The sequence below is a fragment of the Thunnus albacares genome, chromosome 10 (genome assembly GCF_914725855.1).
Source record: "Thunnus albacares chromosome 10, fThuAlb1.1, whole genome shotgun sequence".
Taxonomy (NCBI): Eukaryota; Metazoa; Chordata; class Actinopteri; order Scombriformes; family Scombridae; genus Thunnus; species Thunnus albacares.
In genome coordinates, this window is record NC_058115.1 from 12,703,734 (window position 1) to 12,847,912 (window position 144,179).

The 144,179-nt window shown below is 39.6% G+C and overlaps 1 protein-coding gene across 4 annotated transcripts; it reads right to left on the minus strand.

The window, feature by feature from the left end:
* Positions 1–2,977: 2,977 nt before the first annotated feature.
* LOC122990438 (glutamate receptor 3) lies at positions 2,978–93,345 on the minus strand. 4 transcript variants are annotated; one of them, XM_044363801.1, is made up of 16 exons: positions 93,114–93,345; positions 92,491–92,649; positions 69,003–69,242; positions 43,499–43,686; positions 31,411–31,464; positions 30,233–30,394; positions 29,271–29,438; positions 28,741–28,845; positions 26,553–26,657; positions 24,493–24,699; positions 21,797–22,170; positions 21,060–21,258; positions 12,400–12,647; positions 8,453–8,567; positions 6,752–6,999; positions 2,978–4,778 (listed from the first exon to the last, which is right to left on the minus strand). In XM_044363801.1, the coding sequence occupies exons 1-15, from the start codon at positions 93,196–93,198 to the stop codon at positions 6,754–6,756; spliced, it is 2,655 nt and encodes an 884-aa protein (XP_044219736.1). In that variant the 5' UTR covers positions 93,199–93,345; the 3' UTR covers positions 2,978–4,778; positions 6,752–6,753. The 4 variants fall into 4 exon arrangements, with proteins under 4 accessions (XP_044219736.1, XP_044219735.1, XP_044219737.1 ...); XM_044363800.1 differs by lacking the exon at positions 8,453–8,567 and adding an exon at positions 11,500–11,614; XM_044363804.1 differs by lacking the exons at positions 2,978–4,778; positions 6,752–6,999 and adding an exon at positions 11,500–11,614 and having other exon boundaries at positions 8,434–8,567.
* Between the last annotated feature and the right edge of the window lie 50,834 nt (positions 93,346–144,179).

Consider the following 144,179-nt stretch of genomic DNA (forward strand, 5'->3'; position numbering starts at 1 on the left):
AACCCGGAGAGTGCTTACTCTGACTTCTACTGTTACTCACTTACATTTAGACTGCCTGTCAGCCTAAGCGACCTTTGCCATTCTCACCTGACCTCTCAATTAGAGCTGTTTTTGTCATTAGAGCTGCAGTTGACTGTATGTGTTTTATGTATAGCTGCATTCATTTTATATTAACTCTAGACCCTGAGTCTGTTGTGCAAAAAAAAAAAAAAAATCTCACGAGGGCAGCTGTCTCTGAGAGGCTAAAACTGGCACATCTATCGGCAGGGATCACACTGTGTTCAAAGTCACATCATGCATCTTGCCCCTTCAGGTTAAGTCAAACCGTAACAGGATCTTCTCTTGCTATCTGACATGGTATCCATGAGTCACACCAGCATTACTCATCGTCTGGAGAGGTGAAGTTTTACATAAATGAGAGACATGGCTGCAAAACATGGTAAATCTTTTATGTAACTGTTGATGTTCTTGTTCAAGTTTAAAGAACAAGTTGTGGGCCAGAGTTCATGTAAATTGTCATCTCTTATTCAGTACAGAATGCTAATGGTGTTTCTGTGCTAATATTTGTTTTGTATTTTCATATCTCATTCTTTAAACTTTGCCCCAGAGGCTTCACATATGATCTCCATGTGTCTTCTCGCTACATCTTTATTGTCTTTGTAGTCATTAAAATGTGCTTTAAAGAGCTGAAAGAGCAGCAAGCCAGAAATTGGAAATGTTCAAAAAAGCAAATAATGAAAGTATGAAAAACAGCGCATAGAACAAATCACAGCGGGGCTGCAATTCACGATTATTTTCATTATCAATTAATCTGCAGATGATTCTCAATCAGTTTGTCAATGTCAGTGTGCTTGTATTAATTTCTTAGAGCTCATGATGATGTCTTCAAATGTCTTGTTTTGTCTGAGCAGCAGTCTCAAATCCAAAAATATTCAGTTTTTCTATCATGTACGATATATCATGTATGATATATATGTGTGTGCCTCAAATCCTCACATATGAGCAGCTGCAACCAGCAAATGTTTGTCATTTTTACTTAAAAAATGGTTAAAATGATTAATGATGATTATCAAAATACTTGCAGTGTGTAATTTTCTGTCAATTCAGTGATTGATTAATCTACTAATCGTTGCAGCTCTAACTGTAAGAAACTTATGTCAAAAGTCAATGCATAAAAATGCTCTGTTTATCATACATTTGAGCTGGGTTTTTTTGAATAGCACCCAAGTGTTTGGGAAGCTGATCAATGTCACCTGAACTTAAATGTCAAGTGCAGTTTTGAATTGCCTGGACAATCTTTTTCAGGTGCACTTGAAGATAGCTGAAGAGTTAAAGTGTAGAAAGGAGGGAAATGGAACAACTGAGGTAGAATCTGATTTATTCATCGTGTCCTTGGAGAGAGAGATAGGGTGAAAGACTGCAGTACGCTGCAAAGTGAGGGAGCTAGTGAACCAGAAAGCTTTTTTTTTTTTTTTTTCTGTGGCGGTAATCAAAGTAACCTGCCCATGACACGTCCTCGTTCAGCCTTTAGAGTTTTTCCTCTCGCCTCTTTTCTTTCTCACGCACCCTCTCTTTCTCTTCTTTTTCCACCACGCACACACATATACAACCATCCTTCCCTTAGTGGTAGAGCCAATGTTAGATCAGATTAACTTTCACAGCCACAGGCCCGAAGAGGCAGCGAGCACGAGAAGCCAGCCTAGTCTTGCAGTTGCACACATGCAAGAAGTGTGCAGCGACACATACGCAGTGGGGGATGATTAGTTGTCCTCTGGTGGAAGGAAATGTACTCTCCTGGTCTCGTGATTAGATTAACAACAGTCCCTTTCCCCATGTCACTCTCTGAATGAAAGGCCTCACCCTAATTGCTTGTTGCCTCTTGTTTTTCCTCCTATTCTTGCAGGACAAAAGCTGCCACTGTGCTGCCCTCTTTGATAGGTGAGTAAACCTATTCCACAGAATAGTCTCATGAGCATCATATACTGCAGTGCAGTGCCATCCTCGCGCATCACTCCCCCACGTTGTCTTGTTCCTGTTTGAAAGCAGTCCAGGCATAACAATGAAAAAAAAAAAGAGAGGCACTGAAGCAAAGGAAGAACAAAAAGCAATATCCTTTCATGCTTTGTCAGAAATGGGTTGTTTGGATTGTACAGTAGCATTTCTACAGCCTGAGTCTGTTCCACAGGACTGGTGCAGTGAATAAATCCTGAATCATAGTGTCTGCATCCAGAAATGTAAGAAAAAAAAAAGCAAAAATGTTGGTCTTTTGCCATGTTTGTTGGATTTGTTATTTGAGCTGTGGCAGGCTGGATCTCTGGAAGAAGGAATTAATTTTTACCACACAATGCAGACCCAGAGACCAGTAAAATGACACAGACAGTCTGGGCAATCTATTGTGTTGATTTACTATACAGTATATGTGAGAATTTACACTGTGGGGATAAGCAGGGTTTAAATGATTAACCGTCCCTTTGCTTTATTTATTTAAGTAAATCCTGATGAAAACGCCTTCCCTAAAATATAGCTTTCATAGCTGGAAACTTGTGCTGGAATTATAAGCTATACAGCGTCCGTGTGCAGTATGCTTTGTAAGCAGTTGGTGGTTATAATAATACATTATTGATCGTGTCACAAAGCATCTTATAAAGACAGAGTGAGAGAGAAAGATCACATGCCAGATGAAGCTGTCAATGGAGCCCTCAATCAGTGGATGCAAGGCAGGAGAGCCAGAGTGAGGCAGATGGTGCTTTCTATTGATCCAAAACATGCACACCACACTTCCACTGACTAACGGCTCAATATTGGACCGTTACAGGAAAAACTCCTCTCTTTGTGTATATGTCTGCAAGGGGCTGGTCAGGCCACTGGCACTCCATCGGCAACACACTGGAGTCAAAATATGCAGCATGTTTAACTGGAGCTGAGATGTGCTCCGATAATCCCTTGCAAGCCATAAAAATTATCCACAGACACAGGACACTTTCTGTACATTTTATTTACAAAATGTATTAAAATTCTCTGTACAGCGCCTCACTAATGAGGTTCAGCAAATTATGCATGCATCTCTTGCTCTTTTGTACCCACTACTACGCCTGGTGATTTTATTTTTGCAGAAGGTGAGGCCTACAAAAAAGAAAAGGTGAAACTGACTTACAAAAAAATAACCAGGGCTGGATTTCTAACGTTAACCTAAGGTCAGTTTGTGAGTAGCAGAGCTCGTCAAGCATCACTGATTTCACATGCAATTTCTTAGAAAAGAATCAAGAAAAAAAGGGAAACCAATCTTTCATCATGTAATATAAATAATTCTGATTTATCTAAATTTACACATCTTTCTCAAGTCATTGTTTTTCTTCACATTATCAGTTTCATTTTTTTTTTATATAAAACTATCTGCCCATGGTTTCAGGTGATTAGATAATTATCTTCCTAAATCCTATGGAATCACAGTCTTTTTGAAAGAAAAGAAATTATTACAGCAATATGGAAATGTGCTAAGCTTCAGGACTCTCCCTGGTATAACCTTGTATAAATCTATTTTCCGTTGTATTCATATATTTTTCATTTTCATTTACTAAGTATAGTCACCAAACACTGTAATGCTCATTAAAGGAAATCAAATTAAAAGCAAACCACAGATCATTGTAAAATGTGCAATTGTTAAAGAAAACGGTAAGGTAATCCAAAATACTACAGTTTAAAAGCCATTACTGTTATCCTTTAATTGGATTGCAGTTAATCTACAATTGAATTACCCTTTTTGTTTGGTTTTACTTTCATGTACAGAAGACTTGAATGACTCTGGACTTCAGGGAAAGACTGTTTGGAGCGACAAACCTCTGTGAGTTAGTGCTCCTAACTGATATTTTACAAACTGTAAATCACAAACAGATTTCATAATCAAGCATGAACACTTTGCTTTACACACTCTTTGTCATACAAAACACACTCTTGGCAGTATTGGAAGTGCGAATTATGACCTGGTTCCGTAGTACGTAGAAGCCAAACCAGATCATCTTCTTATCTTCATGAGTCCCATCAAACGTTCAGAAGACAATGGCAGCAGCACCAGAGTTTAGAGTACAAACAACACACTCATAATTGTTTTTTGGGCTAAATGGCATTTCCACTCCAATGAGATCAATCTGTCTTTTAAAACAAGAACAAGGTCACTATGAGTGACTTACAGCAGTATAAAAGCTATTGTCTAATAACCAGTGTCTTACAGTGCACTGAAGAGATCTAATAAACTTATTTTAACACATATAACCAGTGAAAATCTGGCAGCAGAAGGATGAAGAGTAATCTGATCATATTGATTACAAGAAACCAATTAGACCCTTGTCATATAAGATCCGTCTTCTGTCTGGCACTTCAAAATGTGCTTAGGGTTGCAAATGATGGCTTTAGTTCTCTCATTCATTGTAACACGTCAAACGTATTATATACTATAAATATATGTATACATATATATATACATATATATATATGTATACATATATATTATCACTGCACCAGTCTTCTGTTTTGTATGAGTTTCAAGCAAAAAGCAATATCATTGTGAGTGAGTTGCATTGATTGGACTCGGAGTTCCATAAGGCACTAAGGGGAGGGAACCACGTCGGTTCTTCCCATGACCAGTCCAGTCGTGTCGTCATTGCAGATTATCATGCCGTGTCCGCCCGAGAGGATTTGGCTCTAAGCTCAATCCCTGTGATCCTGTCCTTTCATATATGTTTAGTCACAGTTGTAAGGGACAATGGAAATGTTTCCTAAACCTGTGTCAACATACAGAGCAAAAGCAAACATGGCAAGAGTTGAGATTTATATGATTGTCAGGAAAACCTACATCTGCATATGACTCATGTTGGGTAAATACGGACCCCTCAAAGTCCTGAAAGATTATATGTGTGTACAAGACAATATATTACACGCAGAAGTTATTATCTTGTTCGCACAAGTTATTATCTTGTGCGAATTAGATCTGTTGTGCCCACAAGATGGGGATAACTTGTGCAAACAAGATAGATCAAATATCTTGTGCATAAGAGATAATACACTGTGTGCACAAGATAATATCTTGTTAACTTGTGCACGCAATATATTAAGTAAATGACATCTTGTGCACGCAGGATAAAATATGTTATGTTTTGGGACTTTGGGGGATCTGTACGTAAATATCTGTGACGAATTAAACATTTCAACTAAAAATTCAAGAATAAATCAGTAAAAGTACATAAGTTGAAACAAACAAGGTGTTTTTTTTCTCAAACTGTCTTTTAAGCCCCTGAAAACTTGGTGCAATATCTTATGGTTTTTTTCATTAACATCAAACATTCATGATTAAACAAGTAACAAAAAGTTAAATTTAAGAAAATAACATCTTGAAGTATTCCTTGTTAGGAATTTAACACTCAAAAACATCATCTGGACAGTGGGTGTGGATGGATCAAATTTGTAATAAGTATGAAGCTGATTGAGAAAATATGTTTTCAGATTTAAATTCTGCTGTACATACAGCTGTATTTCTGTAAACAGACATGTTGCACATTTAACAAGACACAATAGAACACACATCCAATCAAACACAAGACTATTTATTTATTTAACAATGTTCTGAACAGTATATACTCCCCTCTGGCTAGTGCAATGCTTCAGAATTGCTGTAGTTATTTTACTGTTAGTGGTATCAGAGTAAGTGAGCTTTCAGAGGAACTTCTTATGAAATTTCTGCAGAAGAAATAGTCCCTGTTCACAGTGTATTCTGTGGATTATTCAGAGGAATGGGGAGTCCAGTTTTCAAAGCTGCACTTACAAATATTTTAAATTAACGATGTGTTGAATAACTATGTGTGAAAGTGATCGCTCATAGTGACAGTCCCACAGAGAATTATCACCCATGTCAGATCTTCCCCTCAGCTTTACAGAATGTGTTAGTGTCATTAAATTTATTGTTTTGGATTTCCAGCCCCTAACTTTACTGTTTTGGTTGAGTCTCACAGCTGTCGTCAATGTTTCCAGCTGAAGCAGGCAGCTGTCTTCAGGGGAAAAAAACCTCTGATAAACTATACGCTGCCTACCCAGCATCAAAGAAAGATCAAGTCGACGACTAGCCAGTGCATATTGGACTGACATTTGTCGAGCCAGAAAATTACTCCAAATGAATGCAATGTTGCTCTGTGTCTGCTGGATGTTTAATTAGGAACTGCCACATTCACCATATCAGCTTTATAAGGTGATAATATGTCAATGTTGTGTGTACAGGTTCTTCCTCTGCACCCAAGTGGCAAAAAATCAATACATGCTGCTTTAAATGTCATTTTTAATGACGTGAGCACCACAAATGAATTTTTTGTTGTAATTTTGAAGAATTTACCCTTTAAAAGGTAATATTACAACCACAGGATATTGTAGTAACATACTAAACTCTTATACAAATAACTGCATTTTTATAAAACAGCACAAAACAAGAGTCTTTTAATATCTGGTAACATCTGGTTTTAGCCTTCATACAGCCTGAGGCACTATCCATGAAGCTATACGTTACAAGGTGCAAAAAAGTATCTCAGAGTTTTGTATTTTAGCAGGCATGTGTGTTCCGTTGTGTCCAACATGACAGCCAAACAATTTCACAAACAGCAGCCTCACACAAACACATACAAATGAATAATTTACTCTGACTGATATGACAGGAAGCTAAATGATTCATCTCTCGCAGCACTCGGGGGGGCAGTAAGGAGAGGCGACGTACCTCTAGATCTTAACGCTCTCGGTTCCGTATACGTTGTAGCCTTCTCTGTATGTGGCAAAGTTCTGGGTGTTGGTCGGGGGAGCCGGCTTAAAATTCTGGGCATTCTTGGCCAATTTCAGCCGTTTGGTTTCTTGTCGTGATTTATAACAGAACTCTATCAGAGCCACCATCATGGCCAGCCCCAGCCCTCCAACCAGAATATAGAAGACACCAGCCACATTGCTTAGGCTGAGAGCACTTGTCTTGTCCTGGGGGAAAGTGAACAACATAGTTAAGAGTTTTGCAGTGGAGCAAGGGCAGCAGAATAAAATGCAGCCTGTATCCTTCAAACTGAGCCTCACATAGCCTCGACTGCTTTAGTAAATCATCATACTCTATGTTACTGGTGCTACTGATAGCAGATTATGGATACTAACAGCTACAAGCAACAAAATTGAAGATATAATGAGGTCGCTATGGTTAGCTCATATATAATTTCGACTGAACTGATTTTCCTATGGTTGTCACAAAGTTAAGAGGAACTTCAGACTGCCATAGTCAAACCATTCTCCACTAAGGAGAAAGAAGCCAACTCTTAAATGCGCTATCTGTTGGTGAATGTAGAGCTTTCCCTTCCTTACACTACATGTATGTAAAATGGCTTCTGCTCTTGACCATGTTAGGAAGCTGGTCAGTATCGCATAGGTCGACAGCTCTGTAAATCCCTGTCTTTTCAATCCTCTAAGCGACATGTACGTATAACTCTCATGGCAACATTGTCATACAGTACAGTCAAATTCATAGTAGATGAAGGATATCTCCATTAAAGTTAAAAAAAAACACTAGAGATCAAACCATTTTGCTGCTGCTTACCTACCAAACATATTCATTAAAAATTTGTTCATTAGAGTTTTACTATTTGCAGTTTAACCCTATGAGCATGGACATGTGTTAACGCTATCTGATGATCCAAACCTATAATCTGAGGCCTTGGCTGTATCTCAGAGGGTTAAATAGTGGGTTTATTACATTCCTCAACTTCTTGTAATGTGCAAACAGAGCCTCTAACCTCAACTCCGAGCAGCCGCAAGATTTAGAGGACACCCTACGGCACTCACGCTGCTTAGAGAAGTTGAATTTGACTAACTCATCACAATGAGAGGCTTTGCTTGTGCATCACACCACAGGAGGCCAAAGAATCTAATAGACACATCTCTATGCAAACTAGTAACAACACAAATAAATCAAATTTTCATTAACAGTTTGGTAAATAGGAACAGCAGCATAATGGTCAAAGTATCATGAATGTCAAGAGTGAAAATGAGCAAAAATAGCATTTATCAACAACTGGTAACTGCTGTGATTCAATTGAAATTGTGTATCTTGAAGGCACTTTAACAATTTCCCCACAGCATTATCATTACAGTTCTTACAAAAAAAAGAGAGTTATTGAGTATTGCATAAAAAAGTGTCTAATTTCTATTGCATAAAAGAAAAAAATGGATTTGGGGAAGCAGTGCCTTGTATTAAAGCCACATATACACTGTATTACAGTTTGTGGCAGGACAAAAACTAAAACACTAAAAAAAGAAAAAAAAGAAAAATTATGTGTAGCAAATGAACAAAATGTATACTATAGATGTTAGAGAAGTCTTGTCTTGCATATGAACAGTACGTCAAAATGCAATTTGGAATCAGTACAAAAGACCTGCAGCGACTGACCTTACTTCCAGAGTCCTTGGTTCCACATTCACCCTTATCGTACCACCATTTGTTTTTCAGCTTGTCTAAGATGCCTTGTTCACTGAGTTTCAATACTGCAAGGTTTACAGGAGTTCTTCACGTGGGAAATAACATAAATAACATTATATTATGTTATTTTATGTTATTCAACTTTAAACTACTACATACTTTACAAAGCGATAAAGCAGGGCTCCTGGCTATGTCAACATCACAGAGAGCAGGCATTCTACCTATTACCTTTATAACCCCTATTCTAAAGCCAGGACCTACCCATATCGCTTTGAGTAATCGGCAGACGCTGTTAGCAGGGCGACAAGCAGGTACTGAAAGTACGATCTGCAGGTCTATGAATATCAAAAAGCACTGGGGTACATTGGTTTGGGGGGCAGGTCATGAATTAAAAGGGGTTTCTGAACAGCATTTAACAAGTTCAGTCCAACAGGAGCTTTGTCTTAACAAACAAAATAGAACTTTTGCTTTTTTTTTTATTTCATAGACACTACCTTCACATACATTGTATCAACTAAATCCTGTGATGGCCAATATTACTGTCAATAGCATGTCGGCAATCAATTCTGCAGGTTCTACAACCAATTTCATATCCAAGCAACTATGCCCAAAAGTGAAAGCTTAATTAATTCTTACATATTTTATCCCAACATATCGCTAAGGAAACCTTATCTCAAAAATACGCCAGATTAGTGTCAGATGAGTGTGTCCCAACCAAACTGCACAGAGCTGCAGGACAAAGCTCAGAACTATCAGTGGAATAATGCCTCTTATATGTGCCTGTAGCTGCATAATGTATAACCCTGCTGTTTCTTGCTGTTTGACATCTGTAGCAATCATAACATGATGTTATATTGTACTGTATGTCAACATAAAAAATATTTTATTGAACTAAATTACTATAGGAAACAAAAAACAATTGTACATTGGAATAAAGATCACATTTTGTAGTCATAAACTAACCCTGGATCATTTACGGTTCAGGTCAATCTCGCTGGAAAGCAAATTGGAAGCAAAGAAAAATAGTCCATCGATAAATAGTGACCCGACTACTCCCTGGGAACAATGTCTCCCAAGGGGATCCATGCAATGCATAATGCACTGAGAGAAGATTACACCACTGTATATCCCTCATAGCCAATCTTGAGAAACGGATTGTGAAGACCGGACCATTGTCTTGGCTCAGAGAGACATTGATTAACAATGCAATTACACTGTAACATGCTCTGTGTCTGAAACTCAATCTAGGCTGCACTGTGTTGTGCCGGAGGGCAAGAAAGTGTTAACTGTGTGTGAGTGGGTGTGCATGCAGCTGTGTGTATGGTTATATGCATCTCCTGATGTCTGTTGGAGCATGGAACTGTGAACGGGACGGGGCCAAGTGATGTGCTGTTTGGAACAGAGCGCTCCAGGCCGCTTTTTTCCGCCTAATCGGGCCTTTCCACTGAGTCCTGGAGAGCCAAAACAAGCCAGGAAACAGGCAGACAGTACATACCTGTGCATCATAAAAGATCAATGACGGCACAAGAGACAGGTGCTTTCAAATGGCTCCTGAACACGCTCTCAGTAGCACAGGGAGGCTTCCTGAGCTCAGTCACTACATGACATAGCAATGTTAGCAGTGCAAACATTTAAAAGGGTGACTTTTGAACATTTAAAAAATATATATAAATCCTCTCTACAAATGAACCACAGTCATTTAGGAAGACATGCTTGTGGTGATACTATTTTAAATGTGATTTTCTGCTGTGTAGCTGTTCATTGTGGTCCAGGCCAATCCATGACAAATGACAGTAAGAGTGTAATGACACAATCTACAGTCCACAGGACACTGCGGCTTGTAGTCTAGCCAATTACCTGACCTGCTATCACATGTGTGATGACAGCATCATTTGTCATTAAATTGACCTGCATTGTAAAGAACATAATGCTGCTGGCTTGTATGTAATTTACTTCAGGGCACATAATCTACTGTAAGTAGCATACTTAATTGTCATAGTTGGGTGGGGTTTCACACTTTGCACCATTAGCTTACATAATGGAAAAATCATTTGTCATCTAACCACAAAAGAAGAGGGAGAGATCTGATGGTTAAAAGGGTCACAGCTGGGTTATAAATGAATTGGGGTAGGAACTGCATGGAGTGAAATCAAACCACAGGTAGATTATCAGATGACCCATTAAAGAGAAATCACAAGTCTATTGTTTAATTAGAATTCTCACGTTTTCCTGCAATGCTTAGTCCCCTCAAGACGCCGCTGTTCCCCTTGCTTTCCTGTCGGCCTCCGCTGAGCAGCCATTTTGAGGCTTTTGCCATTAAGAAGAATTTATCATGTTGGCTTTAGAGCTCACAGGTTCTGGGCCAGTGTCATGGATGTGAAGCAGCTGTATGATCAATTACTGCAAAGCCGTCTTTTACAGGATAAGAGAGCTTCAGCTTTGTGAGGGAAAGCTGGAGATTTTGTCTTTTTTGATGCAAAATAATCTAATATTCACTGGCAAAGGAAAAGATATCTTCTCGTTGATTGACATGCCTGCAAATTCATTAAATGCTCCATCTCAAACTATTAAAGCTACCTAAACAAAGTCCTGACATATGAGACCAGGTGATCTGCCCTACAGATGTGAAAGGATGATTAAACAAAGCTCAACCTTTCACAACTGTAGGGCAGCACGTTCACCTCGTAGTCTCATTTTATTAAGAATTTCCAGTAACTACAACATTGTCATACAGAAAGAAAACTCCTACCTTAAATCTTATTTTCACTATATTTAAGTCTCTGTATACTACAATCTCAATAACTGCCACATTGTAATGTTAGCTAAGCAAGGGCTCCTTAGTTTGATCTGAGCTGTTAAACAGTCTGGTCAGACTATCAGTTAATTTGGTAATCTGCCGTAGGGCAGCAGCAGGTTGATTGGAGTGGACAGTTGGTTTGGTTATGGTTGGGTTGTTGTAACAGCCTTGCCGATTACTCTGCACTATGGTACCCGATTGTGGTGACATCGAGGCTGACCTTGGAGTCACCTCCCCCGCTGCCGCACTCTCCCTTGTCGTACCACCATTTGTTTTTCAATTTGTCCAAGAGGCCTTGCTCATTCAGTTTTAAAACTGCCAGGTTAACAGCATTTCTTGAAACGATAAAACATAACTTGTAAGAAAATGCACAGGTCCGTGAGAAATCTAATGCAAAGTAATAATCGTATTAAGCATCATAATGATAGGTAATGGTAGTGAGACTACCACTGTCAATGCAGGGGCTTATGCACAGAATACTATCTGTTAATCAGAATGGTCTAGGAAAGGACAAATTGTTTAAGAATTTAAGGAATATGGAGAGATAAGAAAGGCTCATATAAGGTAAAGACAGTGTTAAATCTTGGAAAAGGTGGCATGAAGGGTTACGTAGTTTAGAACTGAAGTGTGCGGGATGGGGACACTTGTCATTGAGAAGAAAAGTAACAACAACAAACATCATGCAATTAACATTCGTCACAAGTGACAGCGCAGCTTTTAAAGGCTAAATTGAAAAACCATTGAACTGTTAAATTAAAAGTGACAACACAACAGTCAGGTAGGACAGCACACGGGACAGAAGGAGAGATTGAAGGAGAGAGAAAAGCAACAGTAAGAGAGACATAAATATGAAATGATTGTTAGCTTTAGCCTTATTATCTGGATTTGATTCCTCTACTGTAAAGTAACAACTCTTAACACATATATAAAAATCTTTAAAAAGACATTATTATCATTATTTAACTTTTGTATCCAAGTGCATTGAGGCATACTACCGTTACCGCCGTGTCCACAAAAAAGAAAACAAGAAGAGGAAGAGAAGAGAATGACAACAGGGGGACATCAGGGTAGGTGGAATACTATAACAACATGGATGATATTGTTATATTATTCCACCCACCTTAATGCTGAGCCTTTGGGCGTCGCCACACCGTAGCCTTTCGAGTCGAGGTTCCCGCCCACTTTCATGGTGTCGCACGGCTTCCGCTGCTCGATATACTCGTTCATGGTGGACTCGAGGAGAAAGGCGAACTTGCCCTTTGACTTTCGTACCCGGGCTACGCCATCGGGTGTGGTCTTAACAAACACTGAGGGCTCAGCAGATTTCATGTATGACCACATCTTCTCATACACTGCTATTTTGGATCGCTGTGCAGGGAGGAAAAAGAGAGGAGAAGTAGTTTAGAAACCCCAAAATCATAAGCGTTTAATGGATTTTGTAAGATTTTTTTGTGCTTAATGATCACTTGATTTAAACTGGCATCATGAAGTATTTATAGACATCTTTTAATATGGCTGTGTGATATCTTTAAATACTTCCAGAAAATATAGCTGGCGGACCTTTAAAGATCATGAGGTACAAAAATGTACAAAATCCATTTCTCTTCATCAGCATAAATGTACTATTTAAACATTATCTTGCCGCTTGAGGCTCAAATTCACTGAGTGTGAAGGAGGATCACACATTACCTGTACAGTAAGTGCACAATGGGTTGTAGCAGAAAATCTGACATACATATATATATATATATATATATATATATATATATATATATATATATATATATATATATATATATATATATATATATATATATATATTAGTGATTTGTTGACCTGTTCACACAAAAATATCCTCAATAATTAAACTTTTGTGACAGTGAATTGCGGGTTATGATCATTTATATGAAAAAAGCAAAAGTTGTGGATCAATATGCTGAAAATTCAGCTGAGTGAATTTGAGCCATGGTTTATAGACTCAGTTTAACTTATAGAAGTTATTACAGACATTCATTTCAACAACACTGCCACTGATGTTACATCCAAACTGTGACTCAGAGGCAATGTGCATAAGAAGCAAGAGAAGTGTACAAGAAAGCGGGTTACACAGATACAAGGCAACTCATCACAAAGTGACACAGATGAGCATTTTCCCAGTGCCTTGGGTCAGGCTTAGCGAGCCTGTAAAATCTGGGGGAGTTGAGCGCTATCTATAATAAGCATCAATTAAATTATTCAATGCCGCTGGATTTATTTTGGCATAGGCATTTCACACTTTGAACAGATCCTGGTCCAAGCAGTGATGAGCCAGTTCCCGAGTGGCACTGTGTGTACTGCAGACTAGATCCCACATAAATAAAAAAAATACTTTCTTTCAGTAAAGGCCAGAGAGAAACTGCTGGAGTTGGATAATTTTCAAGAACTGGCTGAATAAAAACACCCACTACTAACCAAAGGCTTTGAGGATGGAAGATGGACAAACTGTTGATACACCAACATCGGTCAGAGATACTTCCTAGTTAGTTAAGTATCTTAACTCAGACGGTCACAAGTCATTAGGTTACCAATGACATGATTAATAATCATCAGTAATAATCAACAAATAATCAACATTTCTGATAATCAAATTATCCTTTAAGTCATATATCAAAAAGTCTACAGCCATGCTAGTGGCTCTGAGAGGCTGTACTTAGGCACAGTGGTGCTTTGAGCTAAATGCCAAAATATTAGGATTCATCATCTGGGAACCATGACTGTACAAAACTGTATGCCAATCCATCCAGTTGATGTTGAGGGATTTATCCTCCATGGGGACCATGAATGTGTGTTCAAAATTCCAAGGAAACCCATTTCACAGTTGTTGAAATATTTCAGTCTAGACCAAAGTGGTGGACTGACCAACAGGCTGAGAAGGCCATGACTAAAGCCACGCTGCTAGCATGGCTGAAAACTGACCTGATGATGGTTCTTTTTAGCCATGCTACCGCTGTGTCCAGCTTCAATATAAGTATTTTTTATACCATTGTTAAATTTATATCTTCGGATTTTTGGACTGCTAGTTATACAAAACAAGCAGCTTGATGTCAACTTGGCCTCAGGAAACTTGTGATATTCATTTTTCACAACTTTCTGACATTTTACAGACTTAACATGTGACTGAAAAAACAAACCACAAGGTAATCAATAATGGTAATAATTGTTAGTCGCAGCCCTGTATTGTAAACCTCATCTACTGAAGTTGAAAATAAAGTACACTTAAATAACTGTCCATGCATACTGAGCTCTATGTCCACACATACGGATCAGTACACAGACTCATCAGTATACTGAATTGGTAAAAGCCCCTTTAACAAGAGCATATCCATCTCTAATGCATCTCTATTAATAAACAAAAGCATTAACCTTGACCTAATGGAAGTGCTTTACTGGCTTTATGTAATCACATTCAGTTTGTTTGTAGGCATCTGTCATGGTGCATCAGGCCAAGGGTGAGGATGAGATGAGACAGAAACATAACACAAATTAAAAAGTCTGCATGATGAATGTTCCCTGCTCAGATGGAAAAGCTTGAAGTTGGGACATTGGTTGTTGTATCTTCGTGCAAATACAAGGGATGGGGGGAAAACAGTCATAGTAAGATGTGATGTTTTTGTTGACAAGCCTGTTAAATGTGTTCAATTTGCATGTGTCAGACATTATGGAAAGGACACTAGTTTTGGAGGACAATTTCCCCAAAGACCTGGGGCTCATCTGCTCGGCAGTGGGAAAGCTCCAGACGCCTCCTCAAATGAAGAGAAAATTATGGATCTGGGCATTGATTACTGACGACAGAGTGTGCTGCCTCAGTGCTTTATGAAGTCAATTCATCAATATCAGAGTGGGAAACAAAGTGCAACCAAAACCTAAATAGGACCATTCCATTGCAACTAAAGTCACCACTGAGATGCTTTAAGGGGATTCTGACATAGAAAGAAAAAAACAAAGCCCAGCAGGGAAAGAGAGATGTTTGATTATTGACTGCTGGCACGCAATTGTGCATACTCACAGAAACACACACACACACACATATATTGTAGGTTCCACACATGAACACACCATAACTGCATTGAACGTCTACTCTTATCCCCTTTAAAATGTAATCATTCACACCCAGTCAATGGTGGTCATTTAAAATTCAATTAGGGAACAATGACTGCAAAAGTCCATCATCAATGAACAGACAATTTGTTGAGCAATTATATACTGCCATAAATACAGCTTTATTCATGTGGCTCTCTTTCAAAACCATATAATGGCCCTGTTGGAACATACTGCTGTCTTCAAAATGAGCTCCCAGACGATTAACAGGGAGTGGCTACATTTGATAGCTATTGTATAAATTGAAAAGAAACAGGAGTGTATGTTGGGTAACTTGCAAATGGCATTACCCTCCTGCTTTAAATATCTTTTTAGATTATACTAAAGCAGTCATAATGATGCTCTATTCATTATGAAGCACCTTAATAGTGGATCTTATCCAATCCTCCTACCTAGGCGACACAGTTACATAATCTGTGTAGGTGTTTCTCCTGCAAGTCTGTCTGAAGCACTGGATTTCCTACTGTTTTATAATAGTCAGATGACAAATTCAGGTCTCTTTTTCTTGGTGATGGCATAAGATGAGGCTATAGATGCAGATTCTCTTAATCAGGACACTGTAATTAGGTTCAACCATGGGCCATTAGCATTTTTCAATGGGGAAACAACATAGTTTTGCGGGTGCAGTGCAGATGTAGGCCTGTATGTTTGAAATATGTTTTGTTAAATGTTTTATTCTTAAATGAATTATTATTGTTAATTCACTTAAACCTGCAATAACATATTTATTTGGCAACTTGGGGGCAGCGGAAACTAGCTGTGAACAGAACACTGATATATCATTAGCTTTTAAGTTGATATGGCGAACTTGTTTGCAAACAGTTGTTAATTTACACATCCAGCATTCACCAACATTAGCATTAGAGTCAAGATGAAATGAAAAATGCCTTTTTAACCCTTTTAGATCATATACCCACTCATACTGTACACCTATATGCAAAAAAACAACAAAAAATCGATATCTTTGTATTCTTATATCAAAATCCATCCCATCATGTTTTCTTCCTGTAAAACAAAATATGACGTGTGCCTACGTAGGCTTGAACCAACCAATTTCAACCAATAATATCATGACATCCACCCATCAATCAATCTTCAACTTTTAGCGGCACAGAATGAAGATACATTGTAACACACCCACTTTTCAACGTTCAAATAAAAATCCTCCCAACATTATGTCCTGCCTGTCTATCCTGTTTCACTCAGAAATATGTCACGATATGGAATTTAGATACTCTCGAAATGCCGTTTCATCTGGACTTTAATTTGAAATCATGTCTCTGGCCACCAAGTCAAATACTTGCTATCCTTTTAGCTCTGTTTTGGTCTCCACCATCTCCTGAGGGAAATATCTGGCTCTTAAGCTGCTAAATACTGCACTATGTTCATCAGCTAGCCACTAATTGTTTACTGGTTTGGTGCTAGGCAGGAAGTGTACAGTGGTTTTGGTCAAAAAGTATGAGAGCAGTGAGAGCGCATTAAAGTTTGTGTCACAAACGTTAAAGGTGCAGGTGATGAAACCAAAACAATAAGCTGAAAAATGCTATAATGCTCTGTAGATCTGAGGGAAACTGCAGTTGGGTGATAATTCTCGGTGGGTTTGTCACTTTGAGTGACACCTTTCACATTACATGTGCTCATTTTATCCAGTGTTGTAAAAATATCGATTATAGCTGTTTTAAATTAATGATTATTCTAAATTATTTATGAATAACATTGATTTATAGAAATAGTTTAGGATTATATCGGAGGGCAACGTGTGTTCTGTGTTACACAACAAGAAAAGGAGATTTAATTGATACATTGTCCACACACAATAAAAAAAGTTATGGTTGAATGAAAGCACTTGTTGTTGTTGTTGCCTTAGAATTTCAATATATTAAAAGATCATTGGTAAATCTATAGTTTGCAGATTTTGTTGTTCCAGAATGTGTGATGAAAGGTCTGAAAAGGGACAAGTGATTAAAGTGTGAAGTCAAAGAAATTGCCCTCTCCATTCTAAATAACCACTTAATCTGTATTGATCCTGAGTTACGTCGCTTTTCGACACCTCTGTCCACAGCCCTCCAAACTGCGGCTTGTTTTTTATTCTTCCTTTAGCATGGCAGGCTGCTTTCATTACATCCTCTCCCCAATACGCTCCACTGCTTGCATATCTAAATGCCATCTCCAAATACCCACCAGTACATTTTCCTTCTACTTTACTTCCTCTCCATTTTGTTTGTGGACATCACCAGTTTCCCTCAATATCCTGTATGCCAGGACTACCTGTATCTCAAGTATGCAGAAATGAAAGTTGAGGCTCTGGGGGTGTACTTTGTCATTGAAGTGCCAAATGCTACGCCCTGAATACCAATTGCTCGTCTTTGATGCTTGTTCTTGGACTCCAACAGCTCCTTCCGCGCCTGCTGTTGCTGCTCATCTAAAGTTCCATGAGGCCCTCTGAGGACACTGCTTCCCCTTAGAGGTTACGCCTATCTCACACTAGTCTATCATCACTTTTGTCAGCTTTCTCTTTTATGCAAACAGCCTCTAATCTTTATAGGAGCCTCCCCTTCACTCAACACTGTTCTGAAACACAAAGTGACAAGAGCTCAGGGAGTTGTGTTACAATGTGCTGCATAAGATTGCAGGGCAACCTTAGGATTCCTTGTATAAATCTCCTCGCCGGCTCCTCTTCATGCAACCCTGGACTAATGCAGGTCTGCTATGCATAAAAAAGCTACTTACTAAACATTGTGTTGGACCATGCAAAAGCTATAGTGTCTGTGCCACAATAGTTGAGACGTGAAATTGATTTTCATGCTTTGTAAAATGCATTGGTGACTGCACTCAAGCTGTTGTTTCTATCCTCACCACATCTGCAGATCAGTAAGATGCATGATGTTTGCTGTTGAGACTTTGGATAATGTATAATCTTTTGAGGGGAAGAGAAAACAATGCTGCAGTCTCATTTCTCTGCGCAATTATCATTGTTTCATTGTTACACTGTTAAATGAGGTGCATGAAGGGACAGCAGCGTGGTTGTCTTTGATGGTCTCACCCCGGTCTTTACACGTAATTAAACAGCCACATCAGCCCATTTTATCATCTTAGCCATTATTACTATCCAGCTTCTCCTACAATGTACATTTCAAAATGTAACTGAGCCAAGGCTTTTTTGATGGAATAAAACCTCATCAAGAGGATAAACATGGCCTCACTGGTACAACTCATCATTTTCTAATCATCCAAAACACAAATATTCAGCTGACTGCATGAAAAGATCCATGACAGGAATTAAAATGATGAAACAAACCACAGCGGTGCAGCGGTGCATGACAGCTGCTATGTTGAAGAAGAGCAACACAAAGCTTGAAGCTATCCTGCATTGTCTCAAGGTAAAGCAACAGACAGGCTGGAGACAGAGGAGAGAGGGTCCCCAAACACGCAGGGTAGTCTGGGGAAGAGGAGCCAAGAGCGGGTAGAGACGCACTGCCAAGCGCCTAGAGCCATTCAGTCTTCCGCTGGGCACGTCAGCGGGCTCCCAGGCCAGCTGTCCTAGTTGGTTGTGAGCAGCAGAATCATGGTTTTTTGGGAGATCTACTCAAATGCTTCTCTTTTTGAAAATTCCTGCAGAGCTTCTCCTCATTCCCAGCAGCAAATGAAGACACAGACTGTTATGCGAATACTGTCACTGTCAGGTAATAAGCCGTATATTCAAACTGTCAATTTTTCAGGAGCTGAAAACAAATGCCTTGTGCATTTCATGAGCTTGGGGGTTGAAGAATTGTCTTAAATTACAGAAGACGATGGTTTTAATTTGCGTTTTATTAGGAGTTTATTAATATATGAACATATATATACTATATGTTCTATTTGTCTGTTTGGAAGCTCAGTATTTGTATTGCTGTGTCTTAATTTTTGTCTTCTCTGATTAGAAATAGAGGAAAATTTACAAGCGTATAACATTACTAAGTTTGCTCTACTTGTCAGGCAGCTTTGTAAAACAAACCAGGTGAAATCATCAAAAATTAAAGCCAGGGGTGTCAGTGAAGATGACATATGTCTTGTTTGAAACATCGGACTTGATTCAAAATTTCCAGCTGGCTGATGCCGTATGGGTCTAATTAAGCCTGAATGTATTTCCTGAAAAACAGATCTGAAATAGAACTTGAACTCCTATTAATCAGTGTGTTTTTTTCCTTGTCAGCCCTCTACAGCTTTAATTAAAAGTCCCTTGGAATAGCAGCTCACACATGTCATTTCTTATTTGAAGACTTGGGGATGTAACTAGGACACTCATTATACAGAACACAGAAAAACAGCGACTCCCCGACCACCTCTCGGATTGTTCTACCTGCAGACCTGCGGTGGCTCCATTGTCAGGCTGGAAACCTAATCTGTAATTGGCATCCATCATCTCAGTGACACAGAGACATATACTGTATGGTGTATACACCTGTGCAGCAACTCTGATGAAAGGGAAAGTGATGACAGGTTTTGTGAGTTGTTCCACGGAGAATAATGTCTTGCTGTCATCCAAGTCACATGCCATGTTTCCCAGGATATATTATCTTCACAGTCCCCCTTTACAACCGTCTCCTAAGAGTTTATAGACTTAAAACAAAAGTCTTTTACAAATCTAACACTGCAGACAGTATCTTGTCCTTCTTTGTCTAAATAAAAAAATGTGTATTTGATTGTGCATTTTGTTGTCCTGAGCAATTCAACCCAGGGGTAACACAAATGAATTGCTCTTTCTGCCAACAGGCTGCAGCTGTGAAACATATGAATTGTTTCTCTCCTGCTGATGAGTAATGAGGGAGCGTAAGATAAAAGACTGTAATATTGCCTTTTCGTCATCACCAGCAGAGTGCTGTTTCATTAATTCTTTTCAACTTATTGCTCTGCAAATGCAAAGGATTGGACTACCGATGTAGCCATGCCAAAAGCAAAGATATCTATGAATTTCACAGCAAAATATGCAGCGCTGTTAAACTCCTGCGTAGGGAGCATGTGCTCGACTTTCAGAGAGTAACACACTCTCGTTACAGATTTTAGTTAATTTATGCCTTAATTGCCGGGCTAGTCCCTCATGCCAATGGACATATTGCTTATTCTATCTGAACCGTCTTTCAGGCTGCTCTGTTTGACCTACAGGGCTCTTCTTCATCAGGTCCAATTTGCCAGCCATGGCCAGCTAGCTAATTATATTTCATGAGCTGACCCCTCCGAGTTTGAGCCTGATGTGGGTGCTTTGATTAGCCTCCTGTTTTTATCACCTCTGCGTCTTTCACGTTGTTATCACACTTTCTGCTGACAGCCCCAGTGCCTCAAGGTTGCACACTGCAGTACTGCCGCATAAATTTCACATTCATGTCATAAGAGTTCAAGAACTGCTTCGCTGTCAACATGCCTCATTTGGAGCAATCTTGTGCAGGTCAAGAATGCTGTATTAAAGGTACAAAATGGAAAAGCTGCAAGGAGGAGTTCATCAAGGACATTATACAAAGTGTTTTTTATGGTTCAACAGGCCTGATATTCAAAATGTTTAGGCCCATTTGAGATGAAAGCAAAAGAGCCACTTGCTGATTAGTCAGTTGCTGTGTGTGTGTGTGTGTGTGTGTGTGTGAAACCAGAACATTTTCTGGCATTACTCACCCTAAAAAACTCCTTTGTGGAGCCTGAGTCCAGAGTGCCATATGCTATCTCTGTCTGCTTGGCCAGATCTTCAGCACTTTCTATAGGAGAGACCATCCTCTCCACTGTCAAGAATGCAGCCAGGTTGGCTGTATAGGATGAGATGATGATGAGGGTGAAGAACCACCACACACCACCGACGATACGGCCCGACAGAGACCTGAAAGAGGGCGGTTGATGACAGGGAAACAAAGAATGTAATTACATGGTGACATGTGGTCCCTATCATCCACTAAGATCTACCAGTTGTGTTTAGTGTGACTAATCACATCGGTCATCAGAATTTCCTTGTAAATCATAAAAACAACCTGGCACTGCATCAGCACCCTAAAACAGCACACTACCAAGGAATGTAGTAAAAATGATAGAAAATACACTCTAATATAAGCCTTTAACTGGCTGTGAAACAATCAGGGTCAAAGTTCATTTCATAGCGTGAAGAGAGTATTGACAAAAGCATTTTGGTGATGATAATTTCAGTGCACAAACTGACAAAGTCAATTACACATACAATAGCAGCAATAAATGTGAAATGAGTTTAACTTCAAGTAACGAACACCTAAAGGAAAAAGACGTGAAATGGACACGCTTGAGTGACTCTGGGTACTTCTCATCACATGGAGTTAACATATCATGTAGTAGTCTATATTTTTCTATTCTGCTCTGCTGTCCACTAGTGACTATTGGAGCTGACCCACCTGGGAGAGATGTCACAGCCCTGCTGCATGAAGGCGCCCAGTGAGAACCAGAGGGAGTTGAAGATGCCAAAGTCATTGGGGGGATCGGGTGGTGTCTGTGGGTCTTTGGTCTCGTCCTGTTCCTCGAGGTTCCACTCATAAGGACTGAACCGACTGACCAGGAACAGAACCACGCTCACCCCAATATAGGCAAACACAATACACATCCAGATCTCATAGGCCAGCGGGTCCAGGAAGGAGAAAACGCCAGGCTTGGACTTTTGGGGCTTCTTTATCATAATGGAGATGCCCAAGCTCATAAACGGCTTGGAAAAGTCTATCACCTCCTCTCGAACCAGAGTAATGGTGAGAGGTGCAACAGCTATATCTGCTCTCTGGAAACAGGGACATGCACAGCAAGCATTAGTTACAACCTGCATAAAGACTCATTTTAAATGTGTGTGTGTGTGTGTGAATGACTGGAGCAGATGGTTAGCTAGAGGAGAGAAAGGGAGTATTAAACAATGTTGTTATCACACATTTTACATATGATTATAGCAAATAAGCCACCAACTGCGACAGTTGAAGGCAGGCTGAAAACACACACACAAACACACACACACACACACACACACACACACACACACACACACACACACACACACACACACACACACACACACACACATACACACAGAGGAAAGCAGAGTAGAATTTGCACAGTGTTATGACCTGGGATGGCAGCTAATACATCTGAGATTCATACTGTAAAATTAATCAAAGTTTTTTATTGAAATGTGGCCACATTGTGGGAGGTAGGAAGAAGGGAAAACTTATGAAGGCACTGCAAGACTTTCAGAGACAGCTTGGAAAAAATCCACCAAGGCAGATGGGTGTTTTGAATCATGTTTGACCAAATGCTTCCTTAATCAGGACCCAAGGAGATACAGAGGGGAAAAAATAAATAAGTTGAGCAATTTTGAAGAACAAGCAATTTCAGAGTATATCTTGCTGTTTCAATAACTTAACTGTTTGCTTTAAAATACAAAGAAAAAGTAAGTAGTGAGTGCCCTGATGTCCTTAAAACTCTGCAAACATTCAGAGTAACCTGCGTTAACAAATGGCAGTAATTTAAACTGCTGGGTGTAAAAAGGCTGCTGTACAGAAAACAGCAAGCTGTGGCTGCGTAGACTTCATCACATGCCATTCAGTAGGCTGGATTTCCCAAACACAGCTTATTCTGGCATTAGCCTTATTTTTTTTCCAAGCTGTTTCTCTTTATCTTCCTCCTTTGCTCTGCTGCTTCAATCACATTATATTATCTAAACACATCCACGGAGGTGGTGCTGCCTTTTTAGAAATCACAATGGGTTTCTTTGTAAAAGCAGAAGAAAATAATTAATCACATTAGACAGTGTTACTGCAGCGAGTGTGTATGTGATTAATTAAATAAATGCTCCTCTTCAAAGGAGCCGCACTGTGAAGGAAAATTATTTGCATTGTGCTGTATTGTCTTTTTTTATGTTGAAATTGAGAAAACATTGGATTGACGCAGGCACAAACAGAGAATGTTTTTTTTTTACAAGGTCAAACTAGGAGCAACACAAATAGACCCAATAAACATGACTGTTTTCTTTACCCTGTCAACACGACATTGTGAAGGGCTATAACCATTTAATCCTCGTGCAGGCGTAAGCAGCACTCAATCAATGCTGAAAGAAACAAAGCAATAAAGAGCAGCCTCGGGCCTAACCTTTAAAAGACAATTAAAATCAAATTAATTTAATGGTCAAAAGGTCAAAATGTACAAAAGTATTAGTCCCGGCCCACCTGCTGTAAACAGGCCTGGAAAGACTTGACAGCGATGTGATTGGGGATATTTTTTTTCCCCTTCCATCTGCAGGGAGTGGACTTTTCCCATTTGAAAGATAATTTGGTGGCGATAGCACATCAAACCAGGCAATCTCTCAGGCTGATAGTTGGGAAATTGAACAGATGAGGAAGCCTAACCCTCATGCATTTTGTATTTGGCCCCTGTTCAACTATTGTGGAGAAAGGTGGCGAGGGGGGTAATTTTGGAATGCTTGAGGTGTTGCGAGAAAGCCTGCGCGCTCTGTCAGATGTAAAACACGGCATGACCCTTTGCTAATGTGAGAGGTTGAACCTTTATGGAGCACAACACATATGGATCTTGTTGTTTCTAACCGCAAACCACCATTTAGCTGTTGATTCTAAAGCAGATTTTCTCAGCTGTGAATTTACAATGTGGCATATTCATCATACACATCAAACATTGAACATAATTACACAATCACTTCAAAGGCATACAATCTTTCATTCATCAAAGTGATTACAGTGTGTTTGCCATATGGACTCATTGTTTTCATGTACCTACCTCTGTTTTCGTCTGTAAGAGAGAGAGAGAGAGCTTTCTAGGCTAAGCAAGAAGGATTAATTGCAATGAACAGCACTGAGAAATGATTTCATTTTCTCCGTCTCAAGATGATCACCAACTCCCCAATGCTTGAGGCTGCATTTGACAAATTCACTCACAGCTGAGCTTCCTGAGACAGCATCAGACTTTGAACTGGGCAAGAGCTGATGAGTTCATAACGGGTTGGTGATAACCTTAAGACAGAAAAATGAGATCTCCTCTCATGTTGAAGTTCCTTGCAAACTGTCATGTAATCAGCGAAAACGAGGCTCCCAGTACTCACCCCATAGACCAGTTCACCCACCATCCCGTTCCACGTCTTGGTCTCGGGGTCTCGGGCTCCGTACTTCCCATCCATTACTATAGACAGTTTGTACTTAATTCCAACATGTTTGGCAATCTCAGATGCTAAATCGACGCAGTAGCCTTCATATCTGTCATTCCCCTCCAGATGCATATAATTTTTCTTGTACATCACATAAGGAGCTTCCTGTTGATTCAAACACACGCTGGTTTATTCACTCCCATGCCCTAGCACACATTCAGTTATACAGAAATATGCATACATGCACTCATTTGTGCCCGTGCACACACACTTGCACACACCCACACACACACACCCACACACACACATACACACACACAAACAAACAGAGAGTCAAGATATAATAAGCTGCTATGACCACATCCATGCAGTCATGCATACACGAGATGATGCCCCGCGAATGCACAAATATGCACTGATATCAGCAGCGTGATCATGTGGTCACACTGCTTTCATCAAGCCGTGGCAGCCAGCAGACACCAAGCCCAATGCACCCAACCCAATTTGAAGCCAAGGGGTGCAACTCGTAGTAAAGGAAGGATAAAGCAAGGGAGAGTAGAGTTTTGTATTTTTGTGGGAGAGAACAGAGGGCCAGAACCATTTTAATAGGGCTGGGAGTCATTGGTAGGCAAGGTGTGGGTCAGCTCAGAGGTGGGTGGGGATGGGAATGGGGATGGGTTTCATAAGTAAATGCCAGTGACAGGAGAGGGATCAGAGAGTGCCCATAGTATCTCAACATATTCAAGCACATTGCACCAATGCGCAGTTAAAGGCTGTTTCATTCCAAAAAAAAAAAGAAAGAAATAAAACAAAATGAGCTGTTATTTGCTATCCAGAAAAAATGCAAAAAATACTCCATAAATAAAATAATTACATCAGGAGAGCAGGAGCGTGCTAGTTTTCCTCTCCTTTTCAAAACGCTGGTGCAGCTTGTCTTTTCTCTTACTGAGCACATCATCATTATCAAACAATAGGACCGCTCAGGAGAGCAGGCATTGTCATTACAGCCACACACAATTAGAGTGCAAGTAGGAGAGCAATGGTTTGTTTGTTCTGTGCTGAACATATCCCCTCACCTTGGATTCATTGAGTGTTTTTCCTCCAGTTAACACATGTTTACCTCCTGACTGTATTTCTCATCTATAGACTTTAAATATTTCCTCTCGCTATTGAGTGACGTTGGCTCACGCATCGGAATACAAATAGAAATCTAACTGTGCGCAAACAACGGAGATCCTTATCATTTTTTTCTTTAGCGTTTAAAATGTTTGTTTGCAGAGAACAAGGGGCTGCGTCAGGTAATTATAATGCCATTATACAGTCAGTAAATCTATTTGCAATGGAAGCTATCCCATAGGCCTGAAACATTTAGTTGAGTAAATACGGTGTAAAATAAATAAATCTAAATATTTTGTTTGTTTGTCATAATCTGGGAAAATGCCCAGAAAATGATCCTTCCTAAAGTGCTGATTGGAGGTTATACTTCAACACAGAACACATGGAGGAGCAATACAAAATAGACTGGAGAGGCGATAACAAGGAAAATTACCACCCCCTCTTATCCCTCCTCCAATACTGATTATTTTGCTTTGCCCAGCTGGAGAAACCATTGCAGTATCATCCTCTAGTCATTCTTCGGCCAGTCTATCCCAAGTGTCATTGAACATTTACTTGATGAGGACAGACAGGTCTACTTACGTATGCGTTTATTATGCTTTTGTATGCTTTTGTAATTGATGGAGTCAACCATTATCATTTATACCATTATTGTGATGTCACTGCTACGACAGGCCACTGAAGTATGGAAAATCAAAATGCTTTGACACCCACACGGATACAGTTGAAACACTCCCCCGGTTTCGGATCGACTGTTTCAACATGTAGTGAGTGGATGGAAAGCAACACAAAAAAGATGTGGTTCTACCCGCCCAGGACAGAATGTATCACTCATTGGAATCAACACCATGACCTTGAGTGGCAGAATACGTGAAACATTTAAAACTGCATGGAAAGTGTACCATAATAGTAGTGACCACAATCGTTCGGTTTTCCACTGAGGAGTCGTTGGTGACCTGCGGGTCCATAATATTTACAAATCGCGTGTACTCGTTCCAGTACCCAATCTGCAAAGAGAAGACAGTGGTTAGTGATGCTGCAGTCTTTTGAACTAAGCATTCATACCCACAGATGATATATAAGTGAGCATACAGTATAACAGGGACACTTCTGGGATCTGCCACGATGCAGGGCTCATTAAAACAACACTGCATTTCCCAGAGGCCTGCTGAAGTTCGACCAAAATAGCAGCGAATGAGCAGAATACTAAAACAATAGAAGTGGCTCAGAAATCTAAGCGTGGAATAAACAGAGTTGATATTTCTACATTCAACATGCAGTTAACATCATGATCACAGCTATTATGAAAATATACTATTGTTTTTTTTTTTTTGTAATTTAGTAATCTACGTTTCAAACAGCCAACTGTGCAGAAACTAAATTGCTCCAGTGCAGCAGACGAGCATATGGCAGACAACTTCAATCCCTCCCACCTTCAGCTTCCCAGGTTTTACAGTAAATAATTGATATTCAGGCATGTGAACTGCATACACCTTTAATAATTTAGCATAATATTCCAGTGGCTCCACAGTTTCTTCGGCACAATCCTGCCATTGCAGTTGCTCTGTTTTCTGCTGTACAGATGCTTAAGTCAAACCAATGTCAAGTGTTTGTTTGCCCATCTGAAATAAGGGTTGGTCTGGCTCACGATGAAACGTGTTGCATATGTTGCTGCCAATAGTCTAACTGTTGCTGGCTAGGATTTTCCCCTTCACATCTGGTCTGCATTTTTTTCCCCCTTAGATCTTTAAATGTTTGAGCCAGACAGGTGTACAAGAGTGCAGAGTTTTTAAACACCAAGTGGAGGCGCTAGATAGCAGCATACTTCTCTAAACTTTGGGCTCCAAACTGTGGTTACAGTTGGGGATGTAGTTAGTGCACTTGCCAGACTGTAGAAAGCTCTAAATGTTTATTCCCCCGGTCTCTCCCGACAGTGATACAGCATTTGAGAAGCGCTGCTCGGGGGGACGAGGCTGTGAGGAGCTGTGTCATGGAGTGCTGCTCTAGAGGCAAAGTCCTGATGTCACCCTGAGCAGCTGGGACAGATATCAGCCCATACATCACTTGTGACAGTCACAGCTAAGAACCTTCATCCTCTAACTGTCACTGGGGTGACTGGGGCTCCAGTTCCTGACAAACTGCTGCCTGGTTTGTCTCATCTTCCCTTGCTCTCTCACTCTCTCCCCCTGACCTCCTTTCTCCCCTCTCTCCATCCCTCTCCCTGCTCCTCTCCTCTCTGTTTGGCTGCGCGGTGATGGCTGTGAGGGCTGTGTGATGCTAATTGAAGTGTGGGCTTCAGAGGCCTGGGAGGCAGGCAGCATAATCAAGCGTCATATCAGACTGAGCCTACACTTATCCAGCTAACGAGAAATTCACAGCTGTCTCTTGGAACTCTGTAAGGTTATGAAATAAAACCAGGGGTCATCATATGGTACCGGTTATAATGTGAATGTACCACTGGGAATTACCATTTTGAAGAGGAGCCAGATGAATTCTTGGATCCCCTTTATAGTAATTGGTTATTTGAATGGTAATTACTGTCAGGAAAGGACCAAAAATCATATCTGTGCTATCCCCCGGCACAGAAATAGTCTTATATCATTCTTTTGATAGGGCAGTTTTAGCTATCAGATTGCAGACTGTGTGTGATTTGTGGGGCTTGTAATGCTTGGCATAGCTCATCAACGCTGCTACCTAACAGAGGTAGAGAAAAGCAATCAGCATTACTCTACTCTGTCCTTTCAGCCCTGCTGGTCCCACATCACTGCAAAAGCCCTCTGTACTTTAATAAATTGAGGTACGGGCTTGTTTGAAAATGTCACACGATCATCCAACAGGATTCAGGGCAAAGTCTTGGCAAGTCTACACATGTGATCAACATTTGCCGAGCTCCATTCTTTGGTACAGACGATCAATAAATCATTCAATATTACATATTAGCCAAATTCCATGATTTTCACAGGTAATGAACCAAACCTTGTTGTGTGCCAGCTGTAAGCTGTGTTTTGATATGGACCAGGATTTTTGATCAGGTCTGGATTTGACATTTGATGGATGGAAAGCTGATGGAGGTCACTCGCTCCGTCTTACCTTCCTCGGCCCACCTGTTTTCATCTCATAAAAATCTATGGTGTAGTTGGTCCTGCGGCCATAGTTGTCAAACTGGATATTCCCAGTCATACCCTGCACTTGGACCTGCCATGTGACACAGACAGACAGACACACACAGACACGGGGAAATGTGTAATAGCATTCACTTTGCATACCGTATATAGCTGGTATTAAGGTGCTCATGTCCATGGAGCTACTGGAGTGCGCTCAGTCTGTTAATCAAATGATGAACTGGATACGCTTTAATAAAAGATGTAGTTTTATGGTAATGAGGGCCTGGATTTGAGTGAGCTCTGTGCAAAGATATCTGGAGGCAGAGGGAGGAGAACAGCTCTGCGCTCTCTTCGTTTCTCTCTGTCACTTTCCATCTTTATCACACTCTCACTCGCTATCTCTGCTTCACTTCTTCTAGCCTTTTCTTACTTATCAGCTTGCCACTCTCTCTCTCTCTCTCTCTCTCTCTCCCTCTCTCTCCCTCTCTCTTTCCATTCCCCTCCTCACACCCCTACCGTTTTGAGAGCTCTCTCGATGTCGATGCCTTGGCTCCAAGGTACAGCAGGATTGGCTAGACAGTCACCGGCGCTGCCCCGGCGAGAAACATCCACACGTTGGCGCCGCAGGTACCTGAAGGCCTCTGCTATCACCAGGATGGCATCGTGGGTCAGAGCTGAAGTGTACTGTATAACGTAAAAAAACCCAGAACACACAGTGAGACAAACATGTGGTGAGAGAGATAAAGAGATATGCAGGGATATTACTGTTTTCGTAGTAAAACCTTTACAGGTTCTTTAAGGCAAAATTTATTTATACTGTGTGATGACTGTATCATCTTTCAAATTATTCTGTTCATGCAAGTTTTTGTTCGCAGTACAAAAAGACAATCCCAGTGAAAATTTGGGCAGTTTCAGCTCATTATTCTCAGTGTCTCGGGGTCGGGTCAGTGTGGGTGGGATGGGTGCAATCTCTGTCACTTTGCTTGTGATAAAAATAGTTTGATTAGACAGATTTGATTAGAAAAGGCAGGACTTGTCTAATGGTCAGGACCTCTTTCAAAACTTTTAGTGCAGAGTTAGAAGCAGACCTAAGCATTAATGCGTGATTTTATCTCCCACGCACTTTCCCTCCAACTTAGCCTGACCTTTTCACCAGTGAGGGTTGGGCTGACTTGTTTGTTGACCACTGCACCATGACAAAATCTAATTAAATGCCATTCAAAATCCATTTCTTTCTTGATCATTGTTTAATTAGATGTAAATTGAAGCCACGATATAACCTTGCCTTGCACTGCCTATCAATATATTGATCGCTGGGATGGATGCAAAGCAAAGAGGAGGAAGCGAGGGGTGGGAGGATGAGAGAATGACAAAGGCAAACAGAGGATGAGAGGAGGGGAAGAACCGATAAAGAGCACTTCAGAGGGAGTGATCGTTGTATTCTGCATGCACAATGAAAGGCCTTGCAAGCAAAGTACCTTCAGCGGAGTGTTTCGGGCTTCTGGGAATTCTCTTTCATCTAGCCGCTCCCAGCGCTGCATAAACTGCTGCACAATCGGGTTCTCAGGGTTGACTATCTGAAACCCTGAAATGTTGGCTCCACCCGCGAAGACTTTGTCCAAGCTCACATTAGAAAATCCCTGAGATGAGACAAAGGGGAAGTGGGGGAGGAGAAGACTCATGTAACTTGTTTTTCTTTGAGGTTTTTTAGTATGACCTGGGGCTAAGCACCACAAAATATTAGCAGTATTTTGGCCGTGTGCAAGGTGCATTTTATTAAGAACTCTTTGCTGTATGAGAAAGCAACATGTGTTTGCTATTACACTGAGGCAACAATCTCTCTTCACACTTTGTGGTGTACTTCATTTACAGACAAACAACCTGCCAATTTATACTGAGGAATTTGTCAGATCATGCAGAAGACAAAATATTTTACTTGAACCAGCTGACCTACTTTCATCCTGATAGCTTTTCCATGTAAAAAAAAAAAAAATTCTAATGCATTTCACAAACCTCTGTTGCTCCAGCTGCATTTAAATTTCATTTTCATCAACCTAGAGCCATGCCATGGAGTTATTTCTTTTTATGGTCAAATTGCTGTTTTTTAAGCGCAGGATTGTGTCATGGCGTGCAAGGACATGTGTCTGCCTGCTGCATAATCACATCTTCTAAAGTCTGGGAAACAGCAGCGGGGGATCATCAAGTGAGAGCAGGGCCAGCCTCCACCTAAAAGCTCTCATGCTAATATCAAGGCTAAATGAACATTTCCCTCCCCAGAGTCAGGGTGGGGTGGAGGGAAAGATGGCTGTCCTCCAATAGTGATTAAAAAGGTTAAAAGCTATTTATTTATGACTTTAATTTATACTTTAATATGAGTAAATTCACAGGCATATATGCAATGTAGTCTGACAGATTGCCAGATTTTGATTGATAAGACATGAAATGCAAAACAAGCCCTATAGAGAGGGGAAATAAAAGACTTACATTTGCAAACAAAACACATATACAGGCCTGTTCTTTTCTGATTTCATACAAAAGCACATAATCAATTTATTGTGCATGCACATTTGTGTTCATGGCTGAGACTTAGTCCCATCACGTGCAGCCAAAAGCAGGTTCCACTCTCTCCCGGGGGAGCGGTTCGGTTATTACTCACAAGATTGGCCAGAATGTAGTGGTAACCACGACTGTTCTTCCCCAGGGTCACAACCTATGGGAGAAAAACATCGATACAGTAAACCAGCCATGAGATGAGAGCTAAGAGCTGCGGCTCGTATAAGTGGCTAAAACAATCTCTGTAAATGCAGCGGCGTCCTGCGAGTGCGCAGGATGCTACTGAAGTTGAAACAAAGTGAAGTCGCCTATGGAATAACAAAAGAGAGCGGGAGTGGTTAGAGGAAGTGTTCATTAAGGAAGACCTGATAATGAGAGAGAAACAGAAAACAATGTGGAACACCCCTGAATATTCTGCTCACTTTGAAGTCATTCACGGTGCAGGGATGTGAGTCCTCAGCAACTGTTGTACAGAAGGTAGACACAGGAAAAAAATATTTCAAAGAAATTTACAGTGAGACTGTAAGATGTAGATCTCGCTCTGCTTTGAAAATATCACACCTTTGGAGCATAACAGCATGTTTCAACCCACGCAGCCTGTCTGAAAATAGTAAGTGGTGTTCTAAGCCTTCCATCACTGAGGTACCAACCATATGCTGCCTTTTATTCTACATTTTCTTCTTCCTTTTGTTCTGGCCTGCAGATAAATCCAATAGTGAAACTCTAAATTGTCCTGGCTCTCTGTGCATTACATGCTGGACATGCTTTTCAATTTGGCCTTGTGAGGTCTGTTATTTATGAGTTTCCAGTCTGCTGTGGATGGACTTCTGAGTGGCTGCCATGCAGAAACCTGTCAACCATGTCTCGGTTTTCATCTGCGTTCTACAAACACAGCAACACAAGTTTACAGCAAAATCAGCATGTTTGCACATGTTCTGGCTTTGGCTCTATCACAAAAACAAACTGTCAGTTTATCATCTGTTTGTGTGTGCGTGTTAGGCTGGGGGACGTTAGATATTTGTTTCTGTGGATCATTTACGACATTCTCGCTGAGTAGTAGAGAGTGATGAAAAGCAAACTTGTATCTTCACATCTCAGAATGCAAAAAAGAAAAAATATATATCTTTGAAGGAAGTTTTCAGTTTCAACCTTTTCAGCTACAATTACAGTATCTCATTTAGCCATGTTGAACTTTAGCTGACCTGGGAGCACAAGTATACAGTAGCACTAAACAATTAGAGCTCTATCCTTGCTTGGATAGAGCTCCTTCACAAATTAAATAAACCACTTCTCTCCTTTTTTCAGGGACATCTGAAGGTTGTCCACGGAGGGGGAGAAAGTTGGTAGTGTTCTCTACAAAAGGATTGCGCATGATGGAGCACAAACACACAAAGCCTTTCACTCACACTATCAAGCTGCTCAGCATCCTCTGACAACTTCCACATCATTAAGGCTTTAAACTTCCAACACTGCAGGATGTCAGACAGAGGGAAGCAACCAAGAAAGTGAAACAGAAACAAAGAGAAAATGAGCTGATTATAATGCAGAAATAGCAGGAGTTGGCTTTTAGAATCCATCAATCTGTATCTAATGATTAAGTGACAGAAAGCTCTGTGAAGATCGCTACTGCAGTGATATAAGAGCTTGACAGATCATGGCTACTTCCACTGTAATTGTTCACAAGTCTGACTTGCGGACTATAAGCCCCGCTGCATTTTCTTGGACAAACCCCACAGCTCCACACTCCTTCACCATGTGCTAACCTTGACTCTGGCCGTAAGCCTCATCACACCTGCCCCGGAGCTGGGCAGAGAAAGGCCTCACCCCCCGTCTGCACCCTGCAGCTCACAGCCAGCCTGGCATCAGCTACAAGCAGCAACCTTGGGATGGAGCACAGCAAGACACTGATGACACAGAGATACACAGAACCTCCGGCCAGAACACACCAACCTCTCCCCTCAACCTCCTTAATTAGGCAGACGGCAAGACCCAGAGACAGGCAGATTTCATTGTTACTAGTGGTGATGCACCGCTGACTGCCCTGTCCATACAAACCCTTAGATACTGCAGGGAATGATAACTATCTTTTAATGGTGTTGATGAAAAATCATTCTCTTTTATTTCTTTTTATTTGAGCAATAAACATCCTATTATCAGAAACAACATTTAGTCAGATTAAAAATAGAAAAATATAAAGCATTCTAGCTTACTTATGTATATGAATGAGTCTAAAGTGCTTAAATATTATTTGCCTTTTTTGGGGGAGAGATTAGAAGATTAATGTAAAACTACAGAGCTTTGGGACGTGATGGGCTTAGCTTAGCACTGGAAGCATGGGGAACAGCAATGTTCTGTGTATAATACAAAAATACACCTACCAACACCTCTAAAGCTCAGTAATTAACAACATTGTACCTCATTTATTTGGTTCAATCTGCAAACAAACAGAAATATTAATATCAAGGCTAAACATTTGCCTCCAGTGGGAAATGATGGGTGCCCTCCAAAGGTGGTTAAAAAGGTTAAATGTTATTAATTTTCTGTCTAGGATATCAATTTATACTTATATATGAATATATTAATTCAAGCAAATATGCAATGTGGTCTGACTGCCAGATTGTGATTGATAAAGCTGGAGCTGAGTTGGGACATGATTAATGTTAGCTTACTTTAACGTAAAGACTGGAAGTGGGTGAAACAGCTAGCCTAGCACTATCCAATGTCTGAAAAATCTATGCACCATCACCCTTAAAGCTCACTAATTAACATGTTGTAACATGTTTTGACACACGACACACAAATAAAAACAACAACTTGTGATTTTAGGGGGAGTTAAAGGGAGCTGTTTCGTGAGGAAAAATGGTTTCAGTCTCCAGCTAGTGCAGGTTGCTAGATACGGTGGATAAATATTGGTTGAATCTGTACAGCTAGATGGTACTAGTTCAGTAGAGGTAATTCCCTCTTAAAACACAAATTGTTGTTTCTGTTTGTGAATGGATTAAACAAATGAGATAGAATGTGTTACTGAGTTTTAGAGATGTTGGTAGGGTTTTTTTTGTTTCACTTTGGACAGAGCTAATCTAGCTTTCCTCCCTTCATGCTAATCTGTCTATCTTCACCTTCATGCTGATCTATCTGCCTAGTCTAATTTTACACTAATCACACTCATATATGAGAGTGGTTTCAATCTTCTAATCTCACTCCAAGAAAGCAAATAAGTGAATTTTCCACCATCTTGAAGAATTCCTTTAACAATGCTAATATAATTTTGCTCATCATTTTTGGCTTAAAATGGATAGTTGTACCAAAAGCACAGACTGAAAGCTAATTTTGCATTAGCTTTCAACACATTGAATTTCCATCAACCTGTATTTTTGGCATCCCATTCTCCTTGAATTGATTCCTGTTGCTATAAATCCCTATTAGAGTACATACATACAAACACAAACACTAACCAATTATTCTGTTTCCCAATGACACTGAAGAGAAGAAATGTATTTAGTTTGTCTACCCCTTCAATAATATGATTCTTCTTTCTCATACAGTGTACCCTCATCGATCCATTAGCTGGCTCCACCACCTTTTGTTCTGCTGCTGAAGGAAAGCCTCTATTTTGCAGACTGGAGTTTTCTTTAAAGCCTGATGGGGACAGACAACCAGGATGACCTTGACTTCACCGTCATCCACACTGGTTGTGCCTCAGCCCGCCAGACAGACAGCCCTAAATGTAAATCTACAGCCACATTTTCAATGAACACCAGACCGTTTTCCTCCTAGTTTGACCTTTCCACTGCAGAGTTTGCCACAACACAGGGAGAGGCAGACTGAAAATGATAGGTTCCCTATAGTTTGTAAATATCATACCATTCACTGAGGCATATAAAAGACCAGCAAATAATGATGCAATTATTTTTAGCCTCTTCCTGAACTACTAAAAACCACGGAGTCCAAAACACACAAAATCCTAACTGAGGTGTGGTTTTTGGCATTAGGGCTACATGTAATGAATATTTTCATTATCAGTTTATTGGTTTGTTATTTTTGCAATTATTGGATTAATCCTATAGTGTATGAAATATCAAAGATTTGAAAAAACAAACAAACAAACAAACAAACAATAACCTTCATAATTTTGTCCAACAGACACTCCATACCCCAAAGATATTAAGTTTATTATGATGTAAAAAAGAAAGTCTTCACATTGAAGAGGCTGAAAATAGAGGAATAGAGGAAAAATGACTGAATTTTTCCTTGATAAATGATTTTAACAGTTAATCAATTTTTCAAAACTGTTTATGATAATTTCTGTCAATTGACTATTCCATTAGTCAACTAATTATTTCAGCACTAATTGATATTCAGTTTTTGGGCCATGATGGTCTAGGAAGGGATCTATTGGGCCCAGTGGTACTTTTCTGTAAGGGTTCATATCTTGAAAACTCCATCCAAGGGGGACAATAAACAAATTAAACAAATGAGAATTTTTAGCTAATTATAAAATCATATAGATAAAAAAATAGGGTGATTGGGTTAGCACACCCTTTGTACACCCAGGTATTACCTGTGCCACCGATGAATATTTTAATCAGTATTTTGCTTGAAATCAACAATAGAGAATTCTAGAAGAAACCTAGAAATTCTTATTCTAATCATTACATCATTACATTCAAAAGCAGAATTATAAGTGGTAGCTGCTATGTTGTTGTCAACATTGATGTAAATTGATCCTGCTGCTGAGCCAACGTTAGCTAACGTTATAGTTTCTTTTTGTTTTAGTTTCTTCTATTTTTCACAGACAAGACAAGCTGCTGCTCAGCTATGACTGTCAGTGATCCTGATTAAGGTGATTGGGATATCAACGTGATCTTTTTAATAATGTAACCGAGGGATACCAACTATTATCTACTATCTGCTAGTGTTAGCTGTTGGGCAATACTCGACTGCTGTCTAGCTATAACGAAAATGATGTGCACAGTAAGCTGACACAAGTTTGCTTATTGACTGACAGACTCCTTGCCAAATCTTTAAAATATTAAAACAATACAGGCTTTTCTTTCTAACAAACCATCTTTGACTAGCTGTACAGATATTGGTTTGCAATGGACATTTACTTCAGTAGGTAACAGCCAACAGTTTCATTTTGTAGTTCGTGTAACCCACAAAATAAATGTTGATACAGCTAATAAAATGTAAAAATGAGAAACTTGCTAACAGCATTGATCCTGCCCTTGAATTTATGGGGGATAATTGGGCATAGGGAGGTTGTAGTGCCTGGACATTTAATCTTTTACGGGGGTCATTGTCACAATGGTGCACTCCACTGCAGAGATATCACAATGCTCGACTTCACACACGATGGGACAGATGAATTTGAGTGCTGTATGCTCTGATACAGAGAGACTTTGGTTGCCATTTCTGCTTCAAGGCTCTTGGTAGAAGTGCTCTTGGTGGAGCACTCTCTAATTAACAGCCAGTAGTGGCTGTGGCTGAGATGCTTTTCTTGGCAGCCGCGATATATGCCCCCTGAAGATAGCACAAGAGCTGGCCTTCCCCCAAATGTAGAACATTTTAGAAACACCTGACTCATATTCAGATGATTATGTCTATCATTGCTATGAGATACGGGAACTATTTGAGACTTGACACCTCGGGAGGAAGGAATCACTGACACTGTGGCTGAGACACCCTCGTGTATGTGTGCCAAATTCTGGCTTTCAAAACAGTAATATGCTCTGATTTCACTGAAAATGACCGGAGTAATTTTGCCTTGATTGATAAGGGAAATAAGTTTCTCTGGTTTATAGACTGTAGTATTGTAGGACTGTATCCTTGATACGTGTGCAAATCATCACAGTGGCAGCACACCGGTCCCAGCCTCACATTCAGTCGCGGAGTCAACAGGTCACTTTCTCTTTAATGATAACACTTTAATCCCATTTAATTCTATAATCGCAGTAAGTAAATGGCCCTCAACATCCAAGGTTGGTGCCAAGGATTTGGAAGCACAACGTATCCCCGGCTTTACATCGAGCAGAAAGGATTCAGCTATATTTCTGTCAACCCCTCCTTTCAGCAGCCCGGGGACAATAAGCTACTGTAATGTTGAGATCAGGGGCACCCTTCATATCAGACCTTAGCTGACTTTCTTCCCACTTTACTCCTCTATGTTTCAGAACAAATTGAGAGACATGCCAGGAAGTGTTACTAGAAAACAGAGTCAAAGTAATCAAGGCGCTTTGAGTGCCTGAGAGGGTTTATGTGGCAGATTTTATGATGTATCTTAAGAATATCAAAGAGTGCCAGAGTACATTTTCATTTTTTATCTTGATGTTATTTTAGTTTGTAATACCTCTAGTTATATCTATGCTTGCCAATATGTAACATGAGCATACAAATGTCATCCCCTGGTTTACAGAATGCCGATGTTGCTCCTGATTTTCATTCAACATTGATTGAGGACCTTTTTACTGCGGACATTTTTCTATCTGCTGCTTGCAATCTATTATCCAGTCTCTCTCCCACAACCTCTTATCTGTCATGGTTAGATTTCTTTTCCTTTCCTTGAATTTGAAAACACAAAGATTTCTGATTCTATAATGCATCCAACTGTGGATTTTTTTCTTCATCCAAGAGCAGAAAGAGGGATATGGAGGATCTCCAATTCTCCATGGGAAGACAATATTGCCACCCCTCATGCCTCCACAGGCGGCAGAATGTTGTTCTAACAAATCTCCAGATGCACCTCTCATTTCTTTTTTCTTTTTCTATGAATCCTTTTCACTTCTTATTGTTTTTTTCTGCATGAAAATGCACTTTGCGTCTGGTAGAGTGCTTACTGCCTGCCTGTCTTTGAACAGCTTGCATGCCCTGGGCCTGTCCCAGACACTGTTCTTTTTTTTTTTTTTGCCTGCCTCTCTTTACACTAGTGATGAGCAGGTTGTTGCCTCTGAGCAGACTCCAGCACAGAATTCCCAGGAGGGAAGTGGGCCAGGAAGAAGCATAAAGGCTGAGATGAGGCTATATGTGCAATCTCATAGATGGATCAGATTAGGCGTGAGCACATGCAGTATACGGTGTAACTCACATGCAGCCATATACGCTCAGAGGCAGAGAGGTACACGTATATTCATTCCAAAAAATCATTGTTATGACAAGTGGTAGCAATACAAGGATGATTAACTTATATGCAATCATAGTTCTTGTTTAAACTGCCATTCTTTAATTGCCACAAACATTTTTTTTTTTTAAAGATGTAATACCGTTAAACTAGATGGTTGAATGAAACACATTCATTGGATATGATTCAGAGAGCAGAGCTGGCAGAGGCTCTCCCATTTTTGTCGTAAGGGAAGGACTGCCATTGGGTTAATTTATCTGCAGTGCAGTGTATTGATGGAAAAGTCCTATGGGTGATAAATCCTGAGTGGTTGTTACAGCATAAAATGATAATGGCCCGGGTGTAGCATTCTCCTCAGCATCCCAGAACAAATTTGGTGGGAGACTCACTCTGCTCTTATACGAGCAAACACAACTGTGCCTGATGCAGCAGTATGCAAATACTTCTCCTACCGTGTTTCTACATCATGTCAAGTGATAAATGGAGCTAATAAAAGTGACATTCAACTGAGTGTGCTCACAACTAAGGAATGGGCACATCCAGTATTATTGTGTTTGTATGATGAACCCCTCATCAATTTAAATGAATTGTTGTCCCACACCTGAGCACAGGGTAGGGCCAGAGCTGAAACAAGTGATTAATCAGTTAGATCACCAAAAGAACAACAACAACAACAAAAAGATTAATTCTAATCATTTAGCAGTCATTTTGGTTGTTTAGTCAAGAACAAAAAGCCAAATATTTGCTTCTTCCAGCTTCTTAAATGTCACTATTTTCAGTTCTTCTGTGTTTTATATCATTTAAATATATTATAGATATTCCATATCTTTGGGTTTCGGATTGTTTGAATGTATTTTCACTGTTTTCTGGACTTTTCATAGACAAAATGATTAATTAGGTATTTGGAAAAAATGACTGACAGTTCAAATGATAATGAAAATAACAATGAGTTGCAGCTCTTGTTGAAATGTGTCCAGTGGTAGAGAAGTACTCAGATCCTTTAAGTAAAAGCAATAATAACACAGTATAAAATATTTAATAATTTAATAATAATATAATAATGTATAAAAGAGATGTTTTAATAGAAAAGTATCTAATCTAAAAGTTCTCAATATACAGAATGACCCCTCTCTGTATATTGCTGAATTATTACATTATCATCATTGTTGCATTAACATGTAAGCAGGATTTCAGTTCTGTAGCCCGTCGAAGTTGAGCTAATTTTAATTGCTTAATATATTGAGTAGATTCATAGTTCATAAAGTATGTTTTGAATAAAAAAAATCTTAATATGCACAGAAATGTGGTATTACAGCTCTAAATGTAGCTTTAAACGTAATATTTTCTCTTTATTGGAGTACAAGTATTAAGTAGCATAAGATGGAAATACCACTAAATCGTATCGTAATATGGTGCAATTGATGAGTAAATGTAGGCTACTACCAGTGGATGACTCTTTACCCATTCAGGAATATTACTGAAACACTGAAATACAACAGTGCAGTGAACCAGTAGAGCAACAAAAGCCCGGACGGATCAAAGCATTAGCAGCAGTGACTGGTTCAAAAGTGGTGCTAATGAAGAACAGCACGGAGGGTTTTCTTTGTGTTCGACAATTGTACCAAATTGTGGAGGCTCGACACTTGCCTATTCAAGATAACTCTACACTCTATGAACTTCATTGGCTGGTATAAAGACATTCATTCTATGGTGGAATTACTCAGACTGAAATCATAAAACTAAGCCACTGAGCTGATTCCCATTTCCCCCAGCAATCAGCTAGCTGGATCTGTCCTGCCTCATGATCCTCTCTCAACAGGCAGCGACCTTGACGGATTGAAGTGACATGTCGACATTGCGACACACAGACACTGGCCTCGGCACACAGGTTCCAGTTTAAACTGCTATCCTCCAGAGACAAAACTCTATCTGTCTACAGAGTAGAGTTTCTTTCTTTTTTTTTTTTTTTGTTTAATGGAAGTATATCAGCAGGTAGACGCAGCAGGTTTCCACATAACTACCACTGGGTGCCATTTTTGGTGTGATTGCCCTCATGGGAGACAGTCCATCCCTCTTTCAGTGTATAATGGTATGCCCCAATAGGGGGCAGCTGCAGAGTGAAGTCCAGCAGCTTCCCTGAATGTCTGTGACTCATCCATATTGGCAGAGCTAGCCAGATTATTTCAATTAGCTTCAACAAAAAAAAAAGCCCCACGCTGAGGTTGTCACTGAAACAAGGGGTAAAATTGAGCACACTGCTGCTTTGAAGGTTAGCGGTTATTAAAGCTTTATTTTCCCCTTCTGAGCTAAAACAAACTTTAAACAGAAACAGAAATGTATGATGGTGAAGGTGGAGGAGTAGAAAGAGATCCCTCTAGAAGTAAAAAAAATAAAAATCTTAATGGGAAAAAAGACAGGAACAGGAGAACATCAAACAGATTATTGCCTATATCCTTATTATTGTTTGCAAGGGGAAGAAAATAATTAAAGACGCACCCATTAATATGTCTCACGTGATTTGTAATGAATATTCTAAGCTTTTCTTAAAAGCTGATGCATATTCTTTGCACAAAAAGGAAATAGATTTCAGTATAGTCCCTGAATTGTAAAGGGAGAAAATTTGCAGCACAAGAATTAAATTAGACACAGCAAATTAATACTAAAAGCAATTCTGCTTTAAACTATGACTCTGGGATCAAATTAGATTCATAAAAAACAAGTGAAACTAACAGTCGTTGAGGGGATATTGTTAGGCAGAGAGAAGCCAATATCTAAATGAATGTTAACGAGCAGAATCCAATTCGGTAGCTGATTGCCTTATAAGCAGGCAGCAGCAGCAGCAAGCAGAGGGGTGTAGGGCAGTGCGGAGCAGTGCGGAGCAGTGCGGAGCAGGCGAACAGAGTAGATGCATGGCATAATAGCCACTCATCTATTCATGGTAATTGTGTTTCCCCTACTACAAGGACTGGTGGACCTTTCATTTCCTCCTCAGGCAGTGGACGTGATAGAGGAACGGAGGGGTTTGGGGTTGTTAGAAGAGGATTAAAAAGGCTGCATCATCAGTGGTCTCTCCAAATGGCTGCTCACCCTCAGACCTCTCAACCTCAGGCTCTCGGGCAGCTTCGACACACTGATTTTAAAACAAGTTGGCCTCAAACTCGGCAACCAAACAGTCTCAAACTGAACCCTTCAAACAGGTGGGATTACTGCTGTTCCTCCCATGCAATTGAACATACTGTTAAGCCTTCAGGAGGCTGCACAATCTGACTCATAACCACTTGTAAAAATGTACATATAAAACAAGCAGTAGTGCAAAAACGTACAGAAGATCTTAGTTCACAGTATACTAACATCCTAAGACAGTTAATTATAGATATAATTATAATTTTAGGAAATTGTTCCTAAAATTAAAGGTGCACTCCAGAAATTCAATGATGCTAAGGGACTCACAAGACATATTTAATCCTGCATGAGCTGTTTTTTTGGCCACCTGGTGACAGTAGAACATGCTGTAGACACAACACCGACACATTATTACATTATAAAGCTGATATGTCCAACATGTTAGCAAACAGTTGCGCGAGCACACATCTAGCAGACACGGAGCAGCATTAGCATTCATTTGAATTTGGATTTCAATTGACTTGACAAATGTACGTCCTATATTCAGGTCTTTTAGGTCTGTTTTGGTCTCCACCATCTCCTGGCACATCATCTGGCTTGAGGTTTTGGCTCCAGCTTGAAGTGAGGTTTGTTCCCGCGGAGACCATTATCATGAGCATTATTACTATACTATTTATTACATTATATTATTATATTACACTCCAGATATTACACATATTTTTCTTCAAAACATAGGGTAAGAAAGATCTATGTTCCTCACCAAGTCACTCCCGTCATCCAATACTCCCCTCTCTATCCAAATAGAAGTAATATCTGATTAGATGATCAGCTCCACCAGAATGCACATTGCAATGATTTGTTGTTGCATGCTTTCAGTTTAAATAGATGATGATCGCTGCGTTCACGGACAATCTGTGAAAAGTGCTGCTTTAACCTTGTTATGCTCTATGCCTCACCCTGTCTGAACTTGGGGAAAAAAGCAAAAGAAAAACCTGCTGTTTCTTTGCTTAAAAATCACAAATTTTACAGCAGAGGAAGCGAAGACAAAAAATTAGCATGAGAGACAGGCATGTGTCTGCGTGAGGTAGTGAGATCTGTGTCAATTGCGTGAGTCTCATGGTCAAAGTGTGAAACTTGGCAGCTCTGTTTGGCATGTTAGCAGATAAATACCCCATTATGGCTACTAGCTATTTGCTAACTTTGTCAGTGTGCAGTTTGGTGCTGGACATGTAATGTACAGTGGGTGTTTAAAGTGTTTTCTCTGAAAACAGCTGCCTGCTGCTGCTGAAAACAACAATGAGAGTGGTAAGAGTGAGCCAAAAAAAGTCAAGTTGCAAACCAGAAAACCAAAACAATGAGCTGAAGGAAGCTAAAATGCTCCGTAGAGCTGAGCGGAACTGCAGAGTTGCGTAATAATTTTCTGTGGGCTTGTTCCTACAATCAACCCTTTTCACATTACTTGTAGTCATTTGATCCATTGTTAATATAAAAATATTGATTAGAGCAGCTTTAAAAATGGTCAAAACTGATGCAGCTTTTAGTCCCCACTATGGCTCCAAAAGCTCCAAAAACATGGATCCTTCATGTCCCATAATGCTCATGTCTTCATACTGTACTCCACGTTCCCTGTTTCTTATAAAAATTGTGGTCTCAAAGTCTAACCCAAGCTCACTCAAGTGATGCTACTTGAGTAATTTTCTTTTGTCAAAGCTCTTCCAGTGACACAGAGGACATTACAACTGTTTTCACAGGCTGAGTAGTGCTCAACATGATTAGTAAATTGACTTTGGCATGTAGAATTGGTGGAGTGGCCTTTTAATATTTGTTATTTTGTAAATTAAATTTGCTTGGCAATTATGTGACTAAAGCAGAGGGCTGGATAGACAGTGTAAATGTTTGGTTAAGTAATCTACAAGTGTGTTACCACATGTACAGTGACTCTGAGGCTCACCTGTTCTAATATGGTGTTGATCCTGTCCACCTCGCAGTCAATCACATAGCGCTTCTCCTGCCTCCTGTCCATCTCCTCAATGATGCGCTTGAACTCTGCTGCATCTGTTGTGCTGCTAACAGAGCGAGCAGTCACCTGCCAGTTGTTAGCTACTGCTGCCTCCATGATGGCCTGCAGTATAGAGAAACCTAGAGAGACAGATATAGAGAGAGTGACTGAGAGGATTAGACACAAAAGAGACTGACACACAGTAACAGTTATGCAAGAACTGAGTGGCTGCTAATTTATTCTAGAGAGGTTTTTACTTGAATTCAAAGGTTAAAGGCCATCTCATTACAATCTAAAATAGCATTCCAAAGTCTGCAGGCCCACTAAAATATTGTCGAGAGTCTAGACTTTGTGTGCCAGTGTGTGTGTGTGTGTGAATTTACATTTGCATGTTGGGAAGCCAATATCATAATGAAGTGAAAGGACAGGAAATGTATCTCCATATTATTAAAAGATCAGTGGGTGATGTTATTGCGCTTGGCATCAATTAAACTATGGCATTTAGCTCAGCTACATGTTAACTCTGACAGTGCGGTGAAACACATCCCGGCCCGTGTCTCCTTGGAGGATTGTGCCAACTCATTTAAAGATAAAGACAATGAAAGATTCATCCAGGCCAGTGGTAGAAAGAGATCATTATGCTACCAGAAGAATGGAGAATGAGTCCTTCTAATGATTAATTCACACGTGAAATATTTTCATTTAACAGAGCGCTCAGAAACACTATGGTCAAATCATATACCACAGAATGAGTAATGTAGTCCTATTTCTGGGGGGGATAGATTGCACATACCGCAAGACGAAATAGAAATGGCTTAACTCTTCTCCAATGTAACGGACAAGAATGAACATGAAGGTTATTAATGAAAATCAAGCACAGTGCTGGTATTTCATTAAGCCACGGACAATGCAATTGCAAACTGTGTGTACAATAAGCTTCTTTTCCACAACTCTATTCATTTTTCATCATTCATCATGTGGTTAACTGATACAGAAAATGAAAAAGAAAAAAAAAACTTGCAGCAACAGCAAATTCTGGCACACATTCAGACATATACAGATTTTATATGGCGATTAATATGTGATTGGGTATTATGCAAATTGTCTGAACAGCAGTAGGCAAAGTAAACATTTGTCATATATTTTTTTCACTGTGAGCCATTTCTCTGTATAACCTTATCTCTATGAACCGGCTGCAGACAGCCAACAAAGCAAGCATAGAGACCAAAGACACAACAACAGCTATAACAAGAAAACCACTTTGCGACTCCCTTCGTTTCTCTGCTTCTGCATTTCCCTTCTTTCCCATTCCATCTGAATGGCCAAGTAGCCTTTTTCTTGAGAAGCAGTTCTCGTAAATGCTCTGAGACTGCTGTGCCGTGTGTGTCAGAGCTCCTGGTGTGTCTCCCCCACTGCAGCGCATAGCCACATCTCCACCAAATGACCTTTTGGCGAGCGGCACAGTGAGCGAAGACCGATGCACAGTGTGTCATCTGTCCAGAGGAGCAATGGCATACTGCCTGGAGACATCAGCCTGCCAGACCTCAAGGTTATCTGGCAACATGGTTATCAGGTCACATCTCCAAGGAGTTAAGCCTACAGTTTATGAATGTTACTTGTAGCACAACAGTGGGTTCAGATGATATGTTGAGGGCATGTATGAGTACACGTGTAGTCCCTTTGTGGCTGCTGGGTCGCAGAGCTGTTTAAGAGCACAAGACCACAAGGCCTGAGTCAACACAATGTAGGAGGATAATAACAATACAGAGGGAGCATATGTGCAGTTAAAATTGTCAAAATGGAGTTGGGAGTTTTCATCTGGACAAAAGCCAAAATTTCCCCTGACTAAAAAACAAAAAACAAAAAACAAAAAAAAAAGTGTAGTGAAAACATCTGAAGCTTTTCTGAAGTATCATCATTTTTACATGAGCGCAGCAGCAGCAGCTTCTCATGTACTGCACCTCCTCACATCTCCTGTACCTGAAGCAAAAGTTACAGGATGAAGGTCTGAATAACATGGATGCATTGTTCATTTTCCTGAGGCATATGCTCAGAACCTCAACAACCACAAGCCAGCTGGATAGCATGGCAGTCTTCCCAGCAATAAAAGCTTCTCACATTAAGAGATGTCATGCAGATTAACTGGGTCAAAATGCTCTCTGTTGGTTTGGAAAACTGTGGAGAATAAGGCTGGTAAAGGTAAAAATGCCATTTTGCACTCAGTAATCACATTGGGTGTTTGACATGCCATGCATATGGGTTAAAATGATAGGTTGGGTATTTGTTTCAGGGCTGCAAATATCTGTTTGTTTACTGCAGTGCAATCACTGATTCCTGTGCTGCGTGAAAGACATAATAACATGTCTAAGAACGTTTCAAATACAATTACTCACTCAGGGGCAAACTCTGGGGATTTAAGCTTCATATATGTAAGTATCTGTAGTGATCTGTCTAAAATAAAAACTGCACATTTCCTATTTTCATTTCTGAGGTGCAAGGAAATGAGAAATTATGCTAACTCTTCAGTGAGAGGGGGAAACAATGTGCTGTCAATCAGATTAGAATCACTGAGGGCTTTTATTTTGAAATTGCTGATTTGTGCGACGTTCATCTCCTCCGGCAAACCCTGAACTGTGTGGGAACAATTGGATTCATTTAAGATTCACAGAAGATTCCATGCCTGCCTAGTTTTACATTTGTATGGAAATTAAGAGATGGAATCTGGTAGTGGTAAATAGTCTGTCCAGAAATGGATTACTTTTGCTCCTGTTTCTCCTAAAGTCAGCAGAAAAGTTTGTTTCCTGATTTAGACTTCAGAATTGAAAATGGACAAAATCCTTTGAGCGAAATGTAATCTGACAGCCCCTTTTAATCTCTACCAGCAAGTAAAAAGAATAAATAGTGTTAGATAGATAATGTGTATGTTGTTATTGCATGCTAGTCTGCATAGATTTACATCTGCCAGTCACCTTCCTTGGACCAGAGTCCATTTTGAGCTTTAGCCGATCGATGGATTCAACCTCATAAATGTTTTTTTTAGTGATATTTATATGTATGTGTATATATATATAACCAAAACAAAATAAAAAGGAAAATAAAAACAGCAGCAACAATAGGAACAACAAAAAAAGCAAACAAAAGCATAATGTTTGGCTTGATTTTCTTACTGTAGTATGTATGTGTGTAGGTAGGTGCTGTATGTGTGTGTCTGTATTTGTGTGGGTGGGTGGGTTTTCTGTGTGAAAGATATAGAGGGGAGAGAGCAAAAGGGGGAGACATTATTAATCAAAGGAAGAAAGAATATAGAAAAAATAACAAAGCTAGAATTCTCTTGGAGGGCATCTCTGGTTGGGCTCTGAGGACTTTCTTTTTATTTTTGTTTGTTTGCTTGTGTTATCCTTTTTTATTCTTAATTTTTAGCTCTTTTCCCTTTCTCCTCTTCCTTGCTTTCTTTCCTTTCGTCTGCTTTAGGCTGCCACCAGGCCTGTAGGAAGTGGCTGGCCTGTTGCAGGTAAGATCCCCTTTAGAACAGTCTTTGCCCCTACAGGAGGGGTCTGTTCAACTGGGTCTGAGGAGCAGCTTTCTATTTGGAGAGGGGCTTAGCAGGGATCAGGTCCTCTGACTCCAAGCTTTGCCAAACCAGTCACCAGGGCCAAGACCGAGGTGGTCCCATCATTCAGATGTGGTTGGGATGAAGTAATGAATAAAACATAACAGAATAAAATATAACAAAAGATAGATAATAGTGTATGCAAACAAGTTAATAAAAATACATTTTAAATAAATAATAAAAGGTAAAAAAAAAAAAAAAAGGGAATAGAAAAAAGAGAACATGTGGGTGAGCAGAATGGGTTGTTGAGTGAGGAAGTGGTAATGGTAGATATGAAAATAGTTAAGTAAGATCAGTAACTGAACTTAACATCCTAAGAGACTGAAGTTCCTCCTGTTACCTAATACTAATTTTTTCTTAATTCTTAGAATGATATTAAAATGAATATTAATATCATAATAGTAATAATAATAACCATCAAATTCTAATAATTGTATTGATAAATAACATTATTGCCATCATCATCCTATTAATATGTGTGACATAATATGAATAGTTTCATCAACCTTTTTCATCTAAATAATGATCTATGCAATACTTAATAGTCCATTATTACCTAAATTATCCACAGTAATCAACATCATAATCATTATTCTATAAACTTATGTAGATATGTTAATAATACTAGTCTATATAATAATAATATTAATATTTTTTCTCCTGATGTCAATAATGGCCTGTGTAATGGCTTTTATGATAATTATTTCTATAATAATGATAACGATAAGTAATAATGACAATAAATCATCATCATAATAACAGGTAGTAATAATATAACAGTAATAATAGGAACACATTTTATACTAAAGTAATAATAATAAAGACAGATATAAATAAAAACAAAACAAACTAACAAAAAAGCAATACTTTGAGTAAGTATAGAGCTAATTGACAAATGATGCACACATATAATAAATAAAAGAAAGGGCTTAAGAAAGGAAGGAGGAGGTAGATAATTAGTTTTGTAAATGAGCAAAGTGTTAATAGTGAGATGTTGAGGGATAAAATGAAATGTTGAGTATATGACGTGTATATGACTGCGTGTGTATGTACTGTATTGGTAAGTCTGAGTATGGAGATATGGCTGGTTTAGTGGCATTCGCTAACAGGCAAAATCAAAATTAAGATTGAGATTTGTGATAAATGGAGTCCAAGTTTTCAAAAAGTGTGACATTCGGACTTAGAGAAGCAGTTATTTGTTCCATTGATATATGTTCTGTGAAAAGATTTCACCAGTGATTGATGTTTTCTGTTTGTGTGGTTTTCCAGTTTGTAAGGATGACTTTCTTGGTGATATCTAGGGCAACCAGTGTGCGTTATGTGTGTTTTGGTGGAAGTTCAATTGAGGATAACTCACCAACTATGCATAATGAGGGAGAGGGGAATGCTGCAACCCAAGACTTAGGAGAACCAAAAGTGTTGTATAGGTGGACAGAACCATAAGGAGTGCATGTAGTCATCTGTGGTGCCTAGAGTGCACTGTGAACATTTATTTGTGTTGGACAGACCCATTTCATGCATTTTGCTTTGACTGACATGTGTTCTATGGAGGATTTTATACTGGATTAGTTGTAGATTTCTATTCTTTGTCATTTCAAATGAATTTCTGTCGACCTGTGTCCACAGGGTGTCAGAGGGGAGAGATAAATCTTTTCCCCATTTAGCAGTTGGCAGGTGGATGCTGTTATCTATACTGGAGATTAATTTATATAAGTTTGAAAGAATTTTGGTGGATGTAGAATATTTCACAATCTGTTCTGATGGTTAGGGAGGTTGGAGTGGATTATTTCTTCTGTTGATTTTATTTTTAATGACAGACTTGATTTGTAAGTATTGGAGAAAGTTTCCCCCTCCGACCCCATACCTCTGAATCAGGTCTTTAAATGAGATAAACGAGTTGTCTTCAAATAGATGGTGGAGATGTGTGATTCCTTTTTGCTCCCATGTGTTGAAGTGAAGGAGGAGTCAACTGTGCTTTGCTAATTTCAAGTGTTTTCCACCAGGCTGTCAGGGCTGAGGAAATGAGTGGGTTTTTGAAGTAATTGTGATGTTTGATGTTTGAGCCAGTGAAGGGTAAATCAGAGATTTTTATGTTGTTGCATTATGCTTTTTCTAATTTAATCCAAGATATATGAGCCAGGTTAGAGTGGATCCATTTAATGAGATACTGTAATTGGTTTTCCAGATAGTAGTGAAGAAAATTGGGTGCATCTAGGCCCCCCCTGAGTTTATTTTTCTGTAAAGTGGGAAGTACTGATTTTGTTCTTTTTTATTTTTCCAGTAGAAGTGTGATATGACAGAATTCAGTAACTGGAACCATTTGGCTGTAGGTATTATGGGAATCATTGAAAAGAGGTAATTTTGCTGAGGTAGAACTTTCATCTTAATGGTTGCTATTCATCCTTTTAGAGAGATGGGAAGGTTAGACCACCGCTTTAGATCATTGCTGATTTTTCTAATAGTGGGGTGAAATAGAGCTGAGTTAACTCTGACAGCCTGGTGGAGATGTTAATATGCAGATATCTTATATTACCAAAGGTGAAAGAATGATGTGTGTCTTGGGTTGCAGGGTGGCATGAGTTCACTGAGATAGGAAGAATAGTTGATTTGGACTAGTTTATGGTGTAGTCTGTAATTTGTGAGAAGTTGTTAATGAGATTGATTACTTTCTGCAGTGAGTTTTGCGGATCTTAAAGATAGAGTAAGATATTATCAGCATATAAATTAATTTTTTGTTCTACGTTTGCAACCTGAATTCATTTCATTTTATGGTTTTTTCAGATGGCACAAGCAAGGGGTTCGACGAAATAGCAAAAAGCAGGGGAGAGAGTGGGCATCTCTGTCTGGTGCCCCTATGCAGTGTGAACCTTTGTGATGTGATCCCATTAGTGGTGACAGTGGCCGTGGGTTTATTACATAGTGTTTTTATCCAGTGAATGAATGACTCTCCAAAACCGAGCTTTTGTAAAACAGTGAAAAGGGTTGGGGTCATTTTCAGGGGAATATAGATTGCTATAAAAAAATCGGAAAGTATAATTTACGGCTTGAGGAGATTGCATATAAATCCCTGCTGAATTCCTTACTGGTTTTAAAGAGTGATTGCTAGAAACATGCTTAATTTATTATTTTGTTTGTAATTCTTGTATCTCAGCTGTTGGAGAAGAAATTCAGTTTTTTTGTCAGTATATTATTTAGTTGAAATTTGATGGTTTGTTATTCCAAGTTTGCTCTGTGGGGTTGGTTGCATAGTTATCTGTTATTATTTTATGTTGTTTTCTAAGTTACTTTGTAGTTTTTGCTCTTGTTTTCTCTTATGAGAAGAGTATGAAATAATTTTCCCTCTAATTACCATCTTACCTGTTTCCCATAGTAGTGTTGGAGAGGTATTTGGAGAGTTGTTCATTTCCATAAAGGATTCCCACTCCTCCCTGTTTAAGCTGTCAAACTGAGGATGTTTAAGTAGTAAAGCATTAAAGTGTGATGTAGGGCAGGATGTAACAGATGATTCAGTCTTCAGGGTGAGCTAATTATGATTGAGCTGATTTTGATGTCTAGGATATTTGGAGTGATAGAATTGCTGGATATGAAAAAGTGAATTTGTGAAAATGACTGATGTTGGAGAGAAAAGTAGGAATATTCTCTTGCAGTTACATTTTTAAACCTCCAGCTATCACCAAGACCAAAGTCATCCATGTGCTCTTTTATTGTTATTGAGAATTGAGAAATTAAGAAATTCTTGAATTGACTGCAATGATTTGTTTATTGTTCAGATTGAGTACAGTGTTGAAATCACCTCCGATTATGGTTACTGAGTTAGAGGTGTGGTTGGTTATTTGTGAGAAAAATGTGCAATAGAATGAAGGGTCATCATTGTTGGGGCCACACAGGTTCGCAATAGTAAATGTTTGTTGTTGATTGAGGTACCGATTATAACATACTTTCCTTCTGGGTCTAATATTGAGTTATTGTGAGTAAGTGTATTCTTTTATGGATCAGAATGGCGACATCTCTTTGTTTATTGGTTTTGGAGGGTTTTAATGGAGCGATTTAGTAAGACTTTTTGTTGTTGAAGGAAAATCAATTGAAGAGTGTTTTATGTTATACTGCTTGAAATAATCATAGTGTAGTTGTAGACTTGTGGTACAGCTGTCCATCTATATAGAGACTGTCCACCACTATAAATGCTCTTATATTTTTCATTTGGTGTTCTTTCATGATTGGGTACAGGATTTTTCTCTGTTCATTTATTTCTCAGGGAAAATGATTGTTGTTCCTTTAAATTTTGTTCCTTTAAGTTCCTTCACCTTGCTTTTTATGAGTTCTTTGTGTTTATAATGTTCAGTCAGTTTTGCAGTTGTTCTATGAATGCGATGGTTTGCAGTATCTGAGGGAATTTTGAGCTGGGAGTGCATGAGGGTTTTGAACAGAACTTCTGGGTTGTCAGATGTGTTGTTTTCCGGTATGCCAGAGAATATCAGGTTGTTGCACATACTCCATGTCTGAGTGTCCAGCATGGGTTCTTTAATGTGCTTATTTTCGTTTGTCAGAATGTCCACTTGTTAAGTGAGGATTTCCACGGTGGTTTGGAGGGAGTTAGACTGCATGTCTTCTATTTTGGATTGAAGTGTAATGAGCAGGTCAAGTTTTCAGTTAATGGATTATAAAACACTGACCTCAATTTCATTTGTGAGCAGATCGTCCTTGTCTGTGGCAGAGTCTATTTTTTTCCCTTTGGCTGGGTTTGTTTTGTCATCTGAGGAGTTGGCTGGAGTTGCTGTGGAGGTATCAAGCATGTTGCACTGAGGGTTGTTTGATGGCCAGAACAACCCTTTTTGAACAGTAATTCATGCAACAATATATCAGTACAGCCCCAGAATATAAATATAGACCTGGAAATGTGCATTATACATCCCCTTTAATCTATTATTTTAAGTTAGTAAATTATATGTACAATTGTTCTCTTATACTATCAATTGATTCTGATCCCAGTTTATAGTTTTCATTGTGGTAGTAGTTGTTTGACTTGAGAGAAACATTTTTGTAAAAATCTTGTACTATATGCCATGTGGTGATGAGAGACTGCTAGAACAATGACATCTCCATATCCAAACACAGCGCAACGCTGTTTCTGTTGGCTGCATGCTTGCAAGTCAGAGGTGAACAAAGATGAAGGTGTGTGTGTTTGGATCTGAATGCACTTTCTGAATATGCGAGGGGGGAACATGTTCAAGCTAAAACTGTGTGTAAAGTTGCTTGTTAATTTCAAACACACACACTTGAAACAACTCTGTACTTTGTGTAGCAGTGTATAAACTGCTGCATTGGGTGAAAACTCAAGTATTTCTGCATTTTCCTTTAAATTTATATCAGAACATTGCAGAGTCTGCTATCAAATCCTGACGGAGCCTAATGACGCCCTGTGCGCTTATAAATCAGAGCTGTTGCGAATGAGATGTTGTGGCAGTGTAGAGTGCAGTGGCTGAGTGAGAGCTGCAGTCCTCTTCTTCGCCTGTGAACCGGATCTTAACAGGATGAGTTTTGAAGCGTCACCCGTGGCGGCTCAGCAGTAATTGAATTGAGTTGCATCTAATCTCATTGCCCAGCTCCTTTGGTTCCCTGCCTCTCATTAGGGTTTGGTGCAGAGTGTCACAGGCCTCCATCTCTCTCTCTCTCTCTTACTCACAACCCTTTTTCATATCTCGCAGCTGATCCAGGCTAACTAGACAAATCAGAGAAACCGTATTGCAAATTTCTCTAAGCATACACCTTGGCACCTTGACTGACAGTCCGCTTTAGAGACACAGCTATACTATTTGCTCACATTACACTGTATCATTACACTGTATCATCATTGGGATTACGCTAATCCACATCATTCCAAAATCTAATCTACTAATATGATCAAATAAATATAAATAAATAAGTCACCATCAGCTAAACTGCAGTACCCAATGAATAAAACAGAACCACAAACTACCAGCTAACAGCTAAGAGTGAGAAACGAATGGCACAAACAACACGATCTGAACTCATTCCCGAAGGATCAGAATCTAAAGCACACACATGAAAAAGAGGCTGTGGTCGTTGAGCCAAGTGTAAATGTGGCTGCTCTCCCCTCTAAACTTGCCAATCCTCTGGTAAATGAAGGTCTCTGGCGAGCAGCAACACCCTGCTGAGCACTGTCCAGGGTCTCAGAGGGCATCAAAGGGACTTGAATTGAAACCACAAAGATAATGGCTGTGACTCATAATTGTAGGATTGGCTTGATATCAAGTTTAACATTTGCAGAGAAAGATGGAAAGTGAGCTTTACATTTGTTGACACTGGCATATTTGTAATAGTACCTGCTGCTGCATGTTGCTGAAATAGAATATTTCCTTATGTGGGCAGTTCCCTGAAATTACAAAAAACATATTATTGTACTGTTTTTTTAATATCAGTCATTTCTAGTAGTGTCAAGCAATGGAGATATATTTGGTTTTACTTGTCCATGTTTGTCCAGGTTTTTTAGATGTCTGTCTCAAAAATGTAACTTAGAAAATTCCAGTTGTACTGGTGTGGAGGCAGAAATGTCAGAGACGGACATCTTCAAACATGGGCAAAAGAAAAAAAAAATCTAAAATCTCTTTTTTTCCAGCTAAGAGACACTGTCCGATGGGTATGGGTTAGGCATTAAAGGTTAGGTACTGTACATGTTTTTAAAGATTACATTTCTGACGTTTGTATTTATATTACAGTGGATCATATGCTGATACGATGAGGGGTGTAAGAGCCACTGAAGAATGTATTTGGTAAATTATTTATCATGTTATACATGTTTTGATATCACTGAAGTTAATTTAATATTTTTATGGATATTTTGAATAGTATATTGTAGATGAACTGTAGTAAAGTTAATTTTATATTTTGTATTATTTCCTTGTGTGATAAAATACAGGTAGCCTATATATATTTTCATTATTTATGACAAGTGATCTATTGTGCATGTGTGCGAAAGTTTATTAAAGACATGGTGGATCGAAACAAGCTTTTGTTATATTGTGTTAACAGCATATCATACATAATCGGACATCAAGTCAGAAATGGATGGACCTGTGTTATATCTTTTGAATAAGATTTGCATGTCCAAATGCTGGGATCAAAAAAACCCTGATTCAAATTTCATAATAATTAATTCATAGATTTAATGAAAATGAACAATTGTAAAAGTCATAAAAATAATTGCCTTCACCCCCGGGTGCTTCGACAGACACTCTTCATTAACTGCATCTCTATGTATGTACCAATTCATACATATTCCCAAAGATGCTTTGTCTCCATTGTCTTTTGAGGAAGCCAAAATAAATACTTACAATATTTAGGGCCTGGTGAGTGTTTGCCTCTGGGCTAAGTTATGCTCAGAGGGCTCTGAGGATCCCCCCAATGTTTGTGCAGTGGAGATCAAAATCCTGGGCTGGGAGATGAACAAGGCTTTATATTTCCTCTCATTAGTCATCTGGCATAGACCCACAGTTTGAATAAAATAGGCTGTGGTTTATATGACCTGTGCTCTTGACTTCTCTAGAAGAAATATACAGTTGCAACAACTCGGAGAAGTGCAATCAATGTCTGACGAATCTCTAAGTGCCTGTAAAAACATGGCAATTGAGTTGCCTTTAAAGGGAAGTGACAATTAAAAGGCGAAGAAAATAAAGACTGAAAAACAAGTCCATTCAACTTAAAGAAGGGAAAAAAAAATTACGTGTAGTATGTCAAAGCAGCTCAAGCGACAGTATGAGCTCCAGTTCTCCCTGCCCACGGAAGAAGGAAGCTTTAAACGTTTATCCTGATGGTAGAGAAGGAGCATTCACCGTGAAGTGAATGCCAAAGTAGCCCAAAAGTGTATAGCCAAGGCTTTGATGTGGTGTTTACAGTAGGCCTATAACCAAAACAGTTTCACTGCCAAGTGTTGTCCTAATCAAAAAGACAGCGCATGTCAAATCAAACAGAAGCAGCATGCTGTCTGTATCTTTAGAAGTACATACATGCAGGAGGGAGGAGAGTAGCTCTTTTCCACTGTGAAAATCCACCCACAGACTTTTCAGAGCTTCTTCATCTCTCCTTGTCTGTCTTTGTTCCCTGGCGTCCCTCTCACACACACTACATACTGTGACATATCAGCCCATACACACACACACACACACACACACACACACATACACACACACACACACACACAAACACACAGAGGGATTGATCAAGTGCTGCAAAGCTTCAGCTAAACAGCTGTAAATGAGGAAAAAATGACAAAAAGAGAGACTTACCTGTCATAAAAAAAAGTCCAAATATTATTTTACTATTGTGTTTACTCTTGTGAAAGACATATATGTTTTATTTGATGCTTCAACAAACAAACTGTGACATAGTGTAACATTAAAGCAATCAGACTATACTATGGCTGCTTGAAGCAAAGTCCAGGACATTTTGTTATAATGGAAAAAAAAGAAGCTCCCAGCAGTAATTTCATGGCTGCTGAAGCTAGCGGTGAGTAGGTGGTAAAATGGCTTTATTCCAGGTTCAGTTTAAAAAAGGACACTAAGAGATCATAGAGGTTTATTGTGTGCTTATTGTGACAGACGATGGCACTCGTATCACTTTTTTTCAAGGCACAGGTACTCGACTTGTAGTTCTTCGAGGGGTTACTCAATTGCAAAGGTGGCTCCTGCAGGTTGAACTATCTGTATATTGGGTTGTCACTTTGCCAGTGATACCGGTTTATGTGTGCAAAATAGAAAGAGAGAGAAGTGTCAGTGATGCATAGCTTCATCCATATTTCTTTAATATTATTTTTCTTGTGCATTTTATGAGTCCTCTGATGTGCCCTTTCTTGTCTGCGTGTCCAAGCTGATTTATTCTCCTGATGCATGCATAATTTAGTTGTTATGAAGCCGGCGTGAAGGAGAGGGCCACTAAAGCACAAGAGGCATGTGTGTGTGTGTGTGTGTAAAGTCTCAGCTGGGTGCAGCTGATGTGCCATTATAGTGGCTGTGATGAGACCACAAAGCCAAGGAAACAAGCTGCGGTCTATGATATAGACATGGTTGCAGTAGGGAGCTGGCATTCACACTTATTATCTCACATTGTGAGCGGAGAGTATAAATCAACAATTGTGGCTGACAATATTGCACTTGACAAGACATTATTTGTGTGAAATGTGTCAGAATGGCATAAAAATTACTCGTATAACAAATTGAAATGGAAAAAACAGCTGATGGTCTGCAGTCTCACAAGGAAAAATATTGCTTTGGTTTAGCAGACATACGCAGACCAATGGTGGTTAAAAGATAATATGCAAACTACAGAGACACTGCAGATGAAAACATGTCACAACACCTTCTTAACTGCTTATGTTGAAGCAAAAGCCATAGTCATTTGATGTCTGTCTTCATGTGTTTAATCACTGGAGTTTGGACTATGCTTAATAATATTTAGTAGTGCATCACATCACTTGTTTTGCTATGTTGTTTACAACAGTAAGAGCAATGCCAAAACACTACAATCAAATTAAAGGACAGACTTGATTGGGTTTGCCATCAAAGGCATCCAGGAGAGCAGCGGGAGGCATTTATTGTTTGACTCTTTTAGAAACAAAGGCAACTGTCTCTGGATAGCCAATTAGAGGGATTGCTGAAGAATAGGGAGCAAGGTTCGCTTTAGTTACAGAGCATCTGACTCTGCCCCCCCCCCCCCCCCCCCCCCCCCCATCTTTCTATCTTTCTATCTAGCCTGGCAGGAGCTAGAAGAGATGAGGCTAACTATGTGCAGTCATCCAATCCTCCCATTCACGAGCCTGTTGGCCTTGTTGGCACATCACTCTGCCAATTGTGCCAGGATGGAGTTATCTTGTATGCCCGTTTAACAGCTGATCAACAGTGTCTAAGGTGAGGTGTGAGGGTTAATACAAAGCCAAATGGTCTTTGATTGATGTAGTCAACACAACATATAACTGCACATACCTCACACCCACTACACGCAGCATTTGAGCTGCTCCCATCTGGCTGTCGATGCAAGGCCCCAGCGACCAGCCAGAACATATACAAGAAGTCTTTTATTCCCTATGCCATGCAGGCATTGAACATAGACTGACTACATCAGGGAACACATGTTTTTATATAAGATTTGCTCTCTGGTATTATTGGTATTGTCTGCTCTACCTGCCCATTTGCACTATTGCATGTTGTGTATGTTACTTGTTTTTTAATGGTGTATTGTGCTATGTGTAGTGTATATACGTTTACTGTACTTTGGGAGAAACCAAAGAAAAATTTCCACAGAGGTGAGCATAAAGTCAATCTAATCTACTCTAATCTAATCTAAACATTATCAACTTTATAGATCATTTCTACTTATTAGCATGGTTGCAAATTATGTTATTACACAACTACTCACATGAGCAGCCATGCTGGAGGTAACCACATGTGCAGTCTCAACATACTTTAATATAATTTGCGACATTTACCTAAAACACCTGTTTATCAAGCCCATGTATGATGATGATCAGGCCCTGTTCTATGAGGGTGCAAAAGTTCTGCACCCTTAATTTAATATTTTTCACCCTCAGTTGAAATTTGAATAATAAATGTGTTGTCATTTAATTTTGAGTGGTGAGTGGGAACTCTCACTCAGCAAGACTGCGATCAACATTGCGCAGGTCTGCAACTGCATCAGTCTGCGTCCACAGCTGCAGACACCAAGGCAGATCATGGAGATAACAGTAACGTTACCAGTAACAAAGTCGTTATAAAGACTCCAGCCAAAGTTAACCTAGCCATCTCAAATTTAGCACCTACCACCAGCTCACTCCCACCGCCTGACTTGCCCTCACCCCTTGGCCCGAAACTTCAACAAGTAGCAGATGACCTCAGTTAAGAAGAGTCTGTGCACGTGTGTCTAAATAAATGCCCAGCTTGTCTATGCAGTGGGGCAAGACATTTGTTTTGTAGCTAATGGTTTAAAAAAGTTAAAGGCTAAAATCTTCCTGCAAAAACTACGCCATATTTTGCTACACTTGTAGAAATTTTGGGTCAAATGGCAATGCAGATGTTACAACAATTGGCGTCATGCTCTGGTGCGTAATAAGGTACTGGGAGGGCAAGCAAAGAGCATATGAAATCAATGGCATTGTGGAAGGAGTGATGTATAGAGATGCAAATGAGATTTACACACTTGTCAATGTAGCACAGCTTGAAAGAAATTTTTCATGTGGTACACATTAAAAGTGGATGGCACCAAAGACCCCACTGGATATGAAAATATCTCGACTGTGCTTCACTATGTGGATAAGAGTAACAGTGTGAAAGAGAGACTTTAAGCGATAGAAACTAGTAAACAATGTGATGCCAAGTCTCAGGTTCTCAGAGGATTCTCAGCCAGTGTTATGATGGGGCAAGTATCATATTTAGGGTACACGGAGGGATGCAGAAAGTCTTACAGGAAGAATTACAAAGAGAAGTGCCTTATGTGCACTGTTTTAATCACCAACTGTACCTGGTAATAGTGCATGCCATCACTATTCTGAGAACACATTGGAGAACTTTTTCAGTGTATGTAACTCACTCTACAAGTACTTCAGGAAACCTACTGTAGCTGCATTCCACACAGGAGAGAAGTTGAAACGGTTGCTTGACCAACAGTGGACTGGCCACCTGGCCACAGTGACAGTGATCATGAATTCCTTTAACAACATTCTCCACCTGCTTCATGAGATCGAAGGCACCCAAACCAGTAGTAGAGAGGTTCGAACTGAGGCCACAGGGCTTTTGAAGGCCATTACCCAGCCCAGCTTTCAGTTCATTGCCTGTATGGCACATCAAATATTGAGTTTGCTGGATCCCCCCAACACTCTACTCCAAGCACAAGCCACTGACCTCTACACTGGTGTCAGACTGGTCCAAAGTACCCTGGCATGTGTGGAGGAACGAGATGCGACAGTCAGTTTGACACACTCTGGGAGAAATTCACAAAAGAGAGAGAGACCAGAGAACTTCCTGCAGCCCCTCCACAGAAACGACAAAGAGAAATTAGTCACTTGAGAGACTATGTGGTCGATACAACAGTTGGTCAGAAAGAAGTGGGAGAGTAGACAAATTGTAAAAGACGGTATTTCAGTACCCTGGATGCTGTAGTGGGAGAAATGTCAGTGAGATTCAGTGACACCCACCCAGGGAGCAAATATTTCATGGATGCAAACAAAGTGAGACCACTGCTGGACTTAACAGAGACAGAGTTTGAGGAAGCTGAGCTTGTTGTGGTGCAGTGGTTTCTGCTGGATGAAATGACTCAATCAGATAAAAACTGGACAACAAAGGACATTTTGAGAAGATACTTCAACGTCTCTGGAAGCTATGCCTATTGTGACAGAAACACTGAAGCTCAGCTGTAGTGTTGAAGTATCAACAGCAACATGTGAAAATTAATTCTCAACATTGAAGAATGTGCTCAGTGAACACTGAAAGAGCATGCTGCACAAAAGAAAAGCTCATCCTATTCAGCTTGCAGTTGAGACAGACCTTACCAAAAAGTTCACTGGAGAATGGAAAGAGAGACTGCTGAGAAAATTCAACACAATTTCAAGAGACTGCGGCTCTTCTGAATGAGGGCAAGAACAAGTTTTTGTGTATCATTTTGTGATTTTATTGCTGTTGTTGGCCTTTTATGGTAAGTTTTATGTTCATAATTACATGATTCTGTAGCCTATACCATCAGTAAGTTGTAGTTGTTATTGATCAAGTAATGCTACTAAACCACTGAGTGGGGAATGCCTAGTTTATCTATTTAAAATCTAATCCTGTCTTACTGTATATGTATACATAATAATATTGCGTATTATGGGCTTAGTTTAACCTTTGCCATCGCTGCTCAGTAAGGGTCCTGTGCTGGCTGGTCTGTGGTGCCACTGCCACCATCTTGGAGGCTCCTACAGGATCGTCTCCACTCCATGAAGTCTGCACCTTTTGCTGCCTCCTCCTTTGAGCCTTTTGCTGGCCATACTCTGCCCTACGCTTGATATCACTGCTGACATCCACTAGCACAGCCCCTCCTCTGTCTCTCTCTCTATGTCTCTGCTATTGGAGAGCTCGCTCATAAGCAAGTGTGCAGTCCTGCCTCGTCTTCAATTGTGTGTGTGGTGCAGTGGAGCAGATGGAGAAGGAAAGGAAGAGGGAGAGACAGAGGCAGAGATGAGAGAAGGGGAAAAGAGCATGGTAGACAGCTGAAAAGGGAACTGTTACCCGTGAAACGAAGGACGGAAGATGACTGAATTATACAGTGGCATGTTTATTGAGGAGACAAAATAGAATAAACCTAAGACTTTGCTATGGCACGTGACAGCACACAAAATTCTTAGTCTTCAGCGCACCTTGGTGAGCTGAAGCTATGATGTTTTTCTAAGATGTTTTTTCTACAGGACTGGAGGCAACCTGAGCCTCTTAAATGTGACATATTTAGATACCTTTGAGGCTTTTGCTGTGTCCATGCTACATACTGTTTAATCTTAAATCTTAATGTTGTTAATTTCTGTGCTTTTTTGACACCTCTAAGTAACCTTTTATGGTTTAGATAATTGTATTCTCATCATATGGTCAAATATTTCAGTAAAGCACTTGGAATACACTTGAAATGTTCTTACTTGGATGGTTTCAAAACATAAAAATCATGTCAAAAAGCATATCACTTCAGTTATGTAGTTTAACAAATTTTCTATTTACTCAATGTCATTTTAGCATGGCCCAAATAATATTTTTTATAAAATTAATCAAGAGAGAAAACAAATTCAGAATAACTGTGTGTTAATTTTGGGCCATTGAAAAATCTACTGATTTATAACAGTGAACTGATATAATTTCAATTCTACTGCCACTTGTTGGAAGGTTTGTGCATCAGCAGTCATTTTGTAAGATGCTTTGGGCCTGATAAACTACTGTATTGGTAGTCTATGTGACGCTCACAAAAACAAAGGGATTTTATGAGTTAATTCATATACAAATAAGTTATTTTCTGTTTGTCTTAAAAGGAGAAGAGAAATTTGGGACCACCACAGTAGTATTGTTCAGGTTGTCCATTTTATGTCCTGTTATGCTCTTTTATGTCAGTAGGAGATAGTATTTAGTTGTGATTTCTCTGGGGACTTAAGTTTGAAGGTACTTTTGCCTTTTTCCTCTGACGCATAAAGTGAACTGTTGCTGAAAAGGAACAACATACTGTCTTACTTTTTCCTGCGGTGTTCAAGCATAACCTGTTCATTGGGGACCATACTCAGGGCCTGTAACACCTACATTATTTTTCATTACCTGCAATATAGCAACTAGTGCACCCCACTAATTTCAGATGCACCATAAGTCATTTTGTTCTGGAACCGGGCCTGACTATGATGCACATTTTCAGAATTTATTTTAATTGCACTATTAATTTGATGAGCAAAAAGACTTGATATCTGCAGGTACCAATGCTATTTAGAATAGAAATTACAACCCTACACAGACAGAGCTGTTAATGAAATAGCCAAAAAAAATGAAATTGAAATAACATGCTAAGGAGGGAGATTTGGTCCATCAATTACTTATACAATGAAAATCAAATAAATTTAAAAACTGTTAAAGGGGACCTATTTGACCATTTCCAGCTCTGGGACTCCACTATAGTAGCTTTGCATGATTCATAGTCCAATAATCTCCTTATTTAACTTATATCGGCTCTTTCTGCATCCCCTCAGTTCAGCCTCTGTCTCTCAACAGGCAGTCTTAGCTCCTGTCTCTTTAAGGCCCCCTCCCGATGAACCCTCTCTGTTTTTATTGGCCAGCTTTCTGGAAGCCTGCTGAGGGGTAGCCATATCAGAATCGCTTTAAGTTACTGCTGATGAAAACCCAACATTTCCTACTTGACTGCTTCATATTAAAACCTTTTAAATGACTAAATAATGGGAGACTTTTATTGTGACGAATTTACAGGAAATGAAATGTGTTCCTCACCAAATTAGCAGAGCTTTGTTAACGGGGCTAAAAACCAGTAGACAGAACAAGATATGGAGATATTTGGAGCTCTTTTTTCAGCAGATCAGTTAGAAATAATACAGGAAGGAATAGTACAAGCAGAAACAGCCACAGTGATGATGTTTGATGAAGAGCTGCAGACAACCAGCACACTTCCAACAGGTAAAATACTTTTTTTACTTTGCCCTGCTGTGTAATAGAAAAACACTCACAGCGTGCCAGCTCAACTCACAGCTCAGCGCGACTACCCCCAAAACAATGGAAAAATGCAGATGACCATATAAAGAAATCGTCGGCTTGTGCTGAAAGTAGAAAAAACTGTTGGAAACCAAGTGTTCAGAGCAGTCTGAAGCCAGTGCTTTTTGCTCACGAGGATTACTTCTACAAATGTTTACCTCATTATTTGACACTTGGCCACATTTAATATGAACATCCAACACTGTAACATTGTTATATGACTGAAAATAAGGAAAAGCATAATAGGTCCCCTTTAAGATGTTTTATTCCTAATACCTGATAAATAGGAAGAGAAGTTTAACTAACTTGAATGAGTGCACTGCATTGAGTAATACACATTAGCTGAACATTAGCCTTTCAAAACAAAAACAAAAGTAACCTACAGTATAGTGCTGTATCTGAATTTCCTGAAAGGCTCTAATCAATTATGGACATACTGTCTAGACTACACTGGTGCTACATGTTCTACAGATCACACAGGCAGCATGAGCATGTCCTCTGTCAGTGTCACACTGGTTCCACTCAGTCGTTTCTGTCACATGCAGTCAAGATCTTCTGACTGAGGAAGCCAGACCCTCAATACAAAAAAGGAACTTAAAAAGGACCCTTAAAAAAAAAAAAGGTAATGAATACTGTGAATTCTAGTAAATTTGCTGACAGCAAACATGTAAAATTGTCTGCCTAAAAAACGTAATGTGTCTGGTCAAAGATTTTGTGTTGAATGATTAAAATGTGTACTAAGTCATTTTTAAACAGAACATTAATGCATTATTTAAAAAGAAAAGAAAAAAAAAACGTCATTCAGTGTAAAAGGATACAGGTTGCAGTGTGAAGGGGCAACCTTTTAAGTTGTGTACACGGTAGTTTTGGTTACAATTTAAAAATTTCTGTTCTGCAACTGCAAAAAATCTTGAGTGTTATCAGACATTTAATTTGTGAGCTAAATGAACAAATGACAGTATATCAGTATGATAAGAGGTTTCATACTGTACCTCATGCATAGGCAACTATCTGCTCTAATTGGCTTTGTTACCTTTTTAGTACATTACCTTTTTATTTACACTTACACTTACATACTGCAACTACATATTTGGTAACTGGAAAAAGAATGGATATTATATTTGCAGATATTTGCATAATTGCTTTTTTCCATGGTGGACAGATTTAATTTAATTTTAATCAGCTGATTTAGGTTTAAAAACAACAGAAACTTATCATTGCTTCTACTGTGAGAAATCCCAATGATCCTGTTTGATATGGATTTAGGTTCAGACTGTTGTCTGGGAGACAGATGCCTGAGTGATAATGAAGGAAGCGAGTAACTTCTTTAAGAAAGTAAATTGAGGACAGCTGTGGTGTAGTTAAATGCCTTTCCATTTTAAGCACTGCCATTGCTTGCTTGTCAAAACAATAATATTTACATTTTTAAAACCTTTTTCGATATATCTGACAAAGTCACTTAAATAAATACTGTAAGCATGTCTACATATACAGTTTAGAGACCATATAGGGGGTCTGAATTTGCACATATTTGCATGTAAGAATGATAATAAGCTGTTCCCATCATTGTTATAAATACTGCAGCAACCTCTAATGATCAATACATGTACATGCAATTTATTGTTCCACATAAGTTTGTTGAATTGACTCAGCTGCAGTTGGGGTCATTGAAAATATTGACAGAGTGAATGAAAGAAATGCCCTGGAGATATTTTTGCTGAATGCTGGAATACAGCTTCCACCTGACAGATTTTTGTTCAAAGAGCATTTGACTTCCTGGTGCTATAATGAGGCTATGACATAAAACACTATTTCAACTGTAGTTTCACCTGTCAGCAGTTAAATGATAAAAGTAAATAGCGTTGTGCTTTCTGTGCAGCGGCTATGTGTTGGATCGTTTTCCTCCTAACTGTATCACATTCAGAATATTGATTGGTAGAGGAAGGTGATGGAAGAAGACGGCAGGAGGCCCAGCATTGTTCTTAATATGTCATCAACGCCATGGTGTGGCGATGAATATTGTGAGATGGGCTCAAATCCTGTTGCTCACAACAACATCATGGATTTAAAGAGGTGGCAGCTTCATGTCTTACCACAAAATATCACTGGCATTGCTCTCTCCAGAATGATATTCACAAAATATCAATGTAAAATATAAGTGCTTTCACACTGCTTTTCACAACTTGTGAAAACATCTTTACTCTTTCTTTATCCTTTTGACCTTCCATTGACTAACTAGCTTTACCCTGCAGTACAAAAACAAAGCTTCTACTTCATTTCCATGTCATCTACATGGATCATGAACTGGTGAAGATGCTGACTTTTTGTCTGGGACATGTAGCTTTAGCTTCAGTCTTTTAGTACGATATCATGTGTAGCTATCAAGTGCATATTTAAGACCCGTTTGCTTCCAGTTTTAAAACGAGTCAGCTGAAAACATCAAAAAGTCAGACAGAGACAGAATTTTTAACCAATGGAGCAAGTGTTAGCAAAATTAGCTATTTAGCTACAGCTGATAAAATCAGCCAGTTATAGTTGTCATTTTAGCCAACAAAATTAATAGTCGCTGGCTAGAAATTAAAGCCTGCTTTTCTTTGCTTCTGTCTGAAATTGAGGACCCATTGTTTTAAAAAATACTCACAAAATAATAAAAAAGAATTCTGAGAGGTAAATATGCCATCATTATCACTGTAAAATATCTATGTTATTACAGTAAGCTTGACAGGTTTAGCAAAAGTGACTAAGGCAAGTGGTTCTTGGTGAACAAATAGCACTGATGTTCTAGTTAAGGATTAACAGATCCTGAGAATTCAAAGTTCTTTTCAGCTGTCAAATTCATGTCAATTTGTTTTTCCCAATTTAACAACTTTGCTGTATTTACAGAGGAAAAGGCTGTGACTGCTGTAGCACCACAGTCACAGTGACATGCCGCAAGAAGGGACATAAAAGAACGGTAAAAACATATAGGAATTGGTATAGAGGGTTAGACTGAGAGAAAGAAAGAGAGAGCGACTCATAAATCAAGTAGAGGTGAGATTGCTGAATCAGGGTTGATTGTGCCTGGGAGAGACAATAAAGCCTGCAATCATCTGTCTCTGCTGCACAGACCTGGCAATTATCTGCCCATACCTGACCGCCAGAACAGAAAGGGCAAGATCCATCTACCTTCACCCTATACAGCTCCAGTTTTTTAAAGGGGAAATTCAACTGCTGATGCAAAGTGAAAGCATAGGGGGAAAAAAAAACTACATTCACTGTTGGAGAACTAAAAATCGGGAACATGGAGGATTTGGTTGAGGGGGATTGTCAGTACTTTTTTCCCAGCCATATGTGATGGTGATTTTTGGGAGAAGAATGAGCGGTAATATCTTTCATCTCACTCCACGCACACATTGTATAAACCATACACACACACACACACACATAAGGTACACTGTCAATATATTACCTCAGACAAAAGAAGAGTAGCCCCTCATTAAGCTGGTATAACACCGCCTACAGAGGCTCCATTTGCTTGCAGTGCAGTTCCTTCATCATAACGTCTGCTTTCAAACAGCTGTCTGATATTGGCATTTAGGGTACAAATTTTCCTCCATTTCCCTCCAATACATCTGAGCCTGACGCATATGGACCATCACTCTGCAACTGAAAGCACTGCACTAAGGCCTAAAAGCATTTTTTGCCAGCCCAATAACAGAACCAAATGAATAGTGTGGTTGTAATTAATCTTTTCTATTGACTGAATAAAACCTCTAGATGGAACTCAACTAGTGAATGCTTTTTTTCAGTAGCGCTGTGTTTTCCCTCCCTAATAGGAGAGTTTGTAGAATAATTGCAAAGTTGCTTCCAGTATTGTGGATGATCAATGCTTTTATCAAACACAAATGAAAAGGCGAAAAGGCACTCAAGAAAATAATACATTGCAACAGGTGCTCTGTGTCTCACATCATGAGCAGAGAGTCATTTGTTATTTTGGTTTGTTTATTTCACTGTTTATTACTGCAAAATCAGAAGTCTCTCAGAACCACCTGCATACAAGGCTGAATTACATATTTTTGATCTTTGTCAGTTGTTTATGTTAAGATTATTTACATTTAAGATCAGAGATCACCCACTGACTGTTCTCAGAGTGTCTGTTAAGCTCTGTTTTTTGCCCCAAAATCATTGACTCTAGGATGGCAATGTCTGCGTAAAGGTTGGCTGGTCGTTCCACCACTTTGGTCGAGACTGAAATATCAACAACTATTCGATGGATTGCCATGAAACTTTGTACAGACAGTTATGGTCCCCAGAGGATAAAGTCTACTGTCTTTGGTAATCCCCTGACTTTTCCTCTGCTACTACCATGATGCTGACATTTTTGTTTCTTAGTGAAATGTCTTGACAACTATTGGATAGATTGCTATTTAATGTAGCACACACATCCATGGTGGCCAGTTGGTGAGTTCTATTGACTTTATATCTATTGCCACCATGAGGAGAAGTTTTTAATTGGTCTGAAACTTTGGCAAAATACCTTCAAAACTAATCCCATTCCCATTAGCCTGAGCTGTACTTTGTGCTTCATGTTGACTTGCACAATGTCACACGCTAATCTAAGATAGTGAATATGGTAAACATTATACCTGCTGACAATGGACTCTTTGTCTTGCTCAGACAATACTAACACAAGAGAATCAAAGAATAGTTAAATAACTCAAATCTGATTTATCGCCTGAATACAGACGAAAGAAGTTGTCAGTAAATTTTCTTTTGCTTCAGAGTGAGAGGGAAAAAAAAAAACATATACCCTTGAAGACTATTTTCCCTTGTCGACTATTTTCCCTTGTCACTCCTCCTGGTTTAGCCAGCAGTCAGTGTCCATATTGCCAGGGGAGCTGCACTACCTGATAAGCGGAGGTAGAGGCTCTCTGACACATCTGTCTGCTTGATGAGCCAAGTGTCAAAGCCCCCCAAAGTGCTGGATGGAGTGCATCAATAAACGACTTTAATCCCCTCCTGGGGCCAATGTCCTCCCACTAATAAGGGATCGTCTTACACCACTGGCAGTAAGGAGAGAGGTAAAAGTGGCTTGGCATGGGCTCCTGCATGGGGATGTACTTTACACAGGGAATTGTCTGTACACACATAACAGGCTGTAAATCACACGTGCCTGCTGTTGCCTTAATTGCTGGACTGGATTGGTGTTTTGTTTCCTCCTCCTCCTCCTCACTTTCCCTCCCTCTGTTGCCCTCTGCCCATCTTCTCTCTCTTAAAAGTAAATGTCTGTTTGTCATAGCTCTGTCTCTCTAACACCTCTTCTGTTTTTGTATTTCAGGCTCTTTTCCCCACCTCCGCTGTGCATCCAACTCTGCCCCAGACAGTCTCGCTTGCCAGACAGAAGAGGAAAAGCAGAGGGATGGGGACTGGTAGCTGGGCACTATTGGTTGTGCTGAAGGACGTGTGGGTTGCTAGCATCCGCAGGGAAGATCCAATGAGTGTTCTAGTCAGAGTGACCCTAATTAACCACGTATTATCTGCAGGCTGTGTGGAGGATTAAGGCCCTTAGCTCTGGACCCTGCAGGCCTGGAGACCCAAAGACAGAGGACTCTGCGCTCACACTTCATATTCTGCCTCAAAGCAACAAACAGAGAGTGGTGGGGGCGTGAGGCTGGACCAGAAAAAAAAAAGAACCAAACAGAGCAGAGAGCATGCTGCAAAAAAGACAGGTTGCTTGAAGCATATCTGCAGGTCAGGACCTTTCTATAATGAGCAAATAAACATAGCAAATCCAAGCTGCTGTGTACAGTGCGGGAGGAGTACGCAGCCACCCTTTTTGGCACCCTCATATTGTTCCTGTTCAAAGAGGAAGACATAATTTGGCTTTGTCTGTCATATCCTGAACATATCCTTCTCTCCTGCCTAGGTGCTGTATGAGCAAATTGTAGTTTCTGTAGGAGGCGGGGATCATTACTCTATTGTGAGATAATGAGCTCATTTTCTCGTTTGACATTAGAAATCCCAGAAATGAACACTTCGACACTTGACAGGTCGTCATACATGCGGCGCACTGCGCATTAAACCAGTGTCTATTGTCAACAAGGCAATACAATCTGGGAACTACACAAAACCCACATTGATGCAACACAATAAGCAGCCCCCACAGGCAGGCAGAGACTCTGATTTCTGCGGAAAACATTTTAGTAGCAGCTGTGACATACCTCATTTCAGATGAAAGACGAGCCAATATCAACAACATGATTAAACAGAAGATTAACTGACAGAAACCACCCAACTGTTTGACGGATCCAAAGGTTAGAGCTCATAAGACATGCCATTTCTTTAAGTGCTAATGTGTTATTACAAGTGTTAAAAGCTACTTGTGAATACGTTTCAGATTTACATAACACCAAACTACTGTATAAAATAGTGCAGTGTTAACAGTTCAAGCATTTACAGGGCTTTCTGAAAGTATTACAGGGTAAACCTATCCTCCGCTAACCCCGGTGTGCAGTTGCTATTCTGAGTCACTGTAACATTTCCTGTGGTTTCACACTGTAATTCAAGCTTGAAGTCCTGACTCAAATCCTGCGCTGTCACCTACCTCGTTCTGTGTCGTAGAGGTAGACAAACTTCTGCCACTTGTAGTGGGAGAGCAGGCTGAGGACAGCACCCCGGAGGGCGGGGCGCATCTGGATGACAAACTGCACCTCATTGTCGGTGGGGTAACTGGGTGTGACGAAGGAGGTGTGCAGAGCGCCGCAGAACGAGGTCAAGGTGTTCATGGACTTCTTGTCGTAGAATCCGAAGATGGCGTACACTCCGCGGGAGAACTGGGAGCAAACTGCAAGGAGATCAGAGGGCAAGAGGACATGAGTGTTAAGATGTGAGTCAGCAAAACACGAGTGTGCACGTTCACAAATGTGTGTCTCATCACTTTAGGTAGTAGATCGATCGGGTTGTTTGACCTGCCACTAATGGGCAATTAAGGGTTCATATGACTCTAAATGACCCCCAATGCACTTGATAAAGCATTGACAGCATATCCTGGGACATAAAATAAATTAAAATATAAGATGTTAGTCATGTATCTTGTCTGATCATTAGTAGGCTTGCTTTCTTATTCTTTGATAAGATGGTTCCTGATTTTAATGAATATTTTGCTAATTTTATTTAGGCAAATTATAGCCCTTTGTGTTGAGATATTTAACATATAACAAATTTAGCTTTTTTGGTTAAATGAAAAAAAAGGGTTTTGGATAAACTTGCTTATATTACTTGAAGTGAGGCATCAAAAAGTAATGTCTTGGTAATCTTGGTAAAGAAACTTGTATCAGCACTTGTTTGAAGACATTTAATTTCAAAAGAAATTATGCTAGAGCTGCAACAATGAGTCGATTAACCCAATAATCACCTGAAATGAAAATTAATTGGCAATTATTTTGATAATCAATTAAACTGTAAACTGTAAAAGCCAAAAAAAAAAGCCAAACATCACCTTTTTCCAGCTTATTAACAGTGAGGATTTGCTGCCTTTCTTTGTCTTTTGTGATAGTAAACTGAAACTGTTTGAGTTTTGGACTGTTGGTCAGACAAAACTAGCAATATGATGGCCTTTCCAAAATTGTGATGAGCATTCTTCACTATTTTCTAATATTTTATATCCCACATAATGAATCAATTAATGAAGAAAATAATCTAAAGATAAATCAATGATGAAAATCGTTACTTGCAGACCTAAATGATACCAAGCCCTCTTGATCCCAACATAAACATTTACACCTAGTATTAACATTTAATCTTTACATCTGAATAACTCACCTACAGAAAAAAAACTGAGAATATACGAAAGGACACCATGCACTGCATCAGAGAGTGGATGAATCTGGTGATGTCTGGCTCACATTTTCACAGGATGTTGGTAAAAATCCCTGACGTGTATATGCGTGTGTGTGTTTGTTTGTGTTTGCGTTGGTAGGAAAGTGGCTGCCAAATAATAGAAACATTACGCCATTCACCAAAGGTCTCCAGCTCCCAACAGGAGCTCCCACCAGTTATCGCCTTGTTCCCTCGTCCACAGTGAACGGCTCTCTGCAGCACTCGCAGCTGCACCATCGCCGCTTCAGTTACCTCCTACGAAAGAGCTGAAGAAGACAACTCTTTCTGCCTGGAGTGAAAAGTGAACACGGTTTCACTTTCAATGATCTTATACCCACAAGATTTGTTTTTTGACAATGTCGGTTTCGGCGACGTACGTGATATCTTTGTGTAGTGTGAATGACAAAGGAGATCTGGGCACAATAAGGACAGAAAGCAAACAAAAAGGCATAGATTGTGTTACTGTATATCGATAAAGATCACATTCTAACACAAGATTGAACTGCAAGGTCCACTCTTAAGGGGAAAAAAAAAAAAAAAACGACAAGTAATCACAGCCCTGCACAAAAACTAGACTGTTCAGTGAAATTGCTATTTGAAGCGACAGTTACATCAATCATTTGAATATTTTTCACTGTAACAAATCTATAACAACCACTTTGGGGAATGAACATCTCAGCAATACAAGCATTTTTTTTTTGTTTTTTTTTTAAATCTGCATGTGCATCTGATGACACTTCTTGAGAGGCAAAAAACATTTCCATTTGTTTGTGTATTCATCATGCACTCTAGTGGGACAGCGTAAATTGTCAGGCAGAGCGACTTCCATTCAGTCAGAAGCCATTAATGTGTAAACTAATATTCAGAGCTACAGGTGTGTTTTGCCTTCCTACCCTATCATGAATGGCTGTTCACTTATTCTGATTGACTCTGAAGTGTTCCTGCTGGGTAATCAAGCATTCTTAACATCTGTAAACACTTTGAATATTCCAGCACAATGGTTGGATGACAGGAAGGACGGCTCTATCCGATCTCATGTAATAGCTACTGTCTGTTAAATATTTGTTTCTGATTGGCTGACGGCTATCCATTCGAGCCCGTTTCTCACAGTTTAAATATTGCTCTAAGTGAAGATTCTCCGCATTCTCCGAGGTTATTGATGCCGAACTGGAAACAATTCATCACCGACATGACAGTTTGTGTTTTGTACGTTCATCCTAATCAAGCACAAGATGCAATCACAAACACATACGCACACACAACACCCTTTTTTTTTTTCTTATTTTCTGCCCATGAGAATTCATCTGTCTTTGTGAAGAACTGTGTTACAGTATGCGCAAAGCTTTCTGATACTCAGAGGACAACATGACAGTGCTCACGTACAGTATTTGGCTCTTAAGCACAACTGCTGCGTGAATGAGAGATCTAGTCACTGGTGGGATTTGCCTCATCCTTTTTAATTCAATTCCCTCCCTATCTGTCCTGGTACAGACACCTCTCCCAAGGTATAAGCATCCATTCTCAGCAAGCACACAAACAGGCAGGCTCACATGCACAGAGATGCTCACATACAAACATGCACACACACACACACAAACACACACACAACACAGCTTCTTGATAAGTAAATCAACAGATGGACAGCAGTATTGTGGGTAAGTGCTGCAGGGTGAGTGGTGCAATCTCCCACACTGAATGGGAGCCAGTAGGAGTTCCAGCCCTCGACGAGGCCCAGTTTTCTCTGCACTCCCTCTTAATTTGGGCCAGTACTGACACAGAACCTATCCTAGGGGAGCAGATCTGGCAGCCTCTTTCTCTCTGCTCAGCTGTCCTCTGATTATTATGAGCTTTGAGCAAGCCTGGGCTTCAGTAACAAATATGTCCTCCCATCCTCCCCGCACACACGCCCCATCTCGCTCCCTGCCCTCGCCTTTTGTTCTCTCATCTTGCCCCCGTTAGTGATGCAGTGTCTTTGCGCTGCACCCTTTTCTGTGTTGCCACCTTATTGTAGTGTACAGGTTCGTGTGTTCCAGCGATCCAATGAGCGATGCCATCTAGAATGATCTTCAGGTAGATTCTCCCATAGTGGCAGGCTTGATAGGGATCTTCCAGACAAAGAATGACCTCTTCTGTGTTGGGGGCATGCACTAGACTGTCTCGGTGCACCAGATCTGCCAGCATCCTGTGATTCATCCCGAACTCCTTTGCCACAAGAGCTGCACTCCCCCTTTCTTCACATTCCATTCTCCACCTGCACCTACTCCCTCGCCAAAGTCTGCCTGCATAAGCATCATTTGTGACAGGTTACATGGTTACAGGATTGGCATTCACAGCTACATGAAGCGGCACTGCCATAAATAGACACCACCACAGTTAGTCTAGCGCAACATACAAATAATGGAAGCTTTGTTATTGATTTTCAATTGACTACCATAAGCTGCAGTGTGCTGAAACCTCTTGTTTTCTCACTCTTAATCACTAACAAGCCACAGCACATGTTGAGGCTTCATGAGTGTTTATACAGCCTGAAGGTGATACTAAAAGTGAGTTCCAGGAACCTTCAAGTAGAGCTAGCAGTGCTGCTGATCATGACTGATTAAGCAAATGTGTCATCACATCAGTAAAAAATAAAGCTTCTTTTGGCCAGGCAGCTACAATCATCACTTGTGCAAACAGCTGTGGGAACATGAGCTCACACTGGTTGAAACTTGCTGTTTCAACCAAACACGTGTTGACTTTTATCACCAGGAGCTGTGTGCGAAATGAGCCAGTAGACCTTAAAACTACATCACATATTTATGGATAACATTGCAATATTATTTAATTTGATCTACATTTGGCAGAAGCTGTGCCAGTTTTGAACCTCACTAATTTGTTGTACATGTACACTTTTTAACTTTTTCAAAATGTAATAAATTCTAATTCCTTTAGTCCAGGGTGAATAGCAAGGAAGTAGAGTGAATGAGCAGAGCATATACTCTGGCAAGTTTATTAAAAGTAAACAGCAATGAAAAAAAGCCAATCAGTTGAAACATATTGACCAGTCAAATTGAGGAATTTAAAGTTTCTTTGCAATGAAATGGAAAGTTAATCCAAGCAACACTTAATAGCTTCAATAAATGAAAAATGCTTACAATTTTAGCACGAAAGACTGGTTGGATCTTCATTTACGAGCCTTTATGTATTGACTCTCCTTTATTTTGTGATTCTTAACGTAAAGTGGAGGCTGGAACAAGAGCCAAACTCAGAACTTTTGCTGAAAAGTTGCACATGTGGAAAGTTCAGAGCCACACTCTGTATATATATGTATTCTTACACTTCACTCACTTTCTCCCATAAATGTCTCTCCATGCAGTACTGATCGCCTCCTTCTTCAATGCCTCGCCGTCTCTCTCCGCTCTCCTCTCCTCTATCCTCACCACTCTATTTGACCTCTCCTTTTGTTGCCTGTCTTTTGCCTCAGCCATCTGGTCATCCCCCAAAGCATACATCCTCTTCAAGCGTGGCAGTATCTCTCTCCACCTGAGTGCCTCTCTCTTTCCCCACTCAGATTGTTTCCCCCATAATATCACCCTGCTGAATCAGTGGAGCAGAGATTGGTGTTCTTCTGCACGGTACAGTCAGGGGAGAGAACTGTAGAGAAACGCCCTGGCCTCTGCCTCATCCCTCTTGGTAATTAAATAAAAATGAAACAAATGCCGTACTGCAAGAGAGGAAATAAAGCGACCGAACCTGTCTCCAACTCTGAAGAAATAACACATCAGTTAATATAATTCAGTGACTCAGTGAGTGTCACTTTGAATTTCAATACTACTAATTTACTCACAAGTCCTCAGACAACCATGCACATGAACACAAAGTCATTACAGGAGCCTGCACCAAGACTGAATGGTAAACAACACAAAGATATCTCCCTCATCTGCTTCTTCTCTTTTCCTTCTTCTCCAATGTCATTTTCCCTTTTACTTTTTTTTTTTTCCTTCCTCTGCAGCTAACCGTGCCTCCTCCTCCTCCACCACCTCCTCCTCCCCCTTCCTGCTGCAGGGAACCATGCATCCCATCTTCAGTTCACTGGTCAAACACACACAGTGTGCCGCCCTCATTCACTTCTATAATCAGGACACTCGGCAGTGCTACGGGGATGTTACATTTCTGATGCATCACTTGAGATGGCTGGCCTGGAATGCTAGTTCAGAGGGATATGCGTTATCCCGCAGGCACACTGGGCTAATTCATAAAAAAAAAAACCTTTTCATGCACTCAAAGTATTTGGACTTCCATGCTCTTTCATGGCACATGAGCCAGAGCCTTGCACTGCCTTGGGAAGGGGGCCGGGAACAGTTAAATGTCAACGATGATTGTATCTCTTTAGCTGTTTTCCTATTCTTTTTCATAAAACCCACATTCTCTCTTTGGCTCAGTTGTTTCTCCTCTCAGCCACATGTCCTCCATTTTCCTGCCTCTGTCTCAGGCTCCTTCTCCCTCTGGTCCTCGTAGCTGTTCTAGCTGGTACCGTCTCCCTCCCCGCCTCCCTCCCCCCGCTTTCCACCAGCCTACATCAGGACCAGCCCGTCCTGCTCTGAAGAGAGGATGCTGTCACGGGGAGATAGCTCGTAAGTGCCGTGGGGGGATTGCATCAGCTCTTGTCATATAGAGCAGTGGTTCTCAACGTGAGGTCCGGAGAGCCCCAGGGGTCCTTGAGGGAGTTCCAGGGGGTCCCCAGCAAAAATGGGAATCATTTATTTTGACTATAATCCATCCATAAGTAACACAATGACAGAACATGTGACTGTTTTGGTCACGGGTTTCATATGCTCTCTGTAATAAAACATCTAAAAGCAAAAATCTTATCAGATGAGGACCCTGGGACAAAATCCGTCTGTCTAATTTGTGGCAGTTTAGGGGTACTTGACGTGAAGGAGTTTGAGAACCACTGATATAGAGATGTGAAGTGCTTCAAACTGTTACCTCAAATGGCAGACCCAGATTCAAGAACGACTCAACTGCAATGGTTGCCATGAAACGTTAAAAGGAAGCTGTTACTATTCCCACAACATCAACATCTCACATCTATGTACACTTCAAATTATCTGCTGTACTACTTTATCTGATTTACTACAGTGCAGCAAATGTATCCAGTAGTTTCTGGGACTATAATTCAATATTATTATGTGTTGACTCTCAGTGGAATCACATTATGACATAATGATCATGTTATTGTTTTATAAAACATCTGCTAAATAAATGTTTCCAGGCAAATACTAATTAACTAACAAAATGAGTGGTTCAATACACGTGAACAGTGTTTTCTGATGTTATGCATAACACATACAATGCAATCATTTTCTATGTAATTTTTGCATATATTTGTCATATAATGATTTATATTAATGTTGTAAAAACATTCTTTTTAATATTGTCAAATTAATTTCAGTCATATAGCCAGCTGTCATAGGCTATGACACAAAATATTGTCCTCAATGACAAGACACTGCTCACAAAGTATACAAATTTTTCACTATAAAGTTTATTTAAGCCAATGAAAGCAAAGCAAAGCAGCTATTTTACAAGTGATAACATCTAAAATTCACTTTTTAATAAAGCGGCTCTGTTTTAGTTACCTCTGCATATCTCTCCTGCCCTGTGCTCACCCTGCTAGGTTGGGAATCCCCACCATGAAGTACCTCGTCCTCTGTTTGGGTTTGGAAAAATAATATACAAGCAATCCACCAGTGAGTTCAGAGGTGCATTTGCGTGTGTGTGTGTGTGTGTGTGTGTGTGTGTACCAGGTATCCCTCATGTTGTGGGGATGTAAATGTTTTTACACAGTCATGTTGTGGAGACTCACCTCCTTTATGTACACAAAAAGCAAGTCTCCTTAACATGAATCATTCATTTTAGGGTGTTCGGGGTTACTTTAAGGTTAGGGTTCTGTTAAGGTAAGGGTTAGGGCAAGTAGTTGTTATGGTTGAGGTTAAGATAAGTCTCAGGAAATGAATCTTAGCCAATGTAATGCCTCTGAAGTGATGAAAACATAATTGTGTGTGTATGTGCTTGTGCATGCATGCTTTTTTATACACGTGCATTTCTGTTTGACTGCTGGAGTGTATAATGGATGATGGTGGGGGGTGGGGAAGGAGCCTGGCCTGGGGATGCTCTGTCACCAAGGCTGGTTAGCCTGGAGCTCATCCACAAAGAAATCAGCAACCTAGTGTACTTGAGTCAGGCCCTCAGCTCATTCTGTATCTATTATTTTAAACTTTTATTTTGTGAGTGAATAAACTCACCTTGAGACATGTTCACTATGTGCATGCATTATTCTATAACCTTCACATAAAGTATTCTTTCTGTGAAAAGATTATGTTGTAGGCATGTGGCCTCAGGAGAGTATGCATAAATTTGAGTATGGATGCGTAAGTTCTATTGTATCTATCTAGTGCATACAACTACAGACTGCGAACATCCAATACAGTCCCTTCTTTGCTTGATACCTTAGTAAAAGTCACATCAAAAAAGGTTACTGGCCAGTAACTTTAATGGCTCAAATTAGTCTGTCTCTATCAAAGAGGGGGCTGCCTGTAATACTGTAATGCTGGCTCTACACAAAGGTAGAGCATATAAACCTTTGTTTCTCCACTGCCTGCCTGGATGGATGGAGAACAGGTCAAATATTAGACGAAATTTAATCTTATTCCAATGTGGCAACAAAGAGCATGTGTGAAGATATTTGTCAAGTTTTATAACTCACAGTTACAAGTTTTAATCCAAATATAATGTGAGAAACAACACAAAGATTTTTCTAAAAATATATGGAACAATTTAATACCTAAACAAGGGTAAAATTTTGACACCCCTGCTGATCATACTTTTAGTGGAACACATGAAGCCCACTACATAGCACACAACTTTAAAATATGGTAGGAGTCATTTGTGAGAATAAGCAAACTGAAATGTTTTGCAGTGTGTAGCAAGACTGCATGGTATAGACATTTAATGGCATTGCATTCAGTTTTAATTAAACCTTAGTTGAACATTTTATGTTAGTTTGGGTAAATTTTGTCTGAATTTCTGATATATTTTAATTGAAAACATGTTCACAGAACTGTAGAGTTATCAGGTAACTAGTCAAATATTCTAATGAAAATACCTTATTGTAATTTTTACAGTACTTAAAGTTATAATTACATTTTTTCCTCTAAGAATTAATTAATGGAAATGTGTGTAAAAGTATCAAATTCACTTTCTAGTTTGGAGAAAAACATTTTCTCAGAGCTCAATGTAGAGTAGTGTATCCAATTGAGAAGGACATTATGGAAATTTGTGTGAAAGCATAAAATTCAAACTCTAGTTAGCGTGATTTACATTCCCTTTGAAGCTTCAAGAATTAGACCTAAAAGACATCCGTAAGAAAACCACTTATCCCATACCATACTATTGGCTCATACAATCTAAAACCCCCCGTCAGTTCTAATAAAATGTGCCCAGACCTCTGCTCTGTTGGCAAAAAAAAGCAGAATTAAAAGCTGAGATATCACATCTGAATTACGTGATATGATTCTGTTTGTCAAATCTTTACTGGTTTGCCAGAGTGAGCCGAGGGAAGATTACTTATGCAAACTAGAACTGTCTGCTTCTTAAATTGACACAATATTCTGATTAAACAAGATGTTTTAGAACAATTTTGAGATGTCAGTAAATTTAAGTTTTTGTTCACCAACCATGGTTAATATAATTTTACATGTTTTAAAATAAGACAGTTAATATTAATAGAACAAAGACTTTATGGCAGCTGTAGTGAATTAAGATGGAAAAGACTCCTTGAAATGAGGCACATATCTACTTCTGTTGAAACTTTGTTTCATCATTAATAATGTGTATCGAAGGGTTTGACTGTTGCAAATTACTATGTATATGGTATGCTGTAGATGAGAAACTGACCCGAGGATCAGAGTTACTGAGGTCAGATGTGGCTCCACAAGCTCCTACTTCCCTCACTGGAGTTCATTAACTATTCTCTTTCCTCTCTTGTTTTTCTCTGCAGCCCTTCAACCACCGCCTCTTTCTCCTCTCCACCTGCCATCTTGATGATATAGTCCTGTACTTGTGAGAGTGGCTGGTGAGCAATCCCCAAGGAGTCAATGGCTCTCAACTCCATCTCCCTCTGACAGATATTTTCACCTTCAAGGTCTTACCATCATGCTTTGTTTGAACACAGAGCAACACACACTGCGCAGGTCAAACAGACCTACACACCACTGAGGACTTGCGCATGTGGTGATTCCTTGATCGTCACTGAAATGCCCTCTGTTTGAACAACAAAAATCATTATGCAGAGCAAAAGAGCAGGAGGTTTGAACAAGAACGCTGTTCAAATGTTCAATACGTTGGCCATTTTCAAAAGTTCAGATAACAGCGTTCTGATGGGAGCTGCAAGATTTGCTGAAAACCTCGGGGTGAACATCAGTTTGATGATACATGCAGAAATCTCACTTTGCATGCCCTCATCCGCTGCATGTCATTTCCTTGACACATGCAATTAAGGGCTATCTATGTGGGCAGATAACAGACCAAAACCCTTGGCCCTCGCTTCACCTTGAGAGCCGCGCTCTGAGATCCCAGCCCATCACGTTGAACAAATAACAATCCCTTCTCTGACAGGCTTGTGCAGTCCACCATTTGCTGCAATGCAGAGGCGAGAGGAGTGCTACAGGACTTGTCTTATCCTCTAAAAGATGATCTCTCTTCACACCTCCAGGAAGATGTGACTACAGTACACAGTGGAGACAGCTGCTAAACACTGACCCTTTGAGTATGACTGTATGCATTTTTAAGGAGGATTCAACAGAGTATGAAACATGTAAGGCTTATGATATTCGGTAATTGGATTTCCCAGAAAGCTGGTGACAAAGTCCCTCACACACCACTAATCCTCCCAATCAGCACTGCAGGCCTAAAGCACGCTCTTCGTTGCAGATGAATATGGAGGAAGGGAAGAGAATGGAGCGTGAAGCGAGGGAGAACGCAGGGATCGCAGATGAAGAGGGGTGTGGATTGTGCCATGACTGCATAAGGACGGACAGCACTGAAGGCGTGCCAACATGTTCTAACACACAGTCTAATCAGCATCTCAGTGCTGGGAATGAGACGAGTTAGAAGAGGCAGGGCGCCCAGGACAGCTGCGAAAGGAACAAACGAGACAGAGTTCAACATGTCAGACCACGACAGCAAACATTCAAACTGTTGCTGTCAGATGTGGTCTGGGGCTGTGCCTTCACAACAAACACGGGAGATTAGCTTTGCTGAATCACAGGAAACAGCTCACTCTTGGACAGACGCCTTCAAGAAAATGAGACACAAAACTCTCAGCCCCATCAAAGAGATTAAAGGAATAGTTTAAGAAGATGCCTCTAAATTATTCGACCTGACTGCAGGAGAGCTGGGCTTGCTTGGGTAAAGATTTGTGGTGATATTTCAGGTGTAGAGTGCCGCACCCAACTGACTTGTTTTGAATCCAATTCTGCACAGCAGGGGAAATACCTGGCAGCTGAAAACCCCTTCATGTTCCTGTTCTTATTTGGATGATTGAAAAAAAAAAAAAAAAAACACAGCGTAAACTTTGTGGATTTCTGGCAGGGCAGGCACATATATTTTTCCATCAATGTCAAAATGCTGGATTGTTTTTCCTGCCCATCTGTATACATCAGTTATATCTGTTATTCAGTCTTGCCTGCTAAACTAGTCATTTTCTCTTTTCCTCATCTGCAAGACAGGACAGCAAGGAGTCTTGAATTTCCATATTCCAGTTACAGTGAAAACCATTATGAGGATAATGCTTCCTGATTGGTTGTTTCTGTCCTTTAGGGGGGATTTCAGATCTCTGAGTCTCATCTGTGGCTTATATGCACATGCAAAGTCTGCCACGCAGGACCACCAGGAGGGGATGACTATCTGCCACTCTCACGAGGTCCACTTCCTGCGCATGTAAACTAAGCCTTTGCCCCGGGTGTCACTAATCAAATTACATGTCACAATTCATATCCTATGGCGATGAAACAAACCGAGCCAAGTCATTGAGGGACTTGCATTGTGCAGCGTGATTACAGGGCTGAATTTTAAAACAGCACCTCTCCAGGACCAGTCTCTCCCAATTCCTTGCCTTTCTACGAAGAATAATAGAATACGTCAATGAGGACGGGAGATGGGACCAGTTGTTTAACCTTGAAGACATCACTTAAAGAATTCCCTCTCCTTCTCAGCCTCAATCCAGACCTGGTTAAGTATGTAGAGTCCAGCGCCACTTTTCATCTTATTAGTGCCCTTGCTGAGACAGGGCTCTGTCCCTGAATGATAATACTGGAGGTAGCAGAAAGAGAGAGAGAGAGAGATGGAAAACAGAAGGCTATGACAATGAGTGAACTGTAATCCCATATATCTCTGGGCCCCGGCAAAAAAAACCTTGAATATACCTTGCTCACCATACTCTTCTAAAGCAAATTTTCCCATAGAAAAAACAATAAAAAATCTCAGCAAGGGGTTTCACTTCAGAGCCACTTCATATAGCCACTTGAAGAGAAGAGACCAAGAAGTTTTCTCACATTAGATGAAAAGATATGCTCCGTCTCACTCTCTGTGGACCTTTCATTGTCTGGATATGTGCACTGGGCACCGACACCAATAAAATAATTTCACTGTCATTTGGTGGCAGTTTGATATCTTGTCTGAATGGTCACCATACTGCAATGTAGTCAAGTCAGAGCAAGTCCTACTGAGATATCTGTCACTGTAATAAATGGGAATTATGTGTTGAACTGATCAGCAAACACAAAATACCTGGTTATCCAGAGTAACAGAAATATTCCATTCATTTCTCTTGTATTGGGATGGAGGCAGAAATGTCAGAGATAGATATTTCAAAAATTTTATATCAACAATAGATCAAACGTGTGCAGGGGATAAAGCATCTAATAAAGTTTTCTGCTGGAGAAGAGAAAACACGTTTGGAACTGGAAGTGTGCATTCATCCCACTAAAAGAAGGCTGTGTGTGAAGAAATGCCTGATGTTGTCAGCTCACCAAAAATTACAGTGATTGAATAACTGTCTTCTTAGACAATATAATTTCTCCACACAGATAAAAAAAATCATTTAACAGCCTACTTAATTACTGGATGCTACAATCACTGGACTGAAGCTTACATGAGCCATTAAAAGTCAGGATAAATAAGCAGCAGGTGACTGAAGGAAACAGAAAGGTAAAGTCATTTGAAAAATGACAGGCTGTAGCATTGATTTTACACCTGCTTTTCTCAGATGTTAAATTTCAGATGCCTTTTCATCTGAGAGTGCACCACGAAGTGCACCAGACTTTAAAGTCAATTCAACATATTGGCCAAATCATAGAATTATAACTTCCGGGTTCGACAGGGGCCCAAAAAGCATTTTTCCCACACACAACTATTGCAAAAGGAGCGGCTGTAAAATGTTGGATACATTTTGTTGAGCCTCACAACCCCCCAAAATGATTCATTTCACTATCAGAATTTGATCCATTCAGTCTGATAACATTTGAGAAGTCTAGAAGAGCCGCACATTGAATTGTTTTAGGCGGAAGGCTAATCCAGAAGTTAACTGTCTCAGTCGGTGGAAGTCTCCAGTGAGCAAATTAATCTAGGTAATTTCTTTACAGTGGGAAGTGTTTTTTTTGGCTTCATGCGCCACTGAGCAACTTTCATAGGAATGTACAGGGCCCCGCTTCCAAAGCTGTATCCAGTTCTCTTTATACATTCATGATTTGTACATATTTCCATTCCCTCCTCCCATATTTTGTGCTTTAAACAGGAATGCCTTTAAATGCATATTGCATGAGACAAAACATACAATTTTCTGTGGCCCCGCTTTTCTTATTTCTAAAAATGCAATCAGACTATTAAGCATATAAAAATGGTCATTCCTAAAGGGAAGCACCAAAGCTAGCTGGTGAGCATAGTGGAGCATTTAGTTGCTGAAGAGCTGTGTATTTCCCTTAGGAGTTGGTGCAAAACAAAGCAGAGCTAGCAGGAGATTGACTATTGGACTTATATTCATGGACAGAAGCACAACACCAAATTAAACTAATGTTGCACCATATCTGCTGGATGAGTAAATAAGCCACTGTTTGCTAACATGTTTGCCATATCAACTTTATCAGCTGATAATATGTGTGTCAGTGTTGTGCTTACAGCTTGTTCTGTTACCCCCAATAGGCTAAGAAAATCAGTTCAAATCAGTTAATGCAGATTTGAGATCTAAATTGTGTTCTATAAACCATTTAAACCATAATTGCAATGTGTGCTCATCACAGACTTGGTGGACTGTGAAAGTAACATGGCAGCTATGCAACTTCTATGAAAAGAAACTTCTTCAAAAGTCAAGTCTTCATTATTAATCCTACATGTTTTATTCTGTTAGGCGCACTAAGGCTAAAAAGCTTTACTGTGAGACAAACAACTGAAAACAGGAGTGAAATGTTCACTGACTTTTCACAAACTTTGGCCACTTGAGAGCACTTTTCCAACTTAAGCTCCTTTATGCGTAAAAGAGCTAATAGCTTAGGAGTGGGACTTGTAGAGTAGCTGCAGCATAGGCAGGAAAAAATATGTAACACAAAGTCCTGAGCAGAAAGCAGGAGAACATAAAGCAAGTCCTGTGAGACTTCTCTGTGCCCTTGACATATTTAAGAAAGGTATGTTATCCAATGTCACTGCCCATTTACAGTGAGAAAGAGCAAGGCGCTATTTCTCTTCAACCATTCACACATACTGTGAGTTCCTTTATGGTGAGTTAATTCCAAAGTGGACATCATGCTACTTTTGGCCACTGTCCACTTCACTGCCATTGTGGTTCTGCTATTGAACATGTGCAGCTCATCTGCAGAGGCGTGTAAAGCCTCACACATCGACAGAGAGCGGATTCAGGCCATTCAGCTCGTCTCAGTTCTGTATAGAAGACAGGTATGTGGAGAGATGAAGGGGAAGCGCCTGTGCTATCTAGTTACAATCCAGTTCACATCAACACACGCATACACACACTGGCATACACAAACACAGCGGTTGGTCATTTCATCTCTCCATCTTCAGTGCTGTGCCTCTCTCCTCACTATTCCCTTCTCTCATAAACATCGCTAAGCCACTGATCTCTCCCAAGTCCTTTTTCATCATATTCTAGCACTGTCAGGGCTGCAAAGGGCACCAGCATCTGAGAGAAGCTTTCCATTGAGGCCTTTGGAATGGATTCACTCCAAACGGCCTTTTCATTCTGCAGCTGCGATGGATTAGCTCTGTCATGGGTCCAGATGAGGTTGCCTTCCTGATCTAGCACGCCATGCCACGGAAAATAAAGCCACACCACTGAGATAAAGACGGGAAGAAAAATAAAATTAAGGGACAGGAGTCGTGCCGGGGGCTACCCAATGGTCGATGATAGAACACTTCAATATTTCATCACACAGTCATGCATGGACACACAAACACGGACAGTGGCCTGGGAGCAACCGCCCACAGGTTTTACGTAGCCATGTGTGAAATGGCAAGAGCCACACAACAGCACTCTCCGAATTAACCATTGGAGGAAGAAACAGAGGAGGGTCATGGTTGAGCAAGCACATCATGTTCACTTAATTCTCACTCATGGGGATAGTAAGCGCCGAGGACAGGAGAACCACGGTACGGCTCATGTAAAGTAAGACCTCACCACTAAATCACATTTAAATGTTTTTTTTCTCTTTCACACCTGGAAATGCATCTGTTTAATAACTGTTTGCAGTAATTGGATGAGTTGGACAGCAATGGCAACCGCCTCCTTGACGACAAAGCGGCGGATGAGTCAAAGCACCTTGAAGCCCTTTTAGTCGCCTACAACCAAATAATTCCCAGCATATTATTCATGATCATTTGATTATCATTCTCTTCTTTACAGCGTTCGTGCAGATTTGATTAAACTAATGTGAATCACTGAACAATCCGAAATATATTAGCGCTTGTTATGGTGAGAACACAACTGGGTTTGTCCCTCAGGCCTGCCAGAAGATATTTCTGTTTCAGTGTCATCAGCTCTTTATTCCAACACATCAACAGACCCTTGCCTGACACTGCTGGGGTCTTCAATCTTCAACTGCAAACACTGCAGTAATTATCTATAAATCCGCCCCTTATCTCCAGAGTTGTTGGTCTGCATTATGTCTTTCATTACATAAGATGTGTTTAATATTAACCATAGAGGATATTCATGGCACCACATGTCTTATTTGCATCTCTGTATCACTGCAAGGAATATGCTAATATGTATTTTTTATATATATTCCTTCTCTCCTTCAGCCTGTATGCTAGAGTGCCCATACACTAGTTTCACAAGGTTATGATGCTTCAGTGGCCCGGCGACTGTGAACTGTCACAAGCAATCAGTTATGATGGAGCCCTTGTTTCTGCACAGACATGCAGCTTTGGCAGGGCTCTGCTAGCGACTGCCTCTTTTGAAACAGGCCAGAAACGTGCGGATCAGTCTGCTCAGTCGGCAGACGGAGAGCTGGAAGCTGGAAGCCCCGTTGCACTGTGATCCAATATTTACTAGTTGGGAGTGTACATCGTGACACTCCCTGCTGATGCTTTATATTCATCACAACACTGTCTGATGTCCTTTTCATTCTTGACTGTCTTTAGCAATGAAATTATACTCCGCCACACACATACAGAGGGGAAGCCAAAACAATAAACAACTGATAACACGGTCCAAGTGGACCGACAAGATTAGACAGCACATAGGTGCCAATACTGCTTTCTCTGACTGACTCAGGAATAATAAAAGGCACGGAAGTGTTTTCTTTTCATAAACTGCATTGTCCTAACCTTGGTTAGGACAATGCAGTGAGTAGCTCCTATTGAGGAAGACAATACAGAGTACCCTCTTTTTCTTTTGGACCCAGTGAAGCCAGACCAATGCAGCAACTTCCGATGAGGCACGATGCAGATGTGCTATTCCAGCTCAAGTAGGGGATTACTGATTCAATGATTACGGGTATTGTATGGGAGTCTAGTGAATGGCCAATAGCTTGCTGAGTGTGCTGTGGGAACATAGCTATAATGGGTTTTGTGGGAAAGATTAAATATATATAAAGGCAGAGAAATAGAAATGAGAAAGAGACTAGAAGTAAAAACGCTGACTGCAATGTCAGAGATCTTTACAAGTGACAAGTTTCGAAAAGCTCTTCCTTTCTTTAGCTTCACCTACATTCCTTTTCACAACTGGTGCATAAGGGTAAATGACATTTCGAAATGAAAAATAATCTCTGCCACAAACAATGCACCCCACTCTCCTTGAGAGCTTTTGCTCATTGAAAAAACAAAATGGGAAGCAGCCGTCACATGGAGTTCGGCTGCTGGCAATCATATCCCTGATGCATCTGACATGAATAGTTCACAATAGCAGCTTGCCCCCTGTTCGTTTTTATTTAAAATGCACCACATGTACCGGCTTTTTTCTTAGCATAAAAACACTTTTTCCTTACAAAGAGCACAGAGGCAAATGTGTTTAATGCACCAGTAAGATTTTGTGTGTCTCCTCCTGTGTGTTCCCTTATTGTGTTTATCGCTGCTTTTTCTATGGTCAGCCAGCTCTTGTTGTTCATCGCAACGCAGTGCTGATCTCACTTCAATAAGGGAACACAGACTTATCCTGTCATTGTTGACTTATAGTTCAGAAACCACCCTGTTATTTGAACAGTGGTGAGCAGATGTGTGGAGCATAGATGGGCTGTCATGTTGCATCATGTCTCCTGACGAAAAAGGGGCTTGATCTACGCCTTGCATTCATGGGTTTGCCATGAAGCTCACATATGGGTCAGTGTTCCACATGTTATTCGTAAGCCTTTACTTGGTTGCTTAAGGGTAGCATTAGAGGTTTGATTATTCAGCAGTAGTATAAATAGTTTTAATAGTTGTGAAAATTTTTATTGTCAAACTGTTAAAGCTGTATGAGGAATCCAATATATCTAGCAATACATTTAAAGCACTTCTTGCGGTCCCAGAATGACCATTGTATGCATTTTATCACAGGATCACGTATAATGTTAATATACAGTTTTTCTACATTGGCTTTGTTTTCTATTTGCAATTATTGTGTGTTGTAGGGCGATGAAATCTTCAGGCTGCTGTGACAGCCCATTCATAATCATTTCACCTTAATCCCTTTCCTCAACTCACAATTTATCACATTTGCCCCAGAAAACTGACTAGATAGATAAGGGAAATCAATAGGAAATTCAAAGACCCCAACATCCCCACTGCAGGTCTGAACACACCGCAAAAGATTGATAACTGTCATGACCACAGAAATCTTTCAAGGTACCAATGAATCTATATTGTGAATGCTGATTTACTGATCTCCCAAGTCAAAAATCTGTTCCTACACTATATGCGTTTTATAATCCATGGATGCTGAAATGGCCAAATGCCCAGTGTTTGTGAAGGATATATGGAGATTTGAAGCAAACACAGCAGCGAGGCAGGAAAGCTGTTGTTTTATCAAACAACATCTGCCAGCGTCATTGATTCCAAGACAAATAACACCCCGACAGCAACACTTCTCAGGTTGGGTTTAAGAGGATCTTTTGATATTCTGATTAAAAATTCATTGTGTTGAATCTGCCTTGGAGTGTGTTCTATGTTTTCTATTCTGAATCTCATTACAGCTTCAGCCCCACTGCCTGGCTTTAAAGAAACAAATAAATGAAAATACAGTGGAGGGCATCTCATGGCCAGAAAATTAGGTCAAAAATAATGTTCCCTTTGGAGATTTGGCCTTTGGAATTGTTTCACCCTTTTATGCATTTGCTATATGAAAAAGGTTTAAATCTCATGTGACCATAACAAACAGTACTAATGATTGTAACCATACCAGCAAGAATTCAAGAAAACTGTAGGAAATGTAGGCTAAGTTATTAGTATTTCATCAGAACTAAGTTTCAGCAATATGTGCAGTATGTTGCTGTAATGTAGTCACTGTTAGCACTTTTAGTAACAATTTTACAATTTAGAGTGCATACAAAATAAGAACATTTTTAAACTCAAGTCAAATCAAAACATGTGACTGTATCTGACCCTTTTTTTTGTGCCTCATGCTGTTCTATCTGAACTGTGTTGTCAATCACCCTTTTCTGCTCACTGCCTGCTCCCCTCTCAGAGGCCTTGTATTTCCCAGAGCATGTAACCTCATCCAGGGCCGTTACTGTACCACTCATCTGACTGCGGCCCGCACCGAGCCACCTCAACAGGCCCCTGAGACTGCCTGGCCTGCTGGCCTCAAAATCAGACCATTACGTTACTGTACGGCGGCTCATCTTTCTCCCAGAGACTTTGCTGCACAGTCATGGTGCATCTCAAATATTCTGTTCTTATTCTATTTTGTTATTATTCAGAATTCTTATACTGTGCATAGTTTTTTTCACATCTTATCATCCTACTGCTGAAGAGTGAGGCATATATTTAAAAAATTAAAATTTCCTAAAATTGTGCTAACTGTTTGCACAAAGAGAGACGGGGAGAGCCAGCAATATTTTTACCATGACTTTTGCTTTGGTTTAATGATGAAGTGTGTCATGGCAGTTTTTTTTACAGAACAGCCATATTTACTCATTAACAAATGAGTGAAGGGGGAGATCGGCTGCGTGTGACTCTATACGCCTACAGTGTGTGTGTATGTTTGTCTGCTGATGAGTGTTGGGCTATGTGCATATGTGCACACACATGCATTCATATGCACATGCATGTGCGTCCATAAACAAACCTCCATCTGTGCCTTCAACACAGCTGGACTGTGATGGCATGTCCCGATACACCCCCCCTCCCTCCATAGCCTGGAGAAGTTTCTCCCACTCTCTCTCTCTCACACACACTCATGCAAAAATATTCTCTCTGATATAAGCAACCTCTAAAACATCCTTTAATAAAACTCTTTATTCTCATGCTTTCTCTTACTGCACTCCTCATCTCTATCCCCCCCGCCACCAAGTCCCCCCCTCTCTTTTCCAGCTCCCTCTGCCATGTTTCTCTGGTCACACCTTTCAAGCTGAGTTTGAGTTACAGCCTGCAAGGATAAGAAGTGTACCACCGCTACAATCACCTGAGGAGCTTTTCTTGACCATGGCCTGTCTCTGTCAGGCCATACGCTGCAAAAACATGTCTCCCTATCACTTTGTTTACCATCCATTCACACACCACCAACAACAGCCCCAACAGCTATGCACAACAATACATGCAAAGATTCGGTAAGGGGCCCTTTCATCTGTGCTTCACAACATATGCCATTTGCCACATACACTCAGTCATAGCGTAGGCCGCCGGTGCAAAGAGACCGTTGGTGTTTCTGAACAACATGTGCACAGCTCACACTCTTTGGGTGGGTGTTAAGGTCAGTGAAGAAGATGCTTTTAAGGATGTGTTGCGTCTAGACAAACGTTAGGCTTGCTACTGAATGTTTTTGACAATCCTAATGAATTATGTTGATATCCAATACAGTACCGGTGTAAATTCAAGCAACGGCTGGAGTTTTCTTCCCAACTGTTACATATACTTTCTGATCCTAATGCTGTACCCACTTATTATCACCATAGATCATCCTGCCTTATGCGCAACACAACATCCAACCAGAAATAATCATTCATTTTGAAGCAATGACAATGCTAATACTGCAGCATGGACTTCTAGCATCACATAAGTCATCCTCTATACACTTAGAGCCTCCACACTGTTTACCATGAGATACACTACACCTCACAGTCAGTCTGCTTTTCTCTCTTGTCCCTCTCCTCTTTCATGCCTTTAAGAAATGACAAATGCAATAACAGCGACTCTTTGTTTCATCCTGTCTTTTTTTTTTCTCATGCTCCTGGAGTGAGGCAGTTTCATCTACAGTAGCTAACAGCGGCGGAAGAAGGTGGCTGAACAGTGCAGCCAAAGAAGCATCTGCTACTGCCAGGGTTTAAGGACCTGGAGGATTCAATAAAAGAGGGGTAGGCACATGTAACAAGGCTGGCAGAAGGGACACAGACCATTAGCCTAATGACAGAATGAGGAATGAGGAATAGGGAGATGAGATTCAAAAGCCAAGCATTGCAAAATTTGCCTTTAACAGGAATCAAGGCAAGTAATCTAATAAATAGCGTGGCAAGGAGAGGCGGAGGGGGGCTTGATGTTTTTCTCGCCTCAGGTAAAGGAAGGAGAAGAAGATGGGTAAACAGGGGAGAAAAGGATGGCGGTGTCATTAAGTTGGCTAGCTGTGACCATCAGGAACATTAATGCTGTCTGCTCTGCTTTCTTCAAACTGGTACCCTTTGCTTTGAACTACCCCTGTTTTCTCTGTGAGCATACCTGACTCCTAGCTTCCCCAGCTATTATGGACCCTGCACTGGTAATTACACATTTCATGATTTCTGATGTCACTTCAAAGCAACAACAGTCTTGCCACCAAAGCATAAACCACGCTGCTGTAGTACAAAGCCAAGCCTTAAGGATTACTGGAGCCACACATTGTTTTGCTGCCGGTCACTAATTCAATTAATAGCAAAAGGCTTTAAACTGACTTGAAAGAAACTGTTCTGACACAAGACTGTTCCTTCATTATACCTAAGGATTTCCATATTTTGTTTCTAAAAAGCAAAATAAACTCCAGCAAGTTTAATTTGAATTACTGTGTGCACGTCCTCTTGTCCCTCTGCCTCTATTACATTACTTTTGAAGGATGTATAGCAAATGAGGGGGAGTGATCTACATGATGAGTCAGAGTAGAGGGCTTTGGCAGTGTCTGTCCCAGAGTAAAGAGAGAACATTGCACAGGAAAGCAAAACAACATCAGCTTCAAGAAAAGAGGAGTCCGAACAAAAACATTTTTGTAATTTCCACAACTCCGGAGCCAGATCTCATCTTGATCCAAGCGACGAAGCTTGCCTCAAAATAGATTTACTCCCCAAAACCACATAAAGGCCACTTTTGTAAAATCTTAGCTCAGATTGCCCCATCATAAAACAGATGTGTGCTATTGCTGACAAAGGTCTGAGTCATCCACATGGGGCTATTGATGACAAAGGAAAATTTGAATGTCCACTAAATAATTGTGACAGCTTGTGGAACAAACAGCGCTGACAAATCAAAAACTCTGCAGCACAGGAGGTCTTCACTCACTGGAGGCAAAGCCTCAAAGGCCTGGAAGTCAGCAGATAAGTGATATTTAATAACCGTCATCTCTGTTTTGTTCGCTACATTGGTAGAGACAATCTGAGGTGCTTGTGGACTGTTGTGAGCTCAGCATGAGCTGTCTGTGGTTTTTGAGCTCAGCTTGACGAGCGTCTCAGGGCACTGCCTTGAAAAAATATCTCAGATCATACGTTACACAGAAAGAAACCTACATCTCAGACTGTTTCAGGTGCAGTTTTTGCTCAAATTTGAATGCTTATCTTATAATGAAGAAGACTTTTAGTGTGTATAACACGTCTGTCTGTGTAATGTAGCAGGCTACATATTCAGCACAGAAGAGAATTTTAAAGCAGAGCAGATTATAAATACGTACATCAGAAGGGAGAAAGAATTTGACAATTGCCCTCCTATTTTTGCATTACTGAGCGATAAACATCCATGGAGCATCGGTTTCTTTGCATCATTAAAAGCTCGTAGTTCTCATATGTGAAGTTTAAGGCAGTCCTGAGACAGTGTTCTTGATGGAGATGCTAAGACATGGCAGCAAGAAACGGGGCCATGGCTCCCACAGGAACCCCTTCCTCTCACCAAAGCTCTGTCTGCCCCTGAATTTAATTAGATTTTGATATCAAGCCTTTTCCTCCTATGCTTCCCTTCCTCTTCGACATGCGTGAAATTGCACGGCACTATCTATTATTTATTCACTCTCATTTGCTTATTGTTTCTTATGGATGCCTTCGTTAGGGTGCTTGCAGCTCTGTTGCCTGTGATATGACGCTCTGCTTCATCTCCTTCACTGCTCAGACCCACCTCCTCTGCAGGTCTGAGCCCAACTCATTTGCTGGCGTTGGTTGGGGAGCTATGGATTTTTTTCCCCCTTTCACCCAATGACAGCACGGTGAGGTGCTATGAGGGCTGGGTGCTAATGAGCTGACTCTGCAATGCTGGGGGAGATGCTCTGTAACACAGGGGGAGTCAGAGGACGGAGCAGGCGGAGATGCTCTGGCGCACGGAGAGTCAGAGGGGCCATTATGAGCGTGCCACACAGAGGTTAGATGGACTGAACCACACCGATCAAAAAGAGCTGTGTTTCTCTAAAGTCGTCTGTTCAGCCAAACTAAACTCATCCTTTAAAATGACATCACAAAATGACAGTCTATTTCCTCCCTGTTAGTCCACTCTGTTTCTGCTGATTTCAAGAAACTGCAGCCAAAATGGGGTATAGAGGTTATTTGTTGGATCAGCCACAAATCAAAGCAGCTCTGTGCACCAGTTGCACCATGGGAAGACCATAAACACATAATAGGGCCCACACAGAAACATGGAAATAAGGTGCTGTATATAACAGATATTGTACCATTTCATCTCCAGTGAATCATGAATGTGTTGAAATTAAAGACATTCACAAAACACATCCATCCATCCAATTTTTTTTTTTTTTTTCCCACCACAACGTATGCACTCCTCCAGCAATCCTTGACACAGCGTTTGTGTAAGTGGCTGCATTTTCCTTTCAAGGCCAGCATGTATACAGCATGTTGCCAAGGGAACTTATTTTACAGCATGGAATTCGTGTATTTGTAAAATATCACCTCAGTAAAACTCAAGACAGGCAAAAAAAATTCTGTAAATTTGACAACAGCACTGTGGTTTCTATCCATAGTCACTGTCTGTAAAATGTTCTTGGCTGTAATGAATAAATTAATAACAATTTTATACGTAAAGTGGTAAAACCCAAGAATTATGTGAGCTGAATATAAGAAGAACAATGTATAGCTACATTATAAAAATACTGTTGGTAATTGTATTCCCAGAGACTCCATGAACCAGTGAGCGGGGTGAGATGGCCCCATCTTTGATTGAACTTGACTGCTTCCCCTGGATTGAGCTGTAAGCCTCTATAAGGTCCATATGAGTTTGACATAAATAATTCTGCTCATTCTGCTTGGACAGGAGTGGTGGGAATCCGGACATGACTGAAATAGAAGCACACTTACACGCATGGGTGACTGAAAAGCTGTTGGACGACTCGAGGTTGTCGACATTGTAGTTGAGGTGGAAAGGCTTTTCAGTGGTGTTTTGGTTGGTGTTGTAGAGTTGGACAGCAAACCTGAACGCGCTGTGCTCCTGCACCGTGGAACGCATGAACAGTCCCCCTTGAAGAGATGAAAACCAAGATCAGACAACGCTTTCACTGTCGCCTCTGTACCAGTTTAAGATTACATTTTATTTATGAGGAAGAGCTCTAAACCAATAGAACTATAAGGGTGGATATTGGTTACTTGTGAAAATGAGTGTCATGTATTTTAGCACTTGACCAGTGCGCCTGTCTCAAACTCCTCAGATCGAGCGGGGGGACTGATCGTCTCCCGTCTTCTTTATTATACACTCCACTTATTTTCAGGCAGTGATTACAGTAGCACAGTCAAGACATTATCACTAGCTGTACCTTTCATCTAGATAGTTTCTAGAATCAGAGGTTATAAGCTTGCAGAATATATAAAATCAAGTTGGTCTCTATCATAGCGCAGAGCTCCGCGCTCCTTACAGATCTCACCGGTACATTTTTTTGCAATCTCACATTTCTCACAATCTGCAGCGTTAATAGCAAAACACTTACCGATATTGATCTGATTGGGAAATCCTGCGGATGATCTGCCAAAGAGCCACAGTAGAAACAAAACCACGCGTTGTGCCATTTTCATTTCTGTTCAACTCCTTAAAGGGGTCTGTCTAAGCAAATTCATATGTTCTGGATGAAAGCCGGGCACGATGGAAATCCAGAGGATAGATGATGGTCGCTCACAGTGCGCCAATTAGGTTCATTGAGGTGCAGCCCAGCTGCAGAGCGTTTTTTGCAACTGAGAGAGAGAGAGAGAGAGAGAGAGAGAGAGAGAGAGACAGAGAGAGAGAGAGAGAGAGAGAGAGAAGGAGAGAGAGAGAGAGAGAAGGAGAGGGGAGGGGTGGGCGAGTGGGGGGAAGGAGCTGATCTGAACTCCGATTGGACCCGCCGCGGCGGGCCAATGTTGGTCAAACTTGATCTGACGTTAAATTAAAAAAGCCTCAACCCGCTAGATTACGACAGCTTGGAATAAGCGCTGCACTTGTCAATATTAGCTTACTGTTGGACGAATCAATAGAAGCACACAGCAATCTCAGGTGGCCAATGACTCCGAATAGCCCGACCACTTCCAGCTGCGGCAGCTGCTGCATATCTTAAGGATCCGCGGAGAGGCTGCGTTTGCACCATATGAGGCAAGCACGAACTGCAGTTATTTTCCACAGTGGGAGCATGTCTGAAAAGTTTGTCTTCACCAGACTCCATGTTAGAGCTTAATGTTTGGATGTTAGATCTTCATGTTAAACCTTCATGTTAGATCTTCATGTTAAGATCTTCATGTTGAAAGAGTCGCAGGAATTAAATGAAAAGTTGTAAAATTTAGTTCAAACGAACAAGCACTGACACACACACACACACACACACACAGACACACACACACACACACACACACACACACACACACACAAGCTTGCAGAGGGGAATGCAGGAACACAGAGCCGACAGAACTGTCTATGGTCCTGAAAATGATCAAGCGACTGAACAAAAACATTGGCTCACTGTATTTTCCTTTTACCGTGCCGAAAGTTGTCACGTGATATAAACATACAGACACTTTCTTTGGAGGTTTGATGATAAAAGACTGACTGACACCTCTTTTTAAAATCAACATCTCATTTTATTTACTTTAAGTTTTGCTTCGTCTCTAATGAAACATCTATCATTCCTGTTATTCTGCCTAAAAGAGAACAATTAAGGGATTACTGGCCCATTCATCACCCTCAGCAAAGCGCTTTGAAAATTGAGTTTTTAATTGCATTGCAAATGTTTAACGCTTCGGCTATTGATACCCCAAGTTTCCTTTAACATAGGACAGACTGTGTCCTGTTATAAACTTTTTTAGCATCAAAAGATGTGCAGTAACATGATCTTAAAGAAATATGACAGACTGTTTTCACTGGTAAGAGCAAGTGACTAGGGCTTTAAGATATAATAAAGATAAGAAAGCATCAGTAAACAAATCCCTTGTTTATGTCTTCATGTTTAAAATCTGAGAAATAACCTATTATGTAGCATAACCTAGCATTTCACACCTTTTAACTGGGATCATGTGCTTGAAGGTGCTATTAATCATTCATGTCAATCAAGTGATGATGTGGTATGACCTATAGTCATCAGAGGGGGAGATTTCCTTTTCCAAATGGGGTCAAAGTTGATGCCTATTCCCACAACTCACTGGCTCTCTGGGGATGAATCTGGGATGACATCACATTGATCCTCTGGTCTGCACAGCCTCTGTGTCAGAGTCGTAGGACGTTGGTTGCATGACCTTAATGGCTGAAGTCATAATGACCAATGTCAAACTCTGACCCTCATTTCCACAAACTCTCTTCACGTCACACCTGAATTGGAGATGTCAGTGCATCACCATGGTTGTTTTAGCGGAGCAAGAAATGAGAGGCCACCTGTGATGTTGGTTTACTAAAATGATGTGTAAAACAATTAACTGAAAGAATCCTTTCAACTACCAAAGGAGCAATTTAATTGGTCATTTACTGTGCATGCTGGTTCTCGGTGTGAACTAGCTAATCGTGCATCATTTCAAACAAAACCCATAAAGAAAAAACATTACTCGCTACAAGGGGAGTCTGAGTGGTTGAGATAAGGCCTTGATATAACTGATATTAAATGGTGATAATTGTGCTCCATTATTAGGACAGTCTGGCCATGCTGCATTATCCTCTCGGCTCAACCTATGCAGGAATTCAATTTTGTCACAAGTGTAAAAAATTCGCAGATATGATCTATACAAAAACAAATAATTATATGATATGCCTTTTGGATTTGAAAACACTCATAGGAGTGTTACTCTAGCAGGCAAAATGAAAAAGACTGAAAAATAGATGAAAAGATGTTGCCTTTTATCTCATGATGATGATGATTCACAGGCTATAGCTCTGAGCAGTGCAAGCCTCACCAGGAAGAATTATTCATTTACTCCCTGCTTTCTCCTTCTAACACAACAGGATGAAATCTTCATCTTTGCCTTTTTGGGGATACATGAGCAAATAAGTTAGAAAACTATAACATTTATTTTAAAATGACAGTCTCTGTCCTTGTGGGAGTCTAGAGGTCATGAGTGTAATTATTTTTAGGTTTGATTTTCTCAAGATTACTCTATAATTAATCATCTTGACATTACAAGCTTGTGTTTTCTTGTCATTGTAATGTGGTAATCGTAACCAGCAGGTGCAAGGACATTTTGGCTACAGATTGTCTGGCTTGTGATAATAGCCTGACTGATACTGGATTTTTGAGGTGGATACTGATATTAATATTTGAGAGTTTTAACTTATTTGATAATGTTATATCTGCACATATTCATTTTTCATAAATGTGTGAAAGTTTTGATAAGAACGCTTTAAATTTAGTTATAAAAGAAAGAAAAGGGACATTTTACAGTTGAAAAATAAACCTGCATCCCTGTTTCTAAACTACCTCAAACATATTTTTGGCATTTCTGTATGTCCATTTCTTGTTACTCAGTTGGCATGGACACTGATACCATAAGCAGTAACTTAATATTGGTCTAGTCGGGATCCTTTAAAATGAATCAATACTTGTGTCTTAATATCACAGATCATGGTATTAATGTGGATGTGGATCAAAACGAAAAATCATTTTTCCTTTTCAAGGATTTTCAAAGACGTGAGCAGGTGAAAGAAAAACATTTTACAAGAAAAAAAATTTGCCCAATTGGGGGTCCCGAGCCTCAGTTTGGGGACCACTGCTTTATGTTATCACTTAAATTTAATGTCAGCGGGCACCCGGGTGGTAAGGAGGTAAAATACTCACCCAGCGCTGCAGCAACCCAGGTTTAATCCCTGGCCCCAGCGCTTCCAGCTCCATAAAACCCATTTGGCAGTGTTCCTTGCAGCTGCACTAGTGACTCCTACTGGTTGGTCAGAGTGTCTGTGTGGAGATCTGTGGGAGATTCTCTGAACCTCTGCATGCACCACACCCTCCCAGTGAAGCTCCTCGCTGTCCGGTGAAAAGAAACAGCTGATAACTCCATGTGTATCGGAGGAAGCACATGGCTGTCTACACCCTCCCCAGGCAAGCAGTGGGAGTTTGCACAGTAGGCTCTGCAGTACTGGGGATTTGGCCTTTACCAGTGGGAGAAAACAGGGAGAAAAATGCCACAAAAATAAACTATCGATGAAATAACATCAGCAGATAACATTATTACAGACTACTGCAGCTGCAACCAACCAAGAAGTCCCTGTCATCAGTAAAATATTCTTATAAATTCTTGAAATGTTTTATTAATGTTTTGATTAAAATATAGTGAGTGACCTTAAATTATACATACACGTACAGATGTTATCTATTAACCACAACAGAATCTTCTTTTTTTTAAGTCTACTAATTACTAGAAGACAGTTGGTCCATCCTGCTCATGTGACAAGAACAAAACTTGCCACACATCTGCTCAAAAATTCTCCTCATGTATGATCAGTAGCTTGGCATCCAGTGACTTACAGATACAGAAGCAGGTGTTTCGATAAATTCTGAAATCTGGCGCAGATTACCTCAGAGCTTTAATCTAATAGGTTGCAATGCATCAAGGCCATATGCTTTAAATCAACAATGATGACTCCAATTGAGCAAGACTCATTTTTATGCAAAAAGATTGCTCAAATTGTGAGCATATCAGGAGAAAATTGCATGTCAAAGATTTTAACATTAGACACCTTGGAAATTCAATATTTTTTAGAGTTGTAATGTCTAATCAAGACTGGTCACATCATATTTATTTTTTTTCCCTCACATATGACTTGATTCACCTTTCAATCTCTCTCTTTCTAACCATTTAGTACCTTGCCTCACATCAATCCTACCCTGCTGAGGAGCTAAATTCAGTAATCATAGAAATGGGTTCCTCTGGTGAAAGACACATAATGAAAGGGGGTGAATTAGCATTGTAGGGAAGGATGCAGTTAAACAAGCATTATGCAGCTAAAACTCAATGATATTTGGAGAGCTATTCCAACAGCCTATCAGTCTTGGCCAGATGTTAGAGGCTGATAAGGGACTGCTCTCAAGGAGCTCTTTTTTATTCTGTCAGTGCCTCTTCCCATGAAAGAGACTGTGGGAAGGCAATGGCCTGAGGAGATAGAGAAGCACTTGCCATTGTGGTAGCATGTCACACAGATGTAAAGAAACCACAAATCTAGTTGAATAAAACGTTCTGTTACAATGTGGAAATCACATTTGGTTAACAAAGTGTAAAAAAGATAAAACTCAGTGTATGTCAAGTGATGGAAAAACTGAACTGCTGTGAGCTCCCCATGAGGAAAATGAAAACGCATCATGTGGCATAAGTTAAATCACGTGACACACTTCAAGGGATGAGGAAAAGTGTGTACCCAAATTTCCCAATTTGAATACCACTGCGTGCTGCGTCACAAAACCCATCATGCACTTTGGCTCCCCAGCAAACACTCTTTGGCCTGAGTGTGACAGAGGCGGTGTTATCAGCTGCACAAGCTGACACACTTCACTCTCTTGCCCCGGGCTTTGCACAATCAGAATCATGCGACCACAGCAGTCAGTGCGGCGTGTCAGGAAGACATCTTCACCACATGAGGTTTGGGCTACATTTGCGTGCAGAAGGGTACCCACAAACGTAACACAAATATGTATTGGACAAACATGTTTATGCACATGTACACAGGGTGAATCACAAGACCTTTCTGGTTAATCATGCTATCAGTACATACCTGCGGGTGGTGTTGGGGTTTGGTAAGGAGCAGGTTTGGTTATCAGCATTAATTAATGATTATCAAAGATAATTATTAATTATTAAAATCAATAAAAAATGAATAAGAATTAATAATAATGGGGCACCAACCTGGGGTCAGGGACCATTAACCAAACAGTGGATACAGTCTCAAAGAGAGGTGTTCACTTTAAAAATGTCAATATCTGAGAGGCAGTAATATTCATAAAGTGAAGAGTGAAGGTTTGTATTCAGGCACTGACTCTCTCTCTACCAGCCTTAACACAATATGTATACCAATAATACCAAAACAACTTCTCTTGAAGGTATAACAGAGTTTACTGATGTTAGCAATATCAATTGGCAATAAATAGCAGTTCAATCAATAAACATCTATCATCCAACTGCAAACTATCAAACACAAGCAACTATAAACAACAAGCAAGCATATGGCACATTTAGATGTGTGTGTGTGAGTGAGTGTGTGTGTGTGTGTGTGTGTGTGTGTGTGTGTGTGTGTGTGTGTGTGGGTGGGTGTATGTGTGGGTATGTGTGTGTGAGAGAAGAAGAGGAGGAGCAAGATGACGGATGTGACCCTCTTGAGGAATACGTCACGCGAGAGGTCTCGTCAGAGGAGGTGACTGTGAGATTTGAACAGAGACAATGGCAAAGAGACATAATACCTAGTTATCTGCTCATCAAATGTGTGTGTGTGTGATTTTAGGAGCATGTATGTGCGTGGTTAGTAAGAGGAGAAAGTGGGTGAAAGCACGAAAAGCATAGAGAGATCCTAGCAGCCACAGGGAGACGCAATAATTGCTTTTATCACTCAGAGATGCCGTGAACGGACTGTGATCCGTCCGCTGCGGTCGCTGGCCTTTTAACAGATAAAATACAATTTACTGGCTTCACACATGGTGGCAAACAAACACAAAGCAGCCCAGTGAAGCTGGGCAAAACACAAATGAGCTTAGTGTGATAAACATAACCAAAACAAGCAGCAAGCAGTAATAATACTTCCATGATATTAACCAGTACCAATAACTGGAGTCACATAACGGTCTGTTAATTTCACAACAACAGCAATGAAGCTTAAAATAACACACTTAGTAACCTATCTCTGCCCAGACTTAAGCCTCTTACTTGTGTTGCTTAAGGAAGCAGGTAAAGTGTATTTCAGTCCGTTTTTTGGGTCTGAGTCGGTTCCTTGGGGCTCGGATGCTGACGGGGCCGTCTTCTTGCTCTGTCAGTGGGTTTTACAGCAGCTGATCCTTGGCGGGGGTTGTAGAGAAACAGCGGAGTCAACTCAGTTGAAGAAATGCGGGGTAATCCTCCTTCTTCTCTTCTGTAGGAAAACGTGTGCTGGGTTGCACAGTGGTCTTCTTTTTCAGATCCAGTAACGTGCTCGGTTGAACACAAAGAAAATCTTAACTCGTCCAGCGAGGTTGAGATTGTGAGGCCTAGTTAGAGTTAACATAAGTATGGGGTTACTTCCAACATTAGCTGTGGGAACAGCTGGAAGCATGGTTTTTAGAGTGTCTCAGGTGTTTATACTCTCGGCCCAGGGACAGGAACCCTCGTGTGATGACACAAAATCATAAAATAGAAAAAAATAAAGGTGAATAACAAAGGAAAGGGGGAAAGGTGGTTAGGGGTTAATAGGCTTACCCCTGGAAAAGATTGGAGTTAGCCAGTGGAATGGGTGCAGACTGGTGAGCAAAACATGGCTAAATGAGAAGGAAGGAGTCCAGTCTGGCCAATCTGTAGCTTTTGAATGCACCTGTATATGACATGTGCAACAACTACCGTGACAATCCAACCACTAAGGAGGAGCCCGAGAGTGATCAAACCAACGAGGTGTTCTTGATAAGATGACGATCTGTTTATGTGACTAAGAGATGTGGTGGTATGTCCAGTAGGTTTGAGATTGAACTTCACTAATTTAGTCCCTTCAGCCAGGAGCTGCTGCTGAAGGGTGTCGTAGATGATGAGGTTGTGACGTCTGAAAGCATCCATAATCTCAATCTCTGTCGTGTTTGTAAGGGTTGAGATGATGGAGGACAATGTTGTCAATGTATACCATGGTTCCATGTGGAACTGTTAAGAACACCATCTGGTTTGGTAGGGTTTGTTTAGTGGCTTTATTGTGGCAGTCATAGGACATTGGGACTTTGGTGGCAGGTGTGCTGATGATCGATTGCCAGCTTCTAACTTTATATGATGGGTAGATTGAGGATGAATCTTATTTTTAGGTTCTGAGGGTTTAAATACATGGGAATTGCACTGCTAAGACTATATGCCAGATGTATCTGTGAAGATTGCACAACAGTGGTAGTAGCAGATCTAAGGATTTGTTCAACAAAGTCTAGGGAGACCTGATAGACTGGAATCCTTCCACCGCCCAAGCTGTTGATTGAGGAGCTAATTTCCCTGATGAGGTCCTGTATTATATCTCTAGCTATTTGCACATAAGTTATGTCTTGTTTGACAACTTCTGACAAAGTCCCAAAGCATGCAAAGTGTTATTGAGGAGAGCATAATGCAAATTTACAGCGAGTTTGATTACTGTATGAAAAGGGGAATGGTGCTAGGAGTTGCATGCCCACAAGGGTGAGTTGAGGCATGCCGTTATTCCTGTGGTGCTACTATGGTGTGTCTTCTTTCCTTTGGAGTACAGACTGCTCCACCTTTTCAGGGGGTGAAAACCGCTTAAAGAGTATTTGTATGAAGGTATCTGACTTGGTTTTGAGACCCTGATTCGGTAGGCTACCGGTGAGAGCTTTCCCATTATCTTGAAGGGGCCTGACCAACTTGTTCGAAAGTTCTTGGAGATTCCCACCAGTTTGGCAAATCTGAAATAGAAAACTCTGTAGCCTACTTGGTACTTGCAGTGAGATGCTTCCCTGTCATAGTAGGCTTTGGGTCCTTTAACGCTGGTTCCAGGTTCGTCTGGGCCTGTGCGAACATGGCCCGAAGATGATCACGCAAGTCAAGTGCCATATATTTGAGTGCTGTTTAGGCGGTCATGACTCTGACGTGTTCTGGGCAGTACAGGAGGTGCAGCGGAAGGGTCATCTCTCTCCCAGTCATCATTTTGAAGGGTGTGACTCCAATGGAGCCTCCCGTGGATCTGATGGACATTTCGAGCATGTTGATAATGGTACGGTTGGCACGTTTGACTTGACCGGATGACTGGGGATGATACAAAGATGTGGAAGTTGACTTCCATGCCCAGGACTTCATACATGGTAGTCATGACGTTTGAGGTGAAGTGGATGCCTCGATCCGAATCAATGGAGAGAGATAGTCCCCAGTGACTGAACACATGGTTCAGCAGCAAGACTGCAATCGTTACGGCTGTGTTGTTGGGTGCTAAGAGGCATTCAACTCACTTGGTGAAAGCGCAGGTGATGGTGAGGAGGTACTTGTTACCTCATGAGGACCCGGGGACTGGTCCGATCCAGTCAACTTGGAGGTGAGACCACAGGAACATGATCCCTCTGCTTTGGAGTAGGGCCCGATCCGGTGGTCAGGACAGCTGGAACTGGCAGCAGACCAGGCATCACTTGACGTAAGATTGGGACGGGATTTTGTAAGGGTGTACAAACATTGGTGGCTTGTTTGAATTGGTAGGAATGCAAACTGTGTGGAGGTCGGTGACTCTGCAGTCATGAGAGTCTTTTGAGAAGATTGGCTGGAAATCACGGAATAATTTCCAAAGTGTGTCTCTCTGGTTCCCTGTCACAAGCTGCTGATCAATCCTGGACTCAAAAGTGAGGTGAGGTTCCTCTGGTGGGGGACGGGTTCCGTCACCACCTGAGGTTGTATCTTCTGGCTGAGTCACAAGGGTGTACACAACCACGTCACCTCCAGTGCCCAGAGCAACGCTGCAGATTGCTTCACTTCACATACTTTGGGACATGCATCAGATTCTAAACTAACAGGTACGTTGATATACATTGTTCAACTCAAGCAGGGGTGTGCTGCAGACTGTCAAGTTGAGGTTTGGAAGAATGCCTGCAAACTGTCCCTTAAGGATTATGAGGTGGATGGGGACACCTGCTATTCATGCGGGAATAGTCAAATCGACTTCGCTGGCAACCTGACATGCCTGGGGAATGGTCTGACCTGATAGTATGTGTTCTGGTTCAGTGGTCAGGGGATATTTTCTGGCACTAGCCTGGGACCACAGAACCTGGTTGACTGTATCCAGCTGGGTGCCAAGCTTAAAAAGAAGGTCCGCCCCCATGAAGAACAGGGGGTGGAGTTAAGGGATTACACTCACGAAGTGCATGACCTGTTTCCTCCCTGTCTGTATGGAGAGGACACATAACCCAGTCGCTTTGAGAGGGGTTTGCAGTGACTCTCCAGAAAGAAGGCGGTGACTTCGCCGCGTGAAGAATGGTGGAGAATTGTACTGACAAAAGTCGTCATACAGGTCATTGAGTGTGGACTAGTGCAGAAACGATCAGTTGATTAACACAATTGATTAATCACTCAAGTTATTTAACAAGCGCACATGCCAAAAAATTTGCCTGTTTCAGGGTGTGCTGCTTTTTGCTTCTTTTTATCATTATAAATTGAATATGTTTGGCAATTAGATTGTTGTTTTAGGACAAAACAAGCAATTTGAAGATTTCTGGGAACTTGTAATGGGCTTCTTTGGCTGTTGTTTTGACATTGTATTGATGAACTAATTAATTAATTATTCAAATAAATAATCAGTTGATTAATCAGTAACAAACCCCTGTTTCAGACCAAATGTGGTCATTATAGTGGATCAGGCAACACTGTCGCCTAGATCTTAGATTTATCTGTTTCCCAATTATGTTTGGAAAAGTAATTGCTGCCTGGATTCTGTTCACAGGCAACCTTTTTTTCCGAGTGAAGGTAGCACTACACTTCTGTACTCTGGTCAATCTACTGGTGAAACTATTTGGTCAGAATGGATGGTGGACACACAGACACCAGAGACAGGGATGGTGTACTGAGTCCTGCTTGTGGGTTTATGAAACAAAAGCACTTTAGTTAAGGTTACTGAAAGAAGCTGTGTCTTGTGCCTCAAGTCATTGTGCTATTTTTTCTGTATTAAACCAAAACCATGATCCTTCCCTAACCTGATGTGAGTGGCTAGACCTGGCCATAAAAATGTTGAATCATGTTTTAGTTACTAGGAGCAAATATTGTATTGCAAAAGCTACAATGAGATATATTATAGGAAAACCAAATGAAATACTGCTAATATTTTATTGATATGTTTAGTGATAATATTAATATTAAAAGACTTGCCAGATACTATAATTTATAGCTGCAACAATTAGTCGATTTATCGATTAGTCGATTGATAAAAATGAATCACCAACTATTTTGATAGTCGATTAATCATTTTAAGTCATTTTTTTTAAGAGAAAGTGTTCCCTGATTTTATCTTGTCTGATTTTGTCTGATTTTATTGTAAATATTCAAAATGTTTATTTAGTCTTCTATGAAAGTAAACTTACTACCTTTGGGCTATGGACAAAAGACATCTGAGGATGAAATTGTGATGGACTCTCACCATTTTCTGACATTTTATATACCAAACGACTAATTGATTAATCAAGAAAGTAATAAACAGATTACTCAAGAGCTAACAGGACAAAACCTGTTTTCTGTGGAACACTTTGATTCTCAGATCCTGTATGCGGTTATGTAAGATCTGTTTAATCATATGAATGTCTGGCCATTTTCAAATTACTAATAAATAGATCTACCTATAATTACAGCTAAAAGAAAAAGTCAACACTTTTCCTTTTCAAGTCAAAAGATTTCAGATTATACTCCTGGTTTGCCTTTTTTGTTCTTAATATCAAGTGCACTGCAAATAGGTTAAAAAAAAGAGAAAAAAACAGCACATCATGGCTTTGACCCAGGTTAGGTTTCAGTGATCCATCATTTTAGACCTCCAAAAGGGAGTGACAAAGGTTTAATAGTGGAGCAAGTTATGGTGACGAGAATAAAGAAATGAAATGCAGCCAAGAAAATGCTCAATACAATCCCTAAGCAGCAGCAGCAGCAGCGGTGGTGGTAACAACAACAGTAGCCTGTTATTTTCCCTTCCCCCATGGCCTCTGTTGCCATTTCCCAGTAATAGGAGATGGGTGTTGCTCACTGCCTGCGTGCCTAATTGAGAGGAAAACAAACTGGTTGCTACAGATAATGGGAAAGGTGAGGCAAAATACCATTAATAGTCAGTGATCCTTTTAAATAATTACCAGTGTCCACTGTGTCACGTTACTGCACTGTTCCTGTGATTGATGTCCCAGCTATGACGGGTGTTAAGATAAACCTGCTAATGCAAAGAGAAATCAATCTTACATATTATAACGTATGTAAATAAATGCTACAGTTTAAGGTGATTTAACAACATGGTTACATAAGGTTTTGTGTAGGCAGAACAGCACTGCATGTACATGTTCACAATATTGTAGTGACTGATGATAACCACAGGCATATTAGAAAAGCAAGGAAAATATTTATCTTGGATTACATAACACAAATACAGGTTTCCAGACTCATTTAGCACATGATATTACCCTAATGGCACCCCCTTATACTTTGATTTCCAACATACAATATACAACACATACAACATATTCATGAAAGCAGGATTCAAGGTCAAGCCTTTCATAGAAACAGCATGCTAAGCCAACAGCGCATGATAAATGATAAACATACCATACTGCTATAGTTCTTAATAATGCACTCCACATCTCTGCAGTTATAATGAAACATTCAGTAGCTGGGGGAATGAATATTGCATGTCATTAATGGATCAAAGAATCAGGAGGTCAGGAGCCTATGTATGCCTCTTCCTTTTTTTGGTGTGTGTGTCCGCTCTAGTATGGTTGTGTGTCTGTCTGTGTGTGTTCAAATGTTGTTTGTCAGGAGGGACACTCCCGCTGTTTGTTAGTCCCTCAGACTGTAATGCTTCAGTTATCCCATTGTTAGCCGGTTCTACTGTACCTGCAATTAAATTTCCAAAGTCAGAGGAGCTTAACTAATTACTCCCAGCAAATGCCCCCTCTTTCCAATGCAAATAACACCGCAATATGCTGTAATAGTGCAGGAAGCCATAACACGGGCCCGATGGATCTCGCACTGTCAATCAATACAAAATTGGATTTGCAACATAATGTTATGTCAGCTATTTCTGTGCATTCATTTGACAGATAAAACTGTAATCAAGCTAATGCAATGCTCTCAACAGAATAGTTTAGCAGCTCAAGTTGAAATAAAGCCACTTTTTATTTTTTTCCTGGCTGGGCAGCGTCCAAGTCTCAGCTGCAACATTTCTCATGAATGATACTGATGAGAGCTTGACAAGGCTGAGACGAGGCATCTTGTCTGCACGGGAATGACAATGAAGCATTTTTCAATAAACAAATCACCACCAAAACATCACCTCAGAATCTTCCTCTTCTTCTACTTTCAGCTGTTCCTGTTAGGGGTCACCACAGTGGATCATCCGTTTCCATCTCTTCCTGTCATCTGCATCTTCTTCTGTCACACCAACCACCCGCATGTCTTCCCTTACCCTATCCATAAACGTCCTCTTTGGCCTTTCTCTTTACCTTTTGCATAGTAGCTCCATCTTCAGCACCCTTCTCCCAGTGTAACCAGCATCTCTCCACCAAACATGTCCAAACCATCTCAATCTCACCAAACCATACAACCTGAGCTGTCCCTCTACTATACTCATTCCTAATCCTAATCCATCCTTGTCACTCCCGATGAAAATCTTAGCATCTCCAGCTCTGCCATCTCCAGCTCTGCCTCCTGACTTTTCGTCAGTGCCACCACCTCTAAACCATACAGCATAGCTGGTCTCACTACCCTCTTGTAAACCTTCCCCTTTGCTCTTGATCACTCCTGACACCCTTCTCCACCCACTCCACTCTGCCTGCACTCTCTTCTTCACCTCTCTTCCACACTCTCCAATAGTTGAATAGTTGACCCCAAGTATTCAAATTCATCCACCTTCACCACCTCTACTCCTTGCATCCTCACCATTCTGCTGTCTTCCCTCCAATTCACACACATGTATTCCATCTTGCTCCTACTGACTTTCATTCCTCTTCTCTCCAGTGCATACCTCCACATCTCCAGGCTCTCCTCAACCTGCTCCCTACTCTCACTGTAGATCACAGTGTCATCCGCGAACATCATAGTCCACGGAAACTCCTGCCTAATCTCGTCCGTCAATCTGTCCATCGCCATTGCAAACAAGAAAGGGCTCAGAGCCAATCCTTGATGTAATCCTACCTCCACCTCGAACCCATCCGTCACTCCAACCACACACCTCACCGCTGTCACACTGCCCTCATGCATATCCTGCACCACTCTTACATATTTCTCTGCAACTCCTGACTTCCTCATACAATACCACACCTCCTCTCTTGGCACCCTGTCATATGCTTTCTCTAGATCCACAAAGGCACTATGCAACTCCCTCTGATCTTCTCTATACTTCTCCATCAACATTCCCAAAGCAAACATTGCATCTGTAGTGCTCTTTCCTGCCATGAAGCCATACTGGTACTCATTTATCATCACCTCTCCTCTCAACCTAGCTTCCACTACTCTTTCCCATAACTTCATGCAGTGGCTGATCAACTTTATAACTCTGTAGTTACTAAAGCTCAGCACAGTGCCCTTATTCTTGAAAGTTGGTACCAGTACACTTTTTCTCCACTCCACAGGCATCCTCTCACATTCCAAGATTGTGTTAAACAATCTACTTAAGAACTCCACTGCCATCTCTTCTTAACATCTCCTTTCCACCCTTCATTGTCTTCATAGCTGCCCTCATTTCCTCCTTGCTATTCCACCGCACTTTCTGATTCATTATCTCTCTCTCTCTTATTTTATTCATTCATCAACCCATCAAAGTACTCCTTCCACCTTCTCAACACACTCTCCTTGCTAGTCCGCACATTTCCATTTTCATTCCCTGTACTTTCTCATTCCACCAGCGATTCTCCTTGTCCTTTCTCTGTCCAGATGACACACCCAGTACCTTCCGAGCTGTCTCTCTCACCACTTCTGCAGTAGTTACCCAGCCATCTGGCAACTCTTCACTACTCCCCAGAGCCTATCTGAACTCCTCCCCAAACTCCATACAACAGTCTTCCTTCTTCAACTTCCACTATTTGATCCTTGGCTCTGCCTTCATTCTCTTCCTCTTCTTGGTCTCCAAGGTCATCCTACAGACCACCATTGGATGATGCCTAGCTACGCTCTCCCGTGCCACCACCTTGCAGTCTCCAATCTCTTTCAGATTGCACCTCCTGCATAAGACATAGTCCACCTGTGTGCACCTTCTTCCACTCTTATATGTCACCTTGTGCTCCTCCCTCTTCTTGAAATATATATTCAACACAGCCATTTCCCTCCTTTTCACAAAATCCACCATCATCTGTTCTTCCACATTCCTCTCCCTGACACCATACCTGCCCATCACCTCCTCATCACCTCTGTTCTCTTCACCAACATGGTGATTGAAATCCACTCCAATCACCACTCTCTGCTCCTTAGGTACACTCTCCACCACTTCTTCCGACTCACTCCAGAATTCTTCTTTCTCTTCCATCTCACAGCCAACTTGCGGGGCATATACGCTGACAACATTCATCATCTCACCCCGTATTTCCAGCTTCATACCCATCACTCTGTGCAACGCGTTCTTCATCTCCAACACACTCTTAACATACTCTTCCTTCAGGATTACCCCTACCCCATTTCTCCTCCCATCCATACCATGGTAGAAAAGTTTGAACCCACCTCTAATGCTCCTGGACTTACTCCCCTTCCACTTTGTCTCTTGTACACACAGTATATCGACCTTCCTTCTCTCCATCATATCAGCCAGCTCTCTCCCTTTACCAGTCATAGTGCCGACATTCAAAGTTCCAACTCTCACCGCCACACTCCTACTCTTCCTCCTCTCCCACTGCCTCCAGACATGTCCTCCCCCTCTCCTTCTCCTTCGCTTACAGTAGCATAGTTTCCACCAGCACCCTGCTGATCAACAGTACCACTGGCGGCCGTTGGTAACCCGGGCCTCAACCGATCAGGTATGGAAATCTGATTTATGATCCGCATATTTGATTTGGCATAGGTTTTACGGTAGATGCCCTTCCTGACACAATCGTCCCTCTTGGGACCAGCACTAAGAATGCACTGGCTTGTGCATCATCAGTGGCTAGATTTGAAACATCACCTCAGAATATTAAGTCTAATGTAAATTCTCTCCGTTTTGACGCATATTTGCATATTCTCATGTAGTGTGCTGTCAGTGGCGGCAGCAGGTGGTGGCAGAGCGCAGAGAGGTTTCAGTGTTCATTCAGTTCACCAGACAACTATTGCTATAATTATATTAGGACATCTGCAAGGCCACTGTCAACCTATAAACACCACCTGCAGAATATAAGGCCTTCCATGCTTGTGACTGTAATATAATGTAACATAGTCTGAGCTGGAGTCATCTCAGAAAGATTTCCATCAGTGGTGACTCATGTGAGATAAAATAAAGTGAAATAAGAAAAGAAACCAAAACAATAAACATAGCCTTAAAACTTTCTCTATTTGTGCACTGTTTGTGTACAGATCAGTGACGGATAACAAAAAGCTGATGATAATGGTGCTATTGATCAAACTTGCCACAAAGCATTTTAAGGAGCAAATAAAAGTCAGCAGCAACCTATTGTGGTGGGTTTAAGCAGCGTTTCCATCTCTTGTGTGAATGGCACAAGGGTTGCCTCGCTGCATACGTTGTTTAAATTATATATTAAGTCAGGCTGCAGATACACAGGAGTGCATTATTTACTGATGCCAGCAGAATAAATGCAGATGCCCTACTGTATGTCTAGAACATCCAGTATACACCTGACAGCTGGAGGGGCTGCTCTATAAGCACTTGAGTCACTTCATGTGTTCATAAAGATTTAGATTACTGCATGCTGTTTAACTGATAACCACAGAGCTGTCATACCATGAGTGCATATGCTGTGGTTTTTGGTTTTTGTAAAATTGATCTACTTGTAATACAGAGCCATTATTAAAAATCACTGAAATAAAACTGAAATAACAATATGGCCATGCTAAAAGAGGACTTTTTGTACCACAATTTTTGTTTTATTTTTAACATCCTGTGCTTGTGACATTTCTATGACATGCTGCAGTTTATCACACTTCTCACATCACTTTTCCTGAACACCACATTCCTCTTAGAGTCATTAAATTTTCACTTTTTTTTTTTCATTTCTTCTAGAGATAAAGTGCACTGGATGTGTCATCCATGTGATCCAATTCACTCTGACAGAAGCCTTTATTGCTTGGCCACATTTACTCCACATGTACGTATGTCCTTGCAAAATAACCCTTATTCATTTCCATTAATTTTGACCAGTGGTGGAGCCGCGGCAACACCGGCAATAAAACAGCTCATTTATTTGACATGAAAGCTGATGATTACTAAAGACAGCTAGAGTGGTGACAACAAAGGCAGAGGAAATCCAGAGAAGATAGAGTTGAATTGATCTGCCTCAGAGCAAACAAATTGCCCTGTCACTGAGGGGAATAGTTATACTTTATCCTCTATTGCTTAGCTAGTAAACCTAGATTTCTGTTTAATATGTAGAAATAAAGCACCTTTTTGAGCACAAACCTAATGTGACAAATTCTCTAAGTTCTTAAAAAGTCTGGACAGCTGGTTGCATGTCATGCAAGTCAAAAGACAGGTCAGTCCAGCTCAGTGGGAGTTCTGCTTTAAAAGAAACATATCTGAACAATAACAAATTGGTCTGGGCTGTAAGATTCATCACTGTCAGACCTTCTGTTTTGCCTCACTTCTATAGGTCATGATGAGCCCCCTAAAACAGGAATTTTCTGAGAATATGGCACACTTATTTTAAAAACCTCTTCACCTGACATTTTAAAAGGTTAAGCTCTCTGGAAAGGGCAAGCTAATTAAATAATTTCTTCTCAAAGAGGAAAAAAAAATATCAGCTAATCATAGTGGAGACATATTTCACAAACATTAAATCATCATTTAGAGGCACTTTAGAGGAATCAGCGACAGCATATCAGATTGAAGATACAGTACAGGGAGGAAATACTGTAATTATAGCCAAATGTATTTTCATTACAGTTTTTTAACTATCAGTATTAGAAATTCTATCCTCATTCTAGATCAATTAATCATTTAAGTCATTTTGAAGAAAAAAAATGTCCAAATTCTCTGATACCAGCTTCTCAAATGTGAATATTTTCTGGTTTCTTTAGTCCTCTATGACAGTAAACTGAATATCTTTGGGGCGTGGACAAAACAAGACATTTGGAGATGTCATCCTGGGCTTTGGGAAACAGTGATTGACATTTTATGGACCACACAACAAATTGATTAATAAACAAAATAATCCACAGATTAAATGATAATGAAAATAATGTTAGTTGCAGCCCTACCCCATGCAACATTTTTTGAGAAGCTAATCATACTCATATTAGGTCCTACCCTGCATAGTGTGCCCTCCTCACAGACACCTACACAAACAAACCCCACTAATCATTGCCACACTATGACCTTGCCTCCAACTGTCACACATGCAGAATTATTACAACAAATTGGTGTATTTTCATGGTGTTTTACTCAGGCCTCTTGCACTTGTGTGGTTTCTGCTCAATTTAAGATAAACTCTGATTTCCAGAACAAAGATTCATCTTGCTGTCTGGACATGAGCAACACTGGCCAGCCACAGATGCAGAGATTAACCAGGATCCTCATGTATGAAAATCATCTTGATATTTTCACAGACACATTGTGTCCTAGCCTTTGCATAAAATAATGCATTAATGTGATTAAGATCAGTGCAGGGGCGATAATACTCGGTGCAGTCTAGGTGATTTCAGATTTGACACAGCAGGTTATGATATAAGACTGTATCCTATCAGACAGGATGAAATGGACGAACAAGACCAGTGGACTAATGCAGAGTGACACTCACTCTCTCAGCGACTCCCCTAATGGCCCACAGATAGACGTACCAAACTGGGTGGCGTGAAGGGCACAAGGTTACAGGTTTATTCAACCACTTCTCTATCTGGTCCAATATCTCCTGTTATTGTAGTATTCATATTTAGATACTCAGCAGACAAGTTCCTAACAAGATCCTAATTTAACATAAACCTATTCACCATGTTGCTAAAGATAGAGTTTTTATTTTTGTGATTTCAGGTTTGGTGTGTGAACATTTGGAAGAAGGTTATGAGAAAGAAAAATATTATTTTGAGCATTCCATGAATAAAAAAAACCCAATACAAAATATTGAAGTATAGAACATAACTGTAATAAAAGTGCAAGTGGATGTTTACCCAAGTGACAGTATTCATTTGTCACCTTGCAGGCTACTGGTGGTTGACTATTTGGAGCACAGGAGTAGAGGTTATGTGTGGTGGCTTGTGTGGTTGCGTGCGTGTGTGTGTGTGTGTATTTCCTGGAAAAAGTGCTGGTGGCAGCGATGCTAGAAATAAAAACACTACTCTGCAGGAATACTCAGTGACTGGAAATAAAGGATTTTACCAGCAGCCATCTGTAGTAAATCTCAGCATGTTGGTCTGACATTTCGCACTTCATTTAAAATTCAAAAGTCAATGAATGACAAGACTCACATATGTTTAACATAAAGTACCATTAACAACAACTGAATGCACTGTAGGAATAATGTTTCTTTAGATTTTTTGGCATTTCCTTTGTTTGTCTAATGTTATTAGTTTTCATATTGTATCTATGTCAAGGAATAAACAGACACCATCACTGAGAGACTTCATTTGCCTCGCTGTCCAGTATCAAGACGTTATATAATCTGTCCATGCAGTGGCCCTGAGCACCATCGAGGCTGCTGTTGCAACTTCAGAGAGGGCACCTGCCTGCAGAAAATGTCCTGAAACTGAAAGCAGACATTTTTTTGTTGAGCTTAGCCTTCTGATGTTGTTGAGAGACACAGGGACGGCTGCAGGCTGCTTCAAGCCTGTGAGTGAACGGTAACTGTATGCAGTGAAGACATGTTCACGTGTTTGAGTAACTCTTATTTTTCTCCTCGGTGTTTCAGTGTTAATCTTATTGTAGCCTCTATGATGATGATTTTAGGTAAATGTCAGTCGGTCTTCTGCCATATTGCCATTCAATACTGAAACATGATGGTGAATAACAGCTGTGATAAAAGAATAGATACTGAGACATGATGCCACATCTCTAGAAAAAGCTCTATTTCAGACAGAGTTATGTAACATACAATATGATTGAATAGTGACTTAAAAATAAATGTACACCCGATCAGTATTTTAGTCATATTTTTAAGTTAAGATTCAAGTAACTTTAAATTAAACAAATTGTTTAGGGGGTAAACCATATAGAACACTGATGACTGCAGTTTCTCCTACCATTCTGCATCAGTGCAACTTTAATAGATCAAGACAACACAGATTTGAGTTTTACATCAAATCAAAAAACTTGTAAACTGGAACTTAAATCCTAATGCTATTGTTTTCATTCTCTGAAGACCTCTGAATCATTGGCTTTTCTTGTCACCAAAGGTCCCATGAATCAAAGGCTCCTTTAACATGTTTGTGATGAATGTGATCAACTTCATCTAGCAGGTAAATTTAGTGTACAGTCTATGATCCAGCTCTGTATTTCATTTGGGCAGGGACTGTTAAATATGAAGATATTTGAGTCTATGCTTTTGAGGCCTGGCTAAGCTTTTTTTCCCCCTCTGTGCTATAAATACACAGCTTGCCACAGAAAATCTGTCTATCTAGATGAAATCTGAAACAGGTAGAGCAGAATATATTGCACAGACAGTTGCCTCTCAGTCCTAGACTTTCTTAAGACTTCTAAACATAGACCACAGTACAGTATGTGATCCTAAATCTCACTCTAATTAAACAATGACAAGTCTGAGAGCCAAACCTTTGTATGACCATATAATTGCTAGTAATAATCCTAATAATAAGTATTATAAGTATTATAATAATTACAACATACAGCTGTTATATCCATCAGTGGACACTATACAAGAAACACTGTAAATATGCATTGTGCATTCATTTCTGTACTCAGACATTTCTTACCAATACAGTATAATCACAAATATGTTCGTATTTGCTGTTTAATGTTGTCGTTTATGTGGTTCATGCCTCTCCAAGGAACATAAGTAATATAATTTGTATAAATTGTTGGCCCTGCCTGTAGTTGCTGCATAATTTTTTGTCTAAATAATGAACCTACATTACAATAAAGGCTTTACCCTCATGTCAAAACAAAAATACATTACAAAATGATTTATTTCTACATAGGCCCCAAATGCAACACTTTTGTTATTCCATGGAAGTAACTGAACTCAAACTGTATGACACATGTCACCCACAGCTGTGCACTGGAATGTTTCCAAATTAAGGCCATTAAATCAGTCGGGGCAAAGTAACTTTTTATGTAATAGGAGGAAAAAAGGCAAATTACAGTCTATTAAAATTAGCTTTTTGGTTGTGTTTTGAGTAACACATCACTGTGAAGTATTGTACTTATTCAAAAAAGACAAATGTAGTCATCCAAAGCTTAGAAACATAATGTAATCCCATGTAAATCTATAATATGCACACAGTGGGAGGGTATGCCTTGTATATTCTAGGAAAGAAAAATGCACATTGTGTTTGCATAACGAAAACAGAAAGGTGCCACAAATTAAGCATGACATCTCAAAAATGTCCCAAACGGCTTGACATACACTCATATTGACAAAAATATTATAGTTTTTCCACCATAAATGGATTATATGCAGGTGAATAAATAAGAAATATTGAGCAATGTGATTCTAAAAGAAAGTAGCATGTTTATGTCTTAATTTGTGATTACATGCCAGTACCATGGAAAGAATGCCAATAGAAAGTCAATTAGAATCTTTTGTCATGGCAATATCAGAACCCATCAGCTATCGTCTGATGATGATTTAGCCTGTGAGGGCAAAAGCCAATATTTTGGGGGTTCTGGTGTAGCCAGTGGGTATCCAGACAATAGATAACAGATATCCGGGCCAAGACTCTTCCGGGCGCCAGTCATTGTTTTTTTGATTAGCAACTTGAGACATGAGAGTGGAGTTGGAGTTGAGAGACAACATCTACAACTGGACTGTTTCATAAGTAACCAGTTTACAGTCAGTTAACAGTTTAAAATCAAACAAACATTTTGTAGGTGTTTTAGGTCCAGATGACATTTCAGCCAATGCGTCAAATCTTGTCCCTTTCCTACAGATTCTACACTCATATGCAGATATCTGTGTATAGATATTATTGTCATGGTAGACACACGAAAGTCCTGGTTCAAAAATGTCACGCACTGGGCAGTTGTTAATGTTGTTTTCTAGTCTAGAAAAGTTTATTTTATTGTTATTTTTATTGTCATTTGACTGAGTTTATTATAATGCCTTAGTTATGATGTTTAGTTTTCTAAAAATATTGTATTTTGTGTGATACAACTGTCATTTTGATATAATGAAGTAGGTTTGAAGGAATGACAGAACTTCAGCTGTGTCAAATACATTGTTCCCTTTACTTTACATTATTAAAAGGGCAATTATATTCCTCTTTTATCATTTTCCCCTCAATAATAATAATTTAAAAATGATGATGATGATAATAATTGTGAAGACTAATTTCCCATTTTACAATCACAGGCTATAAAACACCTTTGGTTAATAGAGATAGTGGCATTTGGGTTTGGATAGTTGTGATTGCAGCTGATTGGCGGCAATTTGAAATGGAATGAAGCCCACCCACGGAAGACAACCCAAAACAAGAGTCGAAGGCTTCACAAGTCCACCCACAACACAATGCCCTTTCCCTAACCCTAACATGCATTTGCACTAAATTGCATCAAATCTTGTACCATGGCCGCACAAACGGGATGAAAACGGGATTGAATCGGCTATGTCATGCTGTCAAATAATCCCAAAGCCAAGAATCATAAAGATCCAAGAAATCTCCAGGGCTGTGTAAGCAGTAGCCTATGCATTCCTATCAGAAACCTACTGGATATACTTGTATGCCTAGGCAGCTTTGCAGCCTGGTTTCTTCCCTTGACGATAATTAAAGGTGACCTCACAGAGTACACAGGCTATAAACAACAAATTACAAACAACTTAACTCCCTGACATCACTTTACTGGCTGAGGACCTTCAGTTGTGAGGCTACCCTTTTATAAACATCTGGAACACAATATGTGCAATTAAGATACAAATGTACTTCTTGCATCTTCTTCCATAAGAAAAATACTACATTTATCTGAAATCCTACAACACACGAGGCATTATATTTATATATGATTTGTCTCTGCGTAACTGATAACTGCGTGCAAATAAACAAATGTAAGTAGCATGAGTGAATGATTTGTGCATAAACTTTATTATTAAAATCTTTTTGCATGAATAAAGCTAAAGTACAAATCTAAATAAATAATATTTTTTGAATTCCTGTTCAAATCGATATGACATTTTGAGGGAAAAAAAGTACACAAAAAGAAATTAATCAATAGCAGTGTGTGAACATTTTTGAAATTATTAAAAAAACATTTTTCGAAATATGAGAGGAACTCCGAATGTGTAATTAACGTAATTGTATATAAACATGACAGGTGACAACACAGGTGACAAGGAGGGAAGAAAGAAACATAAACCACTGTTGTGCCACCGTGAACCGTCAAAACAGAAAAATAAATGTGAACTCCAGCTTGTACAGTTATTGTGGGCTTGTTGTGTATATTGCTGTGCTGGCTCCCAAGTGTCATCCCACACTTTGCCACAATGAAGCCAATGTGGAAGTGCCAAAAACCTGCATTCTATCTAATTGCTATCAAGGGGAGACTCCACTGGCTGCAAAAAGAAGTCCGATTGTATGGAAGTCTATGAGAAAATGACCCTACTTCTCTCTTGATTCATTACCTCAGTAAACTGTTTCCTGATGAGCTTATGGTCTCAATTGCTAGTTTCAAGTATTCTTCAATGCAGCATGATGCTCATTTTGTAAATTATGGCCCCATTTAGAGTAAAATAGACAATGAAGCAGCGTATGCTTTAAGGCGTGGCTACATTATGATTGACAAGTTGCTACTATTTTTTTACAGTCTATGGTCGCTACCACAGCGACAGCGTTGCTTACGTAATGTAACCATTGCATATGGGCGTAGCTGCTGCTATCTCACAGTGTGTTTTCAGTTCACTAAAGTTAATTGTAACATTTTGGTCATCCAAAAAAGTCTTTTTCAGCGTTTGGTTGTAATAAAAGACCCTCCAATGAGTTGGATGATCAGTTTTTCCGGTGAGTACACTTTGTTTTAATGGTTTTAGGCCTGTTTTTTGCTAGCGAAAATCAGCATTAGCATTATTACTTTTAACCATAGATTGTAAATGCACCGTGCTAACCAAACTAGCAGCTAGCGCTATGGTCAGCTCCACCCTCTTGTTCAAATATGGACACTTCTGGCTCCAAAAATCAAAAATGGCGACGGCCAAATCCAAGATGGTGACGGTCAAATCGCTACACTCGAGCATGAATGTACAATAAGAGCTCTTATAATACATCCATGCACTGATGGCTTCAAAACAGCAGTTCGCAAACCAATGCGTAACGTCACGGTGAGTACGTCCTTATTTTATACAGTCTATGGTTGTGACATATGAGAATATCTAGGTTGAAACGTGTCCTCTGTATTCATATGCTACAGAAAATTTCACCTTAAAAGTGAAAAATGTTTCCACAATATGGACTGGCTTCTTCTCCATAGCAATGGTGGCTGAGGCTCATGGCTATTGTAGAATCTTCCGCTATCTTAAACTGACAAACCTGTTTTATAAACATCTGGAACACAATATGTGCAATTAAGATAAAAAATGTACTTTTAATTCTAATTGTGTGCAAATAAACTAAAACAAGCAGTATGAATAAATTATTTGTACATGGACTTTACTTTTATTATTTATTATTATGAACTTTATTATCCCGCTTTGCCTATACTATGGCCAGCTGTCAACAAAATGTCAGAAGCTATGCTATCAACTTATAAGCATCAGTATCAGTGTATAAAGTGTTATGATCACTTAAATTATCGTTAAGGGAAGAAACAAGGCTGCAAAGATGTCTAGACATATAAGCATATTCAGTAGGCTTCTGACAGGAATGAATAGGCTGTTCACACAACCTCTGAGATTTATTCTATGTTTATGACTCTTGGTTTTGGGATTATATGTCAGCATGACATAGTCCATTCAGTCAGAATGAGAATCAGTTTTATTAGCCAATGCAAGCATACAAAGTATGTGTCTTGAAGTTTGCTCTTACAAATGCAACATAGAAGAATAAAGATAGACAAAAGCAAGGTAATAATAATAATGAAACAAACGAAGTATAGTAAAATTAAATTTTAAATTTTAAATCTATTTACAGATCGGAATAATAATAGTTTTGAAATGTGATATAAAACTTGAAATGAAATACTGAAATACTATATGAAGGTGACAAGAGCAAAAATGAACGCAATTTAGTGCAAATGCAGGTTAGGGTTAGGGAAAGGGCATTGTGTTGTAGGTGGACTTGGAGCCTTTGACTCCTGTTTTGAGTTGTCTGCTGTGGGTGGGCTTCATTTCATTTCAAATTGCCACTGGTTGGCTGCAATCACAAATCCAAATGTCACTATCTCTTGACAAAAGGCATTTTATAGCCTGTGATTGTAAAATGGGAAGTTGCTAAGAATATAGAATGTAAGAATATATTTTCAAGAATATGTGGCTGAGGTTATTTAATATTAAATCATCGTTCTTAAAACATAAGATTCTTTCTCAATTCATATTAAGCCACGTCATCCAATAAAGCACTCCAACGTTGTGTGTGTGTGCGTGTGTTGTAAGGGGGGAATCCATGAAACAGGTGCACACAAAATCTTAATCGGTATGGAATAAATTCATGGCTAATGTAGCCTTCCGCTGTCCAAAACTGACCAAAAAAAAAAAGAAAAAATTTCTCAGAATCAAAAGAGAAATAAGTAAAACTGATGACCATAACATTGACCTATCGTATTATTGAATTATGAAGTAGACTTTTATGTATTTGTAATGAGAAATGTTGAGGATATCATATCATTAAAAGAAAACCGTAACATGAGAAATGACAGTGGAGAAAATACTTCCGGACGGTGGGTCCTCCCCCCCTCAGTTCTCCAATAGAACTGATGCTCAAAGCGTCTCATAGCGCCGTGGTTGGGTTAACACTGGAGTCAGTGGATGGCAGGAGCAGTTGCTCTGGGCGTCTATGAAAGTGCTGTGATTATGAGTGAGAAGCATGTGTCACATGATGTTGCCATGGTAACGGCTGACTCTTATAAATATTTATCTTCTTCTGATTCATTGATTCAGGAAAATAATAAACGAGGAATCTTTTTTATAACATAAAGTAAAGGGAACAATGCATTTATTATTCATTAGCCTTTCTAGCTAACTCTGATATATTTTCAGAAATGTTATTATTATGCTCTGTCCCTGTCAATAAAGTAATAAAATAAAAAGAAAATATATTTGACACAGCTGAAGCTGTCATTCCTTCAAACCTACCTCTTTATTTCAAATGACAGTTATATCACAAACAATACAATGTTTTTAGAGAACAAAAAATCATAACTAAGGCATTATAATAAATTCAGTCAAGTGACAATAAAAATAACAATAAAGGTTTTCTAGACTAGAAAACAACATTAACCACCACCCATTGCGTGATGTTGTTCTTAATTGACTTTATTGGTCATTTCATGTATTTCTGTGAGATCAGGTTGTGCTCATAGATGGATTTTGTTAGCTTCAGACAGAATGAGGCTAGCTGGGTCCCAGTTAGTCTTTATGCAACATTAAGCTAACTGGCTGCTCGCAATAGCTTCATATTTACTGACATGACATGAGAGTCTTATCGATCTTCTCATCCAACTCTCGACAAAAGCAAACCTCTAACTATCCTTTTAAATAACTGTGACCAAGATATGTACTGAATGAGACATTTTACAGTTGAAAATAAAAATGTTCTCTGATGGTCAAACTACATTATGATGACATTGTTTTTAAATTACTACAAATTAAGACAAACACAAAATCAATTTCTCTGCAGTAAGCCAGTATCAGCAGCTATATTTATTTATCTCTTTTTAATTTTGGCCATAAAACAAACCTTGATGTAATCTCAATGAACATTTTAAATATGTAAATTAAATCCTTGTCAAAGTTGTTTACTTGCCTAAGCTTAGCAGTTGATTAATCATTAATTAACAAAAAGGTGAAAATGGTGAGTTCGGTTATTTGTCTGGTCACATAATATAATCAGAATTCAGGATCACATAATAAGCAGGCTAATCTAAAAAAATGCTTATTCCATGAAATCTTACAAAAAAAGATCCATGTTTATGAATTTTACATCCACCTTAAAGCATAGATTGGCAGTGTAGCACGCACACACCATCAGGCGTGGGGTCTCTTGAGGTTTCACAATGTTTAAACTGTGTCCAGTGGGGCTGTGGTGTCTTTAAGCGATCACAGTTCATTGACATGAGCGTGTCTGAAGCGAACAGCTTTCATTCCCTGGGCACTGATCCCCCTTCCTGCAACACTCCTCCGTGTGTTATGCTCAGTTTGGGTTTGTCACCCAAAGCTGCTGTGAACAAGGTGAATGAGTAAAGACAAGGCAATAGCACAGTATCATTCCAGCCTGGAATACAGACTACAGTGGGCTTTGAGTCAAGGAAATGTTGAAATCACATTTAATTTTTTGCAATAGAGTCTCATCACTATTCCTCCTACTCTCCTATTATAATATTTCATGTTACATAAAGCATAGTGTGACTTAGTCACGAAAGGAGCCGTTTGTTTACATTACATCCTTTATTTCTTTTATTTGTAATGTTCGAAGGTCCTGACTTTTACTGGAACTGGAACTTTTACATTATCGTTAGCTGACAAATGTGTGTTCAAATTGTCTTGTCTTTGTGTCAACTTTGTCCTTCTATGTCTGGATTTTTGCCATTTTTATTTTATATTTTTCTATTACAACTCCTTAAAGCTTCAATACTGATTAGCCAGAGGTAATCATTTGGCATAGTGAGGAAACTACTGCTTGTTATTGTTGAACCTGACTATTGTGTCTGTTTATCTTGCAAAAACATTTGTTTCTGTTTCATGTTGAAGAAAACATGGCACTCATTTGAAGACATTTTTAAAATACTGGTATTGCACTATTCTGCAGAATTAGAGACCTTGCAGACTTAGGCCTGCATGATGAGATAAGATAAACTTTGAATGATCAGTCTCCTTTGTGGTCTATTTGAATGGTCCAAAGTTTGCCAGAAGCATTTTGTAATTTGTTGTTGCTATGTTTTGTTTGTTTTGGGTTTATTGAGTCTCTCTTTTTAAAATTTGCAAATTCATGCTGCAATTTTAATCTGAAAGTCCACATAACTAAACCCTGTCTATATAATCTAAATTTATAAGCTGCAGGTCATGTTGAAATTCCCTCTCTTAGTCTCCCTCTCATTGCATAGTAACCAAAAAGATTTCTCTAGGAAAGTAAAAAAGTCAAATTGAAATGTCTTTCAACAACTCAGCATATGCTGGTTACAAGCTGGACATATGGTGACTTACAGGTGTGTAGTGAATATGGTTGAACTAATGCTGTTATATATAGGCCTTCATTAAACCCATTGTCATGGTTTAAGAAAAAAAAAGCTATGAGTTTTATTGTAGTTCTTTCAAAAAATAATTTGATGAAGACATTCAGTGCAAAAACAAATAGTCCAAAAATATGAACTTGAAAGTTAACAAACATTACTCTCTATGTTCATGATTTTTTTTTTTCTTTTAATCTCCCTAAAATAATAATTATTTCAAACTGGTGGCACATGATGACTGATTTGCATTTATTATAAACTCATGACACACCCAGGTTTGTAACCATATAGAAGATTCTAATCACATTTTGTGACTTTTGGAGACATAATGCAGTGTCTCATCCTGGGGGGTGGGGGTCTTATATTATTTAAAAAAAATCAATTTTATTATACAGAAATAGCAGATTTATATCTGAAGACTACAGAAAGGGAGATTCGTTACTTACATAAGCATTCCAGTTTTTTATTTCTTTTTCTCATATTTTATGTTCATGCTGTGTTTGAAAGTAGTAGAATAACAAAGTGGGTCAGTTCTGGGTCTGAAAAGTGAAGCCAATGCCAAAGCGCCTTAAACCTGCATTCTCTCTAATGGCCAATGGTGGATGACTCCACTGGCTCCAAAAAGAAGTCAGATTATATAGAAGTCTATGAGAAAATGAACTTACTTCTCACTTGATTTATTACCTCAGTAAACATTTTGCTAATGAGTTTATGGTCTCAATCACTAGTTTCAAGTCTTCCTCAATACAGCATGATGTTCATTTTGTAAATTATGGTCACATTTAATTTAAATTTTATGATAAAGCAGGGTATGCTTTAGGGCATGGCTACATTGAGATTGACAAGTCGCTACTATGGTGACAATGTTGGTTAGCTAATGTAACCATGGCATAACCCCAGATTCACAGAGTACAGTTGTAGTTGTAGCCAGTGGTATTTAAGTGTGTTTGCAGTTCATGAACGTTAATTGAACATTTTGGTCACCTAAAAAAGTCTTGTTCAGCATTTGGTTGTACTAAAAGGAGTTGGATGTTCACTTTTTCTGGCATGTACATCATATTTTATTGGTTTTAAGCCTGTTTTTTGCTAGCAAAAAAATAACATTAGCATTAGCATTATCACAGTTAACCATACTCTGTAAAGGCACCGTGCTAACCAAGCTATTAGCTAGCGTTAGGGTCAGCTAACTTCCAGTCAAGGACTAACTTGAAAGGGATAAAACAATTCAATCGTGCAGCTCTTCTAGACTTTAGAAATGTGATCGGACCGAATGGTGAAACGAGTCATTTCTCAGGGGTTGTGATGCTCAAAAAAAATTATCTGCGGATTTACAGATGTCTCTTTTGCAATGTAAGTCCATTGGAAAAAGTCTTTTTGGGCGCAGTAGTGTCACATGGTGTTGTAATTACATAGTTTGGCCACTATGTCAAATTCTTCTCTGTAAGTGAGCATTTTTGACAGGCACTCCCATCTACTGTATGTTTTTTGAATATGGCAAAATATAAAAGGGAAAGTGCTTATGTCATATGTGTTTTTGACAGTAAAACATGACGCAAGTCTTGGGTATGCCCCTTCAGAGTTAACTGAGCTTTGAATTTGCTAGAATATACAAACAACCTCTGTCATTCAAGGACTGATATATACATTTATATTATGTTATTAAATATACATTTAGGAAAATACCAGACAGCATTTTGATCAGTTACAGAGGAAGCAGCAAAAAAGGATGGTACTTCCTTTGACAAAGCTGTCTTGAACACTTCTGTTTACAACAGAAGTAACAGCAGATTAGGGTGTTTCTATGTCAAAATCCACTCATTAAACAGACAGCCATTTTTTATCCCTGTCCACAGCTTTTAAACCACTTACTGTACTGTAGGAATTTAGACTGCTCTGTTAAAAGGATTCTCTCTCTAATTCCCGTTTGAAATGGAAAATAGCAACTCTATCAACATAGGAACCAAAATGTGTGGAGCAAATTTACATTTCCTGGATGTGAAACATGCTAAAAAAAACAATTACAGTACTCAGCAGCATGCCCTATCTTCCTGCTGGTTATTGCAAATGTTTCAGTAAGAATTTTGTGAAATGTTGTGCCCTACTATTTGTGCATTTGATATTTTAGGTTTCAAGGAGCTGAAAAGATTAAAGCAGAGACCAGATATAGTTGAACAGTGATTAAGACAAAGAGAGGCCATCTCTCATTCTGCCACTACTTGTTGTAGCACTAGTGTGACTAACAGCAGGGCTGAATGTCTTTTGTCAGTAAATGAGAGTTTAATATGTTGCACCATGGAGATGGGACGTAGAGTGTGTGGCCCCCGCTGTTTCCTTCATCAATGCCTTGCCTTGTCACAGACCGCACCACATGAACCCTCTCTCATCTTCAGGAGTCTGAAAGAGCACAAACCTGAGACCTTTACAACGCTTTCCTGAATGGTTGTCTGATGTACATTCATCAAGACTGCTGGACTCAAATTTACCTAAAGGTATAAATCTCTATTAATATTCTCACTGACAAGAAAGGTCATTTGTCTTTTTTCCATTAAAGGAAACTAACTGTCCTCAAAAAATTAATGACTTTCCAGCTGTTTTGGCGTGATGAAAGCACTGATGCAGAGGGCTGTTTGGGTTTCAGAAGATTTGGTGAAAATACAGTTTGGTTGTGGCTAATTTTATAGTGTTCAAGTGTAAAACAGCAGAACAAACCCCTGTCTTCCTTCTGCTTTGTATGGGTTTTGGGGTAGCCTGTGACAGTAAATGATGGACTTCCATCTCAGACTCATCATACATTTTAAAATACAGTATTAATATGGTATTATGCCATTAGTCCACAGATCATTATTGCAACAGCCATAACTATTTTATACGCTAAACACGGTACACTTATTCCCCTGTCAAATTAGGCAATCCAACCCTTAGATCTAACTATCTATGTTATTTTTTATTCATAACAATAACTGGCCATAATTTAGTGATCAGTTGTCAAATTAGACAGTTAAGTTAATGAGAGGCAACTGAGTAAACCTGTTGTAGCAATCAGTCAGATAGCCAATGAGCTATATTACCTAATCCTAATTTGGTATCCCATGTGTGGCATAATGGCCAAACTTCTCAACCTTTTATTCAATTTTCACAACACTTAGTGCAGAGAGTTCTGGTACCAAACATGAACAGTACGTGTACCAACAAAATACCATTACACGGTCTAGTTTGGCCAATTAGGTTTCGCACAGCTTTGGACTTGGGTTGAGTTGAGTTGGGTCTACGAATTCCAAATGACTCTCTCTCTGTTTCTGGCTGCACCAATGGTCTGCATAAGTGTACGTTATGTATTGCAAGTAGAACATCACAGCCTGGCCAGTCCATTTTACACAGTGCCTTATTAATACTAATCAAAACTCAATTATTCTAATGAAATGATTGATAATTGTACTGGTCATATTAATTTAGTCATTCACCTGATAGTGATGTAGTATAAAAGAAGATTCATATTCCCTTTTCTTAAATATGGCCTTAACTTCCTTACCCTTTGTCCAATTATATGAAAAAGTGAGACTTGTAAAAGGTTATTTTAATGACCTAAACAAACTGCAGCTTGACTGAATAAACAAATAAACAAAATAGTCAATAATTTCCATATTGCTGGTGGCCTATTATATGAATTCAATAATTCTGGACATCAGTCACTGCTTACCCATATTTATCAGTAAAATAAATGCCTCTGCTGTCCTCAACCATTTTTGTTGCCTCTTGCCGCATTAATCCTCTTTATACTTCACTGTCCTTGTCAAAACAATTGTTGCAGGGTACAGAGTGTGTAATGTGGGTTTTGTTTGTCTAAAAGAGCACAATAGTTTTGACTGTGATGAGAACAGGACCTAAAGTGAGAAGCAGTGTCATTATCACTCAAGTGAGTTTTACATAGCTTTAAAGCCTCTTACAGACGAAGCCATCAGATAAAGTGTAAGACATATCAAATGGGGCTGACGTGGTTTCTTTGAACTAAATGATGAAAGGTCTTAGAAGAGTCACATTTTCTTTGATGGATTATATAATGATAATTATAGATGTCAGAGTTGATCGTGAACATCCATAGTTTATAATCACAGCTTAAACACTTTGCTCATTACAATGTACACAGATATGAGGGGGTGTACGCTGTATGGTGCTTTGTATTCTATGTCAGAAAATAAGACTTTGATCCTCAGCAGAACTATGCACTACACTGCATGCATGTAAAGAGTGGGAGGAAAAAAATATAAAATCTAAGCAAAAATACTATATGTCAATTACTTAATATTATTTTATTTGAATCTTAATTTAATCAAAAACTGGTGAACTTGTGCCATACCACAATGCACACAACTCAGTAGCCATGGCTGTTATGTATGAAGTTTGATCTGCAGTAAGAAAATGTCAACCTCCATGCACAACATATGGTGATACACTTTATGATATTATGGTATTGCCAGGAGTATTTTTAAATTTGAATATAGAGTTTCAAATATAGCAAATTGATCAGCCAATACACACCTGTGTGTACATTCTCTGACATAGTTTACACTGTATCCTAACTTTAAGTGTCTTCTTTAAATAGAAATAAACTGCTGTGTCTTTACATTTTGGTACTTTCTGCTATTTCTGAGTATCAGCATGTGTTCAAAAGGCAACCGTTATGTAAGGTCAGTGAGGCAAAACTCACCTAAAATAAGGACATGCTTTACCGTGCCCAGAGAGTGACATCACTTTTGAATTTGAACCCAGTTTAAGCTGGTCTAACTTTTGAAATGTATTCTTGCCTTTTCCTTAGGGATGTGGAGCACAAAAGGCCCCCATGAAGAAAATTAACATTTTGCACAGTTCGTTGAGCTCATTTAAATGAATCAAAAGATGCAACTGGCTCATTTTCATATATTATGGCAAAGCTGATGCCAAGCACAGCTCAGTATTAGGCCCTACTGTATTTACATTATTATGAAAAAAATGGTTTCAAAGGGAGTTGGAGGGAGATTTTCTTTAAACTAGTGTTAAGAATTTGGCTTTGAATTTAGCTTTGGTGTGCTGACTTGGAAGGCAGTGGTCTAAAGCTGCTATGATTGTACATTCCTACATTGTGTATGTATTTTCTCACTGTTACTTTTCAGTGACCATTATTACATAATTAAAGAACATAAGGTGACATTGAACTTTTCATTGAACGATTATCAAGCAACAACTAAAAACAGGCCAGGTTTTTCTGGACCACACACTTCAAAGAAAAAAACACTGGACAACATCAACAATCTAGCATAAATCAACCTCTCCTCAATTAGAAAAATATGTATTGCATGAGAAATGTTTTATGCTTACCTTGGTAACTTGTTTATTTTGTAAATCTCAAGTTATCTAAAGTTCTTGGAAAGCAGTGGAAAAGAAGCAGCCTGTTTAATTCTCTACAAGGTTTATGTCGGCTTTTGATTTACAGCATATTTGGGGTATTTTGCATAGTCTCGGAATATTGCCACCAAACCAATCCCATGAAAAGTTATTTCCCTTGGAGGACCATTTATTTAGTCAAGGCCGGAGTAGTTTAGCGGGATGGCTTTCATTTCACGGTTCATACTCTCAATGTGATTAATAAGTAAAATGCTGTTGAAGAGAGAGAAAAGCCGTCATTCAATCCTATCTTCCTGGAATGGTAGGGGGACAGAATATCCTAGGGCATTAGGGGCTGTTGTCAATCACTGTTCGGAAAATCAAGCATATTTGGATCTGGTCTGACAAGTTCTCCACTGGTAGACCATTTCCACAGCTAGCTAAGATAGGATTGAAAATAAAATATATAGATGAGTGCATCATCGTAACATCGGGGCGTAGCATTGTACACTAGTGCTGCAATCAGAGTGGTCGTAAAGGATTATTTGCAGGAGTTATTTGCCTCCATTTTTCAATTTTGATGATTAATTAATTTGATGTGTGACATTTGTTAATTGATAATCATCCACTGGTCCCTCTGAGAACTCATTTAGTCGAGATGCGTTTCCAGTTTGAGTCATGGGGCTACGAGTTCCCTACAAAATATTGCATAACAATGTACTGAAAATGATCATTAACTGTGCCTTACTATGGCTTTCTTAAACCCTACTGTTTATACTGTATGTATGCAATACTGTCTTGTACATAAGAAATACTTTAATCATTAATCCCTCCACTAGCATGACATACACTCATGAATTTCCGATCAATTTAGATATACAACCATAGAACAAGACTTAATCTTATTGTCACCTTTTTTGAACAATGAAGATCAATTAAATCAAGCTCTTATATACTACATATCAGACCATTCAAATTGTGTCCAACTAGTAAACAGCTGATGTGACTGCTTGTTTGCTTCACACACTCAAAACAGGGCATCACACAGTACAACACCACCTGAGTCATCAATGTAAATGTGGACTGCTTGTTTGTTTAGATCCCCATTAGCTGCTGTATTACCACAGTACCTTCTGTTCTCTTTGGTCCACATAAATATTTAAAATACTTCGGTGGCAAAAACATCCATACTCACAGTAAGTTTCAACAATACATATATGTATACATTACAATACAAGCAGTAAGATGAAAACAACAAACAACATGATGACTTAAAGCCTATCTTGTGCATAAGACAGCTCTACATATAGTAATATTTTAATTCCATAATATGTCATAATTATAATAATCACCTCATAGAGAATTAATAGAAAGTGCTTTCTTTCTACCTCTGTCAACGTTTTAGAGCACTCTGTCACTGTAAACAACGTGCAGCCCTGAACATGACGCTTCATTTATGAAACTACATGAAGCTCAGCTTTTACAGAGTTAGACGACTATGACCTCCAAGTTCAGTTTCCGCAGTATAGTAATGAATACTGAAATTATTTAATCAGCGAAAATTTCACAAAATCTTGAGACATATTAAAGGTTCATGTTAAAAGTTAGAACACAATGACCACATAATTAAACATACAACGCCTCGCTAATTAACTGATGAAAGAGAACCAGCACTGAAAACTGCCAACACTGAAGACGAGGACGTCATCACTCTTTGACTGGGGGCTTGGCACTCTTTCAAGATATTAAAATAGCAGAAGTGGCAACAACAATGACAAAATCAATACCACTTATGTTTATTCTAATTTTAATTAGTTATGGATTTGTTCCAGAGTGGCACTTTAACCAAATGTTTAGGTCAATCATCATCACATTTTAGCTTTAACACTTCCATTTTTAATGATTTAAATTCATTTTTTCTCTCAAAATCAAGTTCTTTATTTTCAAAAAACATCATTGTAGACATTCCTGATTAGTATGTATCCATCTTGTCCAGTTATACAAGAATACAGTACACTCACAAATATTTGTAAATGTATGCTTGATGCTATATCTTAACAGCTGCATACTTATTATTCAGAGTTTCCTACATGTTGCACCTCTGGCCAAGCAAAGTGTCAGCAGGAAGATACAGAGCTCAGCCCGAAAACTCCATATTTCCCCTATGGGACTGTATGCATGATTAATACTGCTTGTGTGTATACAGTACACTCACCATGTAACCAGTGTCTGTCATGACTCATACAGCCCCTGGCAGGTGGGACAATATCCATCTAATTTCCGAGGAGAGTGTTGGTGCCATCCTCTGCTTTGTTGTTTTTAACGGTGTACAATCACTTGTCATTTTGATTAAGTAAGCTCTTGAATCTTCTTTGGTGTTATTAACTTCAATTTCCATTTTTTCCATACATACTCAAACACCATAGCTAGATGGAGGAAAGTGAAAAAAACTGTGACCTCTTTTGAAGTCCGGTCTCTAATGACTTGTCTCTTTCTGGATGCTCAGCAATGTTTTAAATATTATATCAGCAACATACATTTTCATGTCTAGATGATGAATGGATGTTGGAGGGAAATATTTACTGAAAATTAGTGACAGTAGACTGTAGTAATATTGGTGTTGCAGTTAAGAATATTATGTACCTGACCTATCCTGACCTATTATAATACAGTACTTGTGTGTGCATCTGTGTGTGTGACCATGCAGACATGTGAGGGAAAGAGAGAGATTGTACCAGAACACGAATGTTGGATTCAGGGACTTTGTGCAAATGTCAGCAGGCCTCCCAGCACCTCCCAAGCAGTCTAACTGGAAATGGCACTGAGACGCTGCTGACCATATGGCTCTTGTAATTAATCGTGCCGATTAATTTTTGGCTCGCCCTCAATGTCTGCACAGTCACTTATGTAATACCAGAATCCTATGAGCAAGCACTTCCCCTAGCTTTTCATTATGAATGTTAGACTATGAACAGAAGGCCATGTAGTGGGAAGGTTAACTCCACAGCAGAGAGCTTGATTTCATTCAGAAAAAAGTTGAAGGTAATTTAGATTAGTCTAATTATTTTATCCTTCTAAATTCATAGCAGGGGCTTACATCGACAGCATAGAATCATTTACAATTTATCAGGAAATATGTTGACATTAGAAATCGCTTAGGTTCTTTTGACACTGTTTTTCTATCAAAGCTAATTATGAATCAAAATTCATTGAAGTAATTTCATTAAAGGGGACATATCATGCACATTTGCAGGTTTATATTTTAATTTTGGGCTCCACTGGAATATCTTTGCATGATTTACAGTTCAAAAAACTCCTTCTTTATCTTATACTGGCTCTTTATGCAGCCCATCAGTTCAGCCTGTCTGAAACAGGCCATTTAAACTCCTGTCTCTTTAAGGTCCCCCTCCTGATGTTCTCTGTTCTAATTGGTTGGCTCCTGGAAGCCACAGACAATAATAGAAGGATTTTACTTATTTTTCTAGTTCTTAACTTATGACGCAAACTTCTCAAATACATCCATACCTTTGAGCCCAAACCCAATCTGAAATATGCAAGTGGACAACACAAACAACCCATGGAACAAACTTGGCAACAACCTTAGCAACAAAGACTACGGAATAAACGGCAGTTTGTGGGCATGCACAAACAATCTGACATCATCATGAGGAGGAAATAGAGGTAACATTGCAAACGAAGCGTTAAGAGCAGGCTGAAGCCCGGGCTTCTGACTTGCAGGGAGCATTTTCACATACATTCAGTTTTGTTTTGGACCTTTGACCACTAAATAGCATAGACATGCGACAATGTAACTATAAAAATAACAGACAATCACAAAAAGCATGATATGTCTCCTTTCAGAAAGTTGCTATTGTCTATACTATAATAGTAAACCTGATTTACTCTCATGTAGCTCAAAGCTACAGAGACAGAAACGAAGGTTACGATATTGTAACCCTATGGGTAATACTCTCCTCCAATCACATGTAAGCAATCACCAACTGAAATTTGCATGTATGTAACCGGACACGCCTATTGATTCCGTATGTCTCACACAGTATAAAAGGAAGTGCCTCACTGCCACTCTCATCAAGAAACCACTTCAGCAGACAGTATAAGAGCGGCAGGGTCCATAGGTATAGGGATCTGGCTGTGCTTATAGAATTAGGGTTACAGTTTTGTAACCTTCGTTCAGGTTCTGCCCTCTACTGGACTCTGGGTACAGTAGGCGGGGCCTGATGAATGTTCGCCCTGCCGTGACATGTCATCAGACTTCCTCACTGAGCCCGAGCTTCCTGATGATTAACATGGGGGATGTCTTTCTGGTGTCTTCTTGGGAACCAGGAAGTATGCGGAGTAAAACCCCTTCTTCTTCTTTATTCAAATGGCACTGTTGGTATTTTCATATACTTTGGTAAAACATTACACGCAACCTTATTGCAAGAGAAAGGCTGTATTGCAGCATGAAGTAAATACAGAAATACTAGCTTGCCTTGGTTCACTGTCATCTCACATAGCTTGCGATGTGCAACAATTCCAAGTACACATGGCCTTGATATAGACTAAAACACTTCAGAGTACAAGAGTTATCTATTATGTATTGTTTACCGCTCAGCTGAAGTAATGTATCCATCAGAGAGGTGAAGAATAGCCTGGAGGCATTTACCAGATGTTCATTTATAAAACAAAATATATTCACTTTAAATGCCCCCGTTGTTTCAATGTACCTCTACTGAATTTTTTAACAACCCACTGTGGCTGTGAACAATATGCATTGTCAATATGCTGTCTTGTATTTTTGGTGTTAGATAACCAAAGTGATGCTTTCTCTGAGATAACCTAAAGTCATATACTGAAGACAGTGATGCTTGTCTTCGTTTATCTTTCATAGTGTTTTTCATAGTGTTTTTTTGTTGTGTTTTTCTGTTTTCCTCATTTAATTTTAGCCCAGACATTTGAAGTGACCTATAACAGAGGTGTGCTGTTTGTACAGCAAAAGCCCTTATTTGTATGCACTATGCTGTCAAAGACTCTGCGTCACTTGCTGTGTTGTAGGGCACTATACTAATCGTCCTTGGGACGACTAAAGAGCTTGGATTATGGCTCTAATTTTATTTCCTTATAGGAATGCAAAGGTCGGCCCTTCAGAATATTAGTCGGACTATCTGTGTGTTGGGAGACGGAGGGTGTTGCTGGGGTGGGGGCTGAAGGGCTCATGCTAGTCGGTTTTCGAGTTTCATCCTTCTGCTGCTCTTTCACCTTAACTCTGGGATTGATAAGACTTCTGCTCCTGCAGCTGTGCAGCTCTGGAGCGTTGCACAGTGATAACAGACCAGCGAGACGTCAAGCTGTTATCTCCTTGATGCTGACATTCACCTCATATACTTGGTAACATGTGCCCAAAAGGTACAGCGCTCTCACTGAGAAAGCTACGGGGAACCAAGAAGGCAGAACATGGAAGACTGCTCACATTCTGACAATTGAACACAAACTGCAATCACAAATGGAGGAATTATATCTACCTACTGAAGCACAGATTTATGATGTTTTTTATGGGCCATTTTTACATTAGAACCATTACTTCTACTAATAGCAATTGTTATTGTTTGCTGACATGTCACGAAGCTGCATAGCCGGTCAAGGAAGAAGCTGCACTGCAGTTATTCTGAAGAGAATGAAACTCAAGTCTTCATGTTACCCTAGGTAGTTTCAGGTTGTGAGTGATTTGGTTTTTAGGACGGTTAGAGTGAATAAATTAGATTCTGTTTCATATTTTATAAAAAAAATCCTGATGACAGATATGCAGTCGTTTTAAATAAAAATACAGTTGGAACTAATTCTACCAAACAACTGCACCGAAACTGTACATGTAATTCAGAAACTATCTCCAGTCAGAAAATGAGAGAAGACACAATACAGACTTTGAAGCCATCATTCCTTTTTGTTTCAAACATGACACAAGTTGGACAGAACCTGTTGTGAGACAATGTGTTTTGAGACACTTTGTTCTTCAGAATTAAATTAAGTTTTACATTAAAAAGAGGTTTGTACTTCATAAGCGCTGGCAATAAAAGGGAAGGATGTACCTTATCTCTGCCTGTACTCTCACTCGCTTTTATTACGGAGGTAATTTGCATTTTAATTTGGAGCTTGAACCTGCGCTTAATAGAATTAAACTGAGAGACACATTGACATGGTTTTCTGACCTCTCCAAGGCCTGCAAGTACAGAAGGGGCAGAATCACTCAAGTTGTAGCGAGGCATGACTTTGACCTCACCTGAGATAAGCTTAAAAGGTAAACAGTGGCTTCTTAAATGCCAATTATTACAATCATTTTTTCAAATTCCCTGCAGAGGCAGTGCATTAACCTGCATTAAAATGGTGTGTTATTGAGAAAACACAAATCAACAAGATATTTTGATGTAGCATTTGGTGTACAAGATTGGAAGACCGTGCACAGAGAGCCAAACAGTATTGTCTTTTTTCTCTTTAATGCACAGAAAGATTGAGGTTTGTTTTGCCATAATATCTCCAAGGCCTGTATCTGTGAAATTGGAAGTGGGCTTGTCAGACATTTGAATGTTTACAGCAGCTTTGAATTTCCTATTCCAGTCAATATTAGGTTAGGCTATGTGGGGAATCGCTTGAGAGGGGGAAGTGCTATGAAGCATGAACAGACTAGCTGTTGACCTACGAGAAAGAGAACCAGACAGAATGAAGTTTGGCGTTTTATAATTAGAGATGAGGGGCTGGAGCAGCAAACAATGCATTTCAACTGGCAGACGTCAAAGTCTCCTACTGTAAGTATAATATCAAGAGTGAGATGTAGCATGAGATGTCTGCTACCAATAATAACAGCACGAATCCACCAAAGGGGGTGATTGTTCATTTTATTATATTTTCACTGCTTTCAGTGCTTCAGACTTTATTGTCTCCAATCCTGAATGTTTTGTTGTTTTGTTCTATGAGCTCTGCTTTTTCATCTGTATCAGTGTGATCTCGTCACAGACAGACAAGTCTAAACACCACTTGCTTCTATAGCTGACAAGCTTGACCTTTAAGGTGGTTTTAATAAAGGTATAATTGACACTGAAAAGACAGAAATACAAAAAGTTAGAAAAGGTCTAAATGAAACATAATGTGCCTCAAAGCCAAACAAGTGAGATCTGAATACTGTAGATCATGGTCACTCTGAGCACAGTCACTTACTATTTCATACACTTTGCTGCACGTATGTGCTACTGTCTGCCCACACACCTTAAATATCTAGTCTGCCCTTGAAATATAAATAACTGGAAGTGTTTAACCCTATAATAGCAAGACATAGGAATCATTCAATTTTGCAGCAGTGTAAAAATGTGACAAATGTTTCACACACAACTATAGATACACACAAACATCAGCTTGCCTAATGTCTTCTACTCTCTACATCTCTGCAGTGTGCGTTAGATGAGGCTGCCATCAACCACCGATAAGCAACACAGAGGCCTGTGGGCTAGCACACAGTACTCACTACAATCTTAATACTTGTAGCCTACATGAAATTCATGCTGTGTGCCAACAAAAAAAAAAACATTCCTATCAGATATCCAGTGAAAAATCCCTGATGCTGATATTTATGGGCACAACTATTATTTTCATTATCGATTAATCTGCCTATTATTTTCTCGATTCATTGTTTTGTTAATTAAAAGATAGACAATAGTGACAAATGCCTGTTATAATTTCTTAGAGCTCATGATAATATATTTAAATGTCTTGTTTTATCTCATCAACAGTTCAAGATCTAAAGATATTCAGTTTACCATCATGTATGACACAGAAAAGCTTGAAATCCTCCCAGAAGCTGCAACCAGCAAATAATTTTTGCTTAAAAAGTGACTAAAACAATTATTTGATTATCAAACTAGTTGCAGATTAATTTTCTGTCAATCGACTGATCGATTAATCGGCTAATTGTTGCAGCTCTAGTGATTTTACATGGCTGCGTTGTATGTAGACAAAGCTTTGCTCATAAGCAGCTTTATGCACCAATACAGGATTTTATCAGTAACAATAACACAACAAAATGCTGTATTCTCCATTAAAATCCATCAGTCTGCTATTTCTATCAATTCTGAATCACACTAACTGGTTGTTGCATGTAATATAGCAGTTACATAAACATGCAGTAACAGAGCAAGCTGTTTTACCTTAAACCAGGTGTTTGCTCTTTTCCTTTCTCTCTGCAGAAGCATACACAGGACACCATAAAGATTTAGCTCATCTTGATATGAGTTCTCTTCAGAATACAAACCCCAATTTGGGAAACAAGGTTCACACGGTTGCAGTAGTTAAGCTAACTGGTTACACAGGTCAGTTGCTGGCTGCTGTCACAAACAGGGATAATGTTAGGTAGCATTACAATCAGCTCCACAATCACAACCTTACTGTTTTCATCCTAAATTTTCCTCCTAATCTGTTTTTTCACTATCCTCCCTCCATGGTGTTATTGTACTTGTCAGTTTCTCCATTTGCCTCATTTTAAAGAAAAAACGTGAATTCTCTAAGATTTCAGCCAGTGTAGTTTCGGTTTATAGATCCGTAGTTTGTTTAGCCCACCATCTGAAATGTACTCCTTTAATACATCCATGGTAAAGTTGCATAAATGCAGATTATATTTACGTAAGCTCCCTCTAGTGGTAAGGAAAAAAGCATGAGAATTGGACATTGATAATAAAAATGTAAAATGTAAATTAAGTAAATGCTGCCTATTTTTGCCCTATTGATACATTTAGCAGTTATGAATATTTGTGTTGTTTCCAAACAACATTTAAAGATGCTCTCCAGCTATGTTTTAAGACATATAAAATACTCTGTTTGATTTAGTTTATCCACAAAAAAATTCAATTACGTCATTAGAAATTCTTAAAATTACATCTATTCCTTCTCACTCATTAAAAATCCAGAATCTGTGAATATGTAAATATTGTTCATTTCAAAAGTTGAACTGTTGGACACAAGATGCCTCCTACTACTATCAGAGGCCTCCAGTTTCCACATTACACCAACATTACTCTGCAAACACAGAGAAACTTTCCATTTTCAGTCGCTGAATGTGAAAACAGACTTCTAGTGTGAAACTCTGCACATATACATACATCATTCTGCACCGTAAACCTCAAACATTCAAGCGTATCAATAAGCAAAACACATTTTTGAGTGGAGGGGGACTTTAAGGTTGTTTGTACCACACAATGCACATCACTGCAGTACTGATTCTGAAGTTGCAAAATCAATAGGCTCACAAGAATTCACTTTACAATGTAAAGGGATTTCATCCTTAGAGTCAAGTCAAGGACAATAGTGAATATCATTGAGAGAAACTTTATTGTATTTGTGTTATTTTGCGGAAAGCTTCATTTTTTGTGACCCAATACAGACAAACGTCTTCGCTACTAGCGCATTATACTGTACAATATGTGCCATGTGGCTTTATCTTGCCATTTTCCATAGTGTTGCAATGAATTGCCAATGAATGCTTAAAGCCTTAAGGCTGTTTCCACTAGAAAAGAATAATTAGTCATAGCAGAGGTGTTGCAGTGGCACTGAGCTGCTGGCATCACTGGGGAGATCCTCAGTGTAACGCTTATTAATTCAGAGAGACAAACTGTGCAGTTCATTTGATCTTCTCCTTACCCCATGAAATAAAGTGCTGTATTTACCAATACTGTTTGCCAGCCTGACGCTTCATCAAATATTTTGCAGACAAAAACCCTCAAGTGTCAAATTCATGCAGCCTTTTTTAAGTAACAGTATCCTGGTTGCTTCCTGGTAAGTTTTTTAACTGACATGTAATCGCTTAACCTGAACCAATACGATATGGTGTTTCTCTCTTTATTCTGCTTTCCAAGAGAAGTGCACTTACTGATTTATAAGCCTATCAAAAAATGCCCCATACACTCAAAGATGGAGATTTTATTGAAGGAATATTCTAAGCCCTTAAAACCTTGCCCCACCGGTGTATTTCATAATCAAGTAATGCAAACACCACAGTAGTCTACATATGTGGATTGGTCACCCTGGTGCTCCCTTAACTTTTCAGCATATGTTTAATGATTGCATGATGTGACAACTATTATTAAAAAGACAATTTAATGCTTGTTTTTTATGATGTAGCGTGTAAAATCATACATTTTTCAAATCATACATCATACATTGTGGTTAACTCAATGTAGCTGAGGTAGCCATGATTTACTTTTAAAAATCTCAGGCAATATTTAACCAGTGTACAGAGGCGTATATGTATAGATGTATGAACACTCCAGTCATCTCACCACATTCGCTTTACTAACAAGTCATGCTCTGAACCAACATAGTTATTTTTATATGCCAGTTCACTTTGGTTTAATCAGTTTCCTACACAGAACAGGCCCTCAGAGCCAAATCTCATTAAGGAATACCATTAAAAAACACATTTTTTTGTGTTGCAGTCCTGTTTCTGCACTTAAATCACAGTTTCCCAAAATTACTCCATGTCCACTCAATATAATTGGGCTACTTGTGAAAGTGAAAATAAGTTAGGCATGGAAATTAATTAATACCATGTTTATACATAAAATTCTAAAATATTGTTTTTGTACAGTGGGACATCGATGCAGACGCCAAAGCAGATCCTATGATTGTGGGATCTTATTCTCTCAGGTATTAATTAATGACAGGGAAGTGGATACACGACGCACCTAAATTGACTAAACTACCTAACATCAAAATTGGACATTAGCAAGAGACTAGAAAATTATTTTTTAAGTTCTCACAACCCAAATTATTCTACACTAGTAGAAAGTAGGAATGTGCAGAGAGCCCAGTATTTGTGTTTGTATCTATATTTTTTGAGGCAGCAAAATTATTTAAATTTGTATTTGTATTCGAATAAAAGTGGAAATAAGTGTAAAAATTCAGTTTTTGTGTTTATAACATTTTTAATTTTAGGATATTTAAGTGTTTAAGTGTTTACGAATAAACTCGTATGAAGGAGGTCCCCACACCAGGTCTGGAACCCGAGTCTCCCATATTATAGATGACTGCGCTGACTACTGAGCTAAAACCAAGCGCAATCGCAAATGTGCATCTCTACCTATTTATACACCCATAACACAGATACAGCACTGCATGTAACATGTAGAGAAAAAAAGCGATTATTGCGTTGCACTTTTCATTTATTGCGTATTTCTTACAACTTAACTTTGTGGAAAGGAGAAGGGGAACAGGTAATGGTCAGTCCCTTGAAAGCACTTTGCTTGAGTCAGTTGTTCAGCTTTATCTTTGGCAAACACCCCTGACTCAAGGAGTGATGTCCAAATAAGGAAATGTGCATCATGTAGCAGGTGGATGTGACTCCCCTCATTGAGACCTGCTGATAGACTTAACAAAGAGGCAGAGGAGAAAGACTGAGATAGCGATGTAACCGACCTGCATGCTGGTGTTTGGCATGTTTTTTTTTTCTTCCCGAAAACAAATAATTTTTTAAATATTTGTATGAACCCACTATTTGTGCTTTACCAAATAACGTATTTGTATTTGGGCCCACATATAGTAGAAAGTCCAGATGCTGCTTGAAGAAACAGTGTTTGTTGGCGAGGCGAATGCAACAAGTGAGGAAAATCAGTCGAGTTCAGAGAGAGACATTACAAACAGAGATGCTAACACTTTAACTGCTAGTGTCGGTCAGGTACATTGACTGTATTTAAATATGGACGACAGGTCTCCACTCTCTACTGCTATGCAAAAGTGAAGCCAAATTATCATTCTGGGAGCTGCCGTCTTGCTTGTGTGACGTCATTTGGAGCCAGAGTCTGCGCAGTAGACACCTGACGGAGGTTTGAGAGCGGCTGTCACAGTTGTCAATTATGACGTCACACCCCCTTTTGATATTGTCAGATATCTAATTAATAACAAACTTATCAAAAAAATGAGCACTTGAACAAGCATCATCTTGATAAAAACAACCTAAAATGACAGATTTATTTGATGTGTCCTTTGATTTTTTAGTTGAATGCCCAGTAAGTGCAGCTGACCCTACAAAGAAACGTGTGCAACTGGAAGGATGTCATCCTGAGATGGTTCAGCATCGTCACTTTTAATGCTGAGTGCATTTTTTTCATCGTGCACATATGCTTCTTTCTGCTTTATAACTTGTCAGAACTGTAGCTGTCCATGGTGTTGATGTCCAGTGTGCTTTGAGTAGACACACGTGACTTGCTTTCTGTTGTAGGTGCAACAGCTTAAAAGGCTATCACAAATAATCAATGTTTACATTAAATAATAGAATTTCACTTGCATTAAATTCACCTTGGGGCACCGCCCTTCGAAAAACCAATTAATTTATTTAGTCTCATCAAATATACTAAACTATCAATTTGGAACTCTAATTAACAATTCAATTAATAACTACAACCAAAATTACCATATCTACAGCTAGTAAAGATTGAAGGGTTTTGAATAGTAGAGGTTGGCAGCATTGACTCTAAAACAGACCAGCATATATATTAAAAAGCATCTATTTAAGAGATAATAAAGTAAAACACACAATATGTAATCTATCTAAATGTCCTTCAATAAAGAACAAAAGGGAGTGTGTGCTTGTGTGTGTGAGAGTGTGTGTGTGTGTGTGTGTGTGTGTGTGTGAGTGTGCATGCTCGAGTGTGCGCATGTCAGGTGCAGGCCAGAAAGAATGTGCTTACGTTTCTTTGTTCTGTCTCTGTATGTTCCCCGTGCACAGCATGAACACAAGCGTGAAACAAAGAAAGTATGTGAAGCAGGAGCTTTGAGTTTCCTTTCCGCATGTGTGGCTACGTTAAAGGCCAAGTCAAAGTATATGTTTGTGATCTGTGAAGGGTAACAGTGCCAGGTTAGGAAAGACATTAGTTTGTCTGCAAGACATAATAGTTACCAGTCCATGACGGGAGAGGGTTCCTTGGTGTGCTTTGTTAGCTTTGCTGCTTTGTTAACTGGCGATTCCGTCAGTTGTTGAGCCAGGGAAGAATTGTGGTTCTGATGTCGAATGCAGTCTTTGCTGTGCAGTGTCCCAATGGTGCAGTTCGAAGGAAACCGGTCGCTCCTTTGTTCTCCTTGCAGAGTTAGCAACTCAGCACTGACTTGCTTTGTTACTCCTGTTGCTTGTAAAGTTAGCTGGCAGACTTTGTGTCGTAACTGCTGGCTAAATAAACTTAGACGTTAAACGTTTACTAGCGGTGTGTACTTAGCTAACCAGGAATCTATTTTAGACAGGCTCTCATGTCAGTGCTGTAAAGAAAGAGTTCGGTGCATCTGCTCCAAGCAGACTATACAGTGGAGGTCAGAGAGCCATCAGAGGAGAAGAGCGAGAGAGACAAGAGAAAACAAAGGGGAGCTGAGGTTTTGTTGGCTTGGTTTGGGTGTACTCCAGGGGATATAAGATTACAGTTACAGGAAGTGATGAGAGGCGCAACTGTTCACGTAATGGCTCGTGTTTCACAGTAAAAGTTCAGTTTAAGTCACACAATGAACAATGTCATCTGTGGAGTTCTAATTGTACTTATACTGTGGTGTGTTGTTGCTTGGTTTGGTATCCAGTAATGTTAGTTCTGGTTTGGTCTCAGTGTCCTTGGTTGCCTAGTGGTTTGGTTATTCCTCTTAGTTCAACATTCGCTAAGCCTCTCTGCAAACTGTTGCCCCCACAGCAGTTGTTGTGTGCTTGCATCCCAATAAAAATCCCACCATCAGATTTGTTCTGATGCTGATGATTATCCTAATGCTCAAGTGTCAACATGCTGCACACAAAATAAGGTGTACTTGATTGATAGTCGCTCAATTGTTTAATAGGCAAAAATATCAAATGTTGCTTCCAACCAGCCGTTTCAATTGTGAGGATTTCCTGCTTTTCTCTGTTCACTAAACAGAACTAAATAACTAAATGTTATCTCAGAAAAAAACACAATTTTGTCACATTTTATAGACAACACAATTAAGGCTGCAACTAACGATTATATTCATTATCAATTAATATATCGGTTATATTCTCGATTAATCTATTAGTTGTTTGGTCTATAAAATGTCACATTTGAGACCTGTACATTTTTTCTTAAAAAATCACTCCAAACAATTAATTGATTATCAAAAAAGTTGGCAATTAATTTAATAGTTGGAATGATTGAATGACTAATTGTTGCAGCTCGAGAAACAATAAAGTTAATCAGTTAATCGAAAAAAGTTATCAACTATTCTTGACACTTGCATGAATTCCGTTTATGCTCTTGTGCCTTATTGGGTAAAAAGATTAGTCCAGTCCTGGGGGTGACACAGATCTGCCATTTTCACAAACGGATTGTTCAATTAAAAAAGAGAGGAAAGGGATGTTCCTCTGAGAACAAAACCAACTCATTCATTGCATCAGAGAGATCTTGACAGCATACACTATATTCCAAATTAAATAAGCTCCCGCTGCACCAGTATAATGAAGCCATTTAACAAGAATAACCAGTGGATTTTGTACAGGAAAAAAATGGAAGTACAGAAATGAGCCAAATAATAAAAAAGTGTAGTTCTGCCTTTTCTGTTATTTTGCAAACACTGTCCGAGAATAGATAATTCAGGCAAAATATTCTCTATTTACTCAGATTTTTAAAGCATTATAAGCATATTTTTGACATCAAAGCCTATAACATCCTGCCCTTAAAATAAGCCTTTTTTAAAGTGTAGAATTCATATGTCTGAGCAAACAGATGGTAGTTTCACACAGTTATTCACTTTGAAGCTACATCTTCACAGTGGGCTTCTCCTTCCAATGCTAGGGAGCTCTGGGTAAAAACTATCTCCCAACTAGAACATACTGACATGATTTCAAATAGTCATTTTCTTTTGCTCTCTCTGGCTGTTGCTGTCCTCATCGCCAGCAGTTTAGAATGTGAATGTGTTTTGTGTTTGTTTTGCTGAGGGAGAAAATGCATGCACTCCAGAGTATGATCTGAAGGAAAGTAGTTTGAGACGGGCAAAGCCCTGATCTATAATTGGAATCTGTTCTTGGATGTGGAGAGTTTGAAAGGCCTATCCTCCAAAACCCTTCCCCTTCCTAATGGGAAAGATGCGTATGGACATGCCATCTTTTTAGATTTCAGCCTCTGTTTGGTACTATCTAAGAGGGTACTGTTGTTCAAAAATATTAATTCAGCAATGCAGATTGTACCCTAGTACTACCACAAGAAGCTCTTCTTTTTATGGGTGCAGGTATGCATCTTAAATGAATTACACTCATGTGCATCATTCTGTATACTCAAGTGTCTATTAGATATTTCCGATATGAAAACATACAGTACATACTTACTTATCATTCAAGAACCTTGGAAGCACATCAGTAATGCTTACAATTCCTTGTTTTTGTGCATTCAAGCCATGAGTCCTATGCTCTCATTGATTGGCCCATTATTGGAGGCACCAACATGGAGCAGCCTGTGTTGCTAATGGCATGCTCTCTCATTCATACAGACACTGAGCAATGGTAAACCATTATAACATGCAGCTCCTCAGCATAGCCTGTCACTGCTGCCACTGATTCGGCATCCATCCTCACCAGTAGATCCGTAATTGTAGTCGAGAGAAAATGATGGGGTTTGTTAACATTTTTTGGAGGAAAGCCCATGCCAGGTGTAATTCGTTTTGAAAACCAATAGTAGTAGTGATAAATATCTCAAATATGGTCACCATGATAAATGAACCTCAGTGGGTGAACAGGGCTGATGGAGTGCCCCTTTGTTATGTATATCATTGTCATGGCGAAAACCAAGGCTGACATTTATCACCTCAGAGCGGATAAAAAGTTGGGATCTCTGAGGTCCTTACTCTCTAATCTGTTTGGATATCCAGAGATCCCCAGGCTTTGACTGAATTCATTCAGCAAGGCCACTGAAGTGAGTAGGAAGAAAAGCAGAGGAGTGAGGGGAGTACACAGAGAACAAGAAAGGAGGAGACAAATAAATGATATGATGATGGATGATAGGGCAGATCATTTTTAGAGTTAGGCAGAAAGGGTTAGAGAGAGACCGAAAAGATAAGGAAAGAGGGAGCCAGACATTTTTTTTCACAATATTGTAACTGTATTCAACAGAATTTCCCCTCTCCCTAAATTTTATAGTCTACTGATATGGAGACTGATGATGATGATTATGATGATGAAATGTTCTTGAAACTTTCTAGTTTCATACCATGACATTACTTTGTCATCGACAGCTTAACCTCCCATGAAGTAATTCTAAGATTATTCTTCCTGTTGAATACTTAAAAAGAGTGCTCTAATGATTAGCATGGCACTACTATAACATTGTCAGACTTACAATAGACAGTTCATGAAAATAGATGCAGCACAACCAATAATCCCGTCTATTTTATTCCATGCATTCCTTCTTGTCAAAACCTGGTGCTTACATTACCCTAAATGCAACGTGACTGTACAGATTGAGGTGTCTTATGCTAGTAGCGGCTAATGAAGCCTTGAGCCTCTAGCTTTAAGCAAAGATGAGGAGCAGGTAACTTCACTTCTTTTTTTTTTTTTTTCCAAACTCACAGTCTTCAGCCCCAACTGACATTGCCTCAAGTGACATCACCCAGTGTTTCCCATGCATAGGCTCTGCCTGAGTGGCCCTCGCAGGTAGATAAAATCGCAAACGTGCAATTGTCATTTCATAATGCACACAGACCAGTGGACCTTCAGCCCACATAAACAATTTGATCATTTTCTGCTATGATTCTGAATTGATTCACAAATGTCAAAAATTGATTTCCAAATAGTTACGTGATGTTGACGGAACAAAAAAGGTGAAACTGAACTGCGAGGGCAGTGCAGCACCCAGACAGTCTACAGCGAAAACACGCTAGAGTTATCTTGTCAATACATCCGCATATGTTGTGGTTCATCTTCAAAAAAGGTAGCGGTAGCAAACATAGTTTGATTCAATGACTAAATAATTACCTTTGCGAGAATAACATGAAATATATTGTGAATACTTGAATGTTGTCACTCAAGGATGGAGCAGCAATCTCCAGCAGTAACAAATGAGATTGGCTGACCAACACACACTGCAGCATTAAACTTAAACCAACTCTGAGGTGAAGAAAATAACCTGGTGCTAAGTCTTTTTCACCTCAAGAACCCTGCAGCCACTCAGTGTCTTGGACAGCGATGTCTTTCCCCACAGCTAATGGTGCAGCAGAGAGGCTGCTCTCCACTGCTGGAGACATGACGTTGATAATAACACAGCGGAGCATTGCGCCCTGGGGTGGATTTAGTGATTTGGGGACCCCAGGCAAACTCTGTTCTGCTTTATTTTCACCCTCTGTCTAACTGGGAATGTAAGTATTGGCAGTGGTAGAAGAAGTACTCAAAACTTTTAACACTGCACAGTAAAAATCAACATTCACTTTTTTGAAGAGTGAAACTTAGGTATTATTAACACAATGTACATATAAGTACTTAATTTGTGTTAAAGGTGGAACTTTTAAATCTTATAAAATGCTGGATAGTTTAATGAATAATAATGCATCACATTTTATTTGTTATATTTTGTGAGTAAAATCTGAACCTGCAACGTAACTAGTAACATTTATCTGTCATGTTTTCTTCTGAAGTAGAAGTATACAGTTGTGTATTTTTTAAGTGCTTTTGTAAGTTATTTCGGGGGACACTGAGTTAAAA

What these genes read in the sequence shown, in the direction of transcription:
- LOC122990438 (XM_044363801.1), bottom strand. Translation starts at nt 93,198, where the DNA reads ATGAAAATGGCACAACGCGTGGTTTTGTTTCTACTGTGGCTCTTTGGC. An exon ending in TCAACACCATATTAGAACAG is followed by an intron (nt 31,465 to 43,498) that starts GTGAGCCTCAGA and finishes TTTCTCCCATAG; the next exon opens with GTTGTGACCCTGGGGAAGAA. An exon ending in TGGGTGAACTGGTCTATGGG is followed by an intron (nt 22,171 to 24,492) that starts GTGAGTACTGGG and finishes CCCTGTTTCCAG; the next exon opens with AGAGCAGATATAGCTGTTGC.